The sequence below is a fragment of the Larus michahellis genome, chromosome 7, assembly GCF_964199755.1.
Source record: "Larus michahellis chromosome 7, bLarMic1.1, whole genome shotgun sequence".
NCBI classification, from domain to species: Eukaryota; Metazoa; Chordata; class Aves; order Charadriiformes; family Laridae; genus Larus; species Larus michahellis.
In genome coordinates this window covers 36,656,011-36,778,526 of record NC_133902.1, presented here as the reverse complement: position 1 = coordinate 36,778,526, position 122,516 = coordinate 36,656,011, and the positions used below count along the sequence as shown (strand labels likewise).

Sequence of the window (122,516 nt, the reverse complement as noted above, 5' to 3'; positions counted from 1 at the left end):
TCCAGCAGTTCCCTGTCCTTGAACCAGGGACACCAGAACTGGACACAGTACTCCAGATGCAGCCTTACCAGGGCAGAGCAGAGGGGGAGGATGACATCCCTCCACCTGCTGGCCACGCTCTTCTTCATGCAGCCCAGGATGCCATTGGCCGCCTTGGCCACAAGGGCACATTGCTGGCTCATGGTCATCCTGTTGTCCACCAGGACTCCCAGGTCTCTTTCCACAGAGCTGCAAGTCCTGAACTCAGTCCTGTCTACTTGCTTTTCTTGCAACGTCTAACACAATTTACTCTTACCAAGTTTCATTTTATCCCCACACATCTTAACCCACATTCTTAACCACCTTCTATAATGCCTCTACTGCTTACTAAGGTCCTGTAACAGTCAGATACAAAACCAGAAACTAAGATTAAAGACATCTTTTTTAAGGCTGAAGAGCAAGATTCAGCTGGCTTGATTTAAGAATAAACAAGATGAAACACTGCCTACTGCAGTCAGTTGTATGTGTGCAATACCATTCAATAATAATTGCATTTCATAGAATCACAGAATGGTTCGGGTTGGAAGGGACCTTAAAAGATCCTCTAGTTCCACCCCCCTGCCCTGGGCAGGGACACCTCCCACCAGACCAGGCTGCTCAAAGCCCCATCCAGCCTGGCCCTGAACCCCTCCAGGGATGGGGCAGCCACAGCTTCCCTGGGCAACCTGTTCCAGCATCTCACCACCCTCATAGTGAAAAATTAAGCTCTTAACTCACCAAGCCATAATACAGACTCCTTCCACAGCTAATGCGTACCTACATGTAAAAACATACCTATGGAGTGTGCTACAGGCACACCTAAAGGAAAGAGCTGTTCAAACACCACACAAAATAGATTAATAGATCAGAGTTCCTCTTAACATCTCTCCACAGAAGCAACTCTATGCTGTTTACATTCTACAAGTTTTTATTTACAATCATACATTTAAACATATTTGCCTTTTTTTAAACCTTGAAATGAGGTAGAGTTTTGCTAGTTGATGAGAGTGAAGACCTCCCCTGGCTCCAGCAGCGGAGCTACTGCAGCTCTAGCAGCTGCAAGCACATGCTGTGTGATAGGGCTGATCATAGAATCATAGAATCGCCTAGGTTGGAAGGGACCTTTCAGATCATCGAGTCCAACCATCAACCCAACTCTGACAAAAACCATCACTAAACCATATCTCTAAGCACTTTGTCTACCCAGTCTTTCACATGGGGCTCACCGAGGGTTTTGTGAAGAGCTATGGACACACACTGGCATTCAGATGCCACCCAGCCTTGGTGCTGAGCTGTAAATAATGGCACCAGCTCTCTCGGGAGCCGTGATGGCCAGCAGCACCCCCAGGGCAGGGGGCACAGGGACTCCCCAAGAGGACAGCAGAGCAGGACCTCTCAGCCAGGGCTCATCCCACTGCCCCAGCAAGGGAGTTAGGCAGGCTGGGGGACAGCCCCTGCCCAGGGTGTCAGGCAGCTGTGTAGGGACAGGATGGGACATCAGCCACAGGACAGCATGTCCAGGCAGGGCTGTGACACAGCCAGCGGCCAACATCCCAAACCACGACTAGGGCCAGGACTGATGGCCCCAGGCTGAGCTGAAATAGAGCCCCCAGACCCATGGCATCAGGGGAGGCTGCTCCGCACCGTTAAGGTGCTTATTAGTGCATTAAGGGCTCTGAAAGCTAGTTTACTAGCACAATTACTGCCACGAGCTCAGATTTAATGCATACTTTTATAAACACTTTAAAAAAATGCGTAGGTCAAAAGATGCAAATTCTGACATTATGCAAGTTTAGAGTTATACTGACGTTTTATCTTATTGTAAGAGAAGTGTTTGTCTTTTTATAACACTATAGAGAGCCACCTCTCTGAAAGACATAATCTATTCCCAATATTAAAAGGATTACAACTTTAGAACTGTATGGAACTTGACTTTTTCTACCAAATCCCTGTCATTTTCATTTGCAAAATACAGTGTCCTACGTATAGCAACATGCTTTAACTTGCTAAATATATTTCCAGCAGAGTAATTCCTTTTCCAGTTATCAGACAGTATCTTCTCTAAATGCGCTAGGTGAGAGTAAAGCATCTGCTTTTTACTGCAACTCCATCAAAATATATGAGCGTCCACGCCTGAAAAATGTAATTACTGTATTTAAAAAGGAGTAGTGTAAAAGATTTTTGTATTGCTAATTACAGTTATTGAAAATCAGGCAGGTGGAAGAAAATAGTTGTGCAAAATATACTTTACAATAAGAAATAACTGAGATACAACAGCAAATTCAAAATAATTACTTGTCTAAGTACATTTTCATCAGCACCAAATCGAGCCTTTAAGATTTGGTTTAGTTTTCATTTTAAGAGTATTTTTGATCTAGTTAATTGTTCAATATCATCAAATGTTCCGTCAAATATTTAGTATGTTAAAAATGTATCTGTACTCTTTTATTTATATGCTTTTTCCCTTGTTAGGCTGAATGCTACAAATACTTTTGAAAATAATTGTTACTCACATACAGTGTGTTTACATATTTAGGCTGTGGAAAATATCTCTTAGTGAGGGAAACTAAAAATGAAAGGAGAAGTATTAGAATAAAAGTAGAAATAAGCAAATATCTTCAAAACAAAAGCTAATATATTGATATTACACACAGACAGATTATGAGAATTTACTTACCACCAAAATGCTCGGAGTGAGCTTTTGGCTGTATTGTACACAGATAAAATGGGAAAGTACTGAAGACAGCCTCCTTCCTTCTATGCCTTGTTAAGAGTTTAAGTTTTCTCGCTGCACCTAACACAAAATGTTGCAGAAGAGCAATATTTAAAAAGGGGGAAATGGAGAGCCAGGCTCATACCAGCTGCAAAAAAAGAAGACCACGTTTACCACTCCAGTCCAAAAGAATCATTAAAATCTGTTGGGAGCTACACAAAGAGTAACTCTTTGCCGTCAAAGACCTTGCTTACTGCATTTTCCGTGACAGTGAGTTGAGATGAAAACACAATGAAGCTGATTTGCTTTGATCAGCTTTTTCAGACTACATGCTCAAGATTCGTACCAAAAAGGAAAGACAAAATCCTGGCTTCACTGGAATCAATAGTTCTGCCACTACCTTCACATACGCCAAGATTTCATTACAGCCTTTTATAAGGCTGTGACATTAAAAGATCATTTTTCATATAGAACAATCAGGTTTTGTCACAGAATATAGGTCCACATTAAAAACATTTTTAAACTGCAGCCACAACAGTTGGCAAATAGAAGTCAATTTGCCAAGATTTACCGTACTCGGCTAACTATTCAGCCTCAATCCTGAGCTGTCAAATTCACTAAAACACATTTTGCAGCCAAAAGGTAAAATACAGGTTTGTATTTTATCCTTCTTCAGACACAATCTCCACTGAAGTTTTTAATTTTTAAATTTTCTTGTTCAATTTCTTTGAGTATTTAAACTTTTGAACTGTTTTTCCCAAAATTCACACACATGATACAATTTACAGGCCTGTGAACCACATTCTTTATAACATTACTCTTTAATAACAAAGATTCAAAATATTGTAAATGGTGTGCTTTCATTATTATTTTACAAGTTCAAGTCAGGTAGGTTTTTGTTTCTTCTGGGCACTTTGGTCATGTACTGACATGTATAGTATAATGAAATAAATACTCTCGAAATACCATTACAGCATGATGCAGTCAGGTTAAATGGTCAAGACTATCTTGAGGCCATGAAACACAAGAAGAAGATTGTGTGAAATGTGCATATTTTTAACAGTTCACAGCAGACAAGATATGTGGATTATTTGCATTGAGGTGGCAAAAAAATGGGAACAGATTTCAGAAGCATCATGTCAAACTCTTCGGGACAAAAAAAATTACCATCAGAGCAGGGGAAAATTGGAAGCGTGTTCTGTCTGCTTCACCCTGCTCCCAAAACCTGGCCTCCCTGGTGGTTGAGTATTCCTTTAGCATATAGAAATATTCAGGTGGTATTTTGCCAGCTATGCTGGCTTGTGATAACTCCATCTCCAAGTCTGTCACAGGCTTGTTGGACAGCTGAAGAAGGACTAGTCAGGGCTCTGTCACATTCTAGCAAAAAGATACCATGCTAGAAGAAATTAGTTAATCCAGTTTAACAGAAATTACTCAAGGCTTCTCACTAATGTACTGAATTTTGCTAACCAATGGATGAAGTGGTCACAGTCAAGCCAGATCAGGCTGTAAGAGAGGTATCCACAGACAGAGGGGAGGGACAGATGAAAAAGAGCACCAGGAAGGAAGTTTGAAACAGTCAGGCTTGCTGCTACTTCTGCCCGTTGGGAAGTGACAGTGAGGGCTCTTGCTGACACAAGAGGTCATGCTACATCACAGCAACTGGCATCTCGAAGCCCCAATTCTTCATTCAGAGTCCCTTCAAAATGGCCTTGCAACCTCATGTAGCTCTGAAGCTGTCTCCACCTACGCAAAGGGGTGTAATATCACTTTGGTTTCCCTTCTTAATAGTGCTTAAGCACACTTGCTTGCAGAAAGAGTGTATCTTTCGTCATGATATCTCTCCTCCTGGTTCTAAAATGATGAGGAATTTTCTTTAATTGAGTACAGACTATTTAGCTGTGGTTTTAAAGAGCTCTCATATACCCCTTTATTCTTTGAAAAAAAATGTTAGGCCTAATTTCTCAGGTTGAAATACTGAGATCAGACAGCTGAGAACTCAAACAGTGATGGAAAAAATCCAAAGACCTGGATATGCAGCAAAATTTGTGACTTCAGCTTCAGTTGGTGCAATAGTAACATAGCCTTTATATTGATTTCAATCTTTGACTCCTGCAAAGATTACCAATATCTTAATGCCAGCTACTCTCATGTTGGGAGCATACATGAGCCAGAGTAGCTGGGCACAACTTAGGTCAACTAAGTATGCAAGTCTGTAGTGTCAACTCCCAGAGAAGTCAAAGATACTTAAAAATGTTTAAATAGTAGGTGAACAGAAATGTAATTAATTGTGTGCTGAAGCATCCAATGGCTAGATTCCTTAATAAAACATGAAACATATTTATTTCTTAAAAAAAAAAAATTGAATTCAATTCTAGCCGTAAATTTCTAACATTTAAATGACAGCATGAACGTCCCTAATCATAGCTTCTAGGACACTTATTCTACTTAAAGAATACATACAGTGTAATGACATTAAAATGTTAAATAAGCACTTGGTGAAGTTTGTAGTAAATGAGGCAAGAAAGCTTGTTGTTAATTTTTATTTTTAAGCGTTACCTGCATCAATGCATACATATTTTACATTGGTATCATTTAGGTTTTGATAAACTGTCACCATAAGAACTGTGCAGGTATTGAGAACAACTCAACTTCAGAAGACTGCAAGTCTAGAAGTGTATACTGTATGGTATGTCACATACCTGGAATTCTGGACAGAATAATACCATGCATCCCATGCAAAGAGCTATAAAAATGTGGAGGCCCCACTAAGCTTTTAAAGCTGCACCTGGCCAAAAAAAAAAAGGAGAAATTTGTCCTGGGGGTAAACATCATTCATTAATAAAAGGTAATATCCTGAAGCCAAGAACTTGCTACCAAACATACAAGCAGAATAGTTATACTTAATTAAGAAATTATTTGCCAGCTATGTTTTAAGGTAGGAATTAGCAGTGAAAATGAAAGAATGACAATGTTTTGCTTATGGGACGCCCACAATCCTAACCATAGTTTACATGCTTTTTCTTGTTAGAATTAGATTTTTTTCTCAGCAAGATTTAGGGGCTATGTGAGATTTATTATATCTATTTCAGTTAAACACCATATTATTTGTGTTCCCTAGAGGGCAAAAAATTGCCTTTTCATTCCTTGCCTTAATCAAAATCTAAGTTTGTCAGTGTAAGCATGAAAAAATAAAAGTGGCTGAAGAGAAATAAGCATCAATTCTTTACAGCCTTGAAAGAAGATTTTTTCTTAGCTGTAACTGTAGCGCAAATAGCTGTATCTGAGCTAGTTTCAGCTTAGGTAAGGATGAGCAGCCATACAATACATAGATTTGCACTTCAGCTGTCCTAGTTCACCAATTTAGCACTAATCACTGGTAAAGATGGAAAATAGAAAACAGGGTTAGAACCATAGCAAATGGCATCAGCATCCAGCTATGTTGTCCTACCAGCCCCTCCAGCCTCTTTAATTTGGAGCCAAAGCTACATCCTTTCCCCAAAGTCCCCTCAGCCTCCTTGTCTGTGACTGTCATAAGGGGACTGAGCTGGTGGACATTTAAGATGGAAAGAACAGCAGTTAGCATTGGCTCCTCTTTGTGTGCATGTAGGTGGAAAATGATGGGTCCACAGGAAAAAAAAAATTAAAAAAGGTATGTATTTCTGTGGAAAAAGAGCTACTTGTTTAATATGTTCATTTGTAATGCAAAAGCTTTCTGAGGATACTTGAATTAGGTGACAAGCTGCAATCACTGGTAGAAGACCCTTCAGGATCCACAGCCACCTAGTCTAGGTTTCAAGGGCATCATACTGTGTGTCAGGGCTTGTTCTCTATTACAGTCTTTGAAAGGGTAGGTGTGACAGACAAGCCTGCAGAAACTGTATGGCTTTTGGACTGGTCTATATTTTTTTACCTCCTCATGCTGGGCAATCTCACCAGCAACTGAAATGTCAGTTGGCCCTGTCCGTGGGACAGTAAATACCTTTCTACTACAGCGGTAATAGGAATTCTTCTTTATAAGGACACCCATTTAGGTCTGAAAGGGATCCTACAGACACGGACGGCTATGATGATGTTGAAAGTTCGATGAAAAGGGTACTAGGCCAAGAGTTAGCAAGGCTCATGGACAGGGCTTTAAACTAGAAATGAAGGGGGAAGGGGATAAAACCAGGCCCACTAGTAATGAGCCTAGGGATAAAGGGCCAATGATGGGGGTGAAATCCGTAGCCCAGCTCAAGTGCATCTACACGAATGCACGTAGCATGGGCAACAAACGGGATGAGCTGGAAGCCATTGTGCAGCAGGACAACTATGATGTAGTTGCCATCACGGAAATGTGGTGGGATGACTGTCATGACTGGAATGCTGTGTTGAATGGCTATAAGCTCTTCAGAAGGGATAGGCAAGGAAGGAGAGGCGGGGGTGTGGCTCTGTACATTAGGGAATGTTTTGATTGTATAGAGCTAGATTTCAGTGATGATAAAGTCGAGTGTTTATGGGTAAGGATGAAGGGGAAGGCAAATAAGGGAGATCTTGTGCTGGGAGTATGCTATAGACCACCCAACCAGGATGAGGAGACAGATAAAGTATTCTATAAGCGGCTGGCTAAAGTCTCGCAATCGCCAGCCCTTGTTCTGGTTGGGGACTTCAACCTGCTGGATATCTGCTGGAAATATAACACAGCAGAGAGCAGGCAGGCTAGGAGGTTCCTCGAGTGCATGGAAGATAACTTCCTGACACAACTGGTAGGTGAGCCTACCAGGGGAGGTGCCTCGCTAGACCTACTGTTCACAAACAGTGAAGGACTAGTGGGAGGTGTGGTGGTTGAAGGTCATCTTGGGTTTAGTGATCATGAAATGGTCAAGTTTTCAATACGTAGCGATGTAAGGAGGGGGGTTAGCAAAACCTCCACCTTGGACTTCCAGAGGGTGTACTTTGGCTTGTTCAGAACACTGGTTAAGAGAGTCCCTGGGGAGATAGTCCTGAAGGGCAAAGGGGTCCAGGAAGGCTGGACACTCTTCAAGAAGGAAATCTTAAAGGCCGAGGAGCAGGCTGTCCCCAAGTGTCGCAAGTCTAAAGGGCAGGGAAAATGGCCAGCCTGGATGAATAAGGAACTTTTGATGGGACTTAGGAATAAAAGGAGGGTTTACCACCTTTAGAAGAGGGGACAGGCAACTCAGGAGGAGTACAGAGATCTCATTAGGTTATACAGAGAGAAAATGAGGAAGGTAAAAGCCCAGCTGGAGCTCAACTTGGCCACTAACAAAAAAATTTTTTATAAATACATCAATAAAAAGAGCCAGGGAGAATCTCCATCCCTTACTGGATGCCGGGGGGAAAGTTGCAACCAAGGACAAGGAGAAGGCTGAGATACTTAATGCCGCCTTTGCCTCCATCTTCGATAGTCAGACCAGCTATCCCCAGGGTGTTCAGCCTCCTGAGCTGGAAGATGAAGAGCAGAACAACCCACCCATAATCCAGGAGGAAGTAGTCAATGATCTGCTTCTACACCTAGACACACATAAGTCTATGGGGCCGGACGGGATTCACCCAAGAGTACTCAGGGAGCTGGCGGGAGAGCTCACCAAGCCTCTCTCCATCATTTATCAACAATCTTCGTCAACAGGGGAGGTACCAGATGACTGGAGGGTGGCTAATGTGACGCCCATCTACAAGAAGGGTCGGAAGGAGGATCCGGGGGACTACAGGCCTGTCAGCCTGACCTTGATACCAGGAAAGATCATGGAGAGGATCATCTTGAGTGAGCTCTCACAGCAAGTGCAGGGCAGCCAAGGGATCAGGGCCAGCCAGCATGGGTTTAGGAAAGGGATGTCCTCCTTAACCAACCTGATCTCTTTCTATGACCATGTGACCCGCCTTCTGGATGCGGGGAAGGCTGTGGACTTTGTCTATCTGGACTTTGGTAAGGCCTTTGACACCATCTCCCACAGCATTCTCCTGGAGAAGCTGGTGAATCATGGCATAGACAAGTGTACTCTTTCCTGGGTTAAAAACTGGCTGGATGGCCATGCCCAGAGAGTTGTGATTAATGGGGTGAAGTCCTCTTGGCAGCCGGTCACCAGTGGTGTCCCTTAGGGCTCAGTTTTGGGGCCAGTTTTGTTTAATACCTTTATCAATGATCTGGATGAGGGGATTGAGTGCACCCTCAGTAAGTTTGCAGATGACACCAAACTAGGTGGGAGTGTTGATCTGCTTGAGGGTAGGAAGGCTCTACAGAGGGACCTGGACAGGCTGGATCGATGGGCCAAGGCCAACTGTATGAGGTTTAATAAGGCCAAATGCTGGGTCCTGCATTTCAGTCACAACAACCCCAAGCAACGCTACAGGTTGGGGAAGAGTGGCTGGAAAGCTGCCCAGCAGAAAAGGACCTGGGGGTGCTGGTGGACGGCCAGCTTAACATGAGCCAGCAGTGTGCCCAGGTGGCCAAGAAGGCCAACAGCATTCTGGCTTGTATCAGGAACAGCGTGGCCAGCAGGAGTAGGGAAGTGATGGTGCCTCTGTACTCAGCACTGGTGAGGCCTCACCTCGAGTACTGTTTTCAGTTCTGGGCCCCGCTGTACAAGAGGGACATTGAAGTGCTGGAGCGTGTCCAGAGGAGAGCTACCAGGCTGGTGAGGGGTCTGGAGACCAAGTCATATGAGGAGAGGCTGAGGGAGCTGGGGATGTTTAGCTTGGAGAAGAGGAGGCTGAGGGGAGACCTCATTGCCCTCTACAATTACCTGAAAGGAGGTTGGAGAGAGGTGGGTGTTGGCCTCTTCTCCCAAGTGAATAATGACAGGACCAGAGGAAATGGTCTGAAGTTGCGGCAGGGGAGGTTTAGATTAAATATTAGGAGGAATTACTTTACTGAAAGAGTGGTCAGGCACTGGAACAGCCTGCCCAGGGAGGTGGTTGAGTCACCATCCCTAGAGGTGTTTAAGAAACATCTAGATTTGGCACTTCAGGGCATGCTCTAGTGACAGAGATTGTAGGGGGTTTTTTTTTGTGTGTGTATGGTTAGACTTGATGATCTCAATGGTCCTTTCCAACCATGAAGATTCTATGATTATAAGCCCAGTACCAAAAGGTGCCTTGCCAAAGCATGACAGATGTGCAGAAGTAGGGGAGTGAAAGGTGTGTGGTAGTGACGGGAGAAGAGAGTGAACACAACTGGGCTGGTGTGTGGGGAAGTGTGTTGTGGTGAGAACAGTCCTATTCATACATGTGCAAGCACAGATGAGGATTTAGGTGTGGAAATGGCTGTTGGGGACTAAATCTAACATGCATGTGCATAGCCTGGGGAGGAGGAGAGGAGTGGGCGGGTGCTGAGAAGGGAGAGCCAGGATTGCCGTTCTTCCCATCTCCCCTTGCCTCTGTCTGCTGGCCCCTCCTGACACATGACACCGATTCTTACAGGAGCTTGCAGCCCAATTCTCCCTCCTTTCCCCACAGAGCATCCAGCACAGGGAGGACAACGCAGCTGACAGCGAGCCTAGGGCAGCATCCCACATCTCTGCAAAGCCTCTGCTTAGGAGCATCAAGGTAAGGACCCCCTGTTCTCTCTGTGTCTGTGGACACCAGAATTCCTGCCCTAAACTAGCAGGAGTTGAGAAACCCTGCAGACATGGCTGTGTTAGGGACTTCTGTGAGATGCTCAGTCCTGGCAGGTTCATTCTCGCCACTGAGCTGCCCTTTAGCTATGCATGGTGCCTACCTGGGGAGAGCTTGCAGGGAGATGACAACGAAACCGAAGTGGGGCAGGACACATTTGTCAGTCCCTGAGCAGCCTGTGAGCTTTCAGGGGTGCCTGTGAGCCCAGGACAAACAGCTCCAGTCCCTGCGGAAGGAAAAAATCTTATCAATCAGCATCCGTTGAGCCTGGGCTTAGCACTATGGGCCTTCGTGTCCCCAGGGTTGCACAGCATGTACGTTCACGCCTGGACAGGCTATGGCTGTTTCTCTGCAGGACTGCTGAGGACAGGGGGGCTGTGATAGCAAGGAGAAGTATGCACCACCCTCCGTTCTTAAGTAAAGAGAACAGGGAAAACTCAGGTCTGCCTCCATACCTCCTTCTCTCCATGCCAGCTCTGGAAAAAGCAGGTTTAAAAAAAATACCCCTGCGAATTACGCTTGGGATTCACGCTGCATTGACATGGGTATAGCCAAGGTTAAGGTTTCTGAGAAGTGCTGGTTGTACAAACACTACCAGGCAGTGAGAGAGAACTGAAATATATTTGTAAAATGTCTGTCTCAAGTTTGTCACGTGCTAGAACTATATGCACTATGCTTCCAAATCACTCTGGTATGTCTCTGTTTATTGTTTATTATTTATTATATGCTTTGGGGAAGATCTTACACACAAAAAAATTAAAATCAGCTCGCTTTTAGGGACTATATTTTAAAATACAACCTGCTAAGCAACCTGTTGAAGCAAAATTGAATGTTTTATTGTCCTTTTACTGCTGTACTTCTGTATTATTATTTGTGTCGTTTAGGAAACAGAAAACAAAAAAATGATGTTATTCAGATTCTGGTGGCTTTTGTGGATACTTGAACACCATGAGTTTTTAGCAGAAAATCCCAGGGAACAAAAAAGATATGGATTGAGAAGACCAAAACCTAAACACAGTCTGTCAAATGCTGTAGAAAAATATCCCAGCCCAAGTGATCAAGGTGAATATTGTCATTTTAAAATCAGTGTGGGTTTTTTTCCCTGATTCATTTATTTGGATTCTAGACTACATGGCTAACTTGCTGTCTAAGATATTGTTTATAATCAGCCAGGCTTGCCTCATCCTAGATTTTCACATGCCTTATTTTTGCACTTTTATCTTTTTACTCCCATCTTTTCCCTCCCCTTTTGTGTATTTCAGAAAAGGAGATTACTTCTGGTCTTTTTTATGATATAGCTGATAGCCTGTTACTGTCACTACAAGAATAATAGCCCGTATAACAGTATTTTTATAGAAGTAACATCATCAGTAGTTCAGAAAATTAGTACTCTGCAGATCCTGCTTTTGGAAAATTTAATGTCACTGAATGTGAGTGTCAGTACTAGGGACAAAATCTAGTTCTGTCAAATCACATTCCAGTGTCTTATTCGGTAAGACTCATTTTTCCTGTAGATGACTTCCACTTTCCCATTCCTCATCCTGGTAGGACAGTCAGTGAAATACCAGGCAACAGGACAGAATGAATGTATAAAAACACAACAACATTCCTCATTTCATACCACATGACATCACCTCACCTTCAGTTTCTTATTCTGTGGGGCATCTCTTCTGGAGCAAATTCCTCAGCCTCTATGTGCTTTATCTTCATGAGGGTCTCACACTCGCGATCACAGATGTTTTCAAAAATTTCCATAATTGCACTCCCACTTTTGAAGCCTAAAATACACCTAAGGGTTAAGGGTAGAATGAGATTTACTATAAAATCACTCCACTCACCTACCTACCTATTTATTCTAGATGAAGACTGCATTCTGGAAATTGCTTTTTTACTGGACAGCTCTGAAAGTGCTAAGGACTATAATCATCAACAGCAGAAAAAATTTGTACTGGAAACAGTAGACAGAATGAAAAGTCTGCAGGTTAGTTCTGGACGTCCCCTTAGCTGGAGAATGGCCTTACTTCAGTACAGCAGCACTGTTTTCATAGAGCAAAGATTCCATGACTGGAAAGGTCCTGAAGCATTCAAATCCCACATTGCTCCTATCACCTACATAGGTCATGGTACCTACACGACTTATGCTATAACTAACCTTACACAACTCTACATGACTGAAGGGACTCCGGGTAGCGTGAAAGTAGCCGTGCTCTTCACTGATGGAGTGGACCACCCAAGAAACCCTGATATTTTCGCAGCTACAGCTGATGCTAAACACCAAGGAATTGTATTTTTCACAATGGGAATGACCAGAGTGGCTGAGGAGGTTAGCAATGCTGCCAAGCTCCGGCTCCTGGCCAGCGTCCCAGCATCCAGGTTCGTTTTCAACCTTCAGGAGAAAGAAACTGTGGAGAAGGTTCTCAAAGAACTGGTATGTATGAGAAAGAATTTGAAATAGTTATAGGAACATACGTAAAAAATGGTCTTATTTCCAATAGTTTGAATGCTTATGCTATCGCAGAAACCTCTATTTTTTACATGTTAAAGCGAGCCACTTATTAATAAGACCACTGTGCCAAAGTCCAGGTTTCCTTTCTCTCCCCACCATTCAGATCTTGCCAGCCAAAATATCTGAAGTTGGAAACTGAATTAGACGTAAAGAGACCTGTTGTGAAGCTATTTTTATCTCTGTTTTTCCTCCTAAGAAAGATATTTTAAACTTCCTTTCTTAAAAAAAAAAAAAACCAACCAACCATTTTTTGACATTTCTTCTGTAGCAAGTAGGAATGTGACATTGCCTTTTGTACCAAAAAAGATGCAGCTCTTGCAGAAGTGAAAATAAATTTGTAGACCTTAATGGAGATATGTCAATTTAGATAAAATTTGAACTTGGCCATAGACATCTTTAAACTTCCATGAAAAACCTACCACATAATCAAGAGGAAATCTGTAAATTGCACTTGGAGTTTTGCTTGGATGCCTCTTTTCTGCATGTAAAATTAATTTACAAAAACCATTCCCTGCCAAGCATGGAGAATAGAGCCATCCTCTAGCCTATAGATCTGGTGACGCAGGCTGTAGATGAAGTCCTGATCTAAGCATGCACAGAGATACAGAATAGGAATATGAGTAACAACCAGGAGAATTCTGCAGTGAAAGTGACACTTAAGTGATCTCATACAGGCCTAGAGCGTGTACATAAACTGGCCATCCTGTCTGTCTGTCTGTCCTTCCCTTCTACAGCCTGCCACTCTGCATTGGTTTCCCTGCATATCCCCCTTCCATCTTCTCTGGTATTACCATTGCTTTCTGCATCACAGCAACCACCTCTCAAGGGACTAAACACACTTTATTTTACTGTTCCAAACAGCCAGCCATCCTCAGGTGCCTTCTTTGGAGAGCACGGCTGCTGTCTGGCTTCGGCATAATTATATTTGCATACATGTGAATTTTGCAGATACGTATTGCATTGCTGCTCATCAACACATTTAATATCCTCTCAAGAGACTACATCAGTGGTGAAAAGTGGGAGGAATGCATTGTATGTGGGTGTTTCAGCTACAGAGATTTTCTAAAAAAGAACAGAGCTAATTCGATGATGATAATTTCATGTGAGCACTGTCAAAGTCAAATATTTTCTAAGGTGTTCTTACTGTTCTCATTTTGTGTGTGCCTAACGGTATGCATAGAAGAGCTTCTGATTTTCTCAAGTGTAGAGTGCGTATCATTCACTCCTACTAGAGAGCTGCTGCTATCAGCACTTTGGAAACTGTGTGGTTTCTGGCTGCATTGCTCTCATACACCTAGCTAACTGCTGGTTTCGGTCTGTTTACCATTGTAATTTTAGCAAATTACGGCTGGACAAGGAGAGTCAGTGATTTGTGCAGTCAACAATCTATAATAGGAATTGAAAGTATTTAAGTCATTTTTTTAGAATAGAGAGATTGCTAGGATGTTTCTAATAAAGCTTAATTAATAGTAGTTGATATGTTAATTGCATAATTTAATTAACTATCTGCTGAAGCCATTTATTTTAACATATTTCAATGTCTTTCCTGTGGAGCTGGATTACGACTGTAAGTTTCTAATCTTGTTTTGAATATCTGTTTTTACAGAAAGATCTGTCTGAGGAAGAAGTAAGTTGTTTGGTTTTTTTCCTGTACAGAACTACTGCTTAATATAGACATTTACAATTATATGGAAACATAATTCAAGAAAACTGATAGCTCAGTAAATTGGTTAAATATTGAGTCTAATGGGTTTGCCTTCAAGTAAAACATGCTTTTGTATTTGCAGGACAGAGCTCTAGTTTGCTATTCTAATGTCATTTACCCTCCCTCCTTATTTTGAAAGTTCAAAGACCAATGTGTGAATATTCAGGTTAGCAAGAATTTGCTGATACGTCCCGGTACATCAGCCAACAGACTCAGTGGATAAGAAAACATGACACAGAGCTGAATGTGGTGCAGTTCTAGCCCTTAATGCTCTTCCTGTGTAAGAGAGTTTAAAAAAAAAGGGAAGGAACTCAACCAAAGCTTCACCGTTGCACTTTCCCAGTTTGTCCATACTGTGTCACCCTGACTGCGGGCTGTGGCAGGTCTGGCTGCCATTTTGAGGGGAATAAAGTTACCTTTCCTTTTAAAGATGTTATTCCTACTTAAGGTACAGTTACCTCAGGCAAAGATTGTTCTGATGAGCAGCTCAAGGAAACTGCTAAATATTATGAGTGTTTGCCAAGGTTGAGTAAAATGCCAAAGCATTTTATTTTTCACTGATTTCCACTAGCATCTTGGTTTTTCTCTGTCAAAATAAACCCTGAAGTAGTAAGACAGTCAATGTTATCCTTGGACAACATATTGTTACTTACTAATTGGGATATCCAGATGAGAATGATATTTAAACCTGTCACTTCTAGACATCTCTGAGCTGAGTGGAGGTTTAATAAATAATAAAACCAAAAATAAAAACAACATTGCCTATTCCTCCTCCAAAAATAATGCCAGTATCTGTAATAATTCTGTATTATGGAATGGTTTTAAAGTTTCAAAAAGATCCTAAAAATCGCATAACTACATACCATAATGATGTCTGACTGGGACACATGACAGTAGAGATGACAGAATTATAAGAAAGACTAGAAACTATTACAATGAATTGCATTAACTACGTAAAAGTATACATCCATAACGTGTTTGGTTTATAGATCTAGCTAGAGCTAAACTATGATCTATCCTACATATAATCAAGTAAAGTGGAAAGAAGACGTAAGATGTTTTCTTGGCTATCTCTACAGTGACTAGTAATAAAAACAAACCTACAACCATAGACACAGCATCCCAATAAACCAACCTTGTGAAGAGTTTGGAGGTAAAGCCGTTATTGAGATAATTGAAATTTCAAGAGTAGGAATGATAGGGATTTTTGGATGGAGTGTAGGAGACCACATTCCCGATGAGTGGTAAACTGACAGTTAAAAGATCTCTGTAAAACATGTACATATAACTGGCTGCTGGTCATTACTGGTGTACTCAGACTAGCCATACAGTAACTTAAAAGCAACGTTCATGTGTTTTCCATGTCTTCTATTGAAATGTGCTGATTTGGACTATTTTCATTCAAAGTGTCCCCAGGCTGCCACGTGTAACTGTGAGAAGGGGGAAAGAGGCCTTCCTGGCCCTGCTGTAAGTACCTATCATTGCTCGAATAACTGATATACAGTATAAGTGAAGATTTATTTCATTGTTCGTATTTTTTTAGGAAATTATTTGAACCCAAATCCTGAGACAACAATAGTTCGAGGTTCAATACATAGTCCTCCATAGTTACATTGCATAGAAATGTCACACCAGCAGGAAATGCACAGAGAGACCTGAGAATGCCATGAGACGTCCCCTCTGAAAAATGAACAGTGGGATTTGTTGAGGCTTTCCTTTTAGCCACAACAATTTAAAAGGCAGGAAAGAGCAACTTTCCTGTATAGAGCAATAATTTACCTGTTAACAATCAGACAAGCAGACCAGGTGGATCTAACAAGCTCAAGATCAAACATTAATATTGGAAAAGCTCTCTGAAAGCAACAGAGAGAGGCAAGAGGCTGAAACATTAGCAACAACTGAGACAAGAGACTTGTAAAATAGACTGGACTTCTTTCAGAATACTCTTACAACTAGAACCCTTAAGTAAATCTAGGGGATTGCTTCATACAAGGTTTGGTGACCTAAACTGCAGGGTTTAAGTTTTAAAAAGCACTCTGGGAGTTGAATGGTCTGATATTATACCCCTAACATTGAACTAAAGCACCATAGTACCTTATAGCCCTTGCTCATGGTGAAGGGGCTGTATCAGAGTTTGAAACAGAACCCTAGGGATCTGCCCATCCTCATCCTTTTGACCTGAACATCCTGTACGTATATAAACAGAAATACACACCAGTTTTATCCTGCACAGTACTGCACACTTTAATTGAAAATGTAGCCTCTTGTGTGCAAACAGAAGTTTAGTTTGGGTTATTATTGAATGCCTTTACCTGGAGAGCGCAAGTACCTCTTAAACAAAAGCATACACCACAAAGCATTCAAAAAAACCCAAAACAACCACTTGACAAGCTGGGGAGTTATAAAAACATCCGATCACCTCTCTTCTTCAGAGGAGACCTCAACAGGTTTTGTTTACAACAAAGACAAAAGAGAAAAAAGGCTGCCTATCGAGTTGGTCCTGCTGCTCCCAAAAATTTAATTTCAAGGTTATGGTAAACGCAAACTTTTTTTAAAACAAATCTATAGGAAGCAAATATCCTAAATACATTTAAAAAAAAATCACCAAAACAAAACACAAACCCCAAAAAACCCCACAAAAGTGTATATTTTATAAAATAAAATTACTTGACTAACATATATTATAAGAATTTTATTTTCTTGTTTTCAGGGTAAAAAGGGTCGCACTGGGGACGATGGAGCTCCAGGCCTGAAAGGAGCAAAGGTGATGTGATTTTTCAGATTTAGAAGACAGATTTGGTACTTCATTAATATGGAAAGACTATTCGAATAGTACCCATGTACTTTCCACCTGGAAATTTCTTAAACTTCATCTACACCCTTTTGCTGTAGTAAAGACTAATATTCTTTACAAATTAAAATCTTATATCTAACATAAAAAAACATGAAGAGTATAAAAAGAAAGAGCTGGTATGCTTCCTGTATTGCATTGGGATATCTACTCAGATAATAAGGACAATACTATCTTATCCTGATTTCACTGATCTTGATATTGGATTATTTATAGGGGGAGCCAGGTCTTAATGGAATCCCAGGACGAGATGGAATAGAGGTAAAAAAAGATTTTTTTCCCCTTCTTCTCCAGTAAGCAGTGTTCCTTCAAGGCAAAACACCACCTTTTTTTTTTTCCCCAATTATAATAGCAACTTTAAATTCTGGTTTACCAGCTAATGATTCATTAACACTAAAATCGGAAAACATTACCATTGCTTAAACAAAGGGATTAATTCCTTCTTATAAGAGTGATGTAGAAAATACTCTCTAATAATACATAGGCCCTCCTAAAAAGCATGAAAAGCTCTGCTATGATAATCTAAGAACATTGCAGAAATTGACACTCTGCATCTTTATGGGTCAGTTTAAATTCATTTGGCAAATAAAAGATCCAGTATGTAATAGCAATGAAAAAGATGAATGAAATACATATAGGACAACTGTAGGACCAGCCTCTTAGTGCCTAACTCTGAATTCATTCACGTATGAATCACTCTACTTTATTTTTTCTTATTTATTCATTATTTCTTATTTATTCCTTTTTAATTAGTGACTTTTTTCTGGCTTTCTTATTTTACTATGTTTCTTACTAAGATGGAAATACGAACTCTAGTTGATCTGCTTTTACATCATCAAAATCACAGTCTAAAATGACACTTCCATAAGATTTCTTCACACATAACAACAGCATCTATCATGACAGGATTTAGAGTCATACTACCACGTTTATCAGACATCACCTTTTCTACTTAATTGTTCATTATAACCTGAAATGCGGCTTTTCTAGAGAGTTGAACGTCAATAGTGTCAATATGCACATTCTTACATTTGCGTTATATATCCTCACAACCTGCTTTGCTTTTTTATTTTCCCAGGGGAAATCTGGATATAAAGGAGAGAAGGTACTACTTTTAGTCAGAACTTCTGCTTACATACAGATATTTGATGTTATTATTATTTATTATGTATAGTGCCATATTTCTTATAAATACTAGTAATGAACAACAACATCATCTTACCAGCTGCTGCACAAGCTCTAATAGATGTGCCCCTTCTCCAATGAACTTGCAGCGCAATTGCTATAATATGTCATGAACAGAATAACATTTAGGTTTGCAACTAAAGCATCCAAAGAATAAGGATGATATGCTCAATATACCTCATAAATATTTATTCCTGCTCCTTTCCAGGGTGAAAGAGGTGAATGTGGAATCCCAGGGATAAAAGGAGACAGAGTAAGTAGGCACAAAGTTGTTAGGCTTTCAAGAAACACAGTTAAAATACAGAAAAAACTACAACTCCCTGAGAAACAACCATGATGATAGATTTAAGGCAAATATTAATTCTAAGTCTGAGGGAAATTAACAACTGTCAGTTTTAAAAAATTAAGTGAGCAAGGATACTATTTTCAGTAACTTTCTCAGCTCCTTCTATATTTTCACGCAATTCCTTTTAAGGCCCAAGCCTAAACCTGTTTATAACAATGGGAAAACTCGACTTTAACAGAAGCAAAAGGTTTGAAGTAGTAAGCAAAGGGAACGAGAGGTGAAGATGAAATCATGGTTCCTAATGCCAGTCTTCAAGATTTGGTGTACAATTGCTGTCAATATTTTAAATGAAACAGAGTTTAATCCTGCATTACTAGTCCTTGATAAGTAACTCTGTTCATTCTTACTCTGTATTCTGATTACCACTGTCCATTTTAAAAATATTTATTCAATACCTGCTGGCTGCTGAGCTTCTCTTGATTTTCTTTTTTATTTTAATGTAAAGATACCTAAATAAGATACATTAGTAAAAAGTTATCTAAAAGTGGTTTTGACCAAATCTAAATACTCATAAATGTATCTTTTTTTCCACTTGCCTTGCAGGGTCCTGAAGGTCCAGTAGGCCCCAGAGGAACAAGAGGGCTACAGGTAAAAAAAAAAAAAAAAAAAAAAGAAAAGAAAAGAAAAGAAAAAAACTTAGAAAAACAACAATACCTGGTTCCCTGGTATTCAAAGCTGTGAAAAAATCATGGAATCTTTGAGTCACTGAGTTCAAGACATAAAAAATCTATCTTCTGAAACAGCAAAATTAACAAGAATTTGGAGGAGCAGTCTAGACAAATAAATCATCCTTATAATGCATTCAGTCTCAAAGACGACAGCAAATATAGTTCCATAAAAAACAAAATCACTCATTTCCCATTCAGTGTCTTAACTATTTCATTGTCTCACAGAAGTACATGGGAATACTTTAGTATCTTTTCATCCCAACACTCTTGAACTGAAGGCCAAGAAGCTTAGCCGGTCACAGATATTTCAGTAAATCTTGACTATAGATTATCTTTAATTGTATTCAAATAAAGGGAGAGACAAATTCTCTCCCCCAATTACCAAACTCAGCTCCAACTGAGCTGAATAGCTGAATCTACACATACATCAGAAAGCAAAGCTTCAGTTCTAAAATGTTTGTAACTCATATTTTCGTGCAGACTACAGCAAATTAGAGGTTGTTTTTCAAGCTGCCATTGTTCCAAAAGCTTGAAAAATCTCATTAAAACCACTCCTGTTTTAATAGGGTCCACAAGGACAACCTGGAGATCAAGGGCCTGAAGGCCTACAAGGATCAAAGGCAAGAACGGCATTATTTCTTCTCTTTCTTAATGTTAAAAGGTATTAATACAGTCTCACAACAATAATGCTTTTATCCTTATACCCCTGCCCTTCTTGTAGGGGATGCAGTTTATTGTGACATTGCTAGCAAATCATATATTCTTTGTGTTCTACAGAGTTCCTAAGTAAGGAACATTTACTCTTTGTATTGGATTCAGGTCCATATTGGATTCAGGTCCAAATCACACTCCAATCTTTTCTCACAGTTAAAATATGGCAGCATCACGGAATATTACTTAGCAGCAGTGTAGCATTGCGTTTCTTCAGTTTTCAATTTAAAACTATTTTTTTCCATAAGTGCTAAGCAGGAATTCTGTTTGAGATCTCAAAAAAACCTCTCCTGTTGAAAAGGTACATTCTCAAGAAGAATTCTATAGCTCAAAATTAGCAGTCCCACTGTTTAGTGATGCTCAGCTGAAGATATCTGAAAGTCACAAGGAAGAGCGCAATTCGGGACACAGTCTTGCAATGGGCCCTCTGCAGATGGGCCTCAGAAATCACCCAGTGCTTCACTGCAAGATCCAGTCCCCTCTGTAAACAGAATATATTTTTGGTTTGTTTGTTTGAAAAAACTTATGATTTACATTTATTAAACACTTAAGATTTGCTGGGTTTACTTCTTACTTACCCCATTGTAAGTTCCAGGTATACCAATGGAGATCATTTCATCCTGTGGTTCTGTGATGACTTGATATCTTTATCATAGTAGTTTAATGGAAGATGCAAATAACAGTGCATATTATAGACAATTATGAGAACTGTTCATTAAGAGAGACCACAGTTATACTTTGCTTCTCAGAAAAACCTTACACTGAGTAATTCAACCAAGGCTAATGGGTTCTTCAGCTACTGAAATGGATATTATTGTAGAGAAAAACGTGAAAATAAGTTTTTTGGTATCTCCTTTGCACCACATTTAGAGTGCCTGCTGGACAACAGTGAGGCATAGAGCAGTCGGGTGTCAAAACTCTCATATCCCACATGAAACGAAACATTTTTCCTTTTGTTTAATCTGGTATCACTTTGTACAGGAGATACTGACATTCTTAATAAAGGGAATTTTGAAGCATTGAACAGGCAAACAGATTCAGTACTCTGTAAGACAATTCCAATGGGCTGAAATTCAGGATATACAAAAAATTAAGTTACAAACTGAGTTAAACTGATTTCCCTAGACACCAATTTATAAGCAGAATTGTTTCTTTCTTCATTCTTTGACAAGGGTGAAAGAGGTCTCCCTGGGCCACCTGGCTTGCCTGGAGAGACTGGAATAGGACTGCCAGGCCCAAAGGTACAAGCATTTCTCATCTTCTATAGTACGTGTACTGTAGGCTAAAAACGAAGATCGAGACAGCCAAGATAATATACTTGCTGGTACATGAGAAACTTCCAGCCCCCAAATGCTGTTTTTATGATACTGGAAAGGTATTTTGTATGTTGATCAAAACTGTTTGGGAAAAAAAAAGTACATTTTAAGTATGTACTTTAAAGGAATTTTTTTACAGTAGTTTTTACGCTTGACATGACATAACTCAATCCAAGCAGTATATGGCTCAGTAAAAATGCATATGTAGTCTTAAACAAAAATTATCCTGTGAAAAACAGACTTGTTGCTTTGGATGACTGGCATAAAGAAAACAGAAACACTATGATAGAAATACTGACTTCTTGGAAAAGTATCAATAAGTGATACATAATGTATTCAGCATATGATGGGAATAATTCACCATTTAGATTCAACACTGCCTTCTCTCAAATGCAGAATTGAGGCTGTCCCCTAACGCTGGGAAACTGCACCAGCTCAGTCTCTGTGGTGCCTTGCATGCTGTATGACTCTGAGGATGCTCAAATTTTCTCTGCCATTCCTGTATTCTCCTACATCAATTATTTCTAGCACAGAATGTCTGATGAGTTGTTATATGCTGCACAGATACGAATACCTAAATCAGGCATTTTCAAAATACATCTTTGTTTGAAGGGTGACACCGGTTTGACAGGAAGACCAGGCCCTGTTGGCCCACCCGGAGTTGGTGAGCCGGGAATTATGGTATGTCTATTTTTTATTTGGTGAGAGGGAAGCAGGACAGAAAGGAAAAACTCTCAGTGCTTCCCTGTTAAAGGGGATATTTGTGTGTTAAATGATACCATCTCTTTTCTTTCTTCTGCTAGTTCTTACTTTCATACATGCTAGGTTGTCTGCCTTTCATTTCCCTCAATAAATTGGAAATGTTTCCAACTCCTTAACTTTTCTAATTCTCTTAGTCTCCAAAACAGCTATGGAAAAATAACACTTTATGCAAAACCACACAAATATTTAAATAAATCTGTCCCCTGATAGATTCAAATCCACATGTGGTAACTGAGGTTGACTGCTTTTCAGTATCATTAGAATATTAACATTACGGCTTTGAGGGAGAGACTCCATTGCAACCACTGTAACATTAGAAACAGTCATACCCAAACAACTTCAATAAAGACATTCAGATTGCGTAAGTGGTCCCAGGTAGCAATTTGACCAGTATTACCTTTCCTGGAGATAACAGAGGGGGAAATAAAAAAAAAAACAAACTGAATTTCATAATTTATAGTAGGTTTGGCTCAGAACTCTCTTCCATCTTTTCCTTCCCTTCCTCCTCCTGGTAGCTGCATACTCAACCTCTTTGTGGTGATTCAGAAAATCAGTATGCCAATTTTAGGGTTGCTTTTTTTCAAAGTGTCAGACTTTTTTACTGAGCTATTTACAGTACAGCAGACTCAAACTCATTTCTCATCACCTGGATGGAAGACCCCCTAGTGCAACCACAAGGGAAATTTTGTGCAGTTTTTTCACAAGCAGCTTTTCCCCATTGACAAGGAAAGATTTGTAATAATCATTTCAAAAGAGGTGCTCCCATCAAAACCAGAAAGATGGTTTGGTAACTGAACTGACTGATCTCAAACCTGCTTGGAAATACACTACTGGAGAGGAGCGAGTTCTCATTGAAGAGCCCAAAGAAAAGAGCATTACTCATAAGGCCAGCGGTGACAGTCAGTCAAAGAGGGGCAGTAATGCTTCCTGAGTCTCTTCAATAACAGCAGAGAGAAAAAAGCCACTTTGTGGGGGAAAAGGTGCCTGTGATGTGCATCTTTGTTAGTCACAACAGCTGTACTGGTATAACAAAAGATTTTGATTTTAAAAAAATACACTAAAGGTGGTTTTTAAATTTACTTTAAAGTGTATTTGCTTCAAAAGAGTTTTCTTTTTATGGCTGAATGCAGTGTAATTATCTTTAGCTAAGAACTAGGCATAATTCTAAAGTTCTATGCAGAAGAAGCAGAAGCATATTTAAGCTGTGCAGAGCTAAATCTACTGTGATTGTGTAATCTCAAGGAATACATTAGAGAAAAAAAAAACAGATGCAGGAAAACACTGTAAAGCTGGCTCAATATGCACAGGTTTTGAACTTGCATTTAGTGAAAGGTTTTAGTTGTCTTACTTGCTACTTGTGCTCCTATCAGATCTGCTTTCAAAACGAGAAGGGCATGCTAGTATTCTCTTCACCAATTACAATCAAATCTCTCTACAGCTCCATCTTCTTCAGTACAACTCTGCATGGTCTTTAATCTGGTTCTCCCTGTCTCTCATGATTATACTGATACATTAATAAGGATAAGTAAAAATTTGTAAACCAAACTAAAGTTTAGGGAGTGAAGATTTCAAAAGTATAAGGAATAGGAATTTTAGCTACATAACCTGTGATTCATAAGTAATGAGAAAATTAAACTGTCTGCCTTGTTATTGCTGCAGGCCAGAATGCTCATCATTTATTCACTGTGAATATCATATTACTGTATTATTTTTAACAGGTTACAACTACACCAACATTTAAAGACATGCTTAAAACCGACAATGACATAGAACCTGCTGCTGTTGATTTGAGTGATTAATACATATTCTAGGCCATTTTAAACTTATGTTAACAGGGGCCTCAAGGACCACAAGGTGTTCAAGGAGAAAGAGGTTCACCAGGAGATGGGCTTCCAGGAGCAAAGGTACAGCAGTCGAAGGGTTTTAAGACCAGAGCAGCACCATTAAATGATTGCATGCCAAAACAAGTCCATAGCAGACAGGGGAATCAGAGAAAGTGGCTTGTAAATTAATATTAACATTCAGCATCAATTAACCTGATATGTTTTCATAGAATTCAGTTGGTCCGAACATGACTTCTAGGTACAGCTAACCTTTGGGACCTGTAAAGCCAATATTTAATTCACCTGACACTTGATTTGTGAGATCTAAGCCTGGAAAGAATTATAATTTTAAAACAGCCTCAAGGATCTAACTTTAAATCAACTATTATAAAAGTGATTCCTAGATGAAAAATGCAGCTTTTTGTTGTTGCTTTTTTCTAAATCCTTATATAGAGAGATCTTTGTTGTCACTAAAGACGGACTTCTAAGATTCTTAAATACCTCAGCCATTAGCTTATGCGTTTTAACAGAAATCTGAATTCAGTTTGTGGGAAAAGAAAGCTGCTGTTACTAATTTTCAGATCCAACGGAAGCAATGGCAGCAGTAGTTGCACCTACATGTATGGACCCACTGCGAGCTCCTTTCGCTGCCCGCTGCAAACAAACTCCCACTTTGACCTTTGGTTACAGCGACAAAGTGACACAGCTTGTACAAGAGCTAAATAAATAACTAAATGGTTCACTCATTTTTATGCCGGCACCGAGGCAATTTTGGTTGGGAAAACAATAAAAAATTGTTTCGCATATGCAGGCCCCAACTGTTCATTTTCTAAAAATCTTAGGATTTTTGCTTAGCACAATATTGTAGTCAGCTAGGTTTAAATTTGACTGCTGCTAGCAACATAGTATCTTCAAACATCCAGTATATATTTTATGATGAATTATATAAATTATCTAACCTCATTGTTGATGGCTTGTATTTCCTTAGCAGATCTCATGCATGAAAACAAACAAAAAAAGCATTTAGAAAATGCATTTAGAGATCACTCCATTGCCACTGAAATACCAATTCGTGTGGGAAGAAACACGGAAACTACTAAGTAAAGCACAGCAACAATGCACAGTGGGAACAAGTACAGAAGAATGCATAATCTAACCAAAACTATTGAGCAACTGAGATAGGCAGAATAAAATAATCAAAGTGGAATTCTGCCAGTGTTATCAGAACCTTGATTCTATAAAAAATTTACTACTTTGTACTGTCAAGTCTGACCTGGAGCCAAGCACGTATCAACAGAGTCTATTCGTATCTCTAATCCTATTAATGGCTGCCAAGTATGTCAGCTCTCTGGTTTTAAACACAGTTTAAACAGGTGATTTGTTAATCTGAAGCAAATTTTGCAGTTGCTTTCCTCAGAACATTTTTACTGCAAGCTCACAGTTCAGTAAAAAGGAAAATGAAGGCACTGTTCTATAGCATCAGGAGTGAAGTATGCTATTTTAAACAGAAATCCCCTTGATGTTTCTCAGTCAAAGTTAAAATGATGGAATTGGTTACAAGGGAGAGAAAAGATCTGTCTGGGGCACAACTTTATTGCCTTGGGTGATTCTGTGACAATTTACACAACCTAACAATCTGTCTCTACATGTTTTAACAGAAGTACAAGAAAGCACAATATTTGTGTCCTTATTAGCAACCTGCATTTTCCCTGAGATCTCTGTTTTGTACATAAACATTTCTAAAGATGATGACATTTACAAACAGACTTCTACAACAGTACAGTTTGGCCTGGTATTTATTCTGGCAAAATTCTTACTGAGAGCCAGATCCTCATTGCTACACTTAATTAAGATTAACCCATGAGGTAAATAAGCAGAATTCAGCTTTCAGTTAGTCTCGTTCATTTAAATCAGTTGTAGCTTTGCCATTGATTTGAGGGGAAGCACAACAGGACCTCAAGTAATCGAGGGCAGAAAGATAAAAAGAAGCTTGTTCAGCTCTTTCATCAGCAATTTCAAACTGCGAGCAAGCTCATTTGAAAAGATGACCCCTTTGGTATCCCAGAAAACAGATTCAGGAGCTACTTTCTGCTTTTTCTTGTTTTGGTTTTCATGATGACAGAGCAAACTTCAGAGAGATCAGCTGCGTGTTTCTACAGTTAACAACATATTATTTTTTCATGTAGGGAGAACGTGGTTTTGATGGACCAAAAGGCCCTCGTGGACTTCCAGGCATCAGCATAAAAGGTGAAAAGGTGAGCAGTAAATACACAGGGGACTAACAAAAGTGCCAATAAATCTACATAATACAGGGAACACAGAGCTGATATTCACTACAAAAGATGTAATGAGGCAAGGAACCCACAATAGGCCCTGGATAATAAAGTATTTCGTAGAGAGATTTATGCCCAATAAACTCTCCCAACCTATTTTAACATCTCCTCATATTAAAATAGGAAATGTTACAAAAAGCACCTGATGCTGTGGGAAGGTTAAGATTTAGAAAGGGAAAAAGAAACTAGCAGTTGTTTGCAACTGAACAAAAGGTCAGATCCCCAGCTTCACTGACTTCAGGAGAGGGGAAGTCAACATGGACTAGCACGGGAGCCATCCCAGATTGTTTCTGTACCTTTACACAACTAAGCAATTGTACGTTGTTTGCCAGGGTGAATTCGGTCCTCCTGGTTTACCTGGGCCAATTGGATTACCTGGAATTGGAATTCAAGGAGAGAAGGTGCAGTTTTCGCTTCCCCCTCACCCCACACTTAGATGTGTACTAAGAGAGAATATTTTATTTCTGATAATTACTTAACCGATCTTTTCAGGGAGTGGAGGGCCCAAAAGGACCACCTGGCACTAGAGGGCTACCAGGACAGGGACTACCTGGACAAAAGGTTAGGAAAATTTCTGAAGTAAAAGCTACTGTTCTGTTTTTACTGTTATGTTTCCTGATTAAGAAATGTCTGTCTCTATTCTTACGCTTGTTGAAGTGCTGAACACCAATCTAAGTATTGACACAGCTGCAGGAAATTATTTTCTTAATTAATATTATTAAACTGTAGAGCAGATCCTACTCCACTGGAAAGCCTTGACAAACCAATGCCATAGCTATCTATTTAGGTTTTGGCTTGGCTCAGCACAGAACCTTTGAGGTACTATGTATCAGTCAGTGAACTGCACTTGGTCTGATAGGTTTCCATGGGAAGGGTTGTCTGCCTTGAACTTGCAGTTTCATCATAACAGGTGCAGGTGCAGTACAGCAATTCCAGAAAGCAGTTGCACTTAACACAGAACACCATCAAAATTTCAATATCGTCTTTTAATCTCACTGTACTGTTTCCATTCCAGAAAAAATATATACATACCTTACAGATTGGCTGCCTTCCTTGTTACTTCTGCTGCCTGTTGTCTCACCTGACTTAGTGTAGTTACTGTATCTAGCAGTTAAGAATCGTCTAAGGTAAAATGAAGATTACCTTTGTTGAAGGAAAACTGTCAGAATAATTTAGCATTGACTGATTCTCAAAACACAGAACTGTTAATGAAAGACACCACCCTTGAAGTGTTTAGAATGGAGATTTAAAGTGATTTTCTGAAAGAAATGATAGATAAAGTTCTGAATGACTGAAGACTATTAGAGAATAGTATAAATGAACTAAAGGTGTAAGTGGGTCAAGGGTCCATGCCAGGTAAAGAATTTTGCAGCATCAGAGATCACCTCTTACATTTTGAGTGATTGTGCAGGGATATGCTTTACCAATGATAAAAAGAAAGAGAAGGGTGAATTGTCTGTGGATGTCAGATAGACTCATGAAATATCAGCTACTTTGGTGGGAAACATTCAGAGGGACATGTAATTATAGATTTACAGCATGAATCATTTCCACAGACAACTTTTTGGTGACAGCTCAAAACAAGCTGCAGACCCCCAGTCTTTGTGACCAAGGGTTTAATACATCATACTAAAGACAATATCACACTAATCTTTCTTTAAATATAAGCAACCAAGAATATGCTTTTATATTTTTCCATGATAACACTGTTAAAAAATAATTTCTACTTAAGGGTGAACAAGGCTTGCCAGGAGAGACTGGAGTGCCAGGAGAAAGAGGTATTGGAGAACCTGGTTCTAAGGTACATTGTTAATAGAGGAATTATTTAACTTATTTATTTATTTGGATTTGAAGTTTGTGTTTCTTGAGTATCTTTTCTGTAGACAAAAATAGCTTTAGAAATAAAATTTAGGTTCTTAGTCTTTAAAATTTTTAACACAGACTTTCAACAAATTCTAGAAATGGGAACGTTTTAAATACACCAGTTCTGTACAAAAGTAGGAAGATTTATTGTGACTGAAATTTTCCACATGCCTGCCCCACACTCAAGTCAGTGTTGGCATACAACTCACCTATAGCTCTGTCCAGAAAACCATCCAGAATATTAAACAGTTGCCAGAACTCGCAGTCCCCAGTGTAAGCTGAGCTACCACCAGAACTGGTGAAAAAAAGCACTGAGAAGTGTTTTTTGAGGTGGTCCTTCCCTTTTCATACAAGATAGGACATGAACAGAGCAGCAGCTACATCCTCACACCTTCATATGAAAAACAAGCTGTGCCACTAGACAGAAAGCACACTTGCTTAGAGGAGAGGAAGCTGTAACCAGATTATCTTAGTGCTAAAGTGACTAAGATATTAACCAGTCCCTACGTCATTAACAGCCAGATTAACATCAAATATGGGAATAGATACTTTTGTGATAGTGGAAAGGCACAGGGCTGTCCTGGTTTTGCTCTGGTTTGTTAGGGATTTGAGACAGGGGTTGGAAAAGGCAAGAAACTATTCCGCTTCTTTTTTTAATTTCACAAAATATGGTAACGCTGAGTGAACCCATTTGACCTCAAATAATCCCATTTGATCTAAAACCAGGCCAGCCTCTTGAAACTCAGCTGATGACAATTCCACTGCCATTAATAGATTTGTACGGATATTCACCAGCAAGATGTCAATCATCATGTCACAGTCAGCTCTATCTGATACTTACTTCAAATGGTGCCACTTAATGAAATGATGGCATTATTTTTTAAGAATTAGTTGGAGCATTAATAGCTAATAATATTAATTGCATAGATAAAATGCACAGTTCAAACAATCACACGGTAGGATAGTTCCAGATACATGAGGGTTGTCTTTATAAAAAACCTGCAAGATTCGGGTTCATATGCATAAATGTTTGCTCTAAATATATATACAGTTCAGTAAACTTTTTAAAATAGATTTCCTTGATTCAGAGAAAGAATAGTACCAAGCCTGCAATTAATAGAAGGACTTACTTTTTATTGATGTCAGGGTGAGCCAGGCCCTTCAGGACTCGCAGGTCTGCCTGGTCTTCCAGGAGAAGATGGAGCCCCAGGACAAAAGGTTGGTTCATCTCTCTCTTCAATCTACTTGCTTCCCTCCAAGCTTTCCTACTGTTCTACCTTGCTGAAATATAGAAGAGAGAGTGTTCATGGACAAGGAGAAAAATAGCACATTTTTCAGTGAAAAAAATTCTCTTTCAAACATACTTTTTTGGGGAAAACTTTTCTTTTTCCTTTTTTTTTTTTTTAGGTAGGAGATTGTCTTATCTTGTTTACAGTTGTTTGCTCTTTTTAATCCACCAAATGCCCTGCAACTCAGAAGGAAAACCAGTAAAATGGCTACAGGCAACCTTTTGTAGCCTCCCAATCATGGTATTTTCCTAGAATCAGAAACCCCATTCATTTAAAAATTATATACTCAGAGTGTTCAGCCATGACTAAGGAAACATGCCACTTCACGCATTCCACCCAAAGTTTTATAATAGTAATTGTAATATGGGAAGAAGATCTTGGGCCTGCTGACATCAGTGGGAGTCTTGCCATTGACTCTAAAAGGTCTGTGATATTAATGAGCTTATTCAAGTGCATACAGAGTTGATTTTGCACCATGTTTATGCAGTACTCCGAAATGCTGCTTTGATGTTTCTATTCCAGGGTGAACCAGGGTTACCTGGTCTTAGAGGTCCTGAAGGTGCTCCAGGGATTGGAATACAGGGGGAAAAGGTGAGAATTTCTTACTAAAGGTGACATTCAAAATTGGAATGTTCTAGGAATAGGTTTGTCAAAGCTTTCTCTTTTTTGGTCTACTATAAGTAATGAAAAAATATACCTCAAGGAATAGGTAAATGATTGCTTCTAGAAGTGGTTAACTGCAGAGTTTATTCCAGCCTCAGCCTAAATCAACAACTTTTTAAATAGTGAAGTTAATAAAAGACCACCCAGAATATCTTTTCCATAATTTTTTTTTTTTTAAATGAGAGCACAACAGTTCAGTGGCTCACAATTTCCAGTGCCTGTGGTAGTATCTGGTCCAAGAAGTTCACAAAGAGCTAACTGGGAATCCTACTTCTCTTAGAAATAACTGGGTCGGATCTTTTAGGTTCTGGGTCTTGCACTGGTATTCTATACTGATTCACAGATGGAGAATTACAGTTTCTCGTATCAGCATCTGTATCCTGTGAAATAAAGACACTGGAAATTGCTGGAGTAGTTGTCCAAGACATTGGACAAGTCATAGAGAGATTAAATGTCAAAATAGAAGAGAAATAAAGATATTAAGTAAGTGGAGATTAAATGTCAAAATAGAAGAAAAATAAAGATATTAAGTAAGTATCACAATGGCAAGAAGCTGGAAGGGCTGAAAAACAGTGTAGAAAGGAAAATCAAGGCATCCACCTGTTTTCATATTACTTTGGTGGGGAATACATGCAGATAACATGATGCAGCAATAAAATTAATTACTGTATTGGAACTTTTTCAGAATTATTCTGGACTCATAGCTGTTTCATTTCTTTATAATTATTACAGTCTAATAATATGCTTAAATAGCAGTTATGCCTTTACAAACTTTACACTATCCTTAGCTTTTTCTGTCCAGAAATATATGCTGATCAATCAGAGAGGGCATCATGTCAACTGATTGGCCCTATTTGCTTTGAATAAAAAAAAAATACTTTTGAGCGAATTGTCTTTTCCTGTTTTGATTATCTCTCTTAGTATCTTTTTCACATAATTACTTAACTTGATTTTTCAGCTGCAAGGACGCAGTCTTTAAGATTCCTTTTGGTTCTTACTTTTTTAAAGTATGCGCTCAATTTTCGTAGGGAGATCAAGGTCAGAGAGGAATACGTGGATTAACAGGACCAACAGGAGTGCCTGGACCTGCTGGAGCTAAAGTACGTTTATTACCACATTATGTGTGTAAAATAGCCCCCCAAAGCTGTGCTTTGTTCTAAAGCTCAGAAAAAAATGTCCCAGAATGAACTTGCTTCTTAAAAAATAATTTAAAAAAAAGTTCAGCTAAGGCTTCTCTTAGCAAGACAGACCATGATCCTTACAAACATCTAGAAGCATTTTTTAAAATTGTTTTTATTAAGTTGCATTTATCATATTGCTTCCCTGTCAGTTTGGACTAATATTGGTATTTTTATGCCGAAATACTTGGGAAGATAGTACGGAGTATGGCATATACATGTGTGACAGGACCTTATTTTCCCTTACACTGACTCACGGATTATATTCTTTTATGGATATAGAGTTTCTATTCAAATACTCAGTACTCATTGAAAGTGAGAGAAGGGTGACTCCAGGTATCTCCTCCAGTTTCTTATTAAGTCTTTTGCTATTTATAGACACAAGAGTGTGTATTTACACATAAGAGGAAAACAAAAAGGGGTTAAAAAGTACACTGAAAGGACTATTTAAAAAAAAAATCTACTTACTCTGACAGAGGAAGTGTTTTCAGTATACCTACACTGCTGTGCAGGAAGCCTTGAGTGCTGGATGTGCTGGACCAAGTCTCAAATACACCAAGAAAGGGATTTCTAATAACATATATTTGTTCAGTGACAGACAAGAACCTCATTTCCATCGAGAAATCAGAACTATGCTTGTTATCAGTTCTTCGGATAGATTTCACTCCATATAGAACAGAATATTAGAAATTCTAATAGAATTTCAATGGAATATTATAAATTATTGCATAAATGTTTTCTCTATGAGATGTTCATGCTCACTTTCAGAAAAATCCATCATTTTTGCTCTCCTTCCTTCACTGCAGGGAGAGCCTGGTGTGCCAGGCCGTCCTGGAATGCCAGGCCCGCCTGGAAGAGCTGTGCCTGGACCAAAGGTAACATCCACACTCCAGCTCCTAGTGCTTATAAACACAGAGTGAAAACTGTGAAGGCGGCCATGCTATTATTTATGTAAATAACTTCAGCCTTATGAGGTAAACTAAAACTTCTTCTTTCCTATGAACAGAAATATCAATTGTATCCAGTTTAGTTATCATTATGCCCTGGTATTAACTGTATGCCAGCTTGAGGTGTGGCCTACCTATGGTCATTTCTTTGTTTTGGATAACCTTCGATATCAAAATATTTTTCTTTCTTCTACTTTTGGTGTTTAATGATTGCAATAGCAATAAATAAAATTAGCCATTACATTTGATATATATAAATTTCTATAACAGAAATCCAAAACCACAGTCTGTAATTGGTATTTAATAAAATACGTAACTAGAGTATATATTTTCTTCATTGCAGGGTGACATTGGGTTACCTGGTCTTGCTGGACCAATTGGAGAACCAGGTTTTGGGCTTCCTGGGGCAAAGGTAGCTCCCAAATTGGTAAACTAATTTCTGATAGAACTGTAAAATAAGGCAGGATTTCAGTGAAGCAACAGCAAACCGCCTAGGATTGCCAAGTGTTCCACAGTTCTTAACATGTATGTCGTACCACACTGGCAGAGTATAAGGATTTGCAGAGCCAGAAAACCATGGACGGTCAATCTTCCAGACTCCACGAACCATAAGCTTTCAGGTGGCAGAGAACCAGAAAAATAACTGGGTTTAACTGATGAGGGGTCAATACAGAGAGAGCACCTGATTTATGTGCTTACAGCAGCTTACCTGTCAAGCACAGTTATTTTTTCTCAGCCAGGCTCCTTTGCTTCATTGCTAACTTTGACACAGGGTAACCCACAGATTCCAAAAAGATCTCAGGACCAGGGCCAAACTGGCAATGTAAGAAGAGATGCCGTAAGTAGTGGAAGAACATGAACAGGTAGCTAATTTCTAAGGACTCTAATCTAGCACTTCGCTAGTATTGCCTCAGTGTTACCTAGATTCGACTTTCGTAAACTGCTCTTCATTCCAAGAAACTTGGGACATATAAACCTATGTTTCTCAAAATCAACTGGATTTACTTAGTGAATTTGACAGTACTTTTGATGATAGGCCTTATCCCTTGTTCTTTCACTGAACTGAATACAGTTACAGAAGGATGAGAAACATGTAACAATCTCTATCCCTTTTTGATCAGTTGGTGGTTTTCAAGATCCTTGAATTCATTTTCATCAGGAGGAGATGATGATGATGGAATCACGTACTTTTCTGGTACAGTCCAGTTAATTCAGAGAACTGCGGGTTGCCCTGTTTCTGGGAATCCAACAGGAATCAACCAACAGGAAGCAGGTCCTTTGCTCACAGTTGCAAGTCTCTCTCCCTCAGCTTTGAGCCCCTGAAGCTCTTTCATTTGGGCGACACTACATGTTTCTGTGACTACATTCTTCACTTTTTGCTGTCTTTGTCAGTATTAGTAGTTTTGCTGTTGCTTAGCTCTCAGACACACACCTGCACTAAGCTGTGCAGGGTAAAACCTTTTACAGTCTCATTTTTTAAAATTATTTTTGCATGGGCCTTTGCTTGCCACTGTTATGCATGCCCATATTTTGGGTAGCTACAGGGACAAACACAATCTTGATCATCCATCCAGCTGTAACTCTGAGCAACTCAGTGCACCATTCACTATGGCTGGGAGGGTTAAAGTCCTCTTAGTTTCCCCTGTAAATCTGTTCCTGAGATACTCCAGCCACCTGGACGCATGAAAGGAGCTTTAATGAGGTTCCACGTCATTATAGGAAAATACAGTTCTGCAACAATAAAACCAGACAGGAACTTTCTGATAGAAAACAACATTTTTAAATTGGCCACACAAACCACTGTTGTCCCCTGCCCTAAATCCTTTGTCTCACCATACAAAGATACAGCATGTGCAGCAGATATAGTTTTCCCAATGCTCTGCAGCAGTTTATCTATCTTCAATTTTAAGAATTACGTAAAGTAGCTACTGAGTAATTCCGTTCCCATGCTACACTTCTGGCTCTCTGTCAGTTTGGGCCCGTTCCCCAAAGCTGGAATAATAGTAATCATGATAAAAATATGGGGAATGCAACTGAAGTCGTTCCTTCTTATATGTAGGCCACAAATGACAACAGACAACTCTTGAAAAGGATTCAGATTAGTCACTTAGAAGTGAAAGGTTCTGTAAATCCTCAGCACTATTAAGTATCCCAGTTTTAGTCCAGGATTAATAACCTACAATAATCATTCACATAGTAAAATACCTTAGCAGATAGACAGACAGACAGATAAAATCAACTTACAGTATATTTGCCAAAGAAGTTTCACTTTCATGGAAAATTTTCTGCTAGCAATTGTATTGGCATTAACCTCAGCTGTTTTTCCTTTCTTCTTCAGGGTGAACGAGGTCTTCCAGGACCCCCTGGGCCCTTTGGGCCAAAAGGAGATGGTTATCCTGGCCCACCTGTAAGTTTATAGACAATTTTTTTTTTTTTTAATGTGAATTGGGAACAAATAAGTACTACATCAAAGTGATTAGCCTGCATGGCTGACATACTAGGAAAGATTTGCTGGTCTAAGAGCCTAAAAAGGCTCCTCAACTGTGGAAATGCATTTCAGCATAGAAGGAAAAAGAAATCTCCCTCTGAAATAGTCCAAGACCTTCCGTCTCCTCCACTCCTCCTGATTACACAATGTAACATATCCCAAGTGGGGCTCTTTCTTTTCTATGATATCACTGATGTTTCAATCAGTTCCCGCAATATCTTGATGTAGGATACTGTCTTCTGTCCAACCATACAAAATTTATTCCCAAACAAGAGAATACAGCCCAGCTAAGCAGCTGTGTCTACATACACGGGTGAGAACTCAGGGCAACACTATCATCCAGAACCACCTAAAAAGCAACTACTGTCCAAAGAGCCAGAAGATCAAATCATCCTCAGTTTTGTTCATCAGTTTGTTGAAGGTGCGGCAAAGAATTGTTTGATCTACAGTCCTTTACAGAGGTCTTTACTGGTAGATATGACCCATCCCTGGAGGTGTTCAAGACCAGGCTGGGTGGGGCTTTGAACAACCTGGTCTAGTGGGAGATGTCCCTGCCCACGGCAGGAGGTTTGGAACTAGATGACCTTAGTCCCTTCCAACCCAAACCACTCTATGATTCTATGATTCTATGAAACCAAGAGAAAAGGCTCCTTCCTCTCCTTTCCTTGCACCTGTATGCAGCACTGGCCTCACATATCTAGTCTGCTCAACGGTGTGCTCCACCAGCCCTGGCAGTTACATGCTTTTGCACTAAGGAAGTCACAGGAAGATTGCTGGCTAGAGGTAGGGAGTTTGGTGATATACTAGCAGTTATCTGTGCTAAAGAAAACAGTAAAAGTGCATGCAATTGCCACATGGAGGAATAAAAATTAATGAATGTCAAAACGGAAATTGGAATTGAATTTATAATACTTTGATATTTTTGTGCAATGCAATGCAGAGTTGCTTCTGTACTTGCCTCTCCAGATCAGACTCCTCTGTCTTCAAACACATGACAGCCTCCTGCATGACGTGCAACATACATGCAAATGCCAGTGACACCACTTCTGGCTTATCAGAGTAGAATTTAACTAATTGTAGACCACAGTGATCCCACTAAGAGACAATATATTCAAGATACTACCATATTAATGTTAACAAAAGTGTATATTCAATATAGCTGTAAATTAAATTAATATTCTGTCTGTGCATACAATTTCAGGGCTTGCCAGGCCTTCCTGGGATTCCTGGTGAACAAGGCCCAGATGGAGTTGGATTACCAGGACCTAAGGTACAGACCTTAACATCTAGAAAAGCAAATGCATGTGTGTACTCTTCTTCATGCAGATATAATTCCTACCCATAGGTCACAGTCAAAATACCTTTTAAATCCAGCTTTAACTTACTTGTCAGTATATAAAAGGTAGATCCCATAGAAGATCTTCAAGTTTCACTTCAGAACTCATGCTGATGCTGATTACAGGATTACTGGATCTATACAGGCAATTCAAGGATTGACTACAGCTATTTAAATATGCTTAATCTCTCTTAAAAGGACATACATCTTTTTTCTACTCATCTCAAATGCCTAGCTGTCTGAAGGCACTGATAGGAAAAAGGCTAGAACAGTGCCAATATGAGCATAGAGTCTGATTCAATTGACAGGCAGCAAGCAAAAACTTTTTGTTGTTGCTGTTTTGGGGAACCTGGAGTTCATTTTATGATATGGTAATTGTTATTCCTGTGTGACTATTGCATAATTGACTGTACATGTCTTGACTATGTTTAGACTACTAGTCAGTGTTTACCCCAAATAACATTCTTGGACTGCCTGCAGTAATCATGGGTTAGCATTGTTTAGGCTTGTACTATGCTGTTCAATAATTCTCCTCTCCTTGTCCCATTTGAGTACAACAGATGCTGGGAATTCTAAAGATAAATTAAACTTTGGTATTCACTACTTATTTTTTAAAGTATCGACTTTCAGGGTGATCCAGGTAGTCGAGGACCAATTGGTCTACCAGGTCCCCCAGGAGAAGGCCTGCCAGGACCAAAAGTAAGCCATTTAAACAATTATGTCTCCCATTGTCTATTTTCCAATCCATCCCTCAATGCAGTGTATATCTATCAGCAAGGTGATTCATGTTCAATGCTTCAATGAGCTTTACCCCCTGAGTGACTCCTTTGAAGTATAAACTTGATTTTAATAACCCAGTAAAGGATAAAAAGAGTGTTTGTCAGCTACAGCAATCTTATTCTCACTATTTATAAAAAGACATCGATTTGGTAGAGGATGGTCAAGAAATCAGATGGTGGTATAACAATTTATTGTGTATTTTTATTATGAATCTTGTATTTAACTTATGCAGGGTTTCTCTCTAGGGAACCATAGGACGCCCAGGGCCACCTGGCTCTCTGGGACCTCCTGGTGAAGGTATTCAAGGAATTAAGGTAAAAAGACTCAGTGTCTTTAATATTTAAGCTGTGTTGAGTGGTCAATCTGATCACCACAGTGTTAAGGAGATTTCACATTGTTCCCTATATGAGGAGAGCCTCAGGCTAGAAAATGAGAAGGATAACATGAGCCCCGACAAAGTATGTTCTGACTCTACTGCTGTAAACAACAAGCCCAAGGGGGTGTGTATTGAGGGAGAGGGAAGCAGGGGCATCTTTTATCAGTGAAAGATAGCCGTACAAAATTAAAAACTTTCCCTCTTCCACAACTCTTATGCCTGCAGAGACAGTCTGAAGTAGTTACATGAACTACCACCTATGGGAAAGAAACAGTGTCCATCCTGAATCTATGTGTAATATTATTTTTTCTCTGTAATATGCACTTTTACCCAAAGCATAGATCAGATGAGAGAGACTCCAAAGACAGAAATAAGAAAGGGAGAATGAGAAGGAATAAAATGGGATGGAAAGAGGGAACAGTAGAATTAGAACCAATAATGATCATGCAGGTTTTCAACATTACATAACTTCAGAGTAGACATATTGGTGAAATATTTGGGAAACACAAGCTAGCTACTACATTGTCTCAGGTGCCTCAAGACACTTGTTAAAATACAGTTTGAAACACTTTCTCTTTGAACATTTAAAATGAACGCATGATCAATGATTACAAAGGGTTAATATCACTACCTGGATTATTATTAGGGGGAACAAGGAATTCAAGGAATGCCAGGACCACGAGGTCCCCCTGGAGAAGGGCTTTTGGGACAGAAGGTATGGTATCTAAATCAGAGATAATTTCCTAGACCAAAGCCAACATACTGGAAATGCTCATTACAGTCAGCTCTCATTGAAGCCATGTGAATTCTGTGAAAAGGGAATGGGGATTTGGGAAAACCCCAGTCACTCATGTCATTGTTTAAATATTTTATAGCAGCATCTCTTTCAGTGTTGCTTATTTTAATATCATATGAGGCTTATCTTCTACTGCAATTAGAAGAAATACAGATATTACATTTAATATCAGTGCCTTTCATTTACCCACCCGCTATGCAAAATTCAGGGACTACATCAAATGTTAAGAAAAAGAGAAATGTGGGTTGGAATCAGTTTTTGGATGTGATCACATTGGCTCGGAAAGGCTGTACAAAGCCCCATAGCCTACTAAAAATCAAACCAGGAGGCACTAGTCCTCTGATTGCTATTCCAAACAACTTTTCTGGGCCAAAAGATCTGAGAGTGATATTCCCATTATTCATTACAACTATATCCTTGCCTTTCTTCTCAATTTCCCTACTGTTACCTTATTTTTCTCAGACACAGATAATAATTTCCATCATGCAATATCCCGTGCAACCACTCTGTCGGTGTGTACTTGTTTGAGATGGTTCATTGTTCAAACTGCTTCAGCTATTTTTTCCCATAAAAACGCTTAGCCAATACTACAAGTTATTCGCAAAATTTGCAAATACCAATTGATTTAAATGATCTCTAACAAAGATTTCTAACTCATGTCAGAAGCTGAAGGTAAACTCAACAAAGGTAGCTAGAGAGAAATGTGAAAAGTGTAATAAAAACTGACTTATACTTTCTATCTGCTCACCAACATGGTTTTAAAGGGAGATCGAGGAGGTACAGGTGAAAAGGGGAAAAAAGGAGAAAAAGGTGATGTGGGTGACCCTGGTTTATCTGGAGAACCTGTGAGTAACTCTGTTTCTTATCATCTGTTTTCTTAAACTGCTTAAAAATAAAGCTGGATCGTGTGTTCTTCTTCCTGTTTAACTGCATATAATCTGAAATACTTAAGAAACAAACTGTGAAAACCTCTAAAAGCATAAAGAAGACATTTCCATGCTCAATATGCCACTTGCCACAGAAGTGGTTTCTTTCTTAAGGCAGTGAAAGACAATTGCGATGTTTTAAGACAAAAGTATGCAATTCTATTCTATGGCTACCAAGTAACTGTAGCTCAGACTTTCCCTCAAAGCTGATGAACTGATGAAGGGAGGCAAGATGGTAACTTCTGCTGATGGGCAGGTCCCCAAAAGCTGGAAAGCAAAATGTGGTGCCCTTCTATTCTGACATTTGCATACTATTAAGTAGGGATACATGAACACCATCGCCGTTCTTGCCCTAACACTGGCCCTATTAGACTCACATATGATGAAGCAGAATTCTGATCATCCCAGGATGTCAGGCAGGTATACAGCCTCATGAGAAAGGAACCAGACACAACATGGTAGACAGGAAAGCTCTGCACAGGTTCTCCCTTTCTAATCAGTGATTCAGTGGGAGACTTGAGGTCATCCAATTCCCACAAAAGCCTCACCACCTTAGGAGACCGTAGATACTGCCTGCACAAGGTAATATCACAAGAACACTACTTTTTCTAGCCAAACTTCTTGTTGGCCACATATTATTCTAATAATGGTATTGATGAAGTCATATTCTGAATTACAATGTTACTAACTAATTGCAGTAGCTTAATTAACAATTGCTGTTACAGGGCAAAACTGGACCAAAGGGAGAGCAAGGCCTAACAGTAAGCAAACTCCATTATTTAAATCCCATTACAGCAGGATACAAACAAAGATACTATCAGATGAAATGTATCCTGTGGTAATTATTTTGGAAAAAGCTTTTTGACTAGAAGTTATCTCAGCAATAATATAGAAAGAAACCACACAAAGGTTTCTGACTTTTTCTCATCTACTTTATGCTGATATGGAATTTAAAGATCCTGGTGATTTTAGGTATTTTTCTCCTGCGTGTTCTTTTACAGTCAGCGTTAGATGACACAGGTGTGTACCTGCTGCAGGAAATTTTTTTAAGAGTATTTAAGAGTCTAAAGACCAAAACTTGTCATGGCCTATCATGCTATAAATTTAATTTTATTTCTGCTAAGCCTGAACTGCGCTAGACCCAACTTCAGTAAAGCATGTTAGTGAGTATATAAATACTACTGAGGTTTATGGTGGAAGCTGAGCAGCAGTAGCAAAAGGTCGTGTTTGAAAGACTGACTTAATGCCAAATGAGTCCTGTCATGCACTTCAAAAAATACAACAAATGATTGCTGTAGTAATGAGAAACACTCTGTTTGCATGTCACAGAAGCGATCACTTCTCTGAACAGACACCTCTGAAGGCAGCAGCATTTATTTTTTTTGCTGCTGAAAGCTGGGTAATACAGTGGGCCAGGTACACAAGGGTTCACAAATCCCAATTCCATTCTGCACTGGCGCTCTCTGTCACAGGCCAGCTCACTACAAGCAATACGCTTCCTGAGGCTGGGTCTATTTCTCCACTCCCAATACATTTAAAATGGATATCCGTATTATTGAAATGCTAAAATATGAATGGGTTCTGACTTTAAATTTTAATGAGAACCAAATCATCACAAAACATTCTTTACAATAACAGTAGTTAATTGTTTTAGATAGAAGTGTTACTGTGTTGTCAAGTTAATTATATGTCTCATAAAATAGTTCATTGTAAAATGTGGAACTCATTCCAAGCTTGGCAGGTCAGGTTTGAAAGTTAAACACTAAGATTTTTTCATTAAGTCCCTGTAGGACACAGATAGTCATTATAAACAAGATCTTTGGTAGTGTCAATATTGTACCTCATTTGAAAGAGGCAAATTGTAAAACATTTTTATATTTAACTTTTTCACATCCAGAGAGAAGATATAATTAAATTAATTAAAGAGATATGTGGTAAGTACTCAGGAAAACTTTCATTTCAAATTCTATTTTTTCTTCATTACATTTACATTCTTCTCTTTTCCACAAGGATACCAAATCAAGTCATCATGACCTATTCTTTTATTTTTCCTTTGCAGGTTGCGGTGTTAAATGTAAGGAAATTCCTATGGAGCTTGTATTTGTGATTGACAGCTCTGAGAGCGTGGGACCAGAAAATTTTGAGATTATCAAAGACTTTGTAACTGCTTTAGTAGACAGAGTAACCGTAGGCAGAAATGCTACCAGAATTGGCCTTGTATTATACAGTTTAGAAGTTCAGCTAGAATTTGGTCTCAACAAGTATACCACTCAACAGGATGTTAAGCAAGCAATTAGAAAAATGCAATACATGGGAGAAGGCACTTACACGGGAACTGCCATCCGTAAAGCAACCCAGGAAGGATTTTTTGGTGCTCGAACAGGAGTGCGAAAAGTAGCTATTGTGCTAACAGATGGCCAAACAGACAAGAGAGAAGCTGTAAAACTAGATATTGTCGTTCGAGAGGCTCATGCTGCAAACATCGAAATGTATGCAATAGGAATTGTAAATACTTCAGATCCAACACAAGTCGAGTTTGTGCGTGAACTAAATCTGATTGCTTCAGATCCAGACAGAGAACACATGTATCTTATTGATGACTTTAATACCCTTCCAGGTGCGTTCATTGCAGTTTTATTCTGCGTTATATCTGATGCTTCTCAGAACGGGGCCGGGTAGGGGGGAAAGCTTTGTGTGTAACATATCTTTGGGGATATGTTGTGTTTTGATGCTGATCAGGATTAGTGACAAGGTGCAAAGTAACAGGAACCTAGAGATAACAGATTCCCTTCTTTTAAGGAGTAACGTTATAGGGCAATAATTCATCACGCCAACGGGGAATGCCACCTACAGTGCAGGAAAACAGCTGCTTAAACTAGCTTTCTAAGCTGAGTAAGTGCTCATGCACTGTAAATCTGCTGGACTGGAAACCAGAATCAAACCCGCTGGGGTAAATTCTACTTCCATTGGGAAATAACGCATTTTCCTTGGGTTATTCACATAAGCAATGTAAGCAGTTATTTTCCCACTACCAACTAGTAGTTGTTGCTAAGATAGATGAACACCTTTAGGCAAGTTCATTGTATTTTGTACCATGTAGAGGACTTAAAGGCTGGCAAATTTGTGACAAATAAAAACCATAGTCCAGAGAGCCTGGAATAATCTTCTTAGACGCATATAAATAATCCAAAGGAGTACTGGATTACATGTGTATTATTTATGTATCTAATGCATTGAATTTCTCAGTATGATGAGTTTTTTACTTTTCTTTAAACAGCTCTGGAGTCCAAATTAGTCAACCAATTTTGTGAAGATGAACATGGTACCTTAATATATAACCGTAATGGAAATGGTGCAAGCATAAGTGGACCGTCTTTCCATTCAGGATCTTCAAGTTCTTTACATTACATACTTCAGAACAACAATGTTAATAGACAATCACTTTCAGCACAGACACCTGGAGTATCTACAGCAGAAAGTCCTCTGAGTCTAGGTGATCTTCTCCAGCCATTAACTCCGGTATGAAAATTCAGCAGGCTTTAATGAGCAGAAGTTTTATATATATATATATATATATATCCTTCTCTATTGCCTGATGTAATATGTAACTTTCCCCACACTTTTCTACAGAACAGGGATTCTAATAGCTCTTTAACTTGGTATGCTTGGAGATGGTTGTTCCGAGTAAGAGTTCTGAATTTGTATGCAGGCAGTTATCTAATGGCATGCAGGCAGTTATCTAATTTATTCCTGAACTGTTACAAAGATTATTAGTCCTGTGTTTAATACACTAATATTTGCGCAAGTGTGAAACATAACATTATTAAAATGCAATTACACTGTAATAATTATGTCTAAGAATAGTAACTAAACTCAATTGTAGTCTGTCTTTTAAAATTTATAAATAAAATTTTCTAAAGGTCAATTAAAAAAAAAACAACACAGGTTTATAATTGACAACCTTCCTGGTAAACCAACCAAGTGAGGTTAAAATCCTCATTCTTAATGCTGAAGTCAGGGTAAATGGTAAGGAAAAACATTAGAAAACCTCTAAGTGATGAAGGGCTTGTTCATTTTGAGACACTTCACAATATCTGAAAAGCAAAGAAAATCAAATGCTTATTTCAGACCAAAGTACCTCCTGTGGTAGTATATGAAGCCTATGAAGAGGAACAAGAAGAGGAAGAACAGTCATCCTTGCTAACAGTACACACTAGAGGTATTTTTATCATCATTCATTTCTCCATCTTCATTTTTGGCTGATCAAAAATCAATGTCTCATTCTGTTTCTTTTCACCTGCAGCTGTGGTACCATTATTGCCATCTAAACCATCATCCTCGGATAAAATGAAGACATCATCTCTTTCAACTGCAAGGCTCACACCAAGACCAGGTTATAGACCATAACTAGTTTTCCACTTTGTTCCCTCTTATCCTGATACTAACTTAGAATCATAGAATTGCCTAGGTTGGAAGGGACCTTTCAGATCATTGAGTCCAACCATCAACCCAACTCTGACAAAAACCATCACTAAACCATATCTCTAAGCACTGTGTCTACCCGTCTTTTAAATACCTCCAGGGATAGTGCCTCAACCACTTCCCTGGGCAGCCTGTTCCAATGCTTAATAACCCTTTCAGTGTCAAAATTTTTCCTAATATCCAGTCTAAACCTCCCCTGGCGCAATTTTGTTCCACTCTGAAGATTTCATGAGCCCGTGCTGTGGAAAAGAATCCATTTCAGGATTTTGTAACAGATCTAGTTGCAGTTCTTGTCCAGCCTGTTCATCAGTTCTTGTCTTCCCAAATTCCAAATCCCACTGCTCCACTTACAGCAGAGGCAAGATCAGCTATAACCTGAGACAGAGCTCATGATGGCATCAAAAAGAGAACATAGTCCTAGTTGACAGTGGGCCAGTGAGCAGGTAATTTGTCAACCTAGAAGGGGCAGTCATACATAATTACTACCATTGTATTAGACAAGTAGCAAAAGCATCTTACAAAAGAAAGACTAAAGATTCCTATTCTTCTCACTATTCCAATGCCCCTTCCCCCACACCACAAAGAGAACAAATGTACTGAAGCAAGGTACCGCACAAGGATGATGGTCGTACTTGTGGTTCAAAAATAGCAGATGCAACTAGCTTACAGCTCTTTGGCTTACAATTCTGGATTGCTCACAAGACTGGTTGCTGATAATTCATATTGTTTGTGGAGCCATAATACTATTATTTCTGGAGTTACTAGAACCATGCCAGTAAAGGAACAGTTTATTTGACCTACAGAGATGCATTTTTAACTTGCCTTCAATGCTAACATCTTCAGAAGTAAAAGTGAATCTTAAGGTGCTGTATAATGTTCCCAAAGGAAAAACAATAAAATAAATCAGAGTTTAAAAGTTAAAATCTATGCAATACAATTGACTTTTACAAACTGAATTGTTTCTACTCCTTTGTTTCTTTATTTTAGAAAGTATCCTGGACCTCCGGTGCAAGTTAAGGCTGGATCAAGGGCCATGCCGTGTTTATATCATAAAATGGTATTATGATAAACAAGCCAATGCTTGTGCTCAGTTTTGGTATGGTGGCTGCGATGGAAATGCAAACCGCTTTGACAGTGAAGAGGAATGTAGAGAGGCTTGTGTATTTTTTTCTGGAGGTAGGAATATATCCCTACGTTAATAACAAGCAAGTTGAAGCTATTGATTGTTTGGGTTTGTTATCAAGTATCCAGCATGGGATGTAAAACCAAACTAACTAATTTAAAGAATGTTAACATTATGAAGTCATATGGTCACTAATTCAAAAAATGTCTACTTATGCAAGCTCACTTTAATTCTTTTTGCATATATTGTATAATGTTTCTTATGTAACAAAATAGGAATTTTTCAGCAGTATCAAGAGTATAAAATTTCCTTTTTACTAAGGTATAGTAAGACCAGTATAGCATTTGCCACAATAATTGCCCTTCCTTTGCCTAGATCTTTAAATACTACCATTGTACAACCACTAACTATACCTCATTTTCAATTACATATATGGCCTTGGAAAACAATCTTTGTTCATTAAAATGATGTAATTTCTTTTCTCTCTGTTACAGAAATCTGATATTTGCCATGGATTTTGCAATGAAGACCTCCCTTTTTTTAAGCGAAAGTGTTCCCACAAATCCTATTTTAATATTTCAAGCATAAAATATAAATTTCCAAATTACATGCGGAGTACTTATTCAGTACAGATAAACACAGCAAATGCATCAACCTGTGGCCTCCGTGCCCTCTGGGTCACAAGACAGGGAGGTGGCTCAGCTACTCACCTTTCCCAATGACAGTTACATTTAGTCCATTGTCTGTAAACTTTCCTCAGTTTCCATTAGATGGCAAAATACATGACAAATGCAGTTAAAACATATCCACAGATTTGTATGAGTAACTATACCAATAGCTGGCATCAGTAAATTAGGTTAGTTCATGTCCAAAGTGGTCCTTGACGTGCATTTATCTCCTGAAAGCCAAGTCTAATTTTTAAATGCATTTTAGTATTTTCCTCTTCCTTAAAAATCTTTTTAAACTTTTGTTGAAAACATCAAAAGCATAGAGTTTATTGCCCATCACTGCCATACTGTTTTTTACATTTATATCTGCCTGTATATGATGTATTTCCTATTACTTATATACTTAAAAGCTTGTTTCTAATAAAACATTTATGGTTTTACTGACAGGACAGAGAATGGATAATGGTACCTTTATAGGACTAAAAACTTACCTCACAGCTAAATTACAATTACTGTGTAATGTGCTCCTGATGGTGTAACTGGATTTCTGGCACAGCCCTTAAACAAAACCAAACATCTCAGATCAGGCACTCCTGCATTATGAAACCCGATGATCATTTTTGGTTGGGTTTGTGGGTTTGGTGGGTGGGTTGGTTGTTTGTTTTTTTCCTGAACAAATGGTAAGTTCAGCATAGCAACAAAAAAAATATTTAATTCAGCCTCAAGCCAAACACCTGCTGCCCTTCCTACCCAAAGGGCCCCCACCCCGGTAGCAGCCAGGGCAGGATGAGGGACAGGCCGAGGGATGGGCAACGCCAGCGGCCTTTTTTTACTCCATCACGTTCCTATCGACTGCCGGGTAGGTCGCAACAGTCTCCTCAGTGATTTGGGGACCAGCTCCAGGGAAAGAGTCATAGAATCATAGCATGCATTGGGTTGGAAGGGACCTTTAAAGGCCATCTAGTCCAACCCCCCTGCAGTAAGCAGGGACACCTTTAACTAGATCAGGTTGCTCAGAGCCTCATCAAGCCTGGCCTTGAATGTCCCCAGGGATGGGGCCTCCACCACCTCTCTGGGCAACCTGTGCCAGTGTCTCACCACCCTCATTGTAAAGAACTTCTTCCTAATGTCTGATCTAAACCTACCCTGCCCTAGTTTAAAACCATTGCCCCTTGGCCTATCGCTACATGCCCTTGCAAACAGGGCGTGAAAGGGCTGCCAAAGGGCAAGTTTCTTCCTAGGAGTCCTACTTACTTAATATTTTTATTCGAAAGTGGTCGGACACCGCGGTTAAGACTCGGCTAGATACAAATTTCAAGTTATTCCAAATTAAAAACATCATGATATAGCCCATCCCACCTACCACTCCCTCAGCCGAGCGGTGGGCGGGGCCGGGGCAGGCGGGCGCGCCGTCGGGCCCCCCCACGTGCAGCGCCGCAGCCAATCCCGAGGGCGGCGGGAGCGCGAGCCGCCGCCACCGCCCCCGTTGCCACGGCGGCGCGCGGGCTGGGCAGTGGGAGCGGCGGCGCGGCCGGCAGCCATGAGCGCGGTGCTGGACGTGCTGTGGGAGGACAGAGATGTCCGCTTCGACATCTCCCCGCAGTGAGTGTCATTGCCCTGCCCCGCCCTGCCCTGCCAGCAGGGCTTTCGGGCCCGTCCGGCCTCTGTCGGTGGGCTGAGCTCTGTTTCTCAGTAGGCTGAAGGCGGCCGCCATTAGTGGCGCGGTGTGTGCTGGGAGCCGTCCCGGTGAGGCGGGGGGTCGGGAGGAGCTTGTTTTCCTGTCAGGGCGGGAGAAGGGTCGTGCGGCCGCTGGGTCTCAGGCGGGATGGCTGGGGAGTTTTTGGTAGGGGAAGTTCTTTTCCCAGCCGCCTGTAGCGTTACCTGGCGCTGAGCAGTAAAAACAAACTGTAGGGGTGTGTCTGAGGGGACGGTACCTGTCACTGGTTAGAAGGGCTCGGTGTCCCTGCTGTGGTGTCGGCAGCCCGAGCTCACGGGACCTCTGAGGGGCCAGAGGTGAAGGGTTGTCACGTACATGGAATCATAGAATGGTTCGGGTTGGAAGGGACGTTAAAAATCATCTAGTTGCAACCCCCAGCATCCTCGTGGAGGCAGTGGTTCCTCGCTTCTGTGGGCCCTTGGCCTCTGGTGAGCCGTCAGCCTTATCTGAGACATAACGCTTCGGCTCTGGTGTCTGTGTCAGAACGCTGCCTGGCTTTTGTAACGTGGAGCTACAAATTAATAGCTGGTTAGTGATGATTTCGGAGGTGGGGGCTGGAAGTGTACTGTCATGCTTCATCTCACTCCTACTCGGTTGACCCTGCTGAGAACACCCGTGGTCCCTCAGACGTGCTGCCTGCATCAAATTTAGAAACATGAAATTGTATCTTGGGTGTTTAAGTTAATAATAACTTAAATAAAAATAAGACAGTTCTGCCTTATTTTCTTGTAGAAGTGTCATGCAGGCAGAGCCTGCTTCCATAGTTTCTTTAATGCTAATGTTACTATTCTTGCTGTCTCCTCTGTCTAATATCTTTTGTGCTGTTCTGGTGATGTATTGTTGAGTCCATACCTAGTGCTTCAGTCCTGGTCTCCAGTAGTATCTCATGGAATTCCCTCCTGATAATGCATTTTGTTTCTGTCATGCCAATACACTAAAGAGTTTTGGCTGCTTTACACAATACAAAGAAAATACAGCAAAATTGCGCACTACATCTGTTGTTGTGTAATTAAGTGGTTAGACTAGTTAAATCAAGCAAAATACAAAAAACCTCACCAAACCACACCCTTTGTGGAAAATTTAGCAGAGCATTGCATATGTCGGTATATATCTGATACTTCCTTTACTGGCATCTATTCTTTCCTGAGCCTAGCTCCACTCCTTATGACCTAAAAGGACAGCAAGAGGCAACAAACTCTAGCCATTAAAAATTATGTGAATGAAACTTTTTTGCTTTTTCCTCCCATTTTCATATACTTCTCCCTAGTTGGGGGTATAGTTTGCATTGTCATACTTGCTACATAATTATTTATTCACTGTTATATAATTTAGTATAATTAATATAATGTAATAATAAAGATACTAATATCTTTCATATGTCAGATGTAGCGATAACAATTTCAGGTATATAATGTTGATTTGTGTGTATGCAAATGTGGATTTTTCATTGTATGATGTGCTAAGCAAAAAAAGGAAAGCAAAGTGGAGAAATAGCAGTGGCCTTCTTTTGTATGATTAATCTATTTTTCATTAGGTAATTTTTTCCTTCTTTTTTTTTCTTTTAGACAAATGAAAATGAGACCTGGAGAGGTCCTTATAGACTGCTTAGAGTCTGTTGAAGATACCAAAGGAAACAATGGAGACAGAGGTAACTGCATACTCAGGGAAATTGTAAACTTTCTAATATTTAACCTGTATAGATTCCTAAAAGCCCTGTCTGGTTTCCATTGAACTCAGTATCAATTGTCTGTTGCAGAAAATAGATCCTACCTGTTCCACAGATCTGTCTCCCCTTGGAGTATTTTCAAATAGGATCTCCTGTTCACAGTTATAGGAAGGTGATAATCTTGTCTCAGAATTTGTTTAGAATTGAAAGCGTTGTAAGAATAATCCATTTATAAACATTGTGGTGATCTTCTGCTGTAATCCTGTTTAACGCTTAGTTTTTCCTAACCTGGTTTAAACTGAATCAGTAAGGAATATATATATAGTGTGCAAGGGCATGAAGCTGCCAGCATGCTGAGATACCCCTTGCTGGGGCTGGATGTGCTGCTGTACTGGGTACAGAATCAAAGCAATTTGCATGTGACATAAAGGGATGAGGTTATTCATGAAGACAGCTGCTGTAGTTAACTCACTGCCTTCCCCTTCTCCTCCCCAGAGCAGTTCTGAACTGATTGTGTCTCCACATTTTTACCTTAGGCAGGGTGATGTGAAATAAGTGACTGTTCTCGGTTTGGTTTTGAGGAATGCTGGGAGATATTAAAGGTTGTTTCGTTTGTTCCTTGCTGGATTTTCTCTCCTAGCATTCAAAAAAGTGTTTAGTGATTTTTTTTTTTTAATATTTTTTTTTCTTCTGGGGTGTCCTGTGCTTTGTTTCTTTTTCCTATCAATGAGAAGGAATATTTTGGTGTTTCAAAACTAGAGGTGAATATGTACCACAGAATGGAACATTTAATTTAATGGAAGTTAAGCAGATTAAAAATATCTACACTCTTTATTTCCAGGTAGACTGCTTGTGACAAACTTGCGGATTATTTGGCGCTCATTGTCATTGCCCAGAGTCAATCTCTGTAAGTATTATCTCTTGTTAAACAACTGCAAGTTTTCTGTTTCCTTTGTGGTGGCATGCTATTCTTTCACAGTAGTGTTGATTACAGCACAAATAGTAAAGTATAGTTCTGTTGCTCTGTAAAGTCTGAAATAAACTGTTACCAATGAATATATTTGTAATATAGCAACTGTTATAAAAATTCATAGCAAAATATTCATATTCAATGTTAAGATCTCAGAACAGAAGTTGAAGAGTACTTCAGACATATTTTTTATCTGGCCTATGTGGGATTCATTTGTTTTTTTAGAAAGAAACAAAAGTGTGAGTTTCTTCATACCTTGCTTTACTTGTACCTCTTGTTGTCACCTGTTTATTCACATTCTCTGTTGTCCTACAATTTTTATTCCCCACAGGCACCTGCCTTTCCAAATTTACTATTGTAAGCTCTGTATAAACTTCTAATTTTAACTGAGTAGCTAGCAGATCTACTAATATTTATAATTTAATTTGCTGAAACAGGTGCAGGATGCACTCACTTTGTACCCAGATTACTTCCAGTGCTCAGTTCCCAATAGCCAGTCAAGACTGAAAATCTGTATTCTGTTTATTATGTATATAAACTTATGCCCTCTGCCTGCGTCCTGTTCTGCATTTGCTGTCTCATACATGCACTCATATACAAGTGCGTGCACACACACTGCTACTTTTATATGTATTTATAAAATTTAAAAAAAATTTGTTTGCTTGTGTATTTAAGTTTTAGAATAGACTTTTTTTAGAGGAGATCACAAAGAAACTTAGGGAGTAGTTCAGCCCTATAGAAGCTCAAGGAAGTCTAACCTGTGGCTTTTACCGTTTAAAATAATCCCTAGCTTTCAAGATAATGCCTTATTTCTTACGTTAAGGGAATTTATAAACCAAAAATTAATATTTTATTGGATGACATTTTTGACCATTGCTGTTTCTTTTAGTTTTAGAAAATTTCTCATAAGCAACCTAGGAAATAGTCTTTTTCTGTTTTTTTTTATAAGTATTAGTTCTGTAAAGACGGAATATTCTTATCTGCGTAACTGCTGTCACATCTGAGCTTTTGGAGAAGCAGAATCTTCCCAAAGCAAATTCTAGTTCTCTGATTTTTATTTTCTTTTTTTGAACCTGGCTGTGCTACTATTGGTATGAGGAGCAGGATTGTCATTGACATTCAGATTTAGCTCAGCACTATTTTATTGCAATTGCTTGTTTTAGGAAGAACAGCTGGGATTGTTTCTGGTTTTGCTTTGTATCAGAGCACTACTGTAGAAAAGGCAAAATGAAATTTGTAACTTTTTTCTTCCTCTTCTTTTTGTTTCTGCTCCATTTATACTTTCCATTTTCCTGCTTTTTTTTCTTTCTTATCTCCTTAGCTCTCACTACAAAGTACTATATCAATGTAGAAAGTTATAAGGATAACATTTACAGGCAACATCATGATGAAACAGACCTTCTTGAGGCAACAGTCAAACACTGATAGAAGGGAAATTTTGATTAGATATTAGGAGAAAAACGTTCACAATGATGGCAGTCAAATGGTGGAACAAGCTCCCAAAGTGCTTGCAGAACCTCCTTCTTTGGAAAAATTCAAAGCTGAATTGGATAGTACCCAGAGCAGCCAGATGGAGTTGGTCCTGCTTTGAGAAGACCACTGGACCAGACAACCTCCCAAGGTCCTTTCCAGCTTAAATTAGACTTTGATTTTGTGATGAGGGCCCAGACCATTAACCACAATGTGTAATTCTCACAAATAGCATCCAAAGCTGTGCTACAAAATTCAAAATTTTACTTTGTAATTTTGACTATTATTTTTTCTTGTACTCAAAACTGTTCTTTTTTTTTTTATTCTCCTCTGTCTTTTAGCTGTTGGTTACAACTGCATTATAAATATAACTACAAGAACTGCCAACTCGGTAAGTTTCAAAAAATACTTTTTAAAATAATAAAAGAAGCTCTAATTCATTGTTTATACTTATTGCACTATATCAACAATCTGAAAGTTTACTTGCAAGGACAGTAGTAGAACAGTAATGGAAGTTTAGTTTTAAAAGTTGAGAGAGTTTTACATTTCTGTAGGAGTGTGTTTCTAGTCAGTTTCCTAAGGCAGTAAAATTCATGTAATCACAGTTAGGGGATTCTTTTCCCGTCTAGGTAAGTCAAGCATATGTTGGCTGACTCTGTCTAAATTTAACAAAGGTCAGAGAGGCACTAATTTCGTGCGAGAAAGCTATCCAATACATAGCCTGAATTACGTGCAACTGGGAAGCCATTTGTTTGGCTTGCAGCAAAGAACTAGCAGGGAGATTATGTAGGTTCCTCAGGCGGCCACATGGTAACAAAGCCAAAAATACTATTTCTGTCATGATATTGCAAATGTATAGCAGGCCGGTTTCATTAGGTCTGTTGATGGAACTGGGTTCAGTTGAAGACAGCAGTAGATCAGTGGTATATTACATCAGGTGATTACGCCTTCAGATATACTATTTAGAACAAGAATTTAGAAAATATATCCAGATTATTTATTACCTGTACAGTCAAGCTACTATATTGCCAAATGTTAAATTTCATTTTTTCATTACAGAAATTACGAGGGCAGACAGAAGCTCTGTATATATTGACTAAATGTAACAATACACGGTTTGAGTTCATATTTACCAATGTTGTCCCCGGGAGTCCCAGACTCTTCACTTCAGTTATTGCTGTACACAGGTAGCATACTTAAAATAGTGTTTGTTCATTTACAAAGTTCAATGATTCAAACATGTGGGATTACTATTGCTGATGGACTGAGTGTATAACTGCCCATATTTAACATTCAGAAAACTTTTCCCAAAAAAGGAGAACACAATTTCTGGAAGAAAGAGAGAGAATGTTCATAAATTCTACTAGACAACTGTGCATAATGAAAATTAATATGTATTAATACCAGTCATTGACCACAGTTTGTACACCTTGTGTGTATAAACTATCTGACCAAATAAAAGTACAAAAGAGCTAATTGCAGTGTGCATTTTCTATCTATAGTTTCTGTCTATAGTAATTTCCCATAATTTTGGACCATGTAATGGAAATGAAAAGTTAAATCCTGGTCAAAATTCTAACTGACTACAAAATGGTGGATGTTTCCCACCTAAAGATAAGTCATCTGAATGAATATGTGCATAATACATTACCACCGTTTTCTATTTAAGAGCTATGGAATACTGACATACATATGTTGGATGTTTGTGACTTAACCAGCACTGAAAAATAAAGGATTCTTGGTGTCCGTACTATGTATAACATGGGACCCAGAAGACATGCTTTGCCGTAGGGGCTGGGAGATGATTATCTTAAGGAAAAGAAATAAGTAGTATACACATGAACAGTACAGGAGATCAAAGCAGATGTCAGTTTAAAGCTAAGTTTAAACACAACTTCATTAAAGAAAGCTGAAGTATAATGGTTTATGTTGATGAAGTTTTAATAGTACTCTCATTTTTGTGCAATGTGGTGATAAGAAAAGCTGAAAATATACAACATTTCATATTGGTGTTAAAACAAACAATAAAGATAATAGAAAACACTGAAATGGTAATGTGTATTTTTTACTTTTTGCAGAGCCTATGAAACGTCTAAAATGTATCGTGATCTGAAGCTGAGAAGTGCACTGATTCAAAACAAGCAACTGAGATTATTACCACAAGAACAAATATATGATAAAATCAATGGAGTTTGGAATTTATCAAGTGACCAGGTATAGTGAAAAATGAGATTATGTGAACTACAGCGAAGTTAAAATGTTTTGGCTTTCACCTAACAATTGTACCACTATAGTTTGTAACTCAAAGGAGTTACTCTTAATTCAGTTCATCAGCTGATGCATGCAGAGAAATTGATCCCATGTATTTACTACTCGGTACAACAAAGTCTCTTTTTGGCAAGCAGGAGTCTACATGACTTGGCTAATATGCAAGGGACTAGATATACAATGCCTGTTAAAAAGATATATTCGTGAGTCTAAAGCTCTGTATCATTCTGAAAGACAATCAGGTTGTTTACAAAATGCTCTGCTGAATATTTGTATATTTACGTGCAGCTGTGACAGTGCAAGACTATATTGTCTCTTGATTACTGGAAATTGGAAACAGTGGAATAGGAATCTATGTCTTAAAACATGGAAAAATAAAGACTTTAAGGAAAAAGTAGCCAACATTTCTATTATTTTGCAGAGCATTAGTTGCAAGTATTTCCCAGAGCCACGAAACAAAATGGGAGCTGTTATTTCTGTCTGTACAATTTTAGTCCAGAATGGAAATAGGATCCATCCTGACAAACTAAAAAGTTCTTTCCTCTACATTCCCTTGGCACACGTCTCCACAATTGCCTAAGTTTAACCCACATGCCATTATACTTACGCTATATGCCAATTCCAGATCTGTACAGTTAAGAACACTTCTCAGATGCTTCACGTATTCCTCTGAGGTCTGCTGTGCTGTGATTTGATCCTGCTTTGCTGCAGTAATAGGTACTCCCAGCTATTTTCACCACTTGGGTGCTGTATCCTTTAAAGATTGGATCTTGCTTCCTTGCAATCAATAGAATCATTTTGAGTGGTTTTAGTGGCAAAGAATCAGGCTCTTACTGAATTAAATATGAAGCCATATCCTGCTTGTGTTTAAATGGATAGCAGTAATCATGTTTGGAAAACAGGCTCTATATTTCAAAGCTGTTCTAACATATTTTTTCTTTAATAGGGAAATTTGGGAACATTTTTCATTACTAATGTGAGAATAGTTTGGCATGCAAATATGAATGACAGCTTTAATGTCAGCATACCATATCTACAAATTGTAAGTATCTTAACCATTTTTAAAATGAAATTGTATGAGTTCAAGTCTTCAGTTAAAAGTCCCAGCTCACCAAAATTAGTATTTTGTGTCCTACAGTCAGGGAGGAATTTAGTCTTACCACCGTCAACCACAGGGCAGATTTTTTTTTTTTTTCTTTCCAGATTAACTGGGGGCTTTCATGGGCAGGTACAGATGTTGAAAATGGCTTGTATTTCCAATTTTTAAACTATTTACTGTGATGCTTCGTGCCACCTATGTACACTGGGATTAATGATCTGTGAACCTGATGTTCAGGAATGAACTGTTACCACTGTTACCTCTTCTCATAAAAACACTTCCCTGAGGTTCAGGCATTCAGATTTGTAGTGGTAAATGGAAGGGAACGCTGGTAGCCAAGCTTCCAGAAACAGAAATTGTAATTAGTACAGTGTAAAAAATAAAATAAAGTACACAACATTAAAAAATAAAAAAATTGATAAAGCAAATTTTTTTTAAGTAATTCCAAAAATTTTGACAAACATTTTTTACCTTTTTACCATTAGCGTTCAATAAAAATAAGAGACTCAAAGTTTGGCTTGGCGCTTGTGATAGAGAGTTCTCAGCAGGTAAGAAGCTGTAATAGCCTTTTTTCATTGGTTACATTTTTATATATAATAGTTCTCTAATTCTGAAATGTTACACGGCTACTTTTAAGATACTTAGGGTGTTCCTTCTGTGTGGCCTTTTGAACACAACTTTAAAAAAGTCCTCTGTGCACTGCTTAAAATGTCTGTATGTTAAGGTCAATGTGGCTATTGTGAGTCATGTTTTTCTAAGCGAAGCAACAATAGGCCAGCACGGATAGTAAAATAACTGTTAAAAACAGTGGCTTCTGACAGATTATCTTTGGGTTCTAATTTCTTCTGTACTTAATTTAGATCACTCTTTTTAATCTTTTTCACTTGTCTATCTGTTTTGCTGTAAGAGACAAAATTATTTTTCTTCAATTTGACCTTAATCGGAAATGCTTTTAATGGTGATTTTTTTTTAAAGTTCAACTGACTTTATTTACTGTATCTGAACGCTTCTTTAATAACAACATCAAGATCTAACAGACTAAACATTTGCTGAGTAGCTAGAAATAAATCATTAGTATCGCTTCTGAATTTCTCCCACTCTTGTTTGCTTCTGTTTGTCTGAGTAAGAAGTTTGTTCCCTGTTTATATAATGGGCTAACAGTTAAAAGCGTATTTACCTCATAGAGAAACATTGTCATTGTTTTTATTTCACCCATGGTTTACATGGCAGATTGAAAATAAGCTAATACCAAAATACAGATAATGTTTTATCAGCAAACTGAAATTTGTTATCATTAAACTTCAAATCCTATCAAGGGGGAAAAGTTGTTTAAATGACAAGCAAAACTAATAAATATATGTCTTCTTTTTTCTCTGTTTTATAGAGTGGAGGATATGTACTTGGTTTTAAAATAGACCCTGTGGAGAAACTACAGGAGGCGGTGAAAGAAATCCATTCACTTCACAGCGTTTATTCAGCTAACCCTATATTTGGGGTGGATTATGAAATGGAAGAAAAGGTACTCCGCTCATTTATTTTAAATTAGATACAATATTGTGTTAACAACAGTAATAAAAATGTATTAAACATGTCTAATATTTGAATTTACTTACTACAGTGTTTTCATTTGCAGCCTCAACCACTTGAAGACCTAACAGTGGAGCAGGTTCAAGATGATGTGGAAGTAGAATCTGATGAACATACAGATGCTTTTGTGGTAAGCTGCTCCACAGAAAACTAAAAAATAAAATAATTCTTGTTTTTTGATTCAAAAGTAAGCATTGTACAGCTGTAATCATCTATTAAAGATAAGCTATAACTGGACTTTCTATATTTAAAACTCACCTACACGCCTTTTATTCATAATCCTGATTACTGCAGGAATTTATTCTGTGTATGGATTTTTAACTTAAAAACAAACTATTATTCAAAAGATATAGTAGTAGATATTTAAAGTAATAGTTGTACGCGGTTTCTCAATGCATTACAATCAGGAATAGCTGGAAAACCAGGAGTATAAAATGCAATACATTATGTTAAAACAAGTCTTCCTTCTCTTGGAGCAGATGAATAGATGGTGGTATCTGTACACTCAACATTCATCTAAGATTCAAACCTGAAAGATTTTTAGAAAGACAGACATAATTTTGAGTCACTCCTGGCAACCTTTGCACTCATGACAGTACCAGTTTAGGAAACTGCATTAGTATCTGTCTCCCAGTATTTCAGGAAAATTTACTTTTAAATGCATTAGGCTGCTCGATGACCTTCTTTCTAGGAATTTCCAAATTTACTGTGCAACCTCGTACGTGATTGACTGACTGCACAGCTAGACTGCACATGTTTTCAAGTGTAGCCTTGACACATTGACAATTGCCATGGGTTTAATTCATCTCTGAAATTTGATAAATTAGCAGTGCTAGCACCAATCTTATTTCCACCTTCTTTTCTTTTGCTATCATTTACTGATACAGGTGAGCTCTTATCTCTTCCTTTCCGTCACTTTTGACCTTTTTTTCTTTTCATTTTTGCACGTTTTTATTCATTTTTCAACTAGTTGAAGACCTCCCTTTTCCTTACAGGTAGATTCTGTTTGCTGTATTGGTGCCTTTGTCACCTGAACTAAGAACCGTGCTTTGCATATTCCAAAACAAAAACTGGAAGCTGTAAATGATTAGAAGGTGGTTGCTACGGGTGGAGCCACCCAAGGAGTGGCCCCACACCAATATTCCAGGACATTTGATGACTGTGATGCCGTTCTTTAGTCTTGTGTAGCTTGAGATCCAGATGAGCAGGAAAACGCTTTCTTCGCTGCCCCTTGCCAGTCCGTGGGGGCAGCTGAAGCAAGATCAGGCTCTTTTTGGTAATACGAAGATCTAGAGCCTGCTGGTCCGGAGACTTCTAGAGCTGTGGGTATTTTCAGAGATCTGGTTTCCTGAAGAGTTTGAGCCTGAATTTCCAAACACATAGAATGGGAAAGATTGTATCCCTCTCCCAGATCTCTGTCTGAGAGGAAAAAAAATTGGTTAATTTTTTAGTTACTCTGAACAGTTCCATTGTTCGGTTTCATTTCTTAGATTGAGTGTGATGTTAACCAAATTTTGATATTACTTTTACATTTTAAGGTAGTGTTTGAGATTGAATCATAAATGCTGCTCCATATGAGGCAGAAAATGCTGGCATACTGTCAGTTTGCCTGCATATTAAAATTTTATTCCCTGTAAAGTATTTGTCAGTGTAACAAATGTAATAAGAAAATGTTACCATTTAAAAAGCTTTGTTTATTATGATGGAAAATTCAAAAATTGGTATTTAATGAAAAATAACATGATCACCAACTCCTGTTAGAGCCCTTTTGTAAATTACGCAACATAGAAAAAGCTGATCTTGTTTACAAAACAAAAATAAAATCCATACAGTCTGGTTTGTTGCAGAAAACCTACCGAATGCAGTTTTGACTCCAAGGAATTATTATCGGATTTGGGTTTAGACTTTTTTTTTCCCCAAGGTTGTGAGTTCTTTTTTTGTTCTTTTTTTTTGCAGGCTTACTTTGCAGATGAAAACAAGGTAAGAACATCTTTTTTTTTCATACTGTCAAATTCATGTTGTTAAAATGGGATAATAAAATTAAAAAGTACCTTCTGCTTTATTGTCTTTTCTCTCGTATCTCCTGCGTTTGAAAAAGCAACATGATCGGGAGCCTGTTTTTTCAGAAGAACTGGGACTTGCAATAGAGAAGCTGAAGGACGGATTCACGCTCCAGGAACTGTGGGAGGTCATGACCTGATTTCGATTGGCGCACGTTTGTTTCCGGAGCGAGGAGTGACTCTCGGTTCTTAGTGAGATCTCTAGAAGAGAATTTAGAAATACCAGCGTAGCAGAGAAAGAACGTGCCAGAGCTACAGAGCAGGCAAATGTTAGATGGTATGCCCTCAGGATATGTCATAAAGGACAGATTATTCAAAACCCTGGTATGTGTAGCAGCTTTTTATTTATTACCCTGTTCCCGTAAGTAGTGGGAGGATGACCAATGTCCACTAGAAGAAGGGTGGGACAGGTGGAAGCCCCACCCACCCCATGGTCACGTGGTGTCAGGACCAGAGAGGTCCTTCCCCTCTTGCTGGCAGCTTCTGAGGACCTGGAAGTTCCTCCCCACTCCATGCGTGGTGGCTGCCATTTTATTCCAGCTGCCGTTACGTAAAACGTCATACCCTACATGTTTCCGTACTGCTCCGTGATTAGCTGACTTCTCAGGGCAGGAAGGCCCCTTCCCTAACAACGCGGGGGCTGCCATGCTGGTTCAGCCACCATTTTATGGCAGGTAACCACCATTTTTTACAACTTCGCGGCCCATGTGCTGACATACTGCCCTGTGATTGGCTGCCAGCAGCAGGCACCACCTGCCGTTTTACCTGGAAGTATGTCAGAAAAGGAAACTTCCTGCCTACACGGAGACCACCATTTGAGCCAGGGTAGTGGGTGGTACACAGTTTGGTGCTCAGTGTATTCATGTATTTATACACAGTGATGTACCTTCCCATAATGATGATAATCTAAATCAAATTTCCGTAACTTGTTTAAGGTTGTGCAGCATCAATATCATCATACGCAGAACATTTGGTATCCAGGCTTTTTGGCTGTGTTATGGCAGCGGTGCTGTGTTCCTGAGGACTTTGACAAAAAGCAATACTGCTTTCGTGTCTCATAATTTTGTTAAATGTTCAGCACGTATCATTCCAGGTACTTAATAGTAACTCAGATATCCTCATACGGTTTTTGTGGGTTTTTTGTTTTCTGTATTTTTATTTGGCTAGAGTACTTTTTTTTTAAGGAATGATCTAGAAAAAAGCGCGTGCACAAATGTGTCTGAGTCATTAGACCTTAATGATGTTATGTGTTAGAGAGAAATGAGTCATTTATTGTTCAAAGGAAAGATGCAGCTGTTACGTTTTCTAGTGACATAAGACCTCTGCGCTATTTTCTATAAGTGGAAAAAGTCAAACGAGATCTCCCATCAGCTGTTGTTTTAGCAGCTGACTGTTAAAGTAACTGTGGTGTGACTATAATTGCGATGTTTGTAGAAAATCTTTAAGAGTATATATTTTAATTAACTACTACCTATATTGAAAAACAATCATGATTTCAATAAACTTTGATAATGTTATACCTCTTTGTAGATCTTGTGTTCAGATAGTTGTGTTTTGAACCCGTTTCCATTACATTCAAAGAACATTTTATCATATGGGTAAAAAGCATTCTTTATATGGGCAAAATACAGCCCTTCATCAAGGTACATTAAACAATTTAAAATTTCAAATTTGTTTTGGATCGATGTTACCACCTTTAACAAAAATCTAAACGTTCCCAGTGTAAATTGTGATGCCTTCAACATACGCATATTTTTTGTAAATTCACATTCACTTTTCAAACTACTTGTCTGATTTGTTGTTTGGTTTTTTAGTTTAAATGAAGAGGTTTGATTTTTTTTTTTTTTTTTTTTTTAGTTTTTTTAAATTACACATCCATTTAAAAATGTTAATATCGTGGATTACGTGTTTTTCCTTCTCTGTTCTACCTTTCCTATGTACTGTTTTTGGTTTAGTTTTACAGCAGTTAACACCATGTCGAGTACAGTCAAAAGGATTGATAGTGTCTACAGATTATCTGAAATGAAGAATGGTGTTCATTAAGGGGGGGTGGAGACTTCATTTTAAATTATTTTTGAAAGCAGAATTTTACATTAATGTATATTTTATGTCTAAACAGTAGAGTTTTGTTTACCAATAAATACAACCAAATGGATATTGAGAAGAAGCTCAAAATGAATTTCAAAGCCTTATCGATATCTGAAGAAATTGCAGATGTAATGTGGGTATGTAAAAAAAAATAAATAATCTTAAGAGCATAGATAGTTGATGCAAAGTTCTGAAGTTTTTTGATTATAACTGCAGCAGTGAGATGTATTAGGCAACTGTGAAAAAGCAAACAGTAGTTGCAACTGACAGCTTGATTAGTAATATTTCTGTTTCAGAATATTTGTTAACATGTATATTTACAATGTTGCTCAGAACTGTCTCACGGAGGGTCAGATTCTGCTGTCTTTACTCATGTCAAATAATTTCTTACATTGGACGTAATCTCATTGATTCACTGTGGAGAACGATGGCAAAACCTGACCATAGTGACCAAAAGCAACAGTTGCTTCTTTCAGTCTTTGACAGCTGCGAGAGCAACTCTTCTTTCTTTCCAAGCCATCCATCCTAAATTCCGCCCTGTAAGAGTATGTACCTATATTTAGCGAGCGAGATTAAGTTGCGGAGGCTTCAGGCAGGGCAAAGCACATTGGTCTGCCTTTTTTACAGGCAGACCTTTGGGCAGGCAACAGCTAAAGCTTTCTGCTCCCTCCCCTTTCCCAACTCTTTGCGAAATGGATTCCCAGAGGGAACTCACTGAAGAGCTCAGGCTTTACCAATCCACCCTTCTTCAGGATGGCCTCAAGGAACTCCTGGAAGAGAAAAAGTTTGTAGATTGCTCTCTAAAAGCCGGTGACAGAAGCCTGCCTTGCCACAGATTGATTCTGTCGGCATGTAGCCCTTATTTTCGTGAGTATTTCCTATCTGAGCAAAACGAAGAGAAAAAGAAGGAGGTCGTTCTAGATAACGTCGACCCCAGCATCCTGGATATGATTGTCAAATACCTTTATTCGGCAAGTATAGATCTTAATGATTCTAATGTGCAAGATATTTTTGCCTTGGCCAGTCGCTTTCAGATCCCTTCTGTATTCACCGTGTGCGTCTCCTACCTTCAGAAGAGGCTCGCTGTTGGCAACTGTCTGGCCATCCTTCGATTAGGTGTTTTGCTTGATTGCCCAAGGCTTGCCTTTTCTGCCCGTGATTTTGTTTCAGATCATTTTGTGCAGATCTGCAAAGAAGAGGACTTCATGCAGCTTGCCCCGCATGAACTTATCTCGGTTATTTCACCTGACAGCTTAAACGTCGAGAAGGAAGAACTGGTATTTGAAGCCGTAATGAGATGGGTCCGAACAGACAAGGAGAACAGAGTAAAGAACCTGGGGGAGATTTTTGACTGCATACGTTTTCGTCTTATGCCGGAAAAATATTTCAAAGAGCATGTTGAGAAGGACGATATAATTAAAAGCAACTCAGACCTTCAGAAAAAAGTAAAGATTATTAAGGATGCTTTTGCTGGAAAACTGCCTGACTCTAGCAAAAGTGCAGAAAAGTCAGGCAAAGGGGAGGTGAATGGTGATGTAGGAGATGAAGATTTACTGCCCGGCTACCTAAATGACCTTCCCAGGCACGGCATGTTCGTCAAAGACCTCATTCTTCTGGTAAATGACACTGCTGCCGTAGCTTACGATCCTCTTGAAAACGAATGTTACCTAGCAGCCCTGGCTGAACAGATTCCCAGAAATCATTCCAGTATCGTCACCAAACAAAATCAGGTCTACATTGTTGGAGGACTGTATGTGGAAGAGGAGAACAAGGATCAGCCTTTCCAGTCATACTTCTTCCAGGTATAAGCTTTATAATTGTGGCAATAATAGGTGCTTATAAGAGTTACTGAAAAGTATTTAGAGTGTATGAAGTGAGTGGTCTGGTCTCTGTACAGTTGACGGAGAGAAGTATCCATAGAGAGCTATTCCTGTCTCGGAGAGAGAAATGAAACCAAGGGACTTGCATCTTCTCTTTCAAGACCAAGCCCCTGGTGATATCTCAGAAAAGATTAAAAGGATTAGTATATTATATCTAGGCATTGGCTTTCATTGTTTAAGGCACAGATTTTTCACGGTACAGATGCCTAAATGTAAGCCTAATAATAGGCTTTTGTGAATTTCCATGAAAGTTCAGTGCTTAGCTGCTTTAGGTCGAATGAGATGTCTGTCTTTTTTTTGCATCTGAAATATGACAGCAGTAATGTGCGTATTTTAAATGCCACTTTTGTCCCTAAAATTCCAGAAGTCCTTTTGTCACATCCACGTTTGAAAACCTAAGGGCATTCTAAAATATGTACTAATTCAGAGGTAGAAAGTTGTTTTCTTGGCAAACTGTCAATGTCAGTACACTAAATACTATGTTTCAACCAAGAGCGTAATTTTATATCTTTGTAAATCTGTGTAAATATAAGGCTGATTAATACAAACTATAACTTCCACAACATACTCCAGAAAAAACAGCAAAAACACGATTTGGCATGCTTACACCATAAACTAATTCTGTTGTGCTTTTAGCTACCTGGGTCATGCGTTGGGGGATATTTAAACTCTCTCATCATGAATTCTGCAATATGCTGCTGGCCATGTCCTGTCTTGAGGCACATTGCCCTGAAAGAGTGAAAGTAGGTCCTGCTTCAATATGAAATAAAGCAGAGTGATAAGCAGTGATAGAATCTGAAAGACTTCAGATATTAAAAAATGCAAACACTAAGCGTTTATAGGAGTATGGTCACTGTGATTTCACACGCAATGAAAAAGTTGGTTTCAGGCATTGTTAGATCTGTGAGAGGGAAGTCTTGGTTTGCTAGAGAGGGATTTGCTCAGTTTCATTTCCTTGTGTAAGGTGTAAAGCAGTCATCGCTGAAGTGCAAAACTTGCTACAGAAATATTCTTCTAATAAAAACACTGTGTTGACATCATAATGGATATAAGCCAGAACTGAATAGTCAAAGTCTGAGGTGACTAGAAAGAGGCCTTTGAAAAACTAAACCTCACGATCGATATAAAAAATGATGAAGTTTTCCGAATCCTGCTTTATATGTCTCCATCCATTTCCTGAAATCCTGCTCTCTGGCTTGTCATCTTTAAGCTTACTTGCTGCTGCTTCTGCCTATAGTTAAAATACTTGTCTGCGTTACCCACGTGGCCGTTGTTCCCTCTAAAATGTTAACATGGTGCCAAACCGATTTTCATTTACTGATCTCCCTTTCTCCGCCAGTGAAGCACCTGTTAACATTCTATTTGGTAGCTAGCAACCCAGGAGAAAACAAGGCTGCCACTGGCTCAAAAATGTGTGACCCGTTTCTGCCCTATCGTCGGTAGGTATGTCATCTTCAAGGCTGATTCCCTAAGCATGCTGTGATCCGTGATGGGAACATCTTCTCCTCACTACACCACCCAGATCCACCTGCTGGGGCAATCCGTGCCCGTGAACTGAATTTCACTGCTGCAATAAAACTTCTGGTCCAATAGGGGTGGTCTACCACATCTGGGAGATGCATTTCAGCATAGAGACCCTGACTGTGGAACATACTGCTGGAAAAGGGACTTCACTGAGCTAAACCCAGACCTGACTGCTTTGACTTGAGCTTTCTCTTGCTTTCTATCAAATGCCTTTACACTCATCCAAACTCACATTTGACCTTCCCTTCCTGTACATCATGAAGCAAATCTATCCACAAGAGAAAAGCGAAAATATTCTTTTTGAATGTTAGAGAGCCTTCAGGTTCAATTGTAAGTTCGCAGATCAAAACAAAAATTAAGCACCACAGTTCTAGGAAAATATTGGTTTGGTTGTTTGTTTTTTCTTCTGTCCTCCTGAAGCTCTCCTTAGGTGTTTTCAGCCAACAGGATGTGAACTGAGACAGCTGTGGGAGTACTTCAGTAGGGATGACACCGATATGGACAGCCAATGGAGCTGCACTGCCTGCCTTTTTTTCTTAGAAGTGAAGTCTTTATTCATTGTGCCTTCAGAGATCTCAGGAGCTTTTGAGGGTATTTGTGATGAAACACCACCTCTTTTGCTCTAGGAATTGCAGCAGAAACATCTGTGCCATTCGCCATGTAATATTTCATGATCATTCAGAGGACCGGTGTGAGGATGTCTGGCACCTCTCATTGTAGCGACGAGCACAACCGGCAAATGTATAGGTGTGGAAGAGCAGAGTGTCTGCTCCCTTCAGGCAGGAAGAACAATGCTCTTCACATGTTCTTTCCAACATATGATAGAGAACCCAGAGAGTGAGGGACCTTCAAACAAGGAAGAGCCTAATAAAGAGGCAAAGAGACTGGGTGAGGATGAGTGAGGGTGAGCATTGGCTCTGCGAGGTCTCAGCACCATGGAGCACGGGGGTGTAGAAGTCATCCTTCATTAGCTGCACCTAGGGAAGGGCAGGTTGTGCAGGCAAACAGATGAGCTGTTGAGAGACACGAAGTGCAATTAGATGAATTTCGTGGAACAGTGTTCTTTGTGTGGATTTTTACCCTTTGCTTTTCCTAACGCGTCCTGTTCTTGATGCTCTTTCAGCTGGATAGCATCGCTGGAGAGTGGGTTGCCCTTCCTCCGCTGCCGTCAGCCAGGTGTCTCTTCGGGCTGGGAGAGTCAGAGAACAAGATCTATGTAATTGCAGGCAAGGACCTTCGCACTGAGGAGTCTCTAGATTCAGTATTGTGCTATGATCCTGTGTATGTTTAAAATTTAATTATGCCCACTGAGGACATGTCAGTAGCCCGTTGTTGGTTGCAAGAGCCTAACGTTGATATTATTCTTGTTCCAGGGCAATGAAATGGGGTGAGGTCAAAAAACTACCCATCAAAGTCTATGGCCATGCTACTATCTCAAATAACGGATTGATATATTGTCTTGGTGGAAAAACTGATGATAAGTGAGTCTCTTAAGTTTTTTCATGACAATTTATAACGTTATTTAGTTGGTCTTTTATAGATTATGTGTCCTCACACTCAGAAATCAGGGTTTCCCTTTTTTATGTCTCTGGATTAAGGTTGCTAACAATTTGGCAGAGGGGAGCACATTATGGTATATAGAATATCTTTTTCATGATAAGGTAAAATTGCATATAAACCCCAACTAGTTATTTTAATGACTGTACTTATTTCCAAGGCAAATTTTAATTACATTGAAGACACGTTAATAATATATAGCTATGAGGAGCCTCACTGAAAGTATTACTTCCTTCCAGATAGAAATACCATGGAATTACTGTGTCAGTTTTTCAGATTTTCTGACCTGTGATGCCTGTTGTACCTTAATGGGTATAATGTTTGGAAAATCAAAGTTTTCACTCACACTGAGCATGTGGTGGTAATTTCTCAGTGTTTGAATAGGGGATATTTAAGATACAGGCTTGTCAAATCAGCCGAAACAGCAGCATTATTTTTCTTTTATAACCTTTGTCATACATTCCACCACAAGCCCATCTAAATAGAATATGCTAGCAAGGGACGTGGTCTTTCCCCTGTACGGTACAGTGAAGTTGCTGCCCTGTGTAAGCAGCATTTAACGTTTGATTTAGTTCTATGGATGTGATTAGTGCTTTGTAGACATGTAAAGATTCCCAGTTTAGACACAAGAAATGATCTCATGGAGAGGAAAGAGTTATTACGCATAAACCCATAAACCCACACAATCCACCTGAACTAGGTCTCACTTGGAAAAGCCAAAAGTTCATTAGAAATGATCACAGGTTTTCTTTTTCCTCCCCAGGAAATGCACTAACAGACTATTCGTATACAATCCCAAGAAAGGAGACTGGAAAGACCTGGCTCCAATGAAAGTGGCTCGCTCGATGTTTGGCACAGCTATCCATAAGGGCAAGATTGTCATTGCAGGTGGTGTCACTGAGGAAGGCCTTACTGCATCTGTCGAAGCTTTTGATCTGACCACCAATAAGTGAGTGCACAATTCAAGCTATTTTTAAGCAACTGTTTTATCATCTAGGCTTTTAGGAGCCCTGAGATAAATCACAGAGGTGCTCAGGTGTTTATACTCCCACTGAGACACTTGGTCTGCGTTCACATCTTCAGCAACAGCAGCAGCAGCTCAAAGAGCCTGTAACTCCACCCGTTTTTTCCTGTCATCCCCCCCCCCTCCATTTTATATGCTAGTATAGCTACGTTGCAAACATGATCAAAGAGCTCATGCAGTGAAAATAACCCACCCTCTCATCTTTTCTTTTTTTTCTTAAAGTCTGATGACATTCCCAATTTAGTTGACCACACAGCCACCTAACAGGGGTGCGGGCATCATAGGGGTGAAGTGGGAGAGATGGGCGAGGGCATCTGGCACTGGCACCAAACGTGAAACCCCAGCGAGAGAAATCAGGTGCCTGAGCAGGACAGGCTGAATGTCCTTGTGGCTCTTCGCTTACCTTGTCACAGCAAATACCGTTTACCACTAGTTACTGACAGGCAGATAATTCTGCTTATTTATTTAATATGAAAAATCTAGGCAGATGTCCTGGTTTGAGGTAAAACAGAACCAATTTTCTGCTTTGTAATTTTACTTTTTAGCTGGGCCTCTTCTAACTGACTAAAGTCTGAAATTAACAGCATATTGTTCAGAAACTGTTCACTCTCAGAGCGATAAGACCTGATTATACCAAGGAATGGTATGCACAGAGGCTCTTGCTTATACTTATTGCTATAACAACCAAGGTCAGCTAACTTTGCTGCTTGCCCCGTTAGAGGGTCAGAAGCAGAGAAGTGTAGAGCGGTCCCACCTGCAGGGAGGAGCAGACGGGACAGGTGACCCAAAACCGACCAACAGGGTATTCCATCCCATCTGCATCACGCTCAGTATCAAAGCTGAGCGACCAAAGGGGCAAGGCGGCTCTGGCTCGCTCTTTCTTCAATGGCCGATGTCTGAGGAGGGAGGACCCTGTCTGTTCGTCTGCCTTTGATCCTGATCCGAGCATTCCTGACTCTAGTTCCGGAATTCAGCTCCTGTCCGAGGTGATGCGATGGTCATCCTGGGAGCTGGATACGGTTTTGTATATATTGTATACTTTTTTCTTTATTTTTTTATTATTCTATTATTATTTACTATTTTCTTATTTATTATTATTTTCATTAAAGTAATTTAGTTCTTTTTTTCTAAACTCATAAATCTCCTTATCTCTTCCTCTCCTCTCTGAGGAGGGTGGGGGGGAGGGCCACCTGTCGTTCTGATTGGCCAGTCCGGCCAAAACCACGACAGAAGACTTTCAATGTTAAGTGCCTGAGACACTATACGGAAAAAATAACAACAGAAGAGAGTAAGTCATTCTTGGAATTAGCTCACTTATTTGGTCCAGATATTTTCCAATGTTATTCCTCACAGTCAAAATCTTTTGCAGTCAGCATCCCCCAAATGTTTATGATTTTCCAGTGTATACCCTCTGTATCTGTGTCTTTCTAGTCTTAATTTTCCTTGTTGTAACTTTTGTTACTTTTCCTTCCCATCATCTTATTTACAAGCTTTCATTTAAAATAATATTGGTAAAGCCTTATTATGATAGCTCAAACTCATAAGTGGTCCTGGACACACCTTTGTTTTATTACTAAGCACTTCTATTGTATATAAACGCATTTGGTGGTGCTGTCTTCACTGACAGGTGGCATTGCAGCCATCCACCTACAACAAAAGCTTTAAGTTAAATGTACGCCATCCCAAAGAGACTTGCTTATAAAATTCAAAAATGCAAAGTGTGAATTATGCAAGAAGTAATTCCATGAGGGAACTCTGGACTTTACACCTTCTACAGAAAGCAAAGGGAAGTAAAGGTAATTTTGTTCCATTCTTCTCTTCGTTGTTCAGAAACACATCCAGCTGGTGGTCTGAAAAATCTGCAGGTTCTTGTTTTACGCTGTTTTGTTACAGTCAAATCACACAAGTGAGAGAGACAAATTAGCCTATTAGTTTTGATGTTGACATCATCCAGAAGCGGGATGTCTCTATGTTTTATATGTTCATAGGTGTGAACTGGCAGAAAATTTGAAATTATGCTACCAAGCTCCAATGCCTTTTTTTTTTTTTACTGAAATTATGATTTCAATGCCACTTGAAATGAATGGAATTTTGGAAACTATAGGGAAAAAATGAGAGAAGCTGGGGAGCCATATATCTGTATAAAGCACATTTCTGATGATGGGGCCAGGCGACCTGTAAGAAGTGGTCTCTGGAAAGAGACGTCCTCACGGGGTAATGCTGTCCCTTCAGACTTGCAGAAGTCCTCGTGGGGATGGAGACACTGAAATTCACTGCTGAGAAATCGCAAGGGTTTTTTCCTTTTACTAAGCCTTTCACTGAAGCAGTCCTTGGTACCTGAATTGATGTTGCCCAGATATGTACTTTAATGCATTCAGTTTAGAGTATTTCCCATGTGTTTGTTTACCTCAGGTTTTTCTTTTCATCTTTAGGTGGGAGATTATGCCTGAATTTCCCCAAGAGAGAAGTTCCATCAGTTTAGTCACCTTAAGCGGAGCTTTGTATGCGATTGGAGGCTTTGCAATGATTCAGCTTGAATCTAAAGAATTTGCGCCCAGTGAAGTCACTGACATATGGAAGTAAGTTTGATTTTAATCACGCTTTCCTGGTGGAAAGCCATATCTAAATTGAGGTTTTTAGACACTGCAGGGTAAAATTATTTTTCTGTTTAACTCTGGAAATGAACCATAACGCAGGCTGTAAAGCACTTGCTGACAGAAATGTTTGTCAGAATGCAACAAATAAACATGAAATTTGGATCTAATGACTACTTCCACCTACCAATAATTTGGACAGTCTGAGTCATGATCTTTTCAGATTCTTTTACTCTTTTAAAGAGTAAGTTGCTGTATCTCGTGGCAGGTTTAGCCTTGTAAGTGTACCATGAAAACATTCTCTATTTTGTGACATTCTTACACAGCAAAGCCTGTAAAGCAGAGGTCTGCACATATTCACGTGTTAATAGTCAAATGAGTAATTGTTCTGAGAGAACCAGAAATCCCCATCTCCTAGATTTCTTTTTTAATCTAAATCACAGTAACAGTGATGTTTCATCACATCTCTACTGTGACTCTTCAGTTGCTCAAGTAAATTCAGGAGTTGTAACTGGTGGGATAGGAAGGATTTCCAGAAAAAAACCCGCCTTTGTATGTAAGAATTCAGAAGGGATATTTAAGACAAGGAGGAAGCTTTTATAGGAGTAATTAAAGTATGCCGCAGGCCAGCAACGAGCTCTAGGCACTAGGAAAACGACAACTCACGGGTGCAAGAACGTCTTTCCGTTCTGTTCTAGAGGACAACAGCAGCCTTTTGTGGCATCCTTCAGCACAGGATTGCTACAAGCATTTGCAACATGTGGACTGTCCTCCCTTTCATGTATGGGTGATGAAGCATCCAGCTCCAATTTTATGAAGCTATGTCCTGACCTTCTTTTGTTAAATGCAGGTACGACGATGAAAAGAAGGAATGGATCGGCATACTGAAAGAGATCCGATACGCTACGGGAGCCTCCTGCCTGGCTACACGCTTAAACCTCTTCAAGTTATCAAAACTGTAAACAAAATGCTGGAAAACGTGGTACGGTGAGGGAGTTTCCATAGGCTCTTCTGGGTTTGTTGTGTGAAAGTGTCCCCAAATTGTACAGAGTTTTGTAGCAGCACACTAGTTACACTGTCAACTGTTAAACAGGTCATCTGTCTGTCCAAGTCTTAAGATATTGACTAGCTAATCAACAACTGGATTTTTGCCAATGTTTAAAATCCTGAAGAATTCTAATTCGTGCTGATTAGAATAAATGAAGATTTCAGAGATAACTCCATTTTTCACTCTGTGAAACTGAATGAAACTAGTTGGACTTCCTTACGCTCAAGAGAATCCAGGATATTGGTGGCGTATTCTCCAAACAATGCCCATGAATTAATTGTTAACTATAACTAGTAGGTAGCTAATTTTATTCTAACTGGCTGTTTGTACAGCCTGATTTCCCCCTTCAGCAATGTCTGCAAATCCTGCATTCTTCAGCCATATCTTGAAATACGTTTTCATTAGAGCCTTTTAAAAATAATTTAGCCTGGAATTGAAGTGCATGGTACTGCTGTACTAGTAGCCAGACGTGAGGAAAGAGAGAGAAGTACACAAGGTTAATAGCTCTACTGTATCACCTCCTATGTTTAGGCTTCTGGTAACAAGGATTTTCCACTTTTTTATGCTTTTGTATTTATTTCCAAAGCAAGCATTTTATGGAAGTTTTTCTCAGAGATCTGAGGCCATTAACAAGCATTCATGACAAAGTCCTAGAATCGATTATCAGGGGGGAGATAGGGCAGAGAGGACTTTTCCACCTAATAAAGAGTTGATTAATTTTGATGTTGAAACTTTTAACAATTAAACTTTGTTTTTAAAACTATAAAAGTATCATGTGGTGGTGTCTCTTTCAGTGATCGACTCATCATCGCTATCATAGGGATAGGACACAGATTTCTTAGTACAGCATTTGCCCAAACCAGAGCAACTGGTTTTCTTGAAGTAGAGCATGCCCACCATTTTATATTATAGAGTATCTCTTCAAAGGATTTCTCCATTGAATAAAGAGGGTGTCAGAAATGTAAAGGATGTCACAAATCTAAATCTAATTACAACTGATGTAGCAGGAAAACTGGAAGAGAAGCCCACCATGCCTGACTGAAGAGCAATTCCAACTATCAAATGACCCCTTGCGTTGCCTTCCTAAGGGATAGAGGTAAACATACAGCAAAGGCACAGCCAGCGTAGCTCATTTCGGTACGTTACTGTACACTGGTACTTAAGCTGTGGGACATATTTTCTGGTTTTCCCTTTAGTACCCAAATCTTCAGCTGTTTTTAGCATCTTTTCATTGGCTCCAGTTAAATCACTGGTTTACACCAGCCCATCTGCTCTAACACTTGCTGATTTAATTTAGAAAGAATGACTGCAATGGATCAAAAGCAGCACATTTTACTGAAATACTCTTAGATTTTGCTTTTCTTAGCTGCCCTTTCTGAATCCGCTCATAGCAAGCTTTAATCCTGTCCCCATTGTGAATACTCACAACTTCAACCATACGCAACTTGAACATACCTGGTGGGGCACGGAGTGACTGCCGAATACCTGAAAAGAAGAGTTCAGCGCAAACACAACAATCATCCATGACTGATCACTTCCACCACAGCCACCGAAACTTTCTTATGCTCCATGGTTGCTACCTGAAGGCCATCTGTACAGAAGCAGGGTCATGCAAGAGCCCCCTGTTGTGTAGCCCAGACTCTGAGCTCCTAACTGATATTTATGATGGTCTTCTCCATTTTATACAAAATATAATGTGCATATAGTCTTTCTATGGGCTGTGCCTTCAACGACATTTCCTCAAAGCAGTCGTCTTCCACGTCTTGGAGCCGTTGTCCGTTTGATATGATAAGCAGACAACCATCTACTATTTTTCTCAGTCATCCCACAAAGATGAGGGCTACTTTAGGAGGAGACCATCTTGCATCTTAGGTTAGTTCTGTTGTTTTTTCCTGGCCTGATCTGTATTCAGTCAATAAAAATATCTTCTTCTACTACAGGGTAGTAAAAAAAATAAAAGTGTCAGCCAGGTGCATACTGCTCAGTTCCAAAATGCAGCTGCTTGCCTCTGCCACGTTCAAAGGAAGTGGTAGAGTGTCTATTGCTTCTAGTAAAAAGGCAAGAAAACATACACTTTGTGTGTGTGGCGGAGAAGGGCACAGCTAGCAGTCACCCCGAGGTAACAGCAGCTGTGGTCACCACACGGCTGCTCCTGAAAATGGGCTGATTTGCAGAAGTATGACCACTCTCTAGTTTACAGTGAACATTCTCCTGGCTATTCCACTTTTTCTTTCTACATCCCTGGCGGAGCGCTATCACAGGAAGCCTGGTAACTGGCAGATGGTTTAGAGAGAGACATGATAAATAAACCAGCAATGTTTTTCACCACCAGTAAGGAAAGTGGTTGTCACTCTCTGAAGACTTTTCTTGGATCTTGATTCTGGATTACAATTTTCAGCCTAATTTTGCTCTTTTGTACACTGTCTTATTTACAGAAGAGGCAGGTTAGATGGTTTGTCTAATTTTGGTTTATTTCTACTAGCAAGGGCTAGTCCAATGCATAATGCTATAATACTAAATTTAATTAATTACCCAGTTGCTAGTAAGTGCCTATGTCTGACATAAACATTATTTTCTCCTTCTTTTGTATAAATCTTTTTTGTATCCCTTCCAAGTTGCGTTAACTGGAGTAGAGGTGTTTCAAGGGTCCGGGTGGCTGACAGACCTTTAGAACTAGTCTGTCTTTTAAGTACATGAAGGTGTCCCAGACGGCTCAAGCCATACTTCTGCACAAACCACACCACAGGGAAGGAAAAGCAGCTGGAGGTTTCTCACTGCACAACACCCTCCCCCGACAGAGTCACCCACGGTACCTCTGTTCTGGAAGATGGAAACCGAACAGCTGTAAGAACACTCCTATTCTTAGTAAATCCGCATTTCAGTTCCTTGGCTTCACAACACAGACACTGTCTGATCCCTATTGCTCATTCTGTCACGTGCTGGAGGACAGACATGGTTTCCAGTAGATTTGCTGCCTCCTCTCTCACAACCAAAGAGTATTGCCAACTTTTTCTTTGGACAGTTTTATGTCTGGCTAAGCGTATATACTTTATTTAGGAGCTAATAATGTAATTTTATGTCAAAACTGTCACAGACTCATGTACTTAAAGAACAGCTTTCAGATAATGGGAGATTTTAAGCATCCTTATCACATCCTTCATGGCCCACTGTCACCTGCCTTGCAATCCCTAACAAATTGAGGATTGAATCTTTTGACACCTGATGCCCCATGGCAAGCCTTGAAGGTCCAGCTTACTCACGGACAAAGAGATTTTTGAAAGGAAGTATTCCACCATTACAAGAAGTTTAATGGTACATGAAGTGTCTGCATAAAAAAATACTTCGGACTACATGTCTGACATCACTGCATTCCATATAGATGCTTTCTCAGATATTCTAGCTGTTCACCTTTTGCTGACAGAACCATAGAATTCCATTCGAAGTGAGGAATCTGTAGAACAGAATCATACAAACCGAGTGTTAACATTGTCTGGTATAGGCCACATACCACCTTACAGCAAAGAAAAGGCTCTCTGGTATCTGTTGTTCTCCACTTGAAGGTATTTTATCACCTCTGTCCTCCTAAAAGCTAGGCTTATTCTAGTACTGAAAAGATTATTTTCTCAATGTGAGATTCTTCTTCACATAAGTAAAGTCAGTTTGCTTCCAAAAAGCAGCATAGTTGTGGAGATGTAAAGCAGATGCCCACGCAATACAGGCTATTACCACTCCATTACACCATCTCCCACTTTTTGAAACCCAAATTGAGAGGAAAAACCCAGGTCACTATAGTTTGTATGGTTTGTTAATGTATCAAACTGGAATGGTGTGTTAGCAGCACAACATTTACTGTCAGGGCAACATGAGAAATCATGTTTATCCTGTTAAAATAAAAAAAACAAAACAAAACAAAAAAAAACAAACCAGCTTAAAGAGGGATTCTAGCTAAAATTAGAGTAGGTGAGTAATTACATATACAGGAGAATCTGCATTCATGAGCCTCCATTACACAAATACTTCTGTGCTGGTGGCTATAAATTACCTCTGGCCACTGGTCTTCCCTGTGACACACTATGGCTGCGGCAGACAGACAGCATCCATATCCCATCTTGCAGCCACTCTAACTGTCTCCCTATCCCTCAAGGAGGGTTTGTTCAATCTTTTTCTAGTGTAGAGATCTTTGGTGAATTGAACTGAAACTCTTTTTTCACTTTTTCTCCTTTACTCAGGCTACGTGGACATTGCTAGTTCGCCTGCAGTAAGGCAAGACTTTCGACTTTCAGTTTTGCTGCAGCCACTTTCAGAGAAGGGGCAAATTCTATGAAGTCCTCACACCATCTTGAGCACAGCTTGGAATTTCCCCCCTAAATACAAAAATTGCTCTCATCCAGTAGGTGCATTTTAACTATTAAAGTACCTTTAAATCTGTTGCAAGGAAATTGTATCAATCTGCGCTATCAATACAACTCAGAAAGGACAGAAAATATTACTCACCTGAACTACCCGGTACCCCAGCATTTCCAGGTGTCGTTTTTTCACTGCAGGTTCTCCTTTCAAGTGACGTGAGTTTTTGCTAAAAGCTTTTGAATCAAGAAATTCCAGAGCAATTCTGCAAACAAAAATGTGCATTTACTTTCAGGTTCTGCCTAAATAGCAAGAAGTGGTGTTTCTAGTTCAGTATTGAGAGCTGCAGCAAGACAATTACTAGATAAATCTGACAATTCAGAGAAAAAGAAAATTAAACAACTACCTGAAACTAGACAAAATATCTTCCTCATTCATCTAGATACTTGATCTTCACATGATTTAGAAAAAGCATTTCCTCCCTGCATTATTTTTGTTCAAATGGCAAAAACAGCTAACCAGCTTACATTTGAAGCCGTGGGAGGAAAACAATATTCCAATCTCATGAAACACATTTAATGAATGCTCCGTCTGCCCTAGTGAACTGGGTCTGGCTGGGATGGAGTTGCTTGTCTTCATAGCAGCCTGTGTGGTGCTGTGTTTTGGATCTGTGACCAAAACAGCGTTGGTAACACACCAATATTTTGGCTACTGCTGAAGAGTGCTTGCACAGCATCAAAGCCTTCTGCACCCCCGGTGTATAGGGTGGCGTTGGCAAGAGGTTGGGAGGGGACACAGCTGGAACCTCAACTGGCCAAAGCGATATTCCACACCATCTAACACCATGCTCAGCAATAAAATGAGGGGAGTTCTTCCAAAGTAGTCATTACTCTGGTATTGGTCTGCTGGTGGTGAGTGACTGCATTTGCATGAATTGTTTTCTTTTCCCTTTTTGTACATTTTTTTTTCTTCTTCTTTCTTCTCTCCACTTATTAAACTGTCCTAATTGCAACCCAGGAGGTTTTTTTCTTACTTTTGCCCTCCAGATTCTCTCCCACATCACACTGCAGGGGAGCGTGCAAGTGACTGCATGGGAGCTTAGCCGCTGGCTGGGGTCAACCCACCACATCTAGGAAGGCTAAACCTGCTAAGGCTTTGGAAAAAGGAACAGAAAAAATAAATAGCCTAGGGACTGCAACAACTGTTTAGGACATAAGCATCAAAAACCTGGTCTAAATTTGGAAGTGCAAGAATTCAATGTACTAACTTCTGAGCTCCTGGTGGCAGAGCCTTTCTCCCTTCATCCTTGATGTCACGTCTCAAGTGTATTCCCTCCACATTGTCCAAAGGTATATTCTGAGCCATGTAGGAAAGAGGCTTTTTATTTTCATCCAGAATGCACTCAAAATCTGTGAGAAAACACAACAAACCTGTTTACTGACAAAAAGGAAAGAGAAAGAATTTGATCTCTACAGTGTTTACGTCTAGAAAAACTAAGTGATAACCATAATTAGAGATACCCAACATTATTTATATTACACAGAACTTTTTAGAAACTGTATTTTAGACAGCAATTTATTCTTTGCAGTATCATGTGGCCACATGCCCAGGGGCTTCCTAATCTTGGTGGTAATAGTGCTATTGGAGGTCTCCATAACAATCCTTAGAGGAGTAACTTCTCACCTATTTCATAGTAGTATGGTGTGAGAACAGATATTCTTGCATAATTGCTCCCTCCCAAGATCTCTGTCAGCATTCTGTGAACATGCCGTCGCAGTGGATTTATTCGGCTACTGCCTACAAAGACAAAATAAAGAATTCATACATCAAAGCTTCCACAGCCAAAGTTTTGAAAATACCACTTTGTGACACTGCATTTTTGACAGTCAGCCTACTGAATTAAAGCTTTTCCACAGATCCCTGGTTATTCCATCGTAACTCAAGAGACCATGCGATCATCTTTTGGGTGGAAAGCGGCACGAATTTCAAATCCAGACTTTCCATCCCAAGATTTTTCCCATCGACATACTATAAACACTTTAGTTTCAGGTTTTACCTGTTGGATTTTGTTTGCTTTTAATTGTGCTTAGACAGTTAAATAAGTATTAACTTATTTTGCATCTATCTATCTTGGGCACCCCCCGCTATCTGTCACTTCACTGTCTGTTGCAGATTGTTTAATACCTTGCTCCATGAAACACCTTCAGCCTCAGAGTTAAAGCAGCTGAATTTGATGGATAGCAAAGCAGATCTCCCCATGAGAATTAGTGGAGGAGATACTGAGTTTGCATCAGCTGGATTTTTTGAACCCACCGCTACTCTGAAAGAGCTCAGCCGCTACACTTAAGCACTATCCTACTTCTCCACCTCTTATCCTTGACGGATCTGAGGAAGCTGACAGCAGTCAGTTCAAAAGGAGGCAGCAAAAATGCACACCTTGAAAAACTTCAGTCAAATGTTCAGTCTTGTAAGTGAAGCAGGGATCAAAGTGACTCATCTGCTCCAGCAGACAATCCTAATGATCCTCTTCCTGCCCCTCCATCCTCCGTGCCATATACACTGTTTCTGTGTATTTAAATTCTATTTCTTATGTAGAAATATCCCTTCTCTATTACTTTACAGGGGAAACTGCTTTGCTGTCTGTTGCACTACTGAACGGTCACGCTTCTCAAGAACACATCCTCAGCAGATAGTGGGGTGTGCCTTTCTGAGCTCCTATTGTGTGCTACTGTCAACACGACAGTTTTAGAAAAGGCGTCTAGCAGACTGTTGAAAACAGACTGTTACTAGTAAGAACGGCAGCTTTTCCTCTCCTAAATTACTTACTGTTACAAAAGACACGTTGGCAGAAGCGCTCATGAAACCAAGGGATGTGAAACTCCGGGCATTCCAGACAGACTGCTCTGTTCAATTTCATGAGGTGCAAGCGGACCCTCTGCTTTAGGGTATCAGGCAAGACTGAGTTAAACAAAATAAAAACGTGTGAACTGAACACTGAACACACTGAACTAAATGGCTACCTCTGAATTCTTTACTAGAGATGCAAATATCTGTATGCTATGGCACTTATAAAATTCCTGAACCTTAGAAAGGTTCTCAAAATCCCTGAGAAAAAAAATGAAAAATAACAGTTTTGCTCAATATTAAGAACAACAGCAAGACAGAAGAAAGCAGCAATTTAAACTCTCTTCTATCATTTATCTTTTAATTAAGTGGTTGAAGGCAAAATGGCAACAGTACATTGACAGCAAACACCGTAGAGACAGACAGGAAGGAAACAGCCAAACGCTCAGTCTCTTATTTAGAGAGGAGACTGGTGGGACTTCTTTCAGACAAAAATCCCACATTGTTTCTTGAGCTTTGTGACTATTTCTAGTAATAAATACCACACTCAGGTAATTTTATTTCTAATAAAATTGAAGAATTATTAAATACTAAGTGCAATAAGTTGACTATAAAATTTGTTTTGAATGAGCTTCTCTCATCTGCAATACAAATCTGTACTTTTAAAACAAAGCACAAGTTAATTCCTTCCCTTTCAGCACTCAAATAATAACTAGATTATACAGAGGGGTCTTCCCAGAAAACATAATTGTTTAAAGAGTAATTCTACTTCTCAAGTCATATATAGGTCCGCAATTCCATTTTATGCCAAGTGCTACATCATCAAATTCACAGAGAGCTAGATATTTACCTTCAAGTTCAGCATCCAATTTGCTGAGGAAAGAAACATTAAATATCCTCTTTATCAGAACTGGAGGAAAATACCCAGCCACTGCCAAAACATGACCAAGTAGTACCAAGTAGTGAGTTTCAAAAAAACCTTTAAAAACCAAACAGATATTCATATTAACACATGACATAAAGTTGAAACGATTTGTAATGCCCTCCTAAATCATCCAAGTTCCTCTCTTAACATACTAAATGAACACACAGGCCGATTAAGGACTAACTCTGCTAACTGCACCAAAGTGTAAGGTAACTCTTGCCAGGTGTTTGCAGGAGGACACTAATTAGTCTTAAAAAAAAGTAACTCCACAATATTTCAGTAGCCAGCAAATTTTCACAGTTCTGTGAGGCTGTATCATCAATCGGAATAAAAAAAAAGAAGTCTCAACACATTTCCTCTACAACTTAGCCATTTCTTTGTGATATGTCACAAAATATATCCTGTCCCCAAATGATGATTCCTTGGGGAATGCAACAATGACTCTGTCCAATAACAGCACTGCAAATTAAACAGTATTTTCACTTGCTTTTTACTATGCTCAAGATACCTTGCTAGTCCCCAACAGCAGTAATTTTTAAAGGGTGAAATGAAGCTAGAAAACCCAACAGAAGCATACATTGAATCTTTGCTGTGGTTTAACCCCAGTAGGCAGACACACTTTTTTCCTTGCTTAAAAAAAGCTGCCATTCTATCCCCATTTTTATTCAGTACAAATAATATCTTCCAATTATACTCACTCATCTGGTGTCAGAATATCTTTGTCTAGTGCACTTACTCAAGTTAGAAGTAAGACGTTGGATGCAACTTTCAAAGAACTCTTCATTTGCAGGAGGCCCATAATTCAGAGCAGAGAAAAGGAAGAGAATAAAATAGATTTCAAAGGGGTGGATCTGGAAAAAAAAGACATTCTAAATTAAGTCACCGCAAGATAACCTAGTATTGCTTGACAATTTTAAAAAACTGTTTTATAATTCATTCAGAATTGGAAGATTTAAGACTAGATGAGCTGTTTCCTAAATTTTTTTTGTCAACTTTTCCTGGGGAAAAATATTTTAAAAATAAAACGCAGAAAGCATTAAAATTGCAGCTATGGCTAAAACTTAAAATCTGTTTCATATAGATGATCCAAGTGCTTCTGTATACTTAGACTTTATGAAACTTTTTAAAAAGGTTTCCCATTAAATGCTCTTAAAGAAACTAAAATGTCATAGAATAAAATCAAAGATCTACACAAATACCAGATTGAGGAGAAAAAAAAAAAAAAGATAGCAAGAAAACACAGTAATTTTGACCAAAAAGACATGCTATTGGGGAATTCTCCAGAAAAATTAGCAATGTAAAAACATACACTGTGTGACATGACTATTTTTAAAGAGGTTAAACAAAAGTTATTTAAGATCATCAAATGTAAAGCTGAATGCAAAGGATTACGGTTGACCTATTGAACGGTTGACCTGCCCGATTGAACAATAAAATAAGAAAGGAAAATTGAAGAGAAGTGCAAAATAATATAAATGGAAGCAAACCAGCTTTGAGTGAACACAGAAAAAGATGAGCTCCAAATCAGGTACACCGAAGAAAACTCATAGAAACACTGTATGGATTGTGCTCTGAAACACATTAACTACTAACCTCTCCTTTCTTACTGAATAACTTACGCAGTAGATAGATAGAAAGAAAAAACGTAATACCTTGTCTATATTTTCAACAGCCACAGAAGCTATTTTGTCAAGTAATGAAGGACAACGGTGGTTTGTTTTTATGAGCAAAAAAGACAATGGTAATACATTTGCCCATGTTATTTGGTCTATCAAGCGTTGACACATGGCCATAGTTTCCTCACCGAGGACTTCTTCAAACCACCCTCCATTCACATGTGTAAGTTCTTCCAACAGAAGATTTAAGTTGTCAGCTTTCTGAAGCCTCTGAAATCCATAGTCATTCAGTTTTTGAAGAAGGTTTCCACATAGCTCAGAACTGTTTTGCCACTGCAACTGGTCACGATGATTCCATTTGATGAGGGCTGTAGCAATGCAATTCAAATGATGGAGCCTGCATTGAGGCACAACTGCTGCTGCTTTGTTTACAACTATTTCCTCCACTTGAAAGGAAGGAAGCATGGCCAGAACATGAATTATTGCAGCAGTATCGGCAGGTATGACGTTAGATTTTAAAAAACTGGAAGAGAGAGAAATAAAAACAGACCATCAGTGCTGACAAGGTGCAAATGTTAAAAAAAACAACCAAATAAACTACATGCATGAAAATTCTGTTTTAAAAGTCAAAAGCTGCACATCAAATATAAAATAAGTAGAATATTAATGACATGGTAGAAGTTCTCACAGTTAGTGACTACCATCTTTTTGCATTGAGATTAACTTCTTCCTTCTAATTTATTCAAAATTGAAAAAGGGAAGAAGACAGGGAGCATCTCAGACAGCAGATGAGGCTTCAAGTGTTACTGACAAACACAGAAGTCCTTAGTAAGGGCAGAAGGTCCACCTTTGTTAACAGAGTCTGTGGGCTTCTGGGCCTGGATAATTTCTGTGATTTCTGTCCTGGGGAGCACCAGGTTCTGAGGTGCCTGAGGAACATGAAGGCATCATCCACAAAAAAACACGTACAGCCCTGGCACTGCATTCTTATAGAGGCTGAGCAACAGAAGCAACAGCAGCAGATCTCTTCTCCCACGACTCCAGAAACCGTTTCCCTTTCTACGTTGCAACTGTACAAGCCTGAGAACTACCTAAACAGTTCTTCAATCAAAAGAAGAGTACTTCTGCTTCACACTTCCTCTAAACATCGAAGACGACATTAATACCTACCCTTCCTATAAAGTACCAATCAAAATTTCCTGTTCAATGTCCTTATATTGCAGCAACCAAGGGGCAAAAAAATCTGTTTTTAAAAGATATCACATCTATTAGCAGATACTATTGCATCTACAGTCAAGACAATATCCACTTCCTATCCTCTGATTTATGTGTTTAATCAAATCAAATACTCTTAACAGTTTGTTACTTCTTCATATTTTATGGAAACAAAACAATTTAACATCTTAGCTTGTTATTTAAAATATTAAGTAGGCAACTGTTTAATACTTAAATAGCTACATTTCCAAGAATACACACTTACCCGAATAGTAACATTTTTAGTTTGGGAAACAGCTCCAGATTGTGGCAACGCAACGCCACCAAGTACTGTGTTAACTTTACCAACTGCAATACATGATAGCTATCCAAATGTTTGTGCAGAACAGAAGTCATTCTGAACTCAAAGAGAAAAAGATGACATGGTATTACGCTAATACAGAAGACACTGCAAAACCCAACATCCCATATGAAGAAGGGGTGTCCCGTGGTGCACAGTACCTATGGTGGAGGGTTGCAGACACTCACGCTCCTCTCTACCCCAGTTTTAAGAGCGTTCCACTAAGACACAGCGGCCTCTCTTCACTTCGTGAATTGCAAAATTAAAGCCCTCATCACAGCAAAACAAGCTACTTCACTCTAATAATTTCTGTCGCAGATGTTACAACCAGTTAAATTCAGAGTGGACCTAGAACAGCATCAACAGCTTCAGCACCACTATACTCACTTATGTAATAGTGGTTGCTACAGCTATGTTGGTCTAAAAATGCGAAGAGGGGGCGAGATTTGTAGGGAAACACACCTTAAGACCTTCTTTAGACAGTGAGATTCAAGGAGAAAAAACATGAATTCACCTGCTCTTCCCTTTAATACCACCCTGCTCCACGATACTATTTGTCCTTTTGCTTCCAAGGATCTATTTGTTTCATGCAACTACATTCAATCCAGTTATTGCTCACAACCTGCATTTAACTCTGCTGCATCTGTGACATATCGGACGCTGCGCCTTCTGTGCCCAGAACCTCAACTGCTTTTCCCTTCATTATATGAAAGATATTACCTCTCCCTATAAACAACACTCAGCTTACAACTGCAGAAAACGTGGCCCAGGTTCTTAAAGACACAAGACTTAATAGTTCGAAGTAGGGCACAACGGCTTTTGAAGAAATAATTCCTATCAATAACAGGATCTCCTAGATAGGACACATTCTCTGCAACTTACTGTATTCTCATTTGTCTCACCAGTTTACAGTCATTGTTAGAGGCTAAGTTTACTCATCACATATTTGTAAATAAGCCAGAAATCATATTCCATTAACTTGGTAGCATTGAAATGCCCCTCTACAACATTCCTAAATTGCCTCAATTACTTCTGGGTCAAGCTGTAATATTCTAAAATCTGTAATAGCTCATTACATATAGCATATACGCACTCGTGTGCAAGTGACACACTCCCTACTCCCGACTTACTGGATACTACATAGTTTTCCATACTAAATGGAAATAGTTTACCTAGAGAATACAACTTCTTAGTAGTATCAAAAAAATTACTTTTTGAGTAGATGAGAATTTCTGCATTTCATTTTCTGCATTGTCTTCAGTATTACCAGTACTTGGTGACTGCTAAATTCTTCTGCCATGCGCACTGCAGTCATTATCAACCTAAAGAGGAAAAAGAAAACATATATTTTCCAAAGAAAAACAACTGAAAATCTCCAGCAAACATTGCAGCCATTTTCTTTGTCTAGGAGGGAAAGAACCAATAGGCTGCTTCAGGAAAGACAGGAAAACAAATTCCCCCAAACTAGAGACCTTTGTTCTGCAGACGCTTCTTCTAAACAGTTGATCAGTATGGCAGAGGTAAAGAGAGGTGAGTGTTAGATCAGTTATGTATTGCTCTGATGCTAGAAACCAGTGAGTCCAACAATTCTGAAAGTAGACAAGAAGTAGGGAAAGTACTCTAAACAAATCATGATCAATCAGCAAGCTACACATAACAGAATCAAACACAAGTTGAACTGATTCTCGGGCAAATAAAGCCAAAGACTTTTTCTACATCACACCGATTTTTACTAAAAATAAAAATGAATTAAAAAAAAAATCTAGGAAAAGCTTCTGGAACTAAGACAGCTATGGCAAAACCAACACAAGCTTGCAGTATATCCAGATCTCTGAATAGAGGCAAATGTTCATGAAGAAAAGTCTGAAAATATGACTAATTGTAATTATATACAACTAATTCTGCCTAAAACTGCAGACTTTGAAACACCCATGACTAATACCACCCCCAAATAGGATTTTGTAGCACAAGAAAAACAGGCAGAAAAAAATCTGCCAAACAATACCATGCTCTAATCGCTAAATAAATGCCGAAGTGTTCCCTGCTGACAACCTTTCATATAGAACAGGATGTACAGCAAAGTGGGATAGGATAAGACTCAGGCTGTTTCAGCTACTGCCAATCTTAAAGAGGAAAAAGCAACACACACCACTGCATATATTTCTCAGGAGAAAGACAGAAAGTTTTTTACTACCATCCACTGAGAAAGGATGGGTGTAGTCTAAGAAACAGAGCTACAAGATGGTCTTGTGTAACAGCATTCACATGCCCCTTGATTACTGGATCCGGCTTTCTGTGCAACTGTTTTAAGACAAACTGCTATGACAGCTGTAGAGAGGCTGGAGTCGGTCTCCGAGGTTAACAGGCGATAGCACAAGAGGAAACGGCCTCAAGTTGCGCCAGGGAAGGTTTAGACTGGATATTAGGAAAAAGGGTTATCAAGCATTGGAAGAGGCTGCCCAGGGAAGTGGTTGAGGCACCATCCCTGCAGGTATTTAAAAGCCGGGCAGACACAGTGCTTAGAGATACGGCTTAGTGATGGTTTTTGTCAGTTAGGTTGATGGTTGGACTCGATGATCTGAAAAGTCCCTTCCAACCCAGGCAATTTTATGATTCTATGACAGTGTTTCCATAATGAAATAATACATCGTACAAAGTTACAAATAGGAGACAATGCCCAGCTCATGGATAGGCTTAGAAATTCCTCCAAACACCAGTTCATTTTTGATTTCTGTGCAAGACTATGTATATACCATAAATAAGACAAAATTGTTAATAAACTTACCTTTCTCTTACCTCGGATCCTGACATAGGCCCAAGAGTAAAAAATAATTTTGAAAACGTTTCAGGATCATAATAATCATCTATAGTTTCAGACAGCAACTGTTTAGCAACCAAGCGGAATTCAGCACTATCAAAACCCAGCTGCTCATACAGTCCAAAAATCAGACTAACACTGTGTATATCAAGATGGGCAGCACTTTTAAGGAAAATCTTGTTGCATTTTTCTACCAATGGATGATATCTCAGCTTAACATTTTGAAGAAACTGTAGTATTCTTTTGGCATAGTTGAAGTGCACTTCATTCTTTTCTTCCAAGAGCTGTTCAGCCTTGTGTAGTAATCGATCTCGAAAACTCTGTGAGATAACATCAGATATGCTGATCATCAAAACTGACAAGATCCTAAAAAATTCAAAAGATTTCACACTTACACATTGAACATGGTAAGTAATAAATTTTAGATTTCTTCAATAAACTATGCAAAGAAAGGAACATTAGTCAGGGTGTTGCTGACTTCTGCATAAAAAGGAATTTTAAATCTAATGCAGAAAAAACAGATGAGCAAAAAACATTTCTCCTACTACAGTCAAAAATCTGCTTTCAGTGGATTTCTGAAACGACTGGTATTTTTCAACCACCCCTTACAAAATTGTACGCGATGAAAGCGTTTGCCTACGGCAAGATCCTGACTTGCCCGATTCAAATTTGCAAAAAGATCATCTTTAATGTTCAATGGAAACTAAAGAAACCCAAACAATTCTCAAGCGACAGAATGGGGAGAAGAGTCATTGTCACTCCTAAAGCAAGAATCCCTTCCTAAGGGGATAAAACTTCGAACCGCAGGGAGAGCCAGTTCTATAAAGAAATGCAGTCCCACTCAATGTGTTTCATGAGCAGGCTCCTCACATCCGCAAAAATAATTGTTGGGACTGCTGGTGCTGTATGATGCAGAAAAAGGGAAGAGAAGCCTTTGCTATAATGGCCCAGGGGGGACAGAGGCAAGAAAAAGAAGCTTGAACTTCTTTGAGTAGGGTCAGGTTTTAAGTAATTTTAGTATTAGGGTAATACACTAGACATGCTAGCAGGAGAATTGATTAATTCAACTTGACGAAAAAAAAATTGTTCTGAAGAGAAATAAAAATAACATTGCTTTAAGACTCCTTATTGCTATTCACAATAGTAAACTAAATCCACATCATAGTAGACAAACTCAATCTCAAGGAAGAAAAACATCTTCTGGTGATTCAATAGCCTCTAAATTCTCAAAAAAGTCCACATAAAATTTAGAATCAGGAGAAAGCAATATCTGCTGGTTTTCCACTGTAAGTAGAACATTAGTTCTAACTAAGTGTTTAAATTGGTTATAAGAAATTCTTCATAACACCATTGGGAAAATGCAGTCACCTAAGCAAATTTGTCCATGAAAATCAATGCACTAATCCAAATCACCTCTTTCCCAGAAACCCCAAAATGAAGAAAAGCAAGCTCCAGTTGAGAAAAAGGGAAAGCATTCAGCAAAGGCAGCCCAGTAATTGTGACATATTGCTTATCCTGCTACTTAATTTCATTCTGCCACTTACCTTATATCCTGTATAGAATCCAGTTTCATGTCCACAATATGAGCTATTTGGCCAATTACAGGACTGAAATGTCTGCGTTGCTTGTATAAACACAGTGCGAATTTAGACAGAGCTGGCAGGCTAAGCCTGTCAAGACATCAAAGACAGACAGACAGAATATTTACCTTTTATTTCTAGTGAATAACTAAAGACAAAAAACTACTTCAACAAATATATAAAACACAAGGTTACATTCAAATTACAAAACAAGGAAACAAAACATGTAAGCATTTCCTATTTCGTCACCTATAGTGACTCCTTGGACTTAGCCAAAACACCTAGATATTTTATATTAAAGCATATTGTGCATACAGCGCTCTATAAAAATCAGAAGTTCTTCATTTAACCACATCAGTGTAAGAAATCTATAAAGGTTACATTTTCAAGCAATGATGTAAAATAGCTAAAATGAATGTGAGCAATTTATTACCTGAATGTCATTTTGTGTTCAAGCTACACTGAATTTATTTAATTGTCAAGATGCCCCAGGTGTTAAGCTGGGAGAGGCAATTCTGCAATGCTGGTGCCAAGACTGACACTAGCTTCTGCCATTAACCTGAGATTAAGGAATGAAAATTACAATATAAAAAAAATATATAAATCTAAACAACTCAACAAAAAGTAACAACAAAACGACAAAGGGAAAATGTTGATATTTTTATACAAAAGGTTTTTACTAAAATTGAGATGAACAGGGTTCTAACAAGCATTTAAGAGTTGGACAGCAAGCTCGAAGATAAACTCTAAATATTAAAACCTGCAATTTACTTCAAACACATAAACCTACACAGACTTAAGATTTCAAAATCTTAAGTGTTGGTCCCTATTGTTGCAGTATCTGAATCTCTCAAGCGTTTGCATACCAAAGTCCATCAATACTCAAAGCCTCCATATGTATAAAAATAATTTCCAAAACCTTCAAAAATACAATTGTCATTTAAAATATTCACATAGCGTTTAAAACATCTCGTAAATACTCTTTGAGAACTCTGTATAGCCTCACATGAAGCAAACCATGCTTGCAACTTACACCTTTCACAAAGCATAGCAGTACAATACTTGCCTTTCTAATCTTTTCCATGCTTCTGTAACAAGCACTTCTGCTAGAGAATCATGGTCTTCAACATTGAGCCTTCAGAAGAAAGACATAATAGTTTGATGTTTGCTTCAAAAGTTATAAAGAAATAAGACATATGTCCTTTCATTATTTATCATGTTTTACTTCTCTATCACTCCCTCCATTCAAACAGATTATAAACATTTGTGCATTAATAACCATAATTCCATCTACTGGGAGTGCAAAACAGATCAGTTCTGCCTGCACCTCAAAAACTGAGGCACAGGACGTTGTCTGTCACACAGTCTCAGTAGAGAAGCTGGGACGGGGCAGTCTCCCAGTCTCCTTATATAATGGCTTTGTAGTCAAAATTCCATCTCTCTCTATTACAAAATACAAAATGGATAGATCTGGAATTCAACATAATGCGGCTTACCTCAGAATACTATATAGGGTGTCCACTATGGCCTCATCTTCCATATGTTCCACCTTGTTTTCTGCTAAAATGCAAAGAGTAAGAAACTGGGAGTGATTTCTTATATAGTCACTAGTCCTTAAGAGAAGCGGCCTCTTCTTTTGCAATTGCCACAGCACGTTCAATGCAATTCCCACATGTTTTTCAGAAAGCCTGGCCTTGTTCCTTCCAACAAGGCTGAACACTTCATCTTCATGGGTGCAGCTATTTATCTGGCTCAAAAGCAGATCACTACTCAGAGTCCGAGCTTGGTAATGTCTCAGCGTAAACAAGCAAACCTGCCTCAAACAAAGCATTTTGCTGTGCCTATCAGTTATCTTTAAAGTGTCCAGAAAGATTTCTTCTCTCACTTTTCACAGTAAAACACACTGTTGCAAAGAACAAACCCAAGTATATGAAAAACAGCTCATTTTTCTTTCATCCTGTATGGCCACCGAATTAAGAATGATTCAATCCTGAGGTACCTGTAATGAGATAGAATTAAAGCAGTCAAGTACAGTGATAACCACTAGCTAAAAATCCATGTCTCTACCTGCCCATGTGCTAGCTATCATGCTACTACTGAGAAGACAAAGCTGACCTTTTTAACAAGCAGGCACTGCATGACGAAGTCAAGTGAGGCTTGCTCTCAACTAGGCCACTCCATAATCCTAAACAGGGGTCCGGGAACTGCCAGAAAATACAACTATTGGTGGTAAAAGGAAGTGAGATGGCAAGAGCTCCTGAGCTGGCATCACTGGATTCCTCTGGCTCTGTATGTGCATCCATCCCACAGTGATATCTACTGTACCCCATTTATTATTATTATCATCGTTCTTTTCCATTCTGCTCTCTTTAGTATATGATCTATGTCTTGTAAACACATGATGATCTTGGCATACGGCTTCTAGGCAAGAAGGCTGACCACCTTTGTAATACAGGATATTGATCAGTCACAACGCATCAGCTGAAATCACCCACTGTGCAAAAGAAAAGCAACATAATTCCCCAAATTATAGTGGGAGCTACAGACTTACCTATTGAAATTTGGTATTAATTTGTTTTCTTAATATATGCCCCAACTTGTACACAATGCTAACAACTAAGTATTCTACAACCTACAAAACTGGTTCCCAGCTGCAGAACACAAACCACTGGTAGTAAACGTTGTGGTACACCAAAAAAGACCCATCAAATTCCCTTAACTCAGAGATCATGGAAAAGTCTAGAAGTCTTGCTTCAGGGATATAATCAGTAACAACAAAAATTATCAACATACCATACCTTCAGCAAACTTGAAAGCTGTTCAACCATAGGCATCATTCCATCAATGTGGCATTATCAAGGCAACGGCAGCAGCGCACACTAGGTCTACTGAAAAAGAAAAAAACCTTCTTAGTTGAGCAGTCTATGTAAGGTACCGAAATCATTCCACAAAATTGGATATAGCTGGATTTCTTTTGATGTCTGCACAATCAGCTTCAGAGAATAAAAAGTCATATGACATAGTGTTACTGACACTGGAGCAAATACAAGGAAAGCTAAAATGAAGTCATTTTCACTTATGATCTGTTATAATATGAAATATTTTCTTCCCTATGCAAAATGAAAGCATACAAAAATGAAAGGTACAAATTTTCCAGATACTATACATTAAGTACCTTTTATATTAATGATTTACTTTATAGTCCCTTTTCAAAGATTGCTTGTATTGCTTCTATTTATTCCATACAATAGTTGTCTTTACAATGAATTTATTCCACTTTATCACTGAGAAAAGTTGTGTGACATTATTTATTCCATGTAATCTCCATAAAAAGAATTTTTTGCCTTTCCCTTTTAGTATGCTGCCACATGCTTTTAGAAGTAGCTGGGACTTCCTGTGAGATTTTATAATGTATATTAAATAAGCTAAAATACACAACAAAGGTTGTTAAATCACAATCTAATCTTCCAAAAAAATCTCATGTACTAAATTAACCACATTTACCAGACCATGTGAGATTTTTTTTGCCCCACAGATTTTCCAGTTAATTACTTTTTCTGTTCCCTTTTGCCATGTAGGTGGCAAATCAGATACAGTGACAATAATCAAAAGTGACTGATTGTTCCACCAGCAGCTTCTAAGCAGAAGCCGCAATACAGAGTTACCAGAATTATTGAACTACACAAACTACCTAGTTTAAAAGAGAGGAAAAAACCCATAATGACATGATAGCAAAGTATAGCTTGAAAAACAGCACAAATTTTTAACCTTTTTGTATGACCATTCTTAATCCTCTTTTAGAGAACTAAGGGTCAGACAAATAACTTTAAGAGAATACTGATATATTTAAACTTGTTTCTAACATTTCATGTACTGTACTATAGAACATTAAGCAAAGATTTTTTTATTAGTATATTTTTGCCTTGCTTACTGTTACTCTGTTTTCATACATCCATCCGATGGAATAAAATAGTTCCAATATCAATTCACATTTACTCCCCACAGTACTGTCAAGCGGAGCTGCCAGAAGGCAGGATGAAATAGATACCTGAAAAGAACATAAAATCTTCAGGCTCAAATAATTTCCTTGTAAGGCCAGGTAACACATCCTTTCCCGTTCTCATGCTACAGTGGACCTTGCATCTTCTATCCTAATGACTAGGAACCAGGATCTCTATCTAAAACAATCTACACAAAGTTTCCGAATCTTTATCTTTCTGGAAGGTATTTAGCAGATGCGAGCGATTTACCACAAACTTGCATGCAGTTTTAAATTGTTGTATCTTATAAAAAGGAAATCAATAAGAACTGTTGGATGTTTTAAAACTTACAAGTATATAGATTTAAAATAGCAATTTTCTATCTACTTAAAGAACTATTCCTAAAGTGTTCTATTTACCGTGCAAAATATACACTAAAAGGACAAGAAATACTTAAAAATCATTCCAGTTGAGCATTTTCAAGGCTGTATTACAAACTACGGTCAGCCAGGAAGTCTTCCACAAAGGAGAAAATGTGGACACCTGCCACTCCCCAGGTATAAAAAGTATTAAAGACCTAACTGAGCGTTGAGAGAGCTGCATGTGCGGTACGGGGTGTTCTTCACCTGTCTGCCAGGGTCACCTCGGTTCTCCCGAGCCGTTCCGCGGGCAGTACAACACCCCTCTCGCAGGGGCACCGGCGGCGGCCCACCTCCCCTCCCGCCTCTGCCCCCCACCGCCTGCTCGCACCTGCCGGTCGCCGCCTCCTTTCCTGCGGGGAGATTTTGACCCAGAAGCGCTTCAGGAGGCGCGGGGGAAGAGGCTGAGCCGCCGCACAGGACTCAAGGGGGTGGGCGGCCAGGGCCTCGCTCCCTCCCTCCCTCCCTCCCTCCCGCCGCAGGCAGGGCCAAACCGCAGCGTTGGGTTCGGCGGCCGCCACAGCCCGGCGCTCCCTCGGCCACGTTTAGCCCAGCGGCGGCTGCATTCAGCGGGGACGCTCCGGGAGGAAGCGAGCGCTGTCGTGCTCGGCGGGAGGAAGCTCCGGGCCCGGCCCCCCGGAACCGCCTCGCTCCGCCGGGGCCCTGCCTGCCCTCCCCACCGCGGGTGTTGGGCTGCGGCCCCCTCCGCAGCGGAGCGGAGCGGAGCGGAGCGGGAGGGCGGCGCTGCCCGGACCGTGCCCCAGCCCGCCTGGGGGGCGGCCCGCGGGGCTCCGGGCAGGCCTAGCTGCCGGCGGGACTCGGCCTTGGGCCCGGCGCGGCGCGGGGTGCCAGGTGTCCGCCAGCGCTGGCTTAAGCGAGGGCGCCAAGTGCGGCGCCCAGCTCGGTTAAATAAGGAAACAAAGGGATCAGTGTCGCCTGCGCCCGCGGAACACCATCTGAGAAGTCCTTGGCTTACTTTTTCACAAGACCGTTCCTGTGTTCAAGCCACACCGCGCATGCAAAACCAGCGCCTGGGTTGGCATCAGCGCACCACGTCCCTCTGCACGGCTGCCCACCGTGCCTGTGTCCCTGGACGGGGTTCCCCCATCAGCTGAGGTGTCAGGAAACCAATGGAGAAAGGGGAAAGTCCAGCCAGTCGGACCTTCTGAAGGAAATCAATAATACACAAGTTCCAAGGTCATTTTGAGTCTTGAGGTCACATTAATAAAACCGATGTTTATATAGCACGTTCTGAGGGGGGAAAAAAAGGTCCTCCCTGCCTAGAAAAATCACAAAGGGACCGAAGTTCAGGAAGGGTGAAGTTGAAGAGTTTGGCTTCATTGTACCGGGATTAATGCTACTTTATTTTACATTATAAGTATTTTATGCTTTGCAAAAAAAACCTTAAAAATGTATGAGCTCTGCAACACCACAGTGCATGAGTGTTGCAACACGTATGTTGCTTATGCTGTATACATAGAGCTACAGGTCATCTTTATGGACTTTTCTCACCACCACTGGTAATAGCAAGGACATTTAGATAGAATGATAACGATCTCAGATTGTTCTGAAACGTTACCTAAAATCACAACCAGGACTATTAGCATGGCCACTTGTGACTAGCTATCTGTCTATCAAAGGTTTGGGGTTTTCGACTTTTTGTCTGTTGTCTATGTATACCTCATATATTGGATGCTTATGAATACGGAACTCAAACTAAGAAAATAGCCTCTAATGTAGATCTGTACAAAAACAGCAAGTAAAATTTTTAAACTGGATTTGTAACAATTTTTCTACCTCTAAAATACGTAACTACAACCGCTCCTGTACCCTTCAGCTAGCAAATCCAGATGGCCTTAGTTAGAGTCTACATAGGCACACAAGTAACAGAGTGAGACCCAAACCCTGCCGGGTGATCTCGAAGGCTGGCACTTAACCTTTTTCACGAATCTCAGGCCTTCTGCAAACTCACGTAAGAGCTACAAGATCTCCCACTTTAGGAGAAAACTCTTCCATGTCCATATGATGAGATCTTCTGCAAATCATATGGATTTTTCATGTACGAGATGCTGAACTTTTGACTTGTCAAGTACATTTGGATGAAACCAATTAACAACGCCTAAAACAAATTTTAAAAGCTAGATAAAATTACCTTACGTTTTAAGTTGGACCCATAGGGGAAAAAAACAGATTTATCAAAGCATGCTGTGCTGAACCCAGCATTGATTTACTGAAGCCCAATCAACAGCTTCTTCAGGATCCCAGAACTCACAGGGGTCAACCTCTCAGTTGTTTTTTTTTTCTCTTCCAGAAATTTGGAAGAACAAAATTTGTTTTCCTGCTTTCAACAGCCAGTGACACGACTTCCATTACCTCCTGTTATGTGTGATTACTAACCCCAATACCCGCTGGTCTGAACTAAAACCCTTCAAAGGGGGTACGTACTTCCGTGCAGGCCTGACTTGATTTTGAAGGTGCTCACAGCTTTATGCATTGTCGTAAACTTTCACGTCTGTATTTTTAAGATATGTAGAAATTAACTTTGAATGGCAATACAGACATACGGGGGAAGATTATCAGGAGCTTTTTTTGCATACAGTTGGTCAAAATTCCCATTTTAGTCCTTTACAACCCTAAGAACGTGTGCCGGGTACGGCTGGAGTCACCCTCAGCCCCTCCGGTCCTCCTTCGGACGCTTCCTTTAACAGTCCCATGGCCATTTTGCGGGCTCTTGGGCCACCGCCGTCCCGCCAGCAGGGGAGGCCAGCACTAGCCCCGCACACGTTCGGCTGGGAGACACTCGTCTACCTGCAGGGGAACAGCAGAGGCCTCCGGCCACTCCAGCGACACAGCCGCGACCTTCCCGCGCAGCGCCCTGCCTCCCCTCCGTCGGCGGGGCGCGGGGCGGCAGCCGCCCCGGCAGGCCGGGCGGCGGGAGGGGGCGGAGCGCCTCTGACGAGCCCGAGGAGGCGGGCGCCCCCCTTCCCCCAACCGCTTCGGCTCCTTCCGAGCGGCCCCCGCCGCCTCCCCGGCCTGTACCGCGGACGGCGATACCCCCCGCCTTCACCCTTCCCGGGCCGCGGTGCCGCTTCTCCCCCCACTCCGTGTGCCCCCCCCTCCCCCCCGCCGCACCGCCCCCGGGGTCGCCCCCTCCCGCCCTTTCCTTCCACTGACGCAGTCTGTGCCGCACCAGCTCTAACATGGCGGCGAGGCGCTGAGGAGCGCGGGGAGACGCGGGCCGCCAGCGGGGTGAGTGCCGGTGCCGCAACCGGGCGGCGCCGGGCTCCGGCGCGGTCGCCATGTGGCCGAGAGAGGGCCGCGGCGTGGTCGCCGGCATATCGGGGTGAGGGGGGGCGGTGGTGGAGGTCGCAGCGCCGCGGGGCCTGAGCCTCGTTCACGGACGGGGGTGGGAGCCCCGGCCTGCCGAGGGGATTACCCCGATTCGGTCTGACCGCCGCTCCGGGTCGGGCGTGGGGCAGTGGCGGCCGCCAGCGCCGTCTTCCCCGCGCACACACGCCCCCTCTCAAGGCCCGGCGGCCCGTGTGCGAGGGGCGGGCGGGCCGGGGCCGGGGAGGGGGCGTCCGGCCCTTCCCTGAGGGGGTGTCTCAGGTGAGGGTGGCCCCCGAGAGGAAAGGGGGCGTGCGAGGAGCTGCCAGCGGGGCCCGAAGGCAGGTGGGAGCAAGGCGGGAGGGGGGCGAGTAGGTGAAGTGGCGGACGGGGCCTGGCCAGAACCGTCCCAAGGTGGTCGGGGCCACCAGGCCCGGTATTGCCTCAGCTGCCTGACGAGCCGCGGCCGGGGCCCGCCGCGGGTCCGCCGGCCCTGGTCGGCCTCTCGGGTGCTGCTGGGTGCCTGCTCGGGAGTTTGAATGAATCCTTCCTCCTCCCCTAGAAGGCGAAGTAACCGGGCTGTCTGCCTGCCACATGTTCTCCTCCCCTCTGCAGGCCTCTCCTAGGGAAGCGGAGTCTACAGGAGCTACCATGGCTGGCAGGAGGCTCCTCTGCTTCTCTTTTAAGGATTTCCTCAGGCACTTCAGAGATTTTTGAGTAATGAATTTCAGGCTCACTTTTCTTTGCAGCCACGGCCAAACTATATAAGTACTGTGTATATATGATCGTACTTTGAGACATTGAGGAGGCTGTGAAGGAGAGAGGCTTAGGAGAAACAGTTTATTGAAACGGGACAAATATGCATTGTAATGCTAAATATTGCCTTACAGTTCATTCACAATTAGAAAAGTATCTTCCATAATAAAGAAGTAATTTTTTGCTACTAGTTGCCTAACGTTTGACTACTTAATTATATTTTAGTAATCATTTGAGCCCTGTTTTAAGAGGAACATGAGACCATTTATTTTGCATGAAGTCTGTTTTCTAAGATGTATGTTTTCTTCTGAGAGAATATTTTGTTTTTCATGTTGTTGTTCTATATTGCCTGCAGAAGAGGCTGTTCTTTGGACAGGGATAGATGTTAGGTTTGGAGTTCTTTGCTTTATCTTTTTTCCCCCATTTTGTTTCGTTATTCCCATTCATTGGGAATTCCCATTGGGGTCCAGTATGATTGAAATTTTTAGTGCTACCATTATAAAAATATGATGAAAATATATAAATTACGCATGATCTGCGAAGCATTAGTTTATATAAATTCACAGAGCTTGATTTATCAGTTTTTAAAAATTATTTTATAAAGATTTGTGAAAAAATATAGTTTCCTGTATATGAAGTAGATCTGAAGGGGAACATATAAAGGATACTAACATCAGTAATCCTCTGAGGGTGCCCTTTGAGACTATATTTCTTACTGAGACTTCTCATTTTTCCAGTCCTCTTCTGTGAAACAAGCATTTTTTTTTAAGTTAAATAAGCAGTCATCAAGCTGTTATCAAAAGAAGATTTATTTTTTTCCCCTTAGGATCTAAGAAAATCTGTGGATTATGAGGGAATTTGGAGTGAAGAATATATGCTGCAATGGAGGATTTTACTGTGCTGCAGCATGATGTCTCCACTACCAGTTCACTCCTCCATGCCATGTGCATTTAGTAGCCATCTTCCATTTAGAAGCAGAGTCAGTGAGTGCCAGGGACAAATCTGGCTGTCTTCTAATGAAGCGAGGTGTAGGTAGGAGGCTGGGATGTGGCAGGGAAAGGATCTAGAGCTAAAGGTGTAGAGAAAGGAGGAGAACATGAGAATTAAAGATGATAGAGCTTTTTTGGGTTATGGTTGACAAATGTGGGTCAACATTAAGAACTACTTCATGCTGTCTTGCCTTATTCTCATCCTTAGTAACAGGGGGAGGAAGGGATTCTGCTTCTGAAATTTAGTTTGGGGATCCTAGTGGGTAAATGGCTTGGAAATAACACTAGACCCTTAAAAAGCTTATTTTCCCCTTTCATACAACGCTAAAACTTGGCTTTTGTTAGCATTAAAATGTAAATTAATGGTTTGAGGCCTTTGCTAATCCACTTTCTGGTTATGAATAGTAGAACTGAAATGGACGTGTTTCTTTGCTGCTTCTGGGAGAGCAGTGAACACCAAAAAAGGCACTTACTTGTGCACATACCTGGGAGAAAACACCTGTATTTTTTCACAAATTTTCACAGGGGGAAAAAAAAAAGTACTTTCTGCATAAATTAGATAATAGAAAATCATGAATAACTCTTGGCAACAAAGCTTTTTACTTGCTATTGACAAGAGTGTGGCTAGATATTTTAACATCTTTTTCATTGTAGGTGTCTCTGTCTTAGGAAAATAAAACAAAGAGCATGATCTAGTGGGAACCTATATTTCTGTTTAAATAGTTTGAGAAGGGTACTACCTTCTCAGCCGAATGTTCTTTCAGCTGAGAAGTTATAAGTGGGTGTGTATTCCTTATATACTTTGGTACAAGAAGACTAAATTCATGCTAACGATTGCAAAAAATCATACTGAAAGACATGCAAATGAACTATGCAGCGTAGTAGTGTTAGGAGTATGTACTGTATATTTAGTTAGGACCTATCTGAGGATGGCATTTTCTTAAATCTCCCTAAGAAAATAGCAGGCTCTTGCCTCGTGTCCATGGAAGACAATGGTTGATATTGCCAGATATCTCTTATTGTTTTCTTTTTTAGGGGGGGAAAAATCCTTTGTCAATAGTCCCCAAAAGACTTGTAGCGTTATTCTAAAGCATAGTAATGCCTGATGGAAAGTGGTGTATAAATCGTTTTATGCCTCCAAAGAAGTTGTCTTTTTTGTGTTTGACTTTTTCCCTTCTATTAGAAGGGTCAGTCAGGTTGAAAACCTGTAATTCGTGATTTCTGATGCAGAAAGTCTTTCATAAATTTCATAGACCTGTGTAGAATGCAAATGTTTTCTTTTCTTATAGATGTGTTGAGTCCACGTAATTGCAAAGACAGCATCCTAAACCTGAAATGTGTTCAAGTGTAGTACCTTATTCATAAATCTGTTCACAACAAAAATCCTGTGCTGCTGATGAGTAAAACGAAAAAAAAAAAATAATTTCCTTAGTTGTCATTGCTGCTAATTCAGAGTTTTTTTGATGGTGAAACACAGAGGAAACAGTGGTCACATTTGGGGAAAATGCTGAGGAAATTATGGAGATTGAGGGTTGGGGCTGGTTGGATTTTTGTTGTTCACACCTTCAGTATCATCCTAACACAGCTGGAAGCTCTGATACAGGAACGGTGCTAGGAATAAAATTTCATGTCTCCTACATCACAATAATAAATTCATTTTCAGTTTAATCCGTACTAGAATGAACATATAACAGTTTTAGCCTACGGCTGCACCATCACTTTAAGCTGCTCTGTGCTGCTGCCAAATCTTTTCTTGGAGGGGGAGGGAAGGGTAGTTATTATGCAGCTAGATGGTCACCTGTATGAAAGCTAAACATGTATGAGCCCTCCGTTCTGGTGTCCGCCCGCATTTGTATTGGCTTCAAATGACTGGAACCACAGCCTTAGTGAATGTGATGTATGTTCAGTATTCCCTTTATGCATTTGCAGTTTTTGGACTCAAAGTTTTGCTTAAAAATATATTTCTGAATATTCCAGATAGTTATCTTTGCAATATAAATCAATGTAGTTTTGTCTTCCTGCATTTGTGGATGGCCTGAAATAAAATGCTAGGAATGTGACTTTATGCACTTTACCATTCACTTCGTTTGGATGTTGAATGAAGATCAATGCAGAAGATGATTGTAAATTGATGCAAGGAAACAAATACAAAGGCAAGGTCAAGGAGGAATTAAAAATAGGGGAGAGCTGATAATGACAGAGAAAGAACTGAAGGAATAGGACGCAATATATATTTTTCCTACTAAATACGTCTTTGCTCCAAGTCTGTTCTGTCCTGTGCAGGGTCTGAAGCAAATAGGTAGTCCCATGAGCTGTTCAGCATAGATACAACTAAAGGGTTTTTTCCCCCCTCATAAAACTAGGAAATGCTACTTTATTGCTGCTTACAAACAGCTCTTGTGAGATGCACGACTCATTGATGCTTTAGTTGGTGTACATCTGAGAATGCTTTTTAGCCTATTTCAATCAAAAGGAGCTAGTTCATATTAAACAGTGTTATTACCAGATCCTTGTTAGCAGCGGTGATTTTGAAAAAAAATTCCCCAAGATGTATTTTTAAACATTATCAACGCATATGAGTGATAATCTTTGGCAGAAAAATGCTTGTGAACAGTTTGGGATGGTTCTCTTTTTCCATTGGCACAGATAATTTTGAAAGAGAACAGCTGTCCGCAGCCTGGCCATGAATGGCCCAGCTTTATGCTGCAAATATTTGAACAAAATAATGAGGCTGATGGAGGTGTGAAGGGATGTGAACCCTGACGGACACAGCTGGTGATGCATTGGTTATGGATGCAGCTGTTCTGACAAGACTCAATATTTTTGGTGTATTTGTCAATAAATACAAATATGCTCTAAACTGAACCCTAATTCCACTTTCAGAAATAAAACAAACAGGCCTCTTTTGTTAGATATACTGAAGTGGGGATTTTGTTTTGGTTGTTTGTTTATGGTTTTATTTTGCATAGTTTCTACTTAGTAACAGGCTCCTCAAACAGGAGGTGGTTGAGAATGATGAATGGCTTGAACATTTGAGGATAGTACTTGGGTTTTATATTATCTTTTCTTACAGAGTTTTGGAAGGAAGAATTGGGCTGACTTCTCAAGATTGCCCTTCTGCATAGCACATTCCTGTGTGCATCTTTTGACCTGACTTTAAAATCATATTTCCTTCACTAGTAAAATTCCCTGAAGTTCACTATTAAAAAATGCGAAGTATTGTGGGTTAAGAATATCCACGTTCTAATTGAAAATAACTTTGAAGAGACAAATGCACGAGTCATGTAAGCCCTATTGTTACTAGACAGATAGTACTATTGAGCTATGTTTGTAATTTTCTGACTTGCTTCTTGGTATTTTTAAATTGCTTTTTCTTTGTTGTTTCTGCATTTAACATTCATACCTCATGTACTTGCTTTTAATACAGACAAGTTTTAAATGATCAGTATGTAAGTTTAGTATTAAATACTACATTAGTAGAAATGAAGAGTTTACAGATCATTTGTAACTCGATAGTTTTCCCTGTAACATTTCAGCAGAAGGTCTGTCTGAAGTAATAACTGTGCAGAAGACACTTAAGTATATTGGAGTAGAAACGCTCACTTGACTTGTAGGTAGGTAGGATAAACATCACTGATGTTTTAGCCTGGTTTATTAGGCACCCTCAGCTGGAGAGTTAGATATATTAACTTGGCCTGGTGTTTGTCCAGTCATGGTGTTCATACTGTCCAGGTAACATAACTGCCATTTAGAACCAAGTGCAGCCAGTATTTAGGGGATATTATCGGAGGATTTAGGGAAAGTGCAGGGGACATTGGAGGTAACATTTGGAACACAGACTAAAATTAATTTGTTCTGCTGTTCATGAGACAATGTAGAAGACCATCAAATTGAGCAAAAGTTGGTGAGAACAGGGATTCAGGTCGAATTATTTTTCCCTTCTCTCTCCCATCCTGTCCTCTACAAAACTGGTTTAAGAATGGACTGACGTAGGTATATTGACGGTTAGTTTACAATTTAGCTTGAGTCATATCAATGTTTCAAATAAAAATTGTGTCACATATTAAGATAGTTTGCATTTATTTTGGCTAAAATACTGTATATAAATGTTAAGGCATACCTCTACTTTTCTCAAGCAAATTGCCTGTGAAGCGGGAGTTAAATCCCTCCTCACTCAAGCACTACGGAGTCCTTGGATGTCTCAGTTCAGTTAAAACCCTCAGTTCTACCACCAAACAGTATTTATTGTGGCATTTATTCTGAGAGGTTTCCTAGAAAAAAATACCCCCCTGCCCCTCCGTGCAGCTGTGTAGTCTGTTTCGTGCTGAGGGTGTGAGTTGATGGACCGGGCTGGTTCTGAAGGCTGTGTCTCCACTCCTACTTGTCTCATCTCCTGTCCCATGTCCCTTACCCACGCTGCCACCTTCCTTGTGCTGCCCCAGAGTTTGTGCAGCAGTGCGGTGAGCCCATCAGCCTTCTGCTAACCCGACAATGTCAAAAGTTCTCAGCTACAGGTGTTTTCTCGATTTGTTTCTCTGCCTGGCTGCAAAATTTGTTGTACTAATAGAAGAGAAATGGTAATTCAGGGAGAGGAGCAACCTGACTGAAGCAAGCCTGCTGCTTTTGATAAGTCTCTGGCTTGTGTGAATTAATGTATTTGTTACACAGCTAAGAGGATAACTAGTGAGATTCTGCGTGTTTGCAAAGTCTTCTCATGCTAAAAATCACATGAAAAATCACCACTGAGTGGTGTTTAATTTAAATCAGTCTTGCATTGTTCTTGTGATTTTTTTCACTGTGTAATCTTGGCAAAATGTTAGGAGTGACGCTGAGCACAAGCAGAGAGAATATAGACTAACGTGATTACACTACTGTCTTTTGGTATCTTATAGTCTCTTGTTCCTAAACTGAGAGTGACAGATGGTGACAATTGAATTTTTTGAGGCTGTTCTGTGGCACAGCTATGAGTGAAGCTCTAGCAGAGATGTATGCAGTATGTCGGCGAGATTTGAGTAGTGTTTTCTGGCAATAAAAAAATAATTAGAACTGAAAATTTATGGATTATATTCCTAATTCTGGAAAAGGTACTCCAGTCTTACAGATCCTTTTGCTGTCATTGTTTTTTTTCCCCTCTTTGAAGTAATTCAGATAGGGTGGGCCTTCAGAAAAGGAAAAGAGTATCTTGATTGTACATAATGTTGGAAGGCCAGAGATACAAATGGGATTAAGACATTGATTGTTACGCAAAAATAAAGGGATATACATACCCAAAGATAAGGGAAAAGGTGCATTAAAATTATTGGTAAAGAATCATAGAATCATTTAGGTTGGGAAGGACCCTTAAGATCATTGAGTCAAACTGTAAACCTAACACTGCTGAGTCCACCACTAAACCATGTCCCTAAGCACCACATCTGCATATCTTTTAAATACCTCTGGGGTGGTGACTCAAACTAGATAAGCAATAGCATAAAAGGAAAAGAAACAATAAAAAGCCAAAATCATTTCACTTAGCAGTTACTGTGGAAGAGCTGCATCTTTGTATTTTCTAATTTTTTTTTCATATAGAACGGTTTGGATCCTAGTTAGAGCAGCTCCTGATAACTGCAGTGACAGGTATGCAGGAAGTATATTCCTAAGAAACTGAATGCTTAAGTCTTAATGTAACTGTGTTGGTGATTTGTCAAGTCGCAACCATCCTAAATTTATGTTCCAATGTTCTTTTTATTTGTGGCAGAAGTTCTGGTATTTCTGAATGTATGCCTACTTGACTTGAGTTATTATTACTCACCTACAGCAGTAGAAGTTCACCATCCTGGGCTGTTCACCTTTCTGTGCTCCTAGACAAGCAGTGTGTTTTCTCTTGAACAGCTGTAGTTCATGGCCCAGGTAATTGATATGAACTGAACTGAGTTGTGAACTGCAGCAGCTGATGTATTCCTTGAGAACAGGCCTGATCTGAAGCTGGTAACCCTGACCAGAGGGGTGGGTTGGCCTGTGGAGATGGTAGCCACCTCAGCCGCTAGCACTGAGCCTAACAGAGATTGCAAATTATTATGTTTAAACAGCAGAAAGGCAGTTGCAAAAAGTTGCTGGAGAGCACTCAAACAAGTCATTTGGTCTCAAAGCTGATTTTTTTTTTTCTTTTTTCTCTCTGATGTTTAATTTACCTAGGATGTAGAATTCTAGGAGCAGACAACTTACGTGATTTCCTGTACCATCTGGATAGCAAGAGGACTTCAAGCTTTATTATCCTCACACTTTTCTTGTATTTCCTCATCTGAAGTATAACACTCAAGTTTAAATTTAATACTGTTGCAGTAAACATGAATAAAATCACTCGTTTGGGTCTACAAAACAAGAAAATGAGTCTACAAAACACAAAAATGACCAAAAACACTTTGTGTTTTCTGAACCTTCAGAAATACTTACGTTTGCTCACTGTTATTTTTGAAGGTTGGCTCTTCAGCTGTTTTTGTTGTCTTGTACGTTGACTTACATATTGTTTCACTACACAAAAGGAAAAACTAAATTTTATTTTTATTACTTACAGTATTTAAACTTTTGAAGCCATGGGAGTAAAGGTCCAGAGACCTCGTTGCTTTTTTGACATAGCCATCAACAATGTACCTGGTAAGAAAATTAAAATATCCATTTAGTAATGTGATATTCATATAAGATATATAAGAATAATACAAATACAAGTTAACTTCATAATAAAAATAGCTTTTTTTTTCTAGCTGGAAGAGTGGTCTTTGAACTGTTTTCAGATGTGTGTCCGAAGACATGTGAGAATTTTCGCTGCCTTTGCACAGGTTTGTAGATTTTAAATTTTTATTTATGATTTTTAATTTTATTTGTAATTTTTAATGGAATACCGTGTTAGCTAGTTTGATGTCTATGTTATTTTTCCTGACATTTTCTTACATATAAAAGTAAGTATATAAAACATTGGTTCTTCATATCTGTACAGATTTAGCTGATTTCTTGTGTACATCTGATGTAGAATACAAAGCTTTGGCTTAGTATGTTGCAGGGAGTATACACTAATTAACTTAAATACAGACATGGTAAGCTGATTTTCTGTTACTAGCATAGATATTGCTGTTCACATTATATAACGTCATCCAGTCTTGAAAGGTAGACAATAAGAGGTCAACCATGCAGACTTACTTTTCAGTCTTACAATACTTGGAGGTATTTGAAAGGTATCGCTGATATTCATTGGTTTTGTGGGTTTTTTTCTTCATTTTTATTTTGCTTTGTTGATGGAGACTTCTGTTGAAATTCAGATTATTCCTTGAACAAAATACTGAGAAGATACTCTCCTGGAAGCATTTCCAAACAGAATTATTGTCCTGTGGACTGCATGCTTTTGTTGAAAATGATGACAGTTTAGCAAAACTTAAATTTATTACCACAAGAATAATTTTTTGAATACACAAATAGTATACGTGCTTTCTGTCTTCGGCGTTTTCTGCTTCCTTTCCTTCTAGCTCTGTTGATTTTCAAGTCAAGGCTCCGTAGCTGTTAATACTGAATCACTCAGCAATACTAATATGATCTGGATCAGGTGTGGGTGCATAATTACATTCATGTCAAGTTATCTAGAACACTTAGTACACCATTCGTGATGTCTCCAGGAATGTAGGTATTATCTGATCAGACATTAGGTTTACTGGCGCAAAATCAGATTATCAAAATTTGTTAACAAATTTGAACCTTTAAGTGATTCTTTTTAATGGCTGTGAGTATGTTAACATGTGACCATGGCATTCTCGATCTGCTGTCAACTAGCCAAAAGTCTTATTTATTGCATAAATGTGTTATTCCCTGCTGCTGCTTTAAATTTTTGACTTGAAGTCTTTCAACGTTTCAGGTCAGGAACAAGCACTGCTAAATTCACACTTAGTTGCTAACATTCCAAATCAAATTCAGATGCTGAACTACTTTGCTGCTTTAAGAATAGTGAGAAAAATATATGGGCAGAGTGTTTATGATACTGATCATCAGAAAATTAATTCAAATTTTGATTTTATTTGTTTTCCTTACTAATTTCTTTCAGGCAGTTTTGAAAAGTATATGCTGTCTTATCAAAACAGGGATCACCAGCTCCATGTTTTCCTGGCATACCTATGTTAGGCATATGCCAGGTTAATGAAACAGATACAGCTTCACATTTATCAAAATTCCTATCAAAAGTGTTTTTTTATAGCTAGTCAGATCGTTATGGAGGCACCAGTCTGTTACAGACAAGTTCAGAGGCAACTGCCCTTGACAAAAGCTGCCAGTTTAATAACTCAGATTATAGGAAAATACAGTCTAATGGTTTGCCAGCACTGAGAGGAAGAGATCCTTTTCCTTCCAGCGTACTCCCACTGATTACCTTGCTGTTACTTTGAGGTTGGCTCTGCCATTTACAGGACCCACCATGAGCCGTTCATCTTGCGAACTCAGCGGAGACCTTATCTGTTTGAGGGTAGGAGGGAAACTAGGTGGTGTTGCAGCTGAAGCAGAGTCTGCCTATGGGTCTTGAGCACCAGAACTGATGTAAGGGAGGAAGATGGCAGTTGTAATTAGGAGGGGGGGGGAGGGAATGATATTCCTTCTCTTTCCCCCTGCCTCTTTGTTTTTGTTTTGAGCTTTGATGGTACCTTAACCGTGCCATGTTGTAACTTAAGATCTGAGTGTTTCTTGCATGCTTCTGAGTGATGCCAGTAATCTAAAACCTAAACTGGCTGTTTAATTTCAGTCAATCTGCATGGAAGAGACCAGAGTTGTATACTAATGTCAGTAAGGAGTTCTTCAGGTGTAACTGTAGAGACAGAAGGTAGTTTCTGCTCTGCTTTCTTAAATACTAGTTTCTTATTGGTATTACAGGTATGTGTCTACCTCACAAGCTATTTTTTCAGAGCTTAGCAGATGATTTTGATTAAGAGCTTACATAGCACTTCTTTATAGTGGAGATTCTACAGGTACAGAGAATAATTTTTGGTTTTGTTCCTTCTTCTCCTTTAGGTGAAAAGGGTACAGGAAAATCCACCCAAAAGCCATTGCATTACAAAAGTTGTCTGTTTCACAGGGTTGTGAAAGATTTTATGATCCAAGGAGGTGATTTCAGTGAAGGTAGGATGTGAATCTTTGAAAAAAAACTTTAATGCTGATGTGATAGAATATTGCAGGAGTTCTGTGTAGTGTCACTTACTTACACTAATTATTCTGTGATTCAGCTGCTTTTTTTCCTTTTTTCTGTGTGAGAACCTTTACAAGTAAATGTATATATTAAATATATATATTATACATGTGCATGCACACACAGACACTTTTGCTCCATGAACTCAGTGTTCGGAGTACTAAGTACTTTCCATTGCAAGGTCTAAATGCGAGGGTAAAATATCATATCTGCTGCTGGGAAATAAAGAAAAAAGGGAGAATATAGCAGAATACATGGGAGAATACTTTCTTGTTTTCCAAGTTTGCTTTGGGACTACAAAGATGTGTCTTGATCTCCTTTGCGTATCTTGAAGAACGATGTTGGTGACTTTGATGCAGTTGGATCAGTATTTTGTATTACGAAGCGCCTTCCACATAACATGACTCTCTTAATTACTACTTTTAGTTGTAACTGTCACTTTTTCTCTTTCAAGGAAATGGCAGGGGAGGAGAATCCATTTATGGTGGCTTTTTTGAAGGTAAGAGTTCTATCAGTCTGCTTTTATTTTGATGTTATCCTAAGCAATTTCCCTTCTGTTCTGTAGTCTCTGTTCTGTAAATCTGAACTCCGTTGTTTTTATTAATATTTTGTCTGGTCTTATGCGTCTTTGACTGTTCAGTTTAGGTTAGGTTATTTTACTTCTAAGATACTATGCTGGTTTTGTCTGGGATAGAGTTAATTTTCTTCGTAGTGGCTAGTATGGGGCTATGTTTTGGATTTGTGCTGAAAACAGTGTTGATAATGCAGGGGTGTTTTCACCATTGCTGACCAGAGCTTACACAGAGTCAAGGCCTTTTCTGCTCTTCACCCCACCAGCGAGTGGGCTGGGGGTGCATGAGAAGTTGGGAGGGGACACAGCCGGGACAGCTGACTCCAGCTGACCAAAGGGATATGCCATACCATGTGACGTCATGCTCAGCATATAAGGCTGGAGGAAGAAAAAGGAGGGGGCTACGCGTTCAGAGTTATAGTGTTTGTCTTCCCAAGTAACCCTTAGGCGTGATGGAGCCCTGCTTTTCTGGGGATGGCTGGAACACCTGACTGCCCATGGGAAGCAGTGAATGAATTCCTTGTTTTGCTTTGCTTGTGCACGTGGCTTTTGTTTTACCTATTAAACTGTCTTTATCTCAACATGTGAGTTTTCTCACTTTTACTCTTCCAATTTTCTCCACCATCCCACCATGGGGGAGTGAATGAGCAGCTGTGAGCTGCTGGGTTGTCAGCTGGGATTAAACCACAACAGATATGAACCTTTTTAATTAATGAAAAACTAAAACCAAACTCCTTTGTATTTGTCCGTTTTACCAGATTTACATTTTTATAACTGTTTGTGAACATATGCTTTTGGCTTGAGCAGCTAGCTAAAAGTTGGGGATTGCCTTCCAGTGAAAAGGAGAAAGGTGTGATGGAGTCAGGTTTCCTTGCAAATGTTTATTTAAAAGAAAGCATAAATCCCTGCTTTCCTGAACCCAAAAGGAATTAATGATGCAGCTGCCATCAGTTTTCTCACAGGCCTTGTTCTTTTTCAGTCAATGTTGCAGAAGAAGTACCTCTTCTGCACTCCAGTGTGTTTCTCCAGCCTGTTTGTCCAAAATGCAGTGGAGCATCTCAGTGGTTCTTGGAGCAGTTTTTTGTATTACATCTAAACCCATGTGCTGGCTAGTTTCCACCTGTAGGAGTGGTTACACTTCTTTCTCCTCCCTGCCACTTTTCTTTTAGCACTGGTTCTTGTCTGAGCTTGCAACAAACCATCAAAAGAATTATTCTCTATTTCAGTAGGGCCAGGCTGCATTTTTATATCAGGCCTTGAGTTGAAACAACAGTTTGCAACTGCCAGAAGAGGGAGGAGGTCTTACCTTGCACTGACTCGCATTCAGATCAAACTTTCAGCAGATTGAGCTTGCCAAAATGCCCAAAGACTGTTGCAGCAAAAAAAAAAAGTATTTATTTCCATATTAGTGAGTGGACCCAATTCAGTAATTTGGCATGCATACAAACCAACACAAATGAGTAGCTGGGTTTGAGGAAGTGTGTGGTTGGGGGAAACGGAACACAGAACAAAACCTTTACCATACCTTCTGGCAGTTGCAAGTTGGCAGTTCAACTCACCCACAGCATGAAACTGAATTCATGGGAGTTTTTGCTTTTGTGGATCTCTTAATCAGCTCACCATAGGATTAGATTGACACTTGGTGCTATGCCAGATAGCAGTTGTACAGCTGGCTGCAGAATGAGTGGGACTGTCCCTTTCACTGCCAGTGACACTGTGTGATGTGAAACCACAGCCTTACATACAGCATGCTTTTCTTCTTTGTTAATGCTTGCTCCTGCTGTCTGCATCTAAACAATATTGAGCAAATTTCCTCTGGCTGAAGAGTTTGGGTCCCCAACAGCCTTTATGCTGTTTTGGGAAAAGAGTGAGATAGGATAATCTCTTATAGATGTCTTAAATGAAGAATAGTGATTACGTTTCACAGTTTCATTGTGATTTAGTTTGAACTGTTACAATTATTTTCTCATCAGAAGTAGGATTCATTCAAGTTAAACTTATATTTTCTTAATGTTCAGTTTGATAAGTTCACCTGGGTGTCTGACAGACAAATGGAAGTTGTTTGTGGTTGCTATCAAACTGGATATCCATGTGTATTAAAAAATAATAAAACAGCAAAACAGCCTGAAAATGAGAGGTTTCTTAATAGTTAGTACACACCTAAAATACTTCTGCTCCAGAAAGACAATGATCAGTATATGCAGAACGGAAAGAGCAACAACTTAAAATGATGAGGTCTCTGCTAATGTTGGTAGGAAGCAAATCTCTTGAACAGCAATACTCAATTTTTTAGTTTTTTTTCAGGCTGTAAACCATTAATTCATATTTCTCCTTACTAAATTTCATTGTTTAGAATGGAAGGAATAACATAGTAAACGAATAGCTATTATTTTGAATCTATTTTTATACAACTTTCTACTGAAATGACTACCAGATTTATTTAATAAAGATGAGTTTACTTAGATTGTAGTATTTATCTAAGCATATGTAGTATATTTGAAGTAACTGAAAACGTTTTCTTTAGATGAAAGCTTTGCTGTAAAGCACAACAAAGAATTTCTCCTCTCAATGGCCAACCGAGGGAAAGATACAAATGGTTCACAGTTCTTTATGTAAGTATTGTGCTATCCTGAAATGTGTTCATTGGTTGCCATTTGTAAGCTCTAAAAGTAATCCTTTTAAATATTGAAGACTAGCTCCTGTGCAGACCCAAAGTTGGTGGTTTTTCCCAAAGTTGCATGAAAGTAGCCATTTTCCTAATGCACTAGCCAGCCCAGCCCAAACCATGACAGCTGTTTAAGGAGCCTGACTATTTTATCACTTTTGTGTTTAGTGCTTATTGTCTGTGCAGAAGAGCTTTTGGTAGTTTTTGGTAGCTGTGTTCTAACCTGGGCAATACAGCAAACCTCTTAGTTCCTTGTAGGACTCTTATCACTTTATTTTAGTAAGTGTTGTCTGGAAGGAAGCAAAACAGCTCTGGGGGATCTCAAAAGTAGTAGAGGGGGTTTCTTCTCTCACAAAACAACTTTTCAATGTAGTCTTATTTGCAGTTAAAACTTAAATTCTTAAAATACATTGCAGTAGGCTCTTCTTAAATTGAATTTATCTACAGAGAACATTATTGAAATACATCACTTCCATATTTCATGCCCTTAATTAACATGGTGATTGTGGATGTCACTTACCATTAGATCCTTATTTGGGGATTTTTGACTGATCATTACTGTAATTTTTCCAGTTTTTTACTTCTGCCATGGCTGACATCTGTATGCCTTAGTAATGCTAGTGTAGGGGAAACTGAAAGAAAGTCAGATCTACTTCTTTGTGAAATAATCTGTACGTGCAGGTATTTTTTTTTCTTCCTTTGATTTCTGTCTATTTTCTTTCTATACATAGAAGGTTATTTGCAGTTTTCCTGCTCTGAGACAGTTGCCTTAATTTTTATATCTGTTCCTGGTAATATTTATATAATTTAATAAATAGAATACTTACGTCCTATATGAGGATGCCATCTAAAAATTCATGTGCACTTCATTTGTTCAGTAAAATGTGATAATCAAAGTAATGAATTGAAAAGGTAGTTGTCATGGTTTGGGTGCCAGGAGGAGCCGTGCTTACCGGTACTGGGCTTGGATGTTCAAGGGTAGAAGAGGCTCAGCTGAAAAGTGAAATTACTGAACAGAAAATTGGTTCTGTTTTACCTCAAACCAGGACAGTAGTTTAACGAATAAAACATTAAGTACTTTTAACTGTGCACAAACTTAGAATAATATTTATTAGTTTTATTCAATTTTATTAGTTCACTCAAAATAACTTTCACCTTCATATGTGTATATGACATGCTTCAAATGCTGGCTGCTTTCCACTAATACTGACTTTGTTTCTCTCTTTTAAATCAAAATCTGGAAACAACAGAACGACTAAACCTACACCTCACTTAGATGGGTAAGCATCTCTTATCTTCTTACATTTATTTGGAAAGTGCCTTGAGAAAATTAAGTACTAAGAATTCTTACTTTTGTTTAAATTCTTCAGACATCATGTTGTTTTTGGACAAGTCATCTCAGGTCAGGAAGTTGTGAGAGAAATAGAAAACCAGAAAACAGATGCATCTAGTAAACCATACGCTGAAGTACGCATACTGAGTTGTGGAGAGTTAATTCCAAAATCCAAAGGTAAAGTTGAACTGTACATTTACATAGACACAAACTATGAGGTAATTTTGCTCATTTTCTTCCCTGTTGGTTTCTTATAAAAATATTTAGAAACTTACTCATGATGAATGGAGGGGCGTTTGATGAAAAGGTGAATAACACTGCAGTACAGTTTGTCTTCTAAAAAAACTTAAAAGGTGTTGATGCGTAAGACATAAAGAAATATCATATATGCTTTCTTCAGAGCTTCTCCTGTGTTGGATTTCATTATACTAGCTATATTTTAGTACAAAGCTGGCAAGCACTTGGCCCTTAGAAAGTAGAGTGCTAAGTTCAGAAGATTGATGGCAGTCTGATTTTATTTGATAACTGTTGCTTTTTTTGCAGGTATTGAACTTAACCTCATGATTCTTTTGGGTAAATCTTCAGAACAGAGTGGAATAGCCCTTTAGCAGATATCCTTTCTAAGTTACTATAAGCCATATTCTTAAACAGGAATATGACAGAACCTGCCTTTCGTTCTGGAAGGGATGCTCTGCTTGATCATTCCAGAGCTGAACATGGCATTGGAGATTGGATTCTGCTTCTCTTACAAAATAAAGCTCAATCTAAGATGTTGCTGCCACTCTGGAGAATCTCATTAGAGGAAACACAGGATGCATGTTTGGTAGGAGCTAGGATAGGGATCATCATGCTTTTTCATTCATAGCACCTTCTGCTGATACATACTGTGAAGGGTTGCACTGAGGATATTGAAGCACAAGACAAGAATAATTGTTTCTTTGGCCTAAGGAAAATACAGGCATTCAAACTTGAGCTTCTTAGTTTTTCCTCTCCTTTTTTGATGCAGTTCTGCGTTCACCTGTTGTCATGTCTAGCAGAATGACTTTGGAGTCTGAAGTGATCTCTTCAATACCTCAGAATTCCAAGCGAAGTTATCTTATGGCTCCTGACTTCTGAAAGGTTCTAGAACTTCTTAGATTCACTCATAAGTCACCCTATGTGTTAGGACATAATTTTGTTTTTCTGGACAGTACTCAGGAGCATGGTATCTGTTAGAAAGTGCATGGGTGGTGTAGATTAGTAAATAAAATAATACAGATACAGAATGGGTGAAGCTTGTGGGTGAGATACCTTCTCTGTATATATGTCTTCCTTGGTTTGCTACACTCCTTTTTTTAGTCCGGTGTAGAACACTTGAAATTGAATGGCTAAATGGAAGTTTTGGCACTGAGCAGTCTGATGACTTAAAGCCATTATGCAGGGCTTTAAAGTACTTGTCATCAAAAGAGTGAATAAAATAAATACAAAATGTTTTTTTCCTTTATCATCTTCTAAAAGAGAACATGCTTCTGGAAACATCTGACTGTCTGGTCCTACCCATTTGTCTGTCACCTTGTACCTCTTTGCCTCAGTACTGCTGGGATCCTGGAGACAGTGCTTCCTGTAGATGGTCTGCTGTGCCACGGGGGGAGATCAATGCCAGGGCGATGGGATAGCCCACTCAACTGACTATGAGGCACAGTGCTAGATAATGGTGGGCAGCAGGAGTGTTTGGGGAGCAAGAGGCCTTAGGCACCAGCATTGAGCAGGTGGACGGCAGAGCTGAGGGCAGGGAGATGTGGGCCCTAATGGTCACTATTGCAGAGCTGGCCTGATGAAGGTGCTGCCTGACAGACCATGATGGAGATCCTGGGGAGTGAAGAATCCTGCTATTGAAAGGGAAGGGCTGTCTGTAGGATCTGCAAAGGGAAATTCAGTGCTGCTGTGAGAGACATTGGTATGGCTGGAACTGTTTGCTAAATGCACAGCATGGAACTACTGATGAGCTGTGCTGACCTGAGGCCGTGGAGATAGGAGGAACGGTTTGTCATCACATCAGCGGAAGGAAATTTGCCAAACTGCAGTCCAAACCTGACAGGTGGAGCAGGAGAGGCCCTTGGACCTGTCAATGTATGGAAGAGGTCAGGGAATCCAGATAGGAGGAGCAGTTCCTAGGAGGTGAGCAGTGTCATGGAAGTTCATCAACAGAGGGCCATCTAACAGTGGGACTGTTTGTGGCACTTAACTGTGGGAAGCAAAAGGGAACTGACGCTTTGAAATGAGAGGCAGTTACCAGAGGACACTGCTTCTAAGAATTTGCTGGTAAGACAAAAGAATAAGGAGGTTGTCAGTGAGGGAAGTATAATGGCAGATTCAGTGGGAGGGTACATTATGATAGCAAGGGAGGCTTAACTAAAATATTTATTGCATGAGCTTGACTGGTAGGCAACACAAAGGAAGGAATTAGAGAAGTCTTTATGGAATGAAAATAGAACAGATTCTTCTTGGGGTTTAGCAGGGAAGCCAAGACGGCACTAGCAGAAGGAATGACAGTAGAAGTTACGTGCTTAGTATGAATGTTTTCTCTTAGGTTAAAGTTGAGGAAAGATGATCACGTTTTTGGGTTGTCATGATGAATATACAGATGAAGTGTATGAAGGAAGTAAATCTGTCTCTTTGTACAGAAGAATTGGATTTATTTAGGGGTGAGTGGATGATGACTGAGCCAAGTTAGCAGATGCTATGTAAATTGAATGATACAGCGATCACAGTTATAATATTGCAGAGGCCTAGAGCAGAAGCTTTCACCTGGAATTTGAGAGGACGATCACCTAGAAAAGTGAAGTGTTTGTCATCTTTTCCTTTGGATTTTTTTTTCTTACAGACAAAAGGGAGTTTGATACTAGTTGACAAAATTTTGCACAAGGGGATCTAGTCGAACAAGGCTGGCTGCATTGTTTGAGATCTTGACTTTGGTTAATCAAAGGTATATCTGGCATGGTTTCAGGAATGTGAGACACTGACATACTGATTCAAAAACAAAACCAAAAAAATGAAATGGCTATGTGCATTGGGGACTTTTTAACGAGAGCCTTTAATGAAGATTTCTCATTAAAAGTTTATTTCTAGGGGATTCTGTACACAGCAGTGCTAGGCTTGATTCACGATCTTCATTGATGTTACAGATGCCCCTGTAGAGTCACTGCTCATAAAAGTGTGCTTTCTGCGATTAAGGCAGATTAACAGCTGCCTTCATAATTCATCAAAGAGCAATATTGTAATTAGGTCATTCTATCAGTACAATTTCTTCTAAAAAAAAAAAAAGTATCAGTACAAATTATCAAGCACCGATGCAGAGTACAGAGTTACACATTTAAGAATCATGAAATATCTATGGAATAAGAGCCATCTCAGAAAGTGGTGATTCTGGTAAGTCACGTCTTACCTGGACTTGTGATGCCTGTCTCCTCCCTTTTCTCTTTTCTTACCCCTTCAATCCCTAGAGTACTCATTTCTTCTGCAAGCTCGTTACACATCATCGTCAGCCCCTTCTCCACAAGCTGGTTGCAATGAACAGTTGTTTCAAACTTTTCCAGACTATTATTTTTTTTCCTCCTTTCCCCCCCGCCCTTATTTTTCTTTACCTCTTCCTCTGCTGTTGCAGTTGTGGGGTAGGTGGCTTCTCTACAAAAACGTCTGTGTCCAGAGGCATTCGTGCTACAGGACTCCTCACAGTAACAATGCCGTCTGATCAACAAGAATCAAGCATGGTAGTGTTCCCTAATGCATATGTCTGAGGACTGGATTACTGTGTATAATTTCCGTTCTAAGAAACAGTGGGTCCTTAATCAAGTAGTGAAAGACATAATAGGAACCCATGGCAAATAATTGATGCGAAACACATGCAAAATAGGAGAAAAAGACCTGATACTCTGAACAGCAAGGTGATTAAAGACTGGAAAAAATTATTGGGGAAAATATCTGTCTAAATGTCCTGAAATAAACAAAGACTTAATGTAAGGTAATTATTTGAGTGTCACTGCTGTGAATTACAAGATGAGATCATCGGTTCTGACTTTTGTGCTTGAGCTTGCTGCATTCTGTCCAGATCACTTCCTCATTTCAAGTCCAGGAGTCTGATATCACGTGGATAATGTAAGACTTGCTATAGTCCATGACAAGCTGAGAGTGCTTGGCTGTGCCATGCAGTGTGATCGTGTAGTTCCTGAAGTCTGGCAAATATACTATAGGTCACAGTGAATGGAGTAGGAAGTGATGTATTTATTTCAGATGTGGTCATAAGTTGAAACCTGATCCTGAAGTTAATGAGCTGGGACAGTTGGACTGTAAATAGAAAGCACAAGTTCTTTCTCGCTGACCTTCATGCTGCAGGACTGGTTTCATTTGTTGTTGCGGTCTGTAATTGGCCAGCACCAGGTTGGTTCAGTATTCAAAATAGCATTTGCTGCTGAACGGTCATTTCTGCTGAGGTTTTTCCACACCGTGTATCTGATGCGCTGTTACCTGAATTAAGCCCCAGCTAGCTTGCTGTCATCCAGGTATTTTCTCTTAGCCAATTCTTTTGAAAGCAAGTGTTCTGCATCACTGTGAAGAAGAAATCTTTGACCGCTATATATATCACTGCATTCTGAATGGGAACCTGGGTGTAGGATGCTGGATCGCTACAAAAGGGGTGTTGGCTTACATAGATGATGTAATGCTAGCAGCTAATGCTTTGCTGAAGATAAATAACAATACTACCTTAGCTTTCGTTATGGATATTGTCATGAAAACATTGGAACAATGCTGAAGGCTGTTGATAGATCTAGAACATCAACACATCGCAGTCTACAGCCAGAAGGTGTTCTGGGAAAGGCATGGTAGATGAGAAGATGGATCAACAGGAGTAAAATATGACAGCTACATATATTTGAGATTTCACTGTTTTACATTCAATAACTATATACAGAACAAAAATAATAAGAGTTGATGCTATGAATGAGAGCTTAACTGTTGCTTTTCTGAGAAATGCCGACTCTCTTCTCCATTAGGAACCCATAAGAATTTTTTTTCCCATTGAAATTTTAAGTTGGTAGGAAGCATTAGCTTTGTATTACAAATAATGCATCCCTAAGTATTATATTAAGACTCATTATCCCCAATACTCATTTTTATTCTCTTCTCTGACCCATGTAGCAAGGAGTTTATATAAGCTTTATTGCTTTTGATGATCCTTGAAAAACTGCTACCTCTCATCATGTAGTTTTGCAAAAATGAGATCAAGTTAGTGTTGAATTTGAGAATTTCCACCTTGAGCTCACGTGATTGCAGTTATGGATACTTACTGCTAACTCGCAAGAGTCCATCAGCTCGCTAATATGTGCTAAGCAGTTGGAGAATCTAATATCGATAATTCTAAAAACTGGTACACTGTTCCATTATATAGCCACTTGTGTTTTCAGAAGGGCAGTTACCAGATCTACTCTTCATAGAATTGTTTCCTCCACCTCAAGTTCTCTACATGAGTATCACCTTTTCTTTTTTCTTTTTTTTGCCTTCAGATCTCTAATCTGTTAATATAGAAATAAAAGAATTATTTTTCCAAATAGCTGCGCTCTAGAAGTTGAAGAGCTGTTAGTAGATACTTCTTAGTATTCGGTACTGCTGCCACTTTGACTTCTTTTTCTGGACACCTGTAAGTGTAATATATGATCAGAGATAGCTAACAGGGAATTCTGAAGTGGAATTTTTCTCCCCACCCATATGTACAAAATCAAGGGTGTTCATAAGTAAAAAGCTGGTTAATAACCTGTAATTCTTTGAAGTTCTTGGAGTCTTTTAGCTTCTGACACTTGAGTTATTGTAATACCCAAGAGGACTTTCTTTCTGTACAGCAAGGACAAAAATTGTCTTAATAGGAAAGTTACCATAACATATTTTTATTTTTTACAAGAGTTTCTCAAATTACTTGCCTCAATTATTTTATAACAATGGCTGATACACAATAGTTAAATACAAATTGCATCAACTTGTTGGGCACAAGTGAAAACCAATAGAAGAAATGCTAGGCTAGGCTCAACAGTTTAATATCTCTGTCTTTAATAGAAAAGAAAAAAACTTAGGCTATTCAGGGAGACACCTTTATGTTTTCTGCTATTTTAAAACATGGTGTTCTCTGTGTCTGAGAAGTTTCATAATCCTGTCTTTGGTACCTAATGTTTTCCCTTACCTGTTTTGTGCAGAAGAAGAGCAGGGGATGGGAGGTTGCATTTGAACTGCTTGTATGTTGATGTAGGTCAGATAATATCTCTGTAAACCATGAATTTTTTGAATAGAGCAAGCTATTAAAAGCTTTGCAAAATAGGCTAATACTCTCAGCTAGGATTCATATGCAATTTTAAAATTAATTTCTGTCTCTGATCTGAAGCCCGTTCTAAGGTCTTAACAGGTGTTCCCCTAAAACATGGATTGTTTGCTGTGACGAGGAAACAGGCAGTTTGGACATCAGTATTTATTTTGATATATTTTTCTTCTCTTTAATGGTGAAGGTTCTGTTTCTTCTGTCTGTGGCTGTAGTATGTTGTGTAGTGAATGATGGACTATCTTTGCAATTTGCAATGGCAAAGTGAAATAATATTTGATGTTAATTAGAAGAGTCAACTACAGCAGTCCAAACACAACCAGTGTGCTCTTCCTGATTTTCCTAGATAGAGCTTTTAATTTTCTGGACAATAACCTTATATGAATTTCATAACACATTTGAAGAGTATCCATACCATTCAACTGTTTTACCTGAAGCGTCATAACTCAGAAGCCTAGACATTCTTTAGTGAAGTTTTTATAGTACATTTTTTATTGTATATTTTTCAAATTAGTGTGATATGAAGAACGACTGAGGGAGCTGGGGTTGTTTAGCCTGGAGAAGAGGAGCCTGAGAGGAGACCTCATCACCCTCTATAACTACCTGAAAGGAGGTTGTAGAGAGATGGGGGCTGACCTCTTCTCCCTGGTGACAAGTCATAGGACGAGAGCAAACGGGTTCAAGTTACGTCAGGGGAGGTTTAGATTGGATATTAGGAAACATTTTTTCACTGAAAGGGTTATTAAATATTGGAATAGGCTGCCCAGGGAGGTGGTGGATTCACCATCCCTGGAGGTGTTTAAAAAAAGGGTAGATGGGGCACTTAGGGACATGGTTTAGAAGTGGCTTTTGTCAGGGTAGGTTAAAGGTTGGACTCGATGATCTTAAAGGTCCCTTCCAACCTCAGCAATTCTATGATTCTATGACTCTGAAATAATACTTACATCACTTTTAATAGTTTAAATAGGCCTCAGATCAGTTAAAGGGCATAAAAAGATGTGTTTGGTTTTGGGTTATTTCCTATCAGATTGCTAGTAAGTTGCTGATTTGCAGCTCCTGCAGCCACACAAGAAATGGTGAAATATGTAATTAAGGACTAGTCTGCTCTTTAGCAAGGTTTCTTTCCATACTAGATGGTTAGCAAGTTATTTGTACCTTTCTGTTAAAAACAAAAAAATCCAAAGCAAACAAACAAAAAACTCAAAACCAAAAACCCAAACAACACACAATGAGCTGGAGTATTAGGACTGTTCTCTGAACGTGGTTTTACTTAGCAGGAAGGTTGAGCTAAATTCAATGAGTAAGCAGTTCAGTCTGTGTCAGGTTAAACCTAAAGCCAAAGAATTTTATTTTTTTATAAACACTTTCTAAGTGAATTTTAAATACTTCTTCATATGTAATTTACATTTTATAAAACATCATCTGAAAATTAACATGGTTCTACAAGTTTTTAACAGTATAAATTTGATACTTTAGAGCTTTGTAAATACAAAATGTTGGAAATTTCTTACATATTTCTAGATATAGCCTTTATTGTACTTGGGAGAAACAGTGTTTTCTCCAAAATTTCAATTTGTTCTGAAGTATTTTGATGAAGTAGTCTCATGACACAGTTACAGGAAGCTCAGGCAGGTACTAGATAAGTTGATTTTTCTGAGGTTTATTTAGAAGTGTTTGATATTAAAATGTGTCTTTGCTATTCTGACTTAAAGCCAAGAAAGAAGAAAAGAAAAGACATAAATCGTCTTCCTCATCCAGTGACTCGGAAAGTTCAAGTGATTCAGAATCATCTTCTGATTCATCATCGGATTCTGAGAGTGCTTCGGAGGAGAAATCTAAAAAACGAAAAAAGAAACACAAGAAAAATTCCAAGAAACATAAGAAAGAAAAGAAAAAGAGAAAGAAAAGCAAGAAAAGGTCAATTTTGAGATTTGTTTTGTTGCATGTACACCGTACAGTACTGTTTTCTTGTCCTATAACTACAGAATAGTATTCTATAACCAGTGAAGTAGGTATTTTGAAGTCTGGGAGACAATTGGTTTCCATATGCAAGCTTAAATTTTTCTGATATGGTGGCAAAGGGCATGTGCATGTCCATGTGTGTGTCCATGTGCACACGTGCTGCAGCTTGTAACGGAGTGAAGGAAGGGACTAAGACTTACATATATTTGGCTTGAAAAGTTGCAGGAGTGCTTGGTTTGAAATGGGTGGTGGTAGCTTGTTTCCCTACATTGACTTCTGTGCAATTCAATTTAAATTATGTGCAGTGGGACTTACGAGAACGTAGTATGTAGGAATAAAAGCAAAACTAAACAAAAAAATTAATAAATTAATATATTTAACATTATTTCTGTCTGATATACCAAAAGTCTTGCAGTTTCACTGGAATAAAACTCAAAACTTGCTTCTGAAAATGTTATTTCTAATCTAATAGTTTTGCTTATAGCTCAATGTGAGATGTAAGTTGTCAGTGCAAGTCACATTTTTCTAAGCTAGCAGTAAAATGTAAGAAATGTTCACTTAAGGCAATGCTGCCTAAGCATTGTTTCTGTGGGACTAAGCCCATTTCACACGAGTTTGTTTATACCAACTGCTTGGAATTATGATAGTTTGTAGCCAGTTATATCCGCTAGTGTAAAATCTGAATTTAACCCTTATGATAGGGTTTTTCAAAAGAATTTTAATAAAAAAAAAAGCTGTATCTAAGTAGAGAGTAAATGTATGTTCAGTGTTGCACCATTGGAATTCATAGATAAAAAATGTTGGTCAGAAATCTACTACAGTTGGACATTTTGCAAAGGTATCTTTGCAATATCTTTGGGAAAGAAAAGTCTCTTCTGAAATAGCTCTGTTTCCTGAGTGTCTTGTGATATCGTGTATTGAATTAAGAGAATTTCTGAATTACTTAGATAGATTGAAAGGTCTTCCCTCATCCAAATAACTCACCTTAAGTATAAATATTTTTTTAATACAAAATAAAGCTCATCCAGTGAAAGTGAAGATGAAAACCCTGAAGCACAGCCTTTATCTACTGTCCGTCCTGAAGAAATTCCTCCTGTACCTGAAAACCGGTTCCTGATGAGGAAAAGTCCTCCTAAAGTAGATGAGAAAGAAAAAGAAAGGAAAAGCAGAGAGAAGGAAAGAGAAAGGTACTATCTGTCTTGAGTCTGACTGCGTGCTGACAGTGGTATGGTCACCTTACTGTTTTAGGACTCTAATATTAAATGAGCCCTTTCCCTATTAAACAGTTCCATATTGTGAGCACTGCTGGATGAAAAATGAATTTTTCAATTTATTGGTAAGCGTTGTCTTTGTCCTAGAACAAAGGCTTAGTCTTTGAAAATGGTTTTAGTGAGTGAAAAATTTAAAATGAGTGATTCGAGAAAAAGAAAGTAAAATGCAGTGCAGTTTCATTTAGAATTTATTGCAGCTGTCCAGTCTGCATCGAGAACTTATTCTTCATTCAAAAATGGGAAGACCTGGAAATCTTGTAAAATACTTTGTGGTCACAGAATCTGAAGTTTTTACAGTGTGGTTGTTACTGTCTGCACTGACAATAAAAAATAAATGTGTTTTCATTTAGTTTAATTTCTGAAGAGTTTTAAAATTGGTTTTATTTTGTCTTTCCTTCTTTCTCTGATGTTATACATATCACTTTTTAAAAATTATTTTCAGCAATCTATCGAATTCACAGTCAACTTACCAGAGGAGGCTGTTAGTGACCAGATCTGGAAGGAAAATAAAAGGAAGAGGACCAAGGGTAAATATTTACAATCTGTTCTCCAAAATAAACAAGGTGGTAGCACAGTCTTACTGCTGGTGTTACTCACCATTTTCATTAGGATGGTTGATTTTTATTTTTAAAAAGGCAGGATTTATGGTGCATCGTAATTGATTTGGGGACTGAGGTTTCAAGGAAAATTAAATTAATTTCCTGTTTGCATACTGAGTTTATTTTGCAGAGGAGGGGGAGAAAAAACAAAAAATGCTTTCTTTGTGTTACTGTAGTATTCTGTGAGTCAGTGAATGGAATTAGCTCAAAAAGGGTTCTAGTGAACACCAGAATCAGTACGACATCAGTGCCGGAAATGTGGGGAAGAGACCTCTCCTTTTTGGCAGGGGAGAGCTGTCAGATTGGTTCTTCTGATTTTCTGAAACCGTATGCTATGCACTGCTTGTGGCACATGTTTTTTGGTAACAGAAGTCTCTATCCCTCAAATTTTTAGTAAAAACCTTAAAGAAAAAGTGCGTTTCTGTGTTGCTTGTCAAAGCTAAGAAGAATTTTCATCGTGAGAAAAGTGAGTTGCATTTGTGCTAATTAAAAGCAACAGGAGAATACCTCTTAGCAGAGTACAAAAATCCTGAAATAGAAGTTATCTTAAAAATAGTTATTTGATCAGGTATTTTGTATTCCTGCTTTGGCTGAACGTCAGATATATTTTTCAGTAAGTTAATAACTTGTCAGTGTAACCTCGGTATATACATGTGAAGTGTCATGTTAGGTGCTGTGTAGAATCCACCAGCAGGGATAAAAATCTTGCTTGTCTATCGCAGCATATGAAATTCAAAATTACGCCCAATTTTCTCTTTTTCCCTTCAAGCGTTATCGGACACCTTCCAGATCCAGGTCAAGAGATCGATTCCGACGCAGTGAAACTCCTCCACATTGGAGGCAAGAAATGCAAAGGGCTCAAAGAATGAGAGTGTCTAGTGGAGAACGGTGGATAAAAGGGGACAAGTAAGATTATTTCTCTCTGGAGCGTATGCATTGAAATTTTTTTTTATATATATATATATAAAGTAATACCTGTCATCTTAGATATTCAATTACAGTAACTTCCAAAAAACCAGGGTACTGACGTGGTTATCCCATTACTTAACTGTGTGTGATTTTAATCATGCTACTGTAAATATATAGTTATTAATATAGACGACCTAATGAGATTTAAGTTTCAGTTGTGAAGCTGTCTCACTTCTGACTTACTTTTTCAGAGTGGGGGGGATTCAAAATATTTAAAAAAATATGTCTTTCTCTCTCCAAGGAGTGAAATAAATGAAAACAAGAAAGATAATCAAAAAAGCCCAGGAAGAGGAAAAGAGAGAAAAATATCAGACCACAGACAAGTTTCTGAAAGCCCAAGCAGAAGAGGGGAAAAGGAGAAGAAAAAAGATCACAAATCCAGCAGTAAAGACAGGGAGACAAGAAGGAATTCAGAAAAAGACGACAAGCATAACAAAAGCAAGGCCAAGAGAAGAGCTAAATCTAGAAGCCATAGTAAAAGCCGAGAGAAATCAAAAAGTAAAGAGAGAGACTCTAAGCACAGTAGACATGATGAAAAGAGGGTAAGATCAAGAAGCAAAGAGAGAGACCACGAGAAGGGTAGAGAAAAAGAAAAGCGCTATGATTCTAGAGGGAGAGATAAAGAAAGAAGTAGGAGCAAGGAGAGAAGTAAAAGGGCAGGCTCAAGGAGTAATGAACAAGACCATAGGAAGAGTAAAGACAGGGAGAAACGCAAGTCACGAAGCAAAGAGCGCGAGCATGCTCGAGGAAAACATAGTTCCAGCAGTAGAACAAGGGATCGAAGCAAAAGCCGAGATAGGGGTAGGAGAGGAAGATCGAGAAGCAGAGACAGAGACCGCAGTAGAAGTAAAGACTATTCGAGGAATAGAGATAGAGAAACAAGAAGACGAGGAAGATCGAGAAGCAGAGAAAGGAGAGGTACACCAGATAAATACAGAGGAAGAGAAAATAGGAGGAGGAGAGAATCCAGGAGCTCGGAGAGGGAGGAGAGTCAAAGCAGAAACAGAGAGAGGTATTCAAATAGAGAAAGTAGAAGCTCATATAAGAGGAACGATACAGAAAGCCAAAGGAAGAGGCGTTCAAAAAGCCGTGAAAGTAGCAGCCCTGAATCCAGTAAAGATAAGAAGTCTAGTAGAGATCAGGATAGGAGTCCAGACTCAAAAAAGAGAACAAGTAGCAAAGAGAGAGAATCAAAAAAATCATATTCACGCAGCAGTAAAGAAAAGGAAAAGACCAGATCCTCAGCAGAAAAAGAAATAAACCAAAAATCAAAGAGTCAGGAGAGAGATCATGCCCCTAGTAAGGATAAAAAGTCTGATCATGAAACAAGTCCTGGAACAGATGACGACAGGCACGGATGAGTTTGTGGACTTAATGTTTCCGTTGTCTCAAAGTTTTAGAGACATTTTGGGGAACGCCTTTTTTTAAGATGTGGACTTCAGTTTGGTCTTTTGATAATCTAAAACCTGGATCATTTGTACTGCTAAAGTTTTAATAAACTTGAAATGAAAACCGAATTATACGTGTAATACGGTGTGCTGTGTTTTAAGTATTTCATTGGTTTGTGTATCCTTGTGTGTTGGCAGCTAGAAAGGTAACTTCTGTGCCGCATTTACTTTTTACCTGATGAACTTAGTTTAGTGCAAATAACGTCTGCCTGGGAAGAAGCTTGTTTCGTGTGCAAGGAAGAAGCTGCAAGTATGCCACATGTCATCTTAAGGCTAGGAGAATGGTGCAGGGTGGCCGTCGCTCCTGTGTCGCCACATCATTATTTCAGTAGGTATAAGTCCTAAGGAAATTAATTTATAGAGGAAAATTACGGGGCGTTTTTGTAATCACAATGTGAATTATTTGAAGTAAATCTTCACTGTTTGTGCTTCTGTCACTGCCAAGAGTAGGATTCATTCATGCTGTAAGGCAGTCGTCTGTGTTTGGGAGTTATTTCTTTGTCCCCCAAAAAAATTTTTTTGAAGTGCTTATCAGTGTAATTTTTTTTTTCCTTGCAACCTCCTTTTTCTGTTCCATGTTTTCATGTTTGTCTACTGCAGAAAATTCAGCTTGGATGCTTCAGACTACCCTGCCTCAGTTGCCAGTCAATGGATGCACAGAGATGAAACAGATTACCAGAACTCACAGTGGGTGGCAGAGTAAGGAACCAGGAAATCCTTTCTGCTCTTCCTGCTTCTTAGCAGCCTATGAGAAAACTACCGCAGCGCTGCGGGTTTTGGGGTAGTTGAAGCAGAATTCCAAGTAATGTTGTAAGATGGGTTCTTAATTTTTTTTAAAAATGAAAATTTTGCTTTCCTCCCTGTGTCCCCTCACTCTAAAGGCTGTGCTATGAATTCCTCCTCATTCTCTACTATGTGCGTATCTTCCTCAAACCAATTCCCTCCCTTTTCTGCTTTCCTCTCCTGCCTCTAGGCCCCCCCACCTCTGTTTCTCTCT

General features: G+C 39.4%; 5 protein-coding genes across 10 annotated transcripts; 4 read left to right on the top strand and 1 right to left on the bottom strand.

Annotated features, from left to right (window-relative positions):
- Positions 1-11,247: 11,247 nt before the first annotated feature.
- On the top strand, positions 11,248-45,297 carry LOC141745969 (uncharacterized). Its single transcript, XM_074593517.1, has 36 exons — positions 11,248-11,404; positions 12,202-12,770; positions 14,455-14,475; positions 15,961-16,020; positions 17,264-17,317; positions 17,621-17,665; positions 18,483-18,509; positions 18,798-18,842; positions 19,479-19,523; positions 20,170-20,223; positions 21,487-21,555; positions 22,243-22,311; positions 24,228-24,296; positions 26,402-26,470; positions 26,881-26,949; positions 27,041-27,109; positions 28,281-28,349; positions 29,558-29,629; positions 30,223-30,291; positions 31,392-31,463; positions 32,348-32,416; positions 32,832-32,900; positions 34,827-34,895; positions 36,178-36,246; positions 36,943-37,011; positions 37,338-37,406; positions 38,115-38,183; positions 39,029-39,109; positions 39,916-39,951; positions 41,088-41,124; positions 41,250-41,807; positions 42,468-42,709; positions 43,319-43,409; positions 43,494-43,583; positions 44,660-44,848; positions 45,290-45,297. Exons 1-36 carry the CDS (start codon positions 11,248-11,250, stop codon positions 45,295-45,297), a joined length of 3,588 nt encoding a protein of 1,195 aa, XP_074449618.1.
- Positions 45,298-46,945: 1,648 nt separating this feature from the next.
- On the top strand, positions 46,946-59,819 carry BBS5 (Bardet-Biedl syndrome 5). Of its 3 annotated transcripts, none has more exons than XM_074595350.1 (12): positions 46,946-47,065; positions 48,746-48,828; positions 49,688-49,753; positions 51,628-51,677; positions 52,346-52,473; positions 53,365-53,500; positions 54,501-54,596; positions 55,139-55,201; positions 56,038-56,172; positions 56,287-56,370; positions 58,197-58,220; positions 58,339-59,819. In XM_074595350.1, exons 1-12 carry the CDS (start codon positions 47,004-47,006, stop codon positions 58,438-58,440), a joined length of 1,029 nt encoding a protein of 342 aa, XP_074451451.1. In that variant the 5' UTR covers positions 46,946-47,003; the 3' UTR covers positions 58,441-59,819. The 3 variants fall into 3 exon arrangements, with proteins under 3 accessions (XP_074451451.1, XP_074451452.1, XP_074451453.1); XM_074595351.1 differs by lacking the exons at positions 46,946-47,065; positions 48,746-48,828 and adding exons at positions 49,340-49,448; positions 49,581-49,607; XM_074595352.1 differs by lacking the exons at positions 46,946-47,065; positions 48,746-48,828 and adding an exon at positions 49,340-49,448.
- A 1,158-nt stretch (positions 59,820-60,977) lies between these two features.
- Positions 60,978-72,596, top strand: KLHL41 (kelch like family member 41). The gene is made up of 6 exons (XM_074594352.1): positions 60,978-62,190; positions 64,916-65,073; positions 65,166-65,273; positions 66,113-66,298; positions 68,806-68,952; positions 69,818-72,596. The coding sequence occupies exons 1-6, from the start codon at positions 61,081-61,083 to the stop codon at positions 69,927-69,929; spliced, it is 1,821 nt and encodes a 606-aa protein (XP_074450453.1). The 5' UTR covers positions 60,978-61,080; the 3' UTR covers positions 69,930-72,596.
- A 704-nt stretch (positions 72,597-73,300) lies between these two features.
- On the bottom strand, positions 73,301-90,848 carry FASTKD1 (FAST kinase domains 1). Of its 4 annotated transcripts, none has more exons than XM_074594350.1 (17): positions 90,304-90,848; positions 89,629-89,745; positions 88,496-88,585; positions 87,194-87,696; positions 86,764-86,832; positions 85,662-85,787; positions 84,085-84,483; positions 82,511-82,621; positions 81,225-81,356; positions 79,781-80,267; positions 78,865-78,979; positions 78,054-78,182; positions 77,186-77,317; positions 76,043-76,156; positions 75,627-75,768; positions 74,510-74,624; positions 73,301-73,466 (listed from the first exon to the last, which is right to left on the bottom strand). In XM_074594350.1, exons 4-17 carry the CDS (start codon positions 87,526-87,528, stop codon positions 73,377-73,379), a joined length of 2,496 nt encoding a protein of 831 aa, XP_074450451.1. In that variant the 5' UTR covers positions 87,529-87,696; positions 88,496-88,585; positions 89,629-89,745; positions 90,304-90,848; the 3' UTR covers positions 73,301-73,376. The 4 variants fall into 4 exon arrangements, with proteins under 4 accessions (XP_074450451.1, XP_074450450.1, XP_074450452.1 ...); XM_074594349.1 differs by having other exon boundaries at positions 90,428-90,816; XM_074594351.1 differs by having other exon boundaries at positions 88,496-88,582; positions 90,428-90,561.
- Positions 90,849-93,039: 2,191 nt separating this feature from the next.
- On the top strand, positions 93,040-121,588 carry PPIG (peptidylprolyl isomerase G). The gene is made up of 13 exons (XM_074593911.1): positions 93,040-93,345; positions 101,722-101,801; positions 101,909-101,983; positions 104,187-104,294; positions 104,816-104,860; positions 107,457-107,544; positions 108,848-108,877; positions 108,968-109,107; positions 116,983-117,187; positions 118,252-118,419; positions 118,946-119,030; positions 119,872-120,008; positions 120,313-121,588. The coding sequence occupies exons 2-13, from the start codon at positions 101,741-101,743 to the stop codon at positions 121,430-121,432; spliced, it is 2,262 nt and encodes a 753-aa protein (XP_074450012.1). The 5' UTR covers positions 93,040-93,345; positions 101,722-101,740; the 3' UTR covers positions 121,433-121,588.
- Positions 121,589-122,516: the final 928 nt, after the last annotated feature.

What these genes read in the sequence shown, in the direction of transcription:
- LOC141745969 (XM_074593517.1), top strand. Translation starts at nt 11,248, where the DNA reads ATGTTATTCAGATTCTGGTGGCTTTTGTGGATACTTGAACACCATGAG. An exon ending in TTGGTGAGCCGGGAATTATG is followed by an intron (nt 22,312 to 24,227) that starts GTATGTCTATTT and finishes TTATGTTAACAG; the next exon opens with GGGCCTCAAGGACCACAAGG. An exon ending in TCAGCATAAAAGGTGAAAAG is followed by an intron (nt 26,471 to 26,880) that starts GTGAGCAGTAAA and finishes GTTGTTTGCCAG; the next exon opens with GGTGAATTCGGTCCTCCTGG.
- BBS5 (XM_074595350.1), top strand. Translation starts at nt 47,004, where the DNA reads ATGAGCGCGGTGCTGGACGTGCTGTGGGAGGACAGAGATGTCCGCTTC. An exon ending in TCAGTTATTGCTGTACACAG is followed by an intron (nt 52,474 to 53,364) that starts GTAGCATACTTA and finishes TACTTTTTGCAG; the next exon opens with AGCCTATGAAACGTCTAAAA. An exon ending in GCATACCATATCTACAAATT is followed by an intron (nt 54,597 to 55,138) that starts GTAAGTATCTTA and finishes TTTTACCATTAG; the next exon opens with CGTTCAATAAAAATAAGAGA.
- KLHL41 (XM_074594352.1), top strand. Translation starts at nt 61,081, where the DNA reads ATGGATTCCCAGAGGGAACTCACTGAAGAGCTCAGGCTTTACCAATCC. An exon ending in TCCAGTCATACTTCTTCCAG is followed by an intron (nt 62,191 to 64,915) that starts GTATAAGCTTTA and finishes ATGCTCTTTCAG; the next exon opens with CTGGATAGCATCGCTGGAGA. An exon ending in GGTGGAAAAACTGATGATAA is followed by an intron (nt 65,274 to 66,112) that starts GTGAGTCTCTTA and finishes TTTCCTCCCCAG; the next exon opens with GAAATGCACTAACAGACTAT.
- FASTKD1 (XM_074594350.1), bottom strand. Translation starts at nt 87,528, where the DNA reads ATGCTTTGTTTGAGGCAGGTTTGCTTGTTTACGCTGAGACATTACCAA. An exon ending in ACCCTATATAGTATTCTGAG is followed by an intron (nt 86,833 to 87,193) that starts GTAAGCCGCATT and finishes TTTCTTCTGAAG; the next exon opens with GCTCAATGTTGAAGACCATG. An exon ending in ACCATACTACTATGAAATAG is followed by an intron (nt 75,769 to 76,042) that starts GTGAGAAGTTAC and finishes GTTTTCTCACAG; the next exon opens with ATTTTGAGTGCATTCTGGAT.
- PPIG (XM_074593911.1), top strand. Translation starts at nt 101,741, where the DNA reads ATGGGAGTAAAGGTCCAGAGACCTCGTTGCTTTTTTGACATAGCCATC. An exon ending in TTTTCGCTGCCTTTGCACAG is followed by an intron (nt 101,984 to 104,186) that starts GTTTGTAGATTT and finishes CTTCTCCTTTAG; the next exon opens with GTGAAAAGGGTACAGGAAAA. An exon ending in AATGGTTCACAGTTCTTTAT is followed by an intron (nt 107,545 to 108,847) that starts GTAAGTATTGTG and finishes TGGAAACAACAG; the next exon opens with AACGACTAAACCTACACCTC.